The 144,179-nt window shown below is 45.1% G+C and overlaps 1 protein-coding gene and 1 non-coding gene across 12 annotated transcripts; both read right to left on the reverse strand.

The window, feature by feature from the left end:
• Nucleotides 1-18,553: 18,553 nt before the first annotated feature.
• Nucleotides 18,554-91,035, reverse strand: Rhobtb1 (Rho related BTB domain containing 1). Of its 11 annotated transcripts, none has more exons than XM_040732158.1 (12): nt 90,960-91,035; nt 84,254-84,304; nt 80,075-80,228; nt 60,558-60,759; nt 59,546-59,649; nt 42,332-42,517; nt 37,825-38,795; nt 35,986-36,104; nt 29,358-29,508; nt 24,368-24,456; nt 21,334-21,439; nt 18,554-20,803 (listed from the first exon to the last, which is right to left on the reverse strand). In XM_040732158.1, the coding sequence occupies exons 4-12, from the start codon at nt 60,747-60,749 to the stop codon at nt 20,634-20,636; spliced, it is 2,088 nt and encodes a 695-aa protein (XP_040588092.1). In that variant the 5' UTR covers nt 60,750-60,759; nt 80,075-80,228; nt 84,254-84,304; nt 90,960-91,035; the 3' UTR covers nt 18,554-20,633. The 11 variants fall into 11 exon arrangements, with proteins under 11 accessions (XP_040588092.1, XP_040588091.1, XP_040588089.1 ...); XM_040732157.1 differs by having other exon boundaries at nt 80,075-80,260; XM_040732155.1 differs by lacking the exon at nt 90,960-91,035 and adding an exon at nt 86,879-87,011.
• Nucleotides 91,036-140,947: 49,912 nt separating this feature from the next.
• On the reverse strand, nt 140,948-141,075 carry LOC121134416. The gene has a single exon (XR_005871489.1). It is a non-coding gene; the product is annotated as a small nucleolar RNA SNORA24 (small nucleolar RNA).
• Between the last annotated feature and the right edge of the window lie 3,104 nt (nt 141,076-144,179).

Below are 144,179 nucleotides of genomic sequence, written 5' to 3' on the forward strand. Positions count from 1 at the left end.
TGTTTTTCCTGTGTTTCTCAAACGGGTCATGAGTTGAAAGTTGTTTGGTTTAAAGCCTAGAGACTTCTCAGCGTCATAATTGCGTGCTGGGTAATTGCTGTTTGGTTTATGGACAGACATGGGGGTTTCTCCTCTGCCTGTGGCCTGAGTCCTACCTTTCACTCATAGGACAGTGAACAGTTGCCCTGTGACTCACAGAGCTGCACTTGGTTCTGGCAAACACTTGTCCTACAGAGAACCTTGCTCTTCAGTGTTACTGATGCAAAATATTTAGATGGATTCTTGTGACTCAAATAACCTGGATTTGTGACAATGTAGCTGGGGGGGGGTTGAAGAGAAACCATTTTGTTTTGTCAAACAAACAAACAAAAACACAAAACAAAACAAAACAAAGCACTGGAGAAATGGACAAGGCTTTTCATATTGGTGCCAAAATATGGTTTTAATAAGTTTTGAAAGAATGCTAGTTGGCCTATACTCTCTTTTCTCTGACACTCATTTAGAAAATATATTTATTATTGCAAACTAAGGCCTCATGCAACTCCTACCACTGAGGTGGGACCTCAGCCCTGAAATACTCATTTGAAGCAATAAATTGCAAACTGAAATTGGTTGAGATGGGGCCAGGGGAGGAGGGGATGGAGAGGGAGCTGGGATTGACAAGTGAAGTAAGCTTGTTTTTAATTTAAATTAAAAAAATCTGAGTTAGAAAAAATTGGTTGAGATGGAGATGCCCCGTGGCTTGAATTTGTGGGCTTAGAAACCTATCCGAACCTTGTCTCTTTGACCAGAATTGGCCCAGGGCACTCCTTGTTTATTCTGGTTAGAGAACAAGAGTGGATCTACTGTCATCCCAACTGAGTGACTTCTGTATAGGGGATGCACTGTCATCCCAACTGAGTAGCTTCTGTGTGTCCATGCACTGGAAGTTACTTGGATGGCATCAAGAACACATTGTGTATTTCCCCTCTCCAAACTACAGTTATCAATATATAATTCATTTGTAGTTTATGTGCACCGGTGTTTTGATTACATGGCATCTGCATGAAGGTGTCAGATCCCCCAGAACTGGGGTTACTGACAGTTGTGAGCTACCGTGTGGGTGCTGGGAATTGAACCCGGATCCTCTGAGTGAGTAGCCAATGCTCTTAACTGCTGATCCATCCCTCCAGCCCCTTCGTCTGTGTGCTTTTAACTCTGTCTTTCAGTTCTTTTCAGTCGTGGATGTCCAGAAATATTTCTCTGCAATGACTGCAGATTGAAATCATCTGATTACTAAGTCAGCCGGTTTTCTTGCTTGGTGAACTTGCAAGCAGTACACTGACCCAATGTGAAATGTGGACAAGTTCAGTGAAGACCACTATGTCTTCTTCCCTAGCACTTAATTTATTCTATTTGAGTTCTTCCTTCCGAAGGAGAATGTTAGCTGGGAAGTTTAGAGATACATCAACAGGTATTCGGTCCACAGTTACACATTGGACATACTGTGTCAGATGCTGGGGGAGACGTGGAGGACAAGTGTCAGGGATAAAGGTCCTGTGGAGCTTGCAGCCTCCCAGAGGAGCTGACATATGAAGACATCAGGGCTTGGGGAAACAGAGTGACAGGCACGGGAGGGAACAACCGCCATACACAGGGGTAAGACAGTGACTGGCCCTTTGGGACTTGGGTGATTTCATTGGGGGGTGTGTAGAAAATAGGTCTGTGAGAGAACAGGGAACCCAGATTTAAGCGAAATGAAGTGGATAGTTTCCACAAACTGAGAGTGTTCAAATCTTGTGCATTCTGCTTGCACATGGGGGAACTCAGGTGAAACCCTTGACATAGAGTTTTCTCATCAGAAGCCAGGATCTACTCTGTGTTTACTAGGAGATCACAGGATGCTTAGACACGCAAGGCATTTGGTGTTGACCATGTGGAGAGAGCAGGGCTTCTCAAATGTGTTCTTTTTCATTAAATTCAGTGGCTGCCCCTTAAGAAATTGCTGTCCTAATCCGAAATTGCAACTCCGAAGCTACCAGTAGCGGTTAGGCAGCACTGGCCATAGCCAGGTGGGAATTCCGTTCCTTCAGACACTGACTCTATCACAGTTGCCAAAGGGGACTTTGCCTAGATTTCTATCCCACTATAGAACTCAGGATTCAAAGGTTGAAGTGAAATTCTGCTCACTCAGAGAGGCTGAACAGCAAGTAGCTAACCTTCTCTCCCAGCTCACAGCTCCCCGCACAATAGTAGTCCTTCCGCTCTGCCCCCACTTAAGAACCCTAGCTACACATGGCTCCTCCCTACCACTTCCTGTCAGCTAGTTGCTGACTCAGCCTCCTGACCCCAGGTTGATTTTATGTAATCAAACAAATGTAGCACGTCTTTACATCATTAAACATATATCCCACAGCATAAATGAATGTAACACATCTTAATATTTCACAATGTTTTCCCTTCATGGCTCCCTTTTGCTGAAGAAATCTTTACATGACCATGGGTATACAGGTATATAAGATAGACAAACAAATCAAACATTTAGAGAGGATAAATTACAAGTAAGTTTATTTTGAAGTTGTTCTTTGCTATAGATGGAATCTTAACAGTTTAAGAGGGACCAGAGGAAGCTTGCATGCTAATGAGATTTACATACTTGATTGACAACACAATTTATTCCTTACGGTCCAGCAGGGTGCCTAGAGCTTTGGGGGAGCATGGAAGGACAGTTGCCTCAATGCACAGGCATCGTTACATAGGACAGAGATTTAACCAGCCAGGTTTGCATTAAAAGAGAAATGGCTTGCGTAGGACTGCGCAGGTGTAATTAATTAAACCATGGGTTAGAAGAAAGGAACTCAAAAGCAGATTGTAATTTTATGATGTGAACTAATTGGAAGCTTGAAATGGCAGCTAAAATTTCTCACAAACCTCGGAGAGAGGTGACAGCCTTCTACAGGGCAGCTGAACTCAATTACCAGGTGCGGCAAGAACAGAATGGATTTTGTAAAATGACTTAAAATCATCACGTTGGGCACCAGGAGTAGTTACATTTACCTAAAGGCCTTAGCACGCCCCTCGAGTTGAAAGGTAATTTGTATTATTGAAAATTTAGTGGAGTCTTAATACATCGGAAGGCATGTGGGTGTAATGTTTAAAAAATGTGTTCATTCTCAGGAATTTAGGTTTGACAGAGCGTGCAGCTATTCTGTTAGTGGTCTGTTGGTAGCCTAGCAGCAAACTGCTACCCTACTCTTAAAGATGCTGTTAAAAGCTAAAAGCAATATAACATTACAAAGCTTTAGGAAGTAGAGGAAAAGTCATCTGCAGTTTTACCGGTCAACTGTAAGAATTCTTCTTTTTGAATCCTTCATGGGCACATGGCTTTTACACTATTATGCAATTTGTGTTCTGCTCTTTTTAATCTGTTATTTAATTTTTTGATGTGTATGGATGTTTTTGCTGTGTGTGCAGCTATGAACCACATGCGTGTGTGGTACCTGAGGAGGCCAGAAAAGGGCATTGGGGTCCCTGGAGTCACAGAAGGTTCTGAGTCACCACCTAGGTGCTGGGAACCTAACCCAAGTCCTCTGAGAAAGCAACCAGTGCTCTCAACTGCTGAGCCATCTCTCCAGCTCTCTGCTCTTTCCTCATTTATTGGGAAGAATGTATTTTCCTATGCTGCAATCCTCATATTTTATTTTAAGATAGCAATAGCTGTATGGGATTCCTTAAAAGAAGATTAATTTTTATGTGTCTGTGTATATGCCGTAGACGTGCAGGTATCTGTAGAGGTCAGAAAAGGGTGTTGAGGTCCCTGCAGCTGGAGTTACAGGGCATTGTGAGCCACCTGATGTGGGCACTGGGAACTAGACTCTGGCCCTCTTAACTACCAAGTAAGCCATCTCCCTAACCCCCCCCCATCCTCACACTTGCATGGTGTGGTAGTGTCTGTTGTTGTGACAAAACATCATTACCAAAGCAACTTACAGAAGAATATATTGGGCTTATGGCTCTAAGGGGTTAGACTCCATAATGGCAGGGACATAATGGCAGGAACCAGGCATTGCAGCAGGGGCAGGAAGTTGAGGACTCCAATCTTGAACAGCAAGCACAAAGCAGAGAGAGTGAGCTAGAAATGGGGAAGGTCTTTAAACTCTCAAAGCCCACCTCCATCAATAGAATTCCACCACCTAAACCTCCCCAAAGAGTGCTATCAACTGGGGACTAAGTGTTCTATGGGGAGTGGAGGAAGGCATTTCTCTTTAAAGCCCCGTGCATAGCAAGCACTTTATGGACGGAGTCAACTCTCCCCAGCTCTGTGCTGATACTTGTGAGGTGGGGATAAGGTCACAGAATTGTTGCTGGCAGGAGGTGAGGACAAGACTGGAACCTCTGACAGCAGAAGCCACCGGAGAGAACGGGAGAGGAGCCTGAATTTATTTATACTCACCCCTCAGGTCATGCTGACCTGAAATGGGAACTGGGTGGAAACCATGAGACAAACACATGAACAAAATGGCTCAGTCCCATGCTTCTCTGACCCCCCACTCCAAGCATATAAATCGTGGACCTTGCCCGAGGCAAGCCAAGCCCTGACTCAGCAGGTCCATTTGAGGTCTGAGAGCAGCATTCCAGGCAGACTTTGCTCCTCAGGGCACTCTTTGGGAAGTGAGGGGTGTGAGGAGATGGAGAGAACACAGTGGAAACTTCCTAGCCATGGGCAGTCCTTTGACTTTCCAGCCAGCAGCATTTGGAAAGCTTGTGGGGTGCTGGAGAAGCATTGGAGATGTTGAGTGGCATCTGTCTGCATGGGGCAAATCTCAAAGAGCCCGGTGTTGATCTTGTACAAGATGAGAGGCTTGGAAGGGTTCAGCTCCTCCTGTCCAACTCTTTCTTCAGCCTGGGGGTGCCTCATTTGTGCTTAAGATTTGGGCAGAGTATCAACACAAAAATGGGTTCTTGCCAACTTTCTGGCCAGGCTGAGGGACGCCTTGCTCAGAAGTAGAAAGACTTGAAGGGCCAGACCTCTAACTGGAGTCAGGCTAAACTCTGACCCCTCAGGGTGTTTATTCCCTGACCCTTGTTCATAAAGAGGTCCCACAATCTTGATTGAACTGAAGTATCTTCACCATTTGGGCAGAGAGATAGTCTTCTACTCCATTCCAGACCTTCCAAATTCCAGCTGGATTTCAGTGGATTCCAACATGAAATGTGTGCACGTGAGAAGTGCTACCCTTCATGGGCCCCATTCCGACCTGGGAAATGAGTTGATCAATGAAACAAACGCTGTGTGCAGTGTCCTAAGTACACTGTACATATTAACTCCCCTATCCAACATCAGACACGATTCCACATGCTTCTCTTGCTTTACTTTTGTCAGAAACATCCTACAGTATCTTCGAGGGTGACACGTGCCCTATCATGTAAGAACCTTTATCCCATCAGTCACAGGAGGTGACTAGATGCTCTTTCTGGGGTTCAACATACACAGGCATGTCCAACGTTTTGCTACCACAACAGGACACAGTTGGCTACAGAGTTCACACTTAAGAATCATGCGACTAAGTTACCAAAAATGAAAAAGATTACAAAAATTCTCAATATTGTAAGTAATTTTATAATGTTCCATTTAACCGGTGGGTTGAACTTGTGTATCTTATTCCAAAAGACATCTCTTTCCCAGGACACCCCAATTTTTTGAGTAAATAAACTCCGGGGGGGGATACTCATTTCAGAGACTTAATGGCCTCCATGGAATCCATTTTTACCACAGCTGGGAACTGATCACAGCAGACTTGGACAGTAGCCAGTAGGAATGTTCCTCACCCAGCACTGGGAAGAGCTATTGGTATTCTGGGTATAGGGGAAGAGTGTCTTCCTTTGCTATGGGTTCCTCCTGGGCCTCAACTTGTAACATTTGACTTTCCAAGGAACCATGGCTCAGCATCCAGTGCCCTGCATTCCTCTGCCCAGTGTGATGCCCAACTCTGGGCAGACACCTTGATTGATAGAGGCCAACTCTGGGCAGGCACCTTGACTGATAGAGGCCAACTCTGGGCAGGCACCTTGACTGATAGAGGTGCTCAAGGCCTGCCAACCAGTCTACAGATCAGCCCCTCACCAGTGACAGCCAAGTTGCAGAGGCACTGGGAACACTGGAAGAGGCCTTGAGTAAAGAAGGTTACACAAAGTAGCAATGGGGGAGAGAAATGTGTGATGGGGAAAATGTCATTTTGTTGCCATATGCCTCAGAGGTAGAACATTCAAGAATGCAAACAACCAGGAGAAAAGCTTTCCCCTGGGATTCCCAAGAAGGCCGGCCTCCCAAAGTGCCCATGGTGCATCTGCTCTCGTACCAGCAGGGGGCAATGCTGACTCCATAGACACCACTGAGTGTTTGAGTCTGGCTTCTCAGTGGACAATAGCCTCTGCCAGCAAAAGGGCTTGCAGAGAGAAGAATCTTCAGGATTACTTAAAGAGGGACTTTCCTATAGGGTGATCACTTGTGTCAACAGTTAACCTAAGAAAGAAAGAAACAAGCAATAAACCACAAACTCCTGGGCTGCCTCTGTCGCCAGCGATTCTGACTGGGGAAATCTGTGATTTTTCAGCATTCCTTGGGTGACTCTAATTTTGAAAGGTTTAGTGGCAATGACACCTTGTTCCCCCAGAAAAAAAAAAAAGATCAGAGGGCACGACCTCTTTGCAGAAGAGTCAAAGTCATATCCTGGCATTCATAACCTACTTCCTAGTGGTCGCCAGGGACAGGAATAGAGACTCCTGGGACTGACTGGACCTTCTGCCTATAGCAGGGCATGGTTTCAAAACCTCTGGTCAACGTAGCAGAGACCTAGGCTAGCTGTTAATCCCGAGAGCGGCAGCTGCTTGGATCATCTAACTCTGTGCGAGTGCTTTGGTGACCTCATAGTGCCAGCTGTGTGTGACTCACTGCCCCTCAAGGCTCTGCTAACAGTGTTTCTTTCCGTGTCTTCTTCCCAAGCCTTCCTCTACATCTTAGATCCCATTGCTAGAATCTTGCCGCTCCAGAGCTAGCCTCAGACACAGCATTTCCAGGAGGGGTTTAGAAGTTTTCTGAACGTGACCTTGAGTGGGTGTGGGGTGGATTACAGAAGGAGGCGGGTGTTGATAGGGTAATCAGCGTGTGATGAGAATGGACACACCTGTTTTGTTTTCCCTTGTGGGCCAGCCTCTACCCATAAGTCGTGTGGAATGCTTCTGTGTGGAAATAAAACCAGCTGCTCTCTTGGCAATTATGGCTGGAGCCTGGGACCATTCGTTACACAAAACAAAACCCAAATGTCCTTGGGTGAAGGAGACTGACTTGGCCCAGGAGACAGGTGCTCCGTATGAGGTGGTATTAAACTAACTCCACTACATTTTTATCTGGGAAAGATATAGGCAGAGTGGACACCAGAGGGAGGGTCTCTGAGCTGGACTCCATGCTGAACGCTGCGAGGCCTGTTTCTGGGCACAGTGTACCACACTGCATCTGGAACAGAAGAGCCCGATCCCATGCAGAATCTCATTCCTTCCCTCCTTGTTACTGGCGCCTGTGGGCTCTGTGTTTCTGCCTCATGACTGAAGGATTTAACAGAACAAATGGATCTTCAGCTCACCCACTCATCCAGATATCGTGAGCACAGTTCTATTCGTTCCCCGCGCCTAGCCCCATGTCTTGGCACCCCAGGTAAAAACACGAGGGCCTGCTGTGAACAGTTAGCTTTACAGGATCAATATTGCATCCGGGAGGAAGGAGCAGCATTAGGGGTGCATGATGAAAACAGAGGGTGGAGTCTGAGTGCCACTCTCCCATCCTCCATCACAGTGATGGGCAGCCTTGGTGTCTGCCTTGGATCCTGATCTCTGAATCCCTAGCTTCTTCTGTGTCCCCCATGCTCAAACTGATAACCTACTTGAGTGGTGGGTTCCAGGATGAAGGTCCCTTCCGTCATTCTAATTCCAACATTTATAGCCCAGACACTAGCGGGCAGGCAGCTGTCTGTCTGTAGCTAACCTCTTTCAAGCAGCTTTACAACAGGGGTTAGGAAAGAAATACCTGCACCCAGCTGGCCTGGGCGTCTCCAGAGAGCAAACATGCACCCACCAAGCCCATATGGGCCTGACTTCAGGCTCATCTGCTGGTCACAGATAACAACACCAGTGAACTTTGGATGACTCCAGAAACCCATCCCAGGTTAAACTTTAACCAGCCGTCCAGGTGGTAATTCGATGCACATTTTGTTAAAAGGACTCTGAAACCTAACACAGAGCTTCTGGATACTGTGATAAGAGGCTTTGAACAGGAGAGGGATGGTGTGCAGGCGTGGACTCCAGTTGACAACAGGAGCGCTTATCAGTAGGATTGGGAGCAGGGTAGATTGCACTCAGAAATACCTGAAGTTAAGTGATGCAAACCAAAGACACCAGCCTTGAACTCAGGAGTCCTGAACGAGCTCTGTGTGGCCTGGAGGCAGTTCCCATTTTATACAATTTCTTGGGAATCCTTACAAGTCAGTGCAGAAGACACGTGATGTGGGGAATGAGTCCCTAAATGGTTTGGTCCCCACTTGGATACTGATTGCATGAGTTAGTCAGCTTCTCAGGGTCTGTTTTCTCAAACCAGAAGCTGTATGGTTGAGGGCTTGAGAGTGAATTTTAAATTTCAGACAGACTGGATTTTGTTTTTGGATTTCCTAGACAAGGTTTTTCTGAACTAACTCTTGTAGACCAGGCTGGTCTCAAACAGAGATTCTCCTGCCTCTGCATCCCGAGTGCTGAGATTAAAGGCATGCACCACCACCGCCCGGCTTTGATTTCTAGTTTTACTAGAATGCTTTACAAAGCATTCTTACTAATGCTTTAACCTGATTATTGTTTTCTCATTGTGACACAGTACCTGACCGAGGTTAGGGGACAAACAGTTTGCTTTCTTTGTGGTTTCAGGGGTCTCAGCCCATGGCAGCTTGACCTCACCGGCTTGTGCAGAGCATCCTGGGGTGGGCGCCTGTGATGGTGGCTCTTCTTCACGTGGTGGACAGCAAGCAGAGAGAATGTGTACAAGGACAGTCTAGGTTGACCCCCAAGGGCACGCTCCCAGTGACTTGCTTCCTCCAACAAACCTCAACTGCCTTCCACACATCCCGATATTACCGTGAATCAATTCAGGGATGAGTCCATTCTTCAGGCCAGAGCCCTCAGGACCTGTTTGCCTCTGGAGAGGGCCTCTCAGAAACATCCAGAACTTTACTAACCCCCTAGGTGGTTCTGTAGCTTGAGCCAATCAAATTGACAATCAAAACTACAGATCAGTCTTGGGTAAGGACTCACAGTGCTAGTGTAAAGGCATTCCAGGTAGGAGGGCTGTGAGGACAGAGCTGGGCTCCTAATAAGTGAGAGACAAAAAGGTGCCTCATGCTTGAGAATAACTAAGAGTCAGATAGCCAACCCCCTCCCACCCCCTGCACCCCCCCCCCCACGGCATCCGGGTTCTAACCAGTGCAGAAAAAGATCCAGGTGGGCAAAATCCAACCAGGGTTTTGATTCTACCTGATATCAAATGCTCAAGATTCTCAGGATTTTCTGGTAAGGGTGGATGGGAGGCCTGAATTAGAGCCATGGACCAAGTGACATTGTCCTGCTGCCCTCAGACCTGGGTCTGAATACTCATTGCCGAAATCCCAGATATTACAGCAGAGGAGACAGACACCCAGCGTGAGGGGAAGCAGGGGAAGGCTCATACCTGACTAGCAGCTCAGAGAGGAGGGCCCACCCTAGCGTTGGTAGCTAGAAACCTATAGTTCTGATCTAGACGGGGCATCTGGCTCTTCCTGCACTTCCTCTAGGCAGGGGAGAAGCTGAGAACCCCCAGGTCAGCCAACACTCTAGGAGAAGGGAAGGGGCAGGGTTAGAGAGTGCTCTGCAGTGGTCCACTCCAGGACAGCGTCATGGAGAGAGGGGGAAGATTTGAATCGAATGTCTGCACCTTCAGATTAATCTCTGTGAATGGCGTTTGGTGTTGGGGCCTTTGGGAAGTCATTAGGTCATAGGGATGGATGTGTGTCCTTCTCAGGAGAGGAAGGGGGGGGGTTATTTCCTTTCTCCTGGAATCCAGTGGCAGAACACCTGAAACTTTATAGTGTCAAGATGCCTAGGAATCCATAGGAGGTAATGATCTCGGGAAGACGAAACAGGAGGTCTATGACCCGAGAGGTCACCCAGAGCACCTTCCTCCTCTTCACAGTCTTTTTAAATGTCCTTCATCAGAACTTTGGGACTTTCTAGTCAAACTCCCCACTGTTCTTCACCCCCCCCCACACACATACTCTACATTTCCAAACAGCCCTTTGTGGGGGGCAGGGAGAAAGAGCAGCGCCTGTGGCTGGGGTCTCAGCCAGGCCTGAGGGCTGGGTAAAGGGAGAACACTGAGTTTATGTAGAAGAGGTGATCTCTGAGAAAGAGGCGCAGGAAGCTGCGTGCTGTTCTGATGACAGAATAGACAAGCCAGCAGGAGAGTGGGTGATTAGAGATCTCCAAGGCTGCCTCTCCCCGTAATATGAGACAGCGGCTTCTAGTCACCGCATGAGTGCTTTGGACCCCTTGGAGGACAGGAAAAGTGGGCAGACACCCACAGGCCTGGGTGGGGATTGCTGGCACCAGGCCTTGGCCTGGACCCACGGATCCCCTCCTATTGCTGATGCAAAGGGATGAGGTGTTAGGTGAGGAGAGGACACTGGGCTTTATTTAACCAATTCATTTCCATATTTGTGCCCCGCTTGTGACTCCAATGCCCTTCCCAGATGTCAAACTGGAGGTTCCAGAGATTATCATCTGTCTTAGTATGTGCCTGAGCTAAGATTCAGACCCAGCTCTGGAAAACCAGAGTCTTGCTCTCCAAGGTATCATGGCAGATGATGGCCACACTTTCCTATGGCACGTGTGCACTTGACATTCCTTTTATTGACTTGGTGCCTGGAAGTCCGTTTTGTTTGTTTGTTTGTTTTTTGTTTTTTTGTTGTTGTTGTTTGTTTTTGAGATCGTATCTCCCTGTATAGCCCTGGCTGACCTGAAACTCCCTATGTAGACCAGGCTGGCCTAAATGCACAGAGATTCACTTGCCTCTGCCTCCCAAGTGCTGACACTAAAGGCACACATGTCACCAGGTGCTGCCAAGTCTGTGGAATCATCTAAGGTAACTGTTGTTCTGTATGGCTTGTTGACTACCGAGTCACTCTGCAACGCCTTCCTTTACCCAGTTCCCACCAATGCCTTGGGTCCTCTTGGCAAACTTCTGCTCCCTCAAGGGTATTGGTGCCTGTGGCCTTTGTGCATGCCTTTCCCTCAGCCTTCGGAAGATCCGGCTCCATTCAGCCACTGGGCTCGGCTCACTTAGCTTATTTGGAGAGACCTATATGTAGCTGACAGTTCTGTTGACGTCTTACTTGAGACACAGGAAATGACATGCATGTGGACACTCCCACGCGATCCCAGCCCCCGTGTGGAGTCATGTCCACCCTTCAGCTCTTAGCTTTGAGATCAACTGTCTCTTATGTATCGTTCCCAAATTTCAATTCACACAGTTCAGGTCTCTGCTCAAGCCTCCCCTCCCCCACCGCTGCCCACAGGAGAGTACACCCTTCCCCATCCTCTTACGTTTCATTTCTTTATAGATGTTGCACCATAAAGACTCACATGCATTGTTTCACTGCGTGTCTCCTTCCCCCTCCCCCATGGGTTGCAAATTCTGTGATTCGGTGCTCAGAGAAGGGCCCGGCATGAATTAGGTTGGCGCCGGTGCAGATAATAAACATTTGCCAAACATGGTTTTAGCCCTAGTCTCAGAGTCATGTCACACACACTGTGAAGCAATCTCAGCCTCTCTGCCCTTGGCCCTGGATTGTACCTCAGAACTGCACAAGACAACCATTCATTACTGACTGGAATTAGCAGATGAAACGGGACCTGTTTACCACATCTGACCTATACCATGAATTATGCCGTGTTTTTGTTACAAGCAGATCTGCACAGATCTCTGATGCCAGAGGCCCAGCCTGTTTCTGCCTGGGACACGCAGAAGTTCAAAAGGTTCTGAAGGAACTGAAATAATTCATCTTGGGTCAAGATTTTGCCAAAGGGAACTGGTCAACCAAGCCCTCGATGATGAGAGACGAGAAGCATATGATCAGCACTTTGCTGGCAGAAGGGGTTTCTAGAAGTTATCTCTTGGCAAAATGTACTGGCAGGAAAGTCAGCTCCAGCCCCAGAGTTGTGTGAGTATGGGCATTCTCTGTGTGGCTGTGCGGCTGTGGCATTTGAACATTGGATATTTTTTGTTCCTCTCAACCCAAATATCTCGACCCGCAGTCTGTATGCAATGCAGACAGAACCAATGGACTCACACAGGGTCAGGCATTTTCTCCTGGCTTAAGTGAAGAAGGACTTTGTTACTAGGTATACTGGTTAGTTTTTATTGTCAACATGATACAAATCAGAGTCACTTGGGAAGAGGGAACCTCAATTGAGAAATTTCCTCCATCAGGTTGGCATGTGGACACATCTGTGGGGACTTGCCTTGATTGATGACTGATGGGGGAGATCCCAGTCCATTGTGGGAGGTGTCAACCCTGGGCTGGTGACCCTGGTCTGGGGATAAGAAAGTAAGCTGAGCAAGCTCAAAAGCATTCCTCTATGGCCTCCAATTCAGTTCATGACTCCAGACTTCTGCCTCAAGCTCCTGTCTTGGCTTCCCCTGATATGGACTGTAATCCTTAAATCAATTAACCCCTTTCCTTCCCATGTTGCTTCTGGTCAGAGTGTCTTATCATAGTAACAGAAAGCAAATGAGAAAACCAGGGAATCTAGCTTGAGAGAAATGAGATCTGGAGCTGTTTAAGATCTAGGAGGCCCTGATCTCTTGTGTGGATTCTGGGTCATGATATTCCCAAAGGAAGCATGTTTTCATAGCTGTCTTCTCAGAGGTATCCTCATTCCTGATGTCCCTAAGACTGAATCTCTCTCTTTCAATTGGTAATGAAGGCAGTCATTTCTGCCCAAGAACCTATATATCTGAAAGATGATACCCAGAGGACCGAGAGGGAAATTCCGCTTTTAGGCAGAGCCTGCCTTCACACAGAAGGTCATTCCTCACAGACATGTACTGTCACTCAGAAACAACTAAGACTTAGAAAAAGCAAATAGCTCCTCACAAAGAGTAGCTTCGCTACCTTTTCTCTCTCCACCAGACAACAGCAGGAAGACCCCACCAACACAACTTTCCTATCCTGATGCAAATATTTGCATGAAACCAGAAAAGCCCATCCCGAGAGAGATGCCTCATGCTGCAAGGTGCTGCCTGCTCAGGATTTGAGCAGTTGGAAGACTTCTCTGTTATTTATGAAAACCTGGAGTCTAGTATAGGTTCTAGTTGTAGGCTAGATGGCCAATGGGTAGTTTATTTCTTTAAAGGTAACAAGGAAAAATAAGAAGTGAACCGTGGCAATCGGTTGATATTGAAACACACATTTTTAATCTGGGAGGAGTTAGAGGGAGGGCTAGGAGGTAGAGAATTATGATAAAGACACACTGTGTGGAATTCCCACAGAATTAATAAAAATCATTTGAAGAAATACAATTTAAATTCTTTTTACCTCCTTTGTTGAAATGGGATCTCAGCTTAGATTGGCTTCAAACTCTTGGCAGTCCTACAGCCTCAGTCCCCTGAGTATGTGCCACCTAGACTGACTAAAAACAGCAATTTGAAGCTTACCTCAAAGTTTAGTTCCTTATCATCTTCTGGACTGGTTCCGTACATTTGTGGGAGAGGGTGACAGGAGTGAGGGAGACTTGGAATTACTATTCTGGACATTCTCAGAAATTGTCATCGTCTTACAAGCTGTGTGTGGCAGAAATTTGCCTCAGTCATTGTGATTTATTATGATACGATTTTTACACGGGTTCAGGCAAAGCCAATGGCGCCTTTTTAGACACAGTCTTGTTTGTTTGGGGCTGGGAGAATGACTGTTTAAGGTTCTGGGACTTGGAAACATTTAGATGAACTTTTTATATTTTGATGTTCCTCAAATTGACCTGAGAGGTAGTTTTGGATAACAAAAAGGGATGAGTTTTCTTCAACCATCCTTATTCCCCAGCCTCTTCTGCCTCCAACTGTGCTCCATGGCTTTGACAAAGTACCTAGGTCCATTCAAAACAAACAGACAGAAGTTTATTTGGTTCATGATTCTGAGGTCTGGCAGGTCCAAGTAGGAAGCTACAGCTGTGAAGAGCCTCGTGATTTTCAGTGATCAGAGGGAAAAGTGGAGGGTCAAGGAGCATGTGTGGGAGGAGATGAGATTTGAGGGACAGGTTTGATTTTTGTATCGAAACACATTTGGAAGGAGACTCTGTGTGTGACCTATAGAAGGCCTTACTTCCAAATGCTGCCACTATGACCATCAAATTTCAACACAAGTTTCAAAGGGGACAAAGTGTATCAGATAGTCTAGGGGGGACCTTGGGAGATCTCAGAATAAAAATGATGACATAGAGGTGATTGAGCCCTCCTGGGTGTCCTTGGCTTAAGCTCCTGTTTCTCAGACCTCTTCCTGTAGTGGCGTGGGGGGACTCATGCTCCTTTCTTTACTTTTAAGAGTTTGCATCCAAGGCACATTGCAGGATTTGTCGTGTGCTCTTGGGGCCACTGTCCTAATTCTCCTACCCAAGAGGGCTTGGCTTCTTATCCTTCCCTGCCTCCTCCCTTTTATTCACCTTCTAAGGGCATTTCCTAAGTAAATCGTTTGCGTGTGAGCCACCTTCATCTCTGGGTCTATGTAAGAAAAAGCCTTGTGAACAGAACGAGAACAAATCATGGATGACTCCAGATATCATGTCTAGTTAGGATGTCTCTGTCCTTGTCTTTTGGATTCTGGTAGAGTGGTGCCAAGGTGTGCAGTGTTGGTCCACCCAGTTGGGTATAGGGAAGAAGCATTTGAGTGAAATGGAAAGAGCATCAGGAAAGCATATTGGAAGTAGCATACTGGAAATCTAAACACCCTGGCTCTGTATGTAAATGAATGTAAATATATGCAAAATAGGGGCAATAGATGCAAACAGCATGGCATTCCTGGGAGATGGAATAGCAATCTCCCCCCCCCCTTTCCCTCCCCTTTCCTCCTCTCCCCTCCTACCTTCCCTGCCTCTCTTCTCCTCTCCTTCCCTCTCTCCCTCCCTCCCCCTCCTCTCTCTCTCTCTCTTTCTTTCTCATTGGCAAGTCCTTTATTCTAAGAATTAAATATTTCAGCTGTTTTTCCACCTAAAGAAATTCCTTGGGTTTCTAAAGTGAAGGGGAATCTTGGTGGTGGTGTGGAGGGGGATCAAAGCATTCAGGGGTCGAAGCATTCAGTGGGCAAGGTTGATAGATCAATCAGTGGTCCAAACCCCTCATCTGTGTAAGTGGTGGTGTTTGCCACCTGGGACAGAGCACTAGGGAGAAAGAGAAGCTCTTTCTTAAGATAGAATGTGGAGGGTTGGCCAGGCAGTGTGAACAATCTACAATAGTGGCAGGTTATGTTTTCTTGAGCTATGTGTAAAGACAAAACCAGAAGGCAGTTTTCAGTGTATGTGGACAAATTCGCTCAGGAATTATTTTCTCCAGAGCCCCATGGTATAATTGACAAATAAAAATTGTAATTTCGCAGATGTATGATGTGCAAGATGAGTTTTTGATACCTGTGTGTATTGGGAATGGATTAAAAACCAGGAAACCAGTATCCAAGGGACTATGGGAAAGCAGTTGTCTTGATTTCTTGCCTTTCATGAGGGTTAGATGACCTTAAAAAAAAAAAAGGCAAGGCCAGACAAGACCAAATAACTCTCATTATGGCTCGTAATATGCACTGTCAGGAAAACCTATTTAAGCTTCTCAGGTGGCAGGAAGCTAAACCTAGTTTCTCCTTTTGCTGGTCGGAGGACAGGCTGTCGCCTGGTTGGCTTGGCTGGGTCAGAGTCTGTCAGCTCTGCTGAATCATGTTGTCTTGGAGCAGCGGTAGGCCAGGACTTCCATCATCAAAGCCAGCATTTCCATGCAGGCCCATCTGCTTTGGAAGCTGGAATTCGTTATGTCTGGAGAGGGTCCTGGAGTCCTCATCCTTGTTTGAATTTTTATCCTAAGGCATGGGGGAAAAGGTTTACTGTAGGGACAGATCAGGTTAGGGGAAGTGTGTGTGTGTGCGTGCGTGCGTGCGTGCGTGCGTGTGTGTGTGTGTGTGTGTATGTGTGTATGTGTGTGTGTGTGTATTGATCATCAATTCTCATCACCAATGGATTGGGATGGAGAGTGGGGGTGTGTTCAGCATTGGTCCACCCAATTGGGTATGGCAAAGAAACACCTCAATGAAATAGAAAGAGAATGGGGTAGTGTATTGTTACTATCTTGCTCAAGATTCAGTCACCTTGGCTTCACATGAAAATGTATGCAGAGTGAGGGCAACAGGAACCAGCAGAATAGAAGTGCTGAGAATATTAGGGGGAAACAGGAAGCAAAGGGTGGACTGCGTGTATTGCCATGTGGCTGGGTTTCCAAACCAGAAAATCATCAAAACAGATGACAGATGGGATTTGTCGTGGAACACATTGGCAAGATGCTTGTGGTGTGAAACACACGGTAGCGGAAGACACTTGGCATGTTTTAAGGGCAGAGATTGAACATTCAGTTATGGGAGAAGGATAAAACTTGCATTAACTAAGACAGACACTGCACCAAGTACTGAGGAGCATGGCTGCTGCAAGTTTCATGTCCCTGCCAAGAGACTGGAGGCTTCACAACAAGAAGAGAGTCCTGATCTGACATGTGTTGACTCTGGACTCACAGTGCTCTCTAGCATGTTGTGACACAGCCAGGTGACCCTCCATGTTAGCAGATGCTGGCAACATGCTCCTGGACTTCTCAGGTTCCAGATGAACTCATGTTCTTTGAAAGTTTCCCACTTTGTCGTCCATAGCCAGTTGTAGCAACAAACACTGAAGCCTTCATTGAAAAAGATCAATGAAGTTTTGAGATGTGTGGCCAGCTTATAAATTAGCACTTTGGAAGAGAATACATTCATGGCCTAAGGTGCTTAGCTCAACTTCCCATGCTTTTTGTCAATGGCTCCTGCCCCTTTAGCCTTTTGCTTTTGTTTTGTGATGTTGCTTTTTGATAGACAACTATAAGTTACAACAAATACATTGCATTCTTTATGGCGAACTTTTACCTCAACAATGACTTTTAGGCAACAGTGAAATTCTTTTAGAAAGAAGGGATAATGTTTCTTGCCTACCAGAATCTCTATCTCTTCTCTGTCTCTGTCTCTGTCTCTCTCTCTCTCTCTCTCTCTCTCTCTCTCTCTCTCTCTCTCTGTGTGTGTGTGTGTATGTGGGTATGTGTGTGTGTGTGTATGTATGTGTATCTATTCTAGAAGTAATTCAAGGGAAAGTCTTGGGAGTCTTTTATTTATGTATTTATTTATTTGGTTTTTATGAGACAGGGTTTCTCTGTATTGTTTTGGAGGCTGTCGGTCCAGCCCGGCCTTGAACTCACAGAGATCCGCCTGCCTCTGCCTCCCGAGTGCTGGGATTAAAGGCGTGCCCGCTGTGAGTCTTGAGTTACAGAGAAGCATGCATCTCAGAAACGTTACACTTACCAAAATTCCCAAACTTGGCATTTGCCTGGTTTTCCCACTGGCACAATTCCTTCTGTTTAGCCAGTGTCAGAGACAGGAAAACTGAGTTTGTACAACTTGAAATTTTAGGATCGTTGAGCTTTTGCATTCTAGTGTTCACAGAATATTTAAGCTCCTTCTAGACCAGTAGGGTCTGTGAACTCCAAGATGCTTCTCTAGGGATGTTGAGATCTAGTGTATGTAAAACCATGCAGGTAGCCTGGCAGAACTCTGTGACGGTTTTGACTGCACTGGTGTGCCTATGTGCAACGTGCCATGGTTGGGACCTTGTAACGGTGTGGACGTTTCTCATTGGTGGCCTCCTGTGACTGTTTCTTACAAGGGTTAGCTCTTTTCCTGGAGTTACAAAGAACTTAGCCACTCTGAGGTCTCATTAAAGACCTTACTTTTCCAAAGCTTCGGTAGCCTTATATCAAGACACTATTGATGGATCCTTCTCGAACTGGCTTCTGAAGGACTTCCTCATGGGCCTACCAATCCACACCTTTTATTTAGTTGCTGTCAGAATTTTCCAGTGTCATGATCTCCACTTCCCAAGGTGACACAATGCCAAGTGACACATGGTATTGTCTGAGAAAGAGCAAAGTGGCACATACCTCATCTATATGTTGGCATGGGGATCTCTACTGAAAATAAGCACAAATGACAACATACCTCATCTATATGTCGGCATGGGGGTCTCTACTGAAAATAAACACAAATGACAATCATTCAAGCTTGGTTAGTTCAACACAGGCTCCGAGGATGAAGCACCTTTGGGTGTTGCTACCTTTTAAAAAGCTATTAAAAGACACATGAGGATTTTACACAAAACACAAAATACAAAACTGGAGGCATTATTTATTTGTTTTATAGCTAAACAATTTTATTGGCTTTTTCTGAAATAAAAAACATGAAACAAACCACCATGGTTAAAGGCTATTCCGTGTCAACCAAATGAACCAGCCACTTGGTTCCAGCAGCTGTGAAGATCATGAGTGGATATTATTGCTTATGCCCTGTGTTCATGTATGCGTCCGTTATGTTTTGGCAAGAGTAGAATTAGATGGAGCTTTGGCTGTTAAATTCAACTAGGACTACTCACTGAAAACACAACCTCTAGGATTTTAAGGTGGCTATATGCCATTTCTCCCCGAGTCCTGACATATATTCTCATTCTACCTACCCTCTCCTTCCATTAGTCACTTGCCCTATTAACACAGTGAAGGGGGGAAGGCTTTATCAGTCCCCCTCTTCCGCTACTCCCTCTCTGCCATGAGAGGGCAGTGCATTCCTGGGTCTTTCTAAGCTCGAGTATCTGGTATGTGGCATACCAGAAACAAATGCCTGCCTGTGGTCTACACAGCTTTTTCAAACGCATATGGCATTTGGAGTTTGGACTTAACAGTCTCTTTCCCATCTTCAGAAAAAAAAACTAGAAAGCAAAAAACAAAGTCAATATAGCCCTTAGCATCAGTAAGGTGACCTCCCAACAGGATGAGCCCCAGTGTCCAGCACACGACATCCCGTGGCAGGTGTGGCGCTTTGATGCTCTAATGGTGGGTGGGGGTGTGTGCACACTCGTGTGAGTGAACGTGTGTGTGGGTGTGTGTGTGCACACTCGTGTGAGTGAACGTGTGTACTGTAACATTGTAATCTGCAGAGGGGCGATGACGTTGACGCCTCTGGAGAGCTCCCCTGCTCTCCGCCTGCTGTTCTAACACTGGGCTTCCCAAAGGGCATGGGGTCAGAGCTCCCACACAATAGCACCATTCCCTAGGCTCTTGGGATTCGGCTCCTTTCACTGCTGGAGAAAGCAAGACCCGGCCTCCAGCTCTATGCTTTCACGGGCTCCGCGGGACCGCTGTAGGAGCAGGTGGTCTGCCTTGGCCTACTTTAGGGGTGACCTGAATTTTCCCTGGGAAGAGTTAAAAAACATACGTGTCTTACAAAGTGAAGTTGGCCGTGGGTGTGAGGGCCGAGGCGACAGACCTGTAGACGGTGGATGATGAGCCTTTTCCCCCTTTGCTCATCTCTGTTCAGGCTCCCGGAGGGTTTGCCAGGAATTAGCACAGCAAAGTCACAGAACACTGAGAGCCACCAACCCTGACACAGTCATCCAACAGTAGCTCTCGAACTCTGTCGTCGGTAACCGGGTCCGCCAGCCAGATTTAATAAGCCCTTCTAGTGATTATGAGGGTTATCCTCTTGAATCTAGACAAACAGCAGGATATTTGCCCTCACCATTGTTATCTGGCACAGATAACCATATAATTACTAGCACTTAAATAGAAAAAAAATCTTGTAAATAGGTAATTATAACAATGTTGTTCATCAGCACAAAGATTAAACACTTCCTCCAGCTTGTACTTTGGGGGTGGATTTCAGCCCAACCCTTTATCTCATAACAGAAGAGTAACTCTATAATTATGAGTAGTGCTGTGGTCACTCGAGGCTGATAGAATAACGGGGGTGGGGTGGGGGGGGTCGGGGGGGAGCGCAAGGTCACGGTCAATGTGTGGCCTATGAAATAAAGTATTACACAAGTATTGTCATTTCAATGAAATACAAGAGACCGTATAAAAATATTTTCCAATCTGGAATCTGAAACATGAAAGCTGGATTTGCTTGCCTTTGTATAAAAAGGAACAAAATAATGGACTAAAGTGTATTAAGCTCCCCCCTCTCCCACCCCCGCCCCAAAAGGAGGACAGGTTATAGGTTGAAGGAATGCGGTGGAGAGTCAGCCAGCTTCCTTTTATGTCCAGGCTCGTGTGGATGGCGAGCTTGTGCTTCGACCCTGATGGAGATAATAAATGCACGCAAGTGGGAAAGTCAGTGCCCCAGACCCTAACTGCTCCCATGGCCAAGGAGACTGGTTTCTACAGTAGAGCTGTCAGTGGTGGAGGTGGCCCGATGGCCGTCCCCCCTCTCTCCCCTTCAGGCGACAGCTGGGGACGAGTGCCAGAAACACCACTTTCTCCTGGAATAGTGCTTCTTCAGCGCAAGGTCCTCTTTCTCTCGTTCCCTCTTCACACGCTGGTAGTGGTCTTCCTCCTTCAGGTACCACACGGGGGGCCAGCGGTGCCTCTCAAAGTACTCCTGGTTGTCTGTGGGGGTGGGGGAGCAAAGACACTGTCTGTCTGTTGGTTCCTGCCTCCCATCTGCCCACCTGGATGCTCGGACGGTCCTGTCACCTGCTTCTCGAAAGCCTCCCATCACCCAGATGTGGCAGGAGCCTTAAGTAGGTCTGCCTGCGAATGGTGACATCACAGCCTGAGATGCAGAATCTGTGCGAGGCACAGAGACCCCCAAACCACTGGGCTTTCTCCAGAGTTTCAGCTTGACCCCGGTTGCCCATTTGTAAATGGGGGGAGGCCAACTGCCAATTACCTCAGCATGCTCTGCAACAGGGCACCCTTAATTCCAGTCTCTCCCCCATTCTCCATGTAAGACATTCTCTGCAAAGACAGCCCCCAAACTAAAATTCTCTGGGTCGTTTGTCACTTGAATATGTGACCTACCACACACTCAAGAGGGACTGACCACACAGTGCCCACTGAGTCTGGTCCCTCCCAAGGGCTTAGAAAGGGTAAGGGACAGATGATAGGGAGCTCGCATGCATGCTCTTGACTCTTACCTGCTGACTTAGATTTGATTTCCTTGCGGAACTTGGAACAGACACTGTTGTAGTTGGTGCAGATGTGATGTAAACACCAGGCAGCTAGCTGGTTGGCATTGTGAAACTGCAGGAAGGGAACCAGAGTGGGGTCAGGCTCTGTTTGCTAAAGCAAGGCAATGGGCCAGTGGCATGGCTTAGCAGGCGAAGGTGCTTGCTGCCAAAGCCTGACGCCTGAGTTTGAACTCTGGGACTTCATGGAGGACGGACAGGTCTGACCCTGGCAATACCTCTGACCTCCACAGGCATGCTGTGGCTCTCGCGCGCGCGCGCACACACACACACACACACACACACACACACACACACGTGCGATAAATGTTACAAAAATTCAAAGCAAGTCTACAAAGAAACGAGAACCATTCTGAGGGTGGGAGAGGGAGTGAAGAGAAGTCTGTAGAACTGATACAAGTTCTTGCCTTGACCTCAGGGTTCTGACTTTGACTGTGGCTCTGATGTCAGCCAAGTAGTATTCATGTACCCTCTCTCACTGCCTACTGAGATAGACGGTCCCCAAAATAAACACCATATCACACCGAGAGTTTGAAGTATGCCTGGCTGTCCTGCCCTGCCTGTCCCCTGGCCCTCTGGTGATAGGTGGCCGTGCATGCCCTCTGGAAGGCACCAGTCAGCAGCAGACAGAACGATGCCATCTCTCTTTAAGGAGCCCCAGCAATGGAATACTCCGTGTCACATGCCAGAACTCGGCTGGCTGGGGCCAAAGATCGAAAGGCAAGAAGGCAGCGTGCCACCGCTGTCCTGTACCTGCCCTCTGGTTATGTAAGAGCAGATGGCGTGTGGGTGGGGCAGATGCCTGGAGAGGAGGTAGCTGAGGTCCAAGCCATTGCCTGATGTCCCCAAACTAGATGGTCTACTCCCCCATCTCTTCTGACCTGGCAGGACCCCCCCCCCGCCCCTTTTCACCCATCCTGTGTGTCTCTTCAGCTAAATGCGGAACCTGAGAATGACAGACAGTGTGGTTCTTCCAAGGCGTGGCTCTTTGTCCTTTAAGAGCCTTTCCAGGGAGACAGAATCCACAACCCCAATCATGGAGGTGACTGGAGGCTGGTCCCTCCAGCTTTTTCTTCATGTTCAGTTTAACTCTGAAGATAAATTTGGGCCAGTGGGGAACTGGGTAGGGGTTGGGGGCTTTCATCAGCTCAGGGAACTTACTGGCTGCATGACTTGCTCCTCTGATTTGGGTTCAGTGACTCAGTCTTGGTGTTGAGACTGGCCACAGTGGGAGATTTGCAGCATGGAAATCAGCAAAGGCAACAGATCAGGAGTCCATTATGTGTAAAACCCTCTTTGGGTTGAAGGCTAGCCAGTGTGGGCTAAGACACAGACACCATGGTAACTTCCTGCCAGGGTCTGTCAAGGGTTAGTAGTGATCACACCACAGCCTGTCACGGGGGTGCCCGAAGACAGGGAGGAGGCAGTGGGGAAGACAAAAAGGTTGCATCTTTACTTCCAGTGAATTGTCCAGTAGGACATTTTGAATCATTTCAATTTCTTCTATGCAGGATACTTATGGATAGAGTCCAGTCACAAATTATCCCTCTTGGGGGCTGGAGAGATGGCTCAGCAGTTAAGAGCACTGGCTGCTCTTCCAGAGGACCTGAGCTCAGTTCCCAGCAATCACATGGCAGCTTACAACCACCTACAATGGGATCTGATACCCTCTTTTGGTATAAAGGTGTACATGCAGATAGAACACTTATATACATACAATAAATAAATCTTAAAACAAATTATCCCTCAAATTAGGGAGGGGGTTGTCTCCAAACACCTCCAGTTTCAAATTTTGGACAACTAGTTCTGATGAGGCCTTAGAGCTTCTACTGCTATGCACATCTAACCCTATCTTCCAGTCTCCATCCGATGGCTTTTCAGGTTGGGTTTTAGGAATCTGTTCTCACGTCCCTGTGACTGTGGGGAATCTGCTGCTTGGTTACACTCGAGGTTAGTGCCTGGGACTTGGGAATCACACAACAAATGTTAGTCAAGTCAGAGGGAATTGGCTATTCCATGTTCCGTCCTACCTTCTCTCTAAACCGAGCCATTGCCTATAGCCACACTTGGCTGGGCTGAGCAACACCTGCTATAGTTCCCCTGTCCTCTTCCCAAGGCTACCTCCTCTCCTGTGATTGGGCAATGTCCACTTAAACTGCCTGACCTAAGACTTAGTTATCACTGTCCTAAGTGAGAGAGAACAAAGCCAAACTAAACAGACAGAAGGAAATAAATGAATTCAGACTTATTTCTCATCCCCTGCCACTAGAGTGTAAACTACCGTTGATAACTCTATGCTGGGACTAGATCATTCTGCCTACACACTCTGCAGTGTTAGGGAACTTCCATCCTCCAGGCTTTTTCTTGAACATTCTTTCTCCCTTGTATCTCAATCTGTAAAGTTGGGAGGTCAAGTTTTGCCATTCTTGTGTCTTATGGATGGGGAAACTGAGGCAGAGCTTATCTTTGTTCCTAAACATTTTTGGATTTCACCCTTCTCTGGAATAGGTGTGTGTGTGTGTGAATGAGTGTGTGTGTGTACATACATGCACAGATGTTTGTGTAGGGATCATGGACACCAATACTAACAAAACTGATCTTAGAAAACCCCAGGGGACCTTAAATAAACCATTCATTTACAGGGGGCCTTACAAAGCTTTATGAAATATTCTACAAACTGTTCTTGGCCAAACACTTGTCCAAAAACTCAAAGAAGGAAGAGAGGCAACATTTCCTGCTAAGCCAGAGGTTCTCTCGTATGTGAAGCCACTGCCCCAGGCGTGTGAGACTGGTATGCAGGGGAAGGGGTCCTTGTTTTTTCAAAGACAGACTGGCAGGTAGAATGCTGAGCAAAATGTAAAACTCTCTAATCTTTTCAGTACAAAGGCACACATCAGATGTGACAGCGGGGTGTTTATGTCAGCATTAAAGTGGGCACGTGGGACACACACTAGGGATGGCATTCGAGGGCCCACAAACCTACCTGTGCCAATTCCAGGTAAGACAGCACTTCACCATCGATGCTCACTCCACTCATAGCAGCCTTGGTGAGCTCCTGGACAGCGTGCTGCTCTGGGAAAGAGAGGGCGGCACAGGGTTAAACTGCCTACCCCAAGCCAGACAGCTGGCCTGGAGGGGCTAGTCTGGGACCACTTGAGAGAAGAGGAAATAGTGGACACAGCTCTGGAAAGACACTGGAAATGAATCCTGGGCTGATTCTGATGGGCGGTCTGTCACCTCTGGTCTGTGCTTCTAGAATAGCCATAATTCTCTAGACCTTCATGACTCCACCTAGGATGATAACCATGAGCTATATATGACTACTTAAACTCAGATAATTAATACTTAGCTCAATGGCCACACCAGTCCCGTTAGTGCTCAATAGCCATATGTGTCTATCCTCCTTGGGATGTGCAGAACACATCCAGTGCTGGCAGACAGTTCTACTAGACAGTGTGGTTCTGGAAAGTCTAGCATGTTTATAGGATCCTCTAAGTCCAGACACGGTCCTGTTTGAGTATGTCTTCAAGGCTAATTATCTTTTGGGAGCAAAGACTGACAGATGACCAAGTCTACTTGGGGAATTAAAAATTGAGAATGTAGCTGTGTTTGGTAGAGTGCTTGCTTAGCATGCCTGAAGACTTGGGTTTGACCCACAGCACTGCATATTACCAGGTATGACCCACACCAGCAATCCCATCACTTGGGAAGAGACAGCAGAATCAGAAGTTCAAGGTTTGTCTCAGCTACACAATGAGTTTGAGGCCAGCCTGGGCTACATGAGACCACATCAGGGAAAAAATAAATGTGAATGCATATGTGTCACTCTGATCAGTTACAAACAGGTCACCCAAGGTTCAATCTCTTGGAATATGAAGACAGGGAAGAACGCTAGTTCTAGGTAACAAGGCTCCAGTTTGAGAGAGCTGTGTCTGCTGAAGAGCCGGTGCCCAGCTCCTGCTGTTGGAGTGTACAGCAGAGGCTGGGGCAGCTGTTTCTTGCCTCTGCTTGGGCAGTCTCCAGCCTCAGGTTTACATGGGTGCGTGGGTGTGTCAAGTTTTCATGTAGCATTTCTAGCTCTCAAAGGTGGCAGCATCTGGGGTGCTCAGGCTGACCACTTTTGGTTTGATTGGGATTCTTTTTACTTTGATTGTAGTATTTTGTTTTGTTTTTTTGGCTTTGGAGGCTGTCCTGGAACTAGCTCTTGTAGACCAGGCTGGTCTTGAACTTACAGAGATCCACCCGCCTCTACCTCCTGCCTCTGCCTCCTGAGTGCTGGGACTAAATGAGCACAGCCAGCTGTCTTTTCTCGCTCTTCCCCGCCCCCAAAGATTTACTTATTTATTATATATACAGAGTTCTGCCTGCATGTATGTCTGCAGGCCAGAAGAGGGCACCAGATCTCATTACAGATGGTTGTGAGCCACCATGGGAATTGAACTCAGGACCTCTGGAAGAGCAACCAGTGCTCTTAACCACTGAGCTATCTCTCCAGCCAAAAGGCCAGTTCATTGTTTTCCCAATTGTATGTGCCTTTGTGCCTCTGTGCCCCGTTCTGGTTATTCTTACACTGTTTCAAACTTTTAAATTGCTATTAAGTGATGGAATATGATTGGGACTGGGCACATATAATACAGTGAACTTAACAGATACATATTGTGTGTGTCCTGACTGCCCCACTGGTGGGCTTACACTCCCTGCTTAATCTCTTCGCAGATGTACTGCATATATCCATATAAAAATCTCAAAAGAACTGGTGGTGTTTAGGGGGATTGACTTTAGTTTCGAGAGAAGTTCTACTGTGGGTAAAATCACCATCAGGCAGAATCTCCATGCTACCAAGTGACCTTCTGTGAAAAGGGGGGAGGGTCAGCCAATGAGCCAAACGTCACAGTCATTTGATCAGAAAAAGCTGCATTAGCTGCTGTGATCTTTAGTCCCACCGCCTTGATCAACCGGCCACCAGGTGCGAGGCATGAAGCCTGCATTATGGCCAGAGGCTGAGTGGGTAGGTTGGCTTTGTTTTATTTTTTTAAAGCCATATTTACTTATTTATTTGTTTTGGTTGAAGTTTCTCCATTGTCTAGTGGTAATGCCATTCTGTACTTAACAGACTGTGGCTTGGAGTCAATGTAATTTTAATAACTCACTGAGATACCAGGAATTTCATGCTACAGCGGCCTGCGGCTGACCCGGCACTGTCTGAGGTGAGCCTACCCTGTCCAGGCATGCCCGTCTCCTACCCGGCTCTCTGTTCTTGAGCGCACACACTTGTTTGCACAAGCTGACGCTTTCTACGACGCAGCATTGCTCACCTGGACAGATTCACAGAACTACTTGGGACTAAATTTTCCAGAGAAGTCACCTGGGCTCTCTAAGTAACAGCAAATGTGATGGTTAACGGGACTGTCAAGACAGGATCTGGCTAGCATCACCATGGAAACACACCCCTAGGTTGTGTCTATAATGATGGTTTTGGAAAGGTTTGACCATGGTGGGAAGACCCAGCCTGAGTGTGGTGGTGCCATCTTATGGGATGCGTTCCCAGACTGAATGAAAATGAGAAAAACACATCCCTACTATTCATTTCTGTTTCCGGGATGCAGACGCAGTGTGACCAGCCGCCTCCTACCCCTGCTGCCACGCCTGCCCTGCAGTGATGAACTGTCCTCTTGGTCCTAGCCACAATAGACCCTTCCTTCTTCAGGTTTTGTCAGGTGTTTGTCACAGTGATGAGAAAAGTGAAAAAAGCAGCAAATAAATGATTTGAAATTTATTTAACACTGGTTCGTGAAGTGTTTCCAGTCTAGAAACAGAGCCTGAAATCTGTGACAAAGACAGTCGAAACCAGTGGTTCTCACTCAACCTTCCTGATGCTGCCACTCTTTAATACAGTTCCTCATGTTGTGCTGATCCCCGACCATAAAATTATTTTCATTGCTACTTCATAACTGTCATTTTGCTACCATTATGAATCATAATATAAATATACTTGGAGACAAAGGTTTGCCAAGGGGGTCTTGACCCACAGACGAAGAACCACTGGTCTAAAGGCTTTGTTTAGATTCCGCACATCAGATACCATAGGTGACTCAAGTAGCCTTGTTGGGAAGGTGTGTGCATCAGGACCAGCAGGGTTTTATTACATCATACAAGAAGGCTGGGGCCAGTTCCCACAGGAGCTTTCTTAGGGTCACTTTCATGTAGAAATCTATCCGCGTTATCAGTGTCAGATTTAATCTCTACTATGCTGACACTGAACACAGATCAGATTCAGCATATTTGGTTCCAAGTTACTTTTGTCTATAGAAAAAAAATCAAATTTGTCTTCAAAGGACCTTTGCATAACCTGTGTGTGGTTACCCGGAGTTGTAACTCACATTTCTGAAAAGGGAATTTTCATTGCAGCTTCCTGAAATCAATGTGTGAAAAGTAATATACTCGTTTGGATCTGTGACTTTAGTATGTTGGCAGAAAAGGTCTTTTTCGTATTCCCTTCTTCCCTTCCTCCTTTAGTTTTTGGGTTTATTCATTTGTTTTTCAAGACAGGGTTTCTCTGGGTAGCCCAGGCTGTCCTGAACTTGCTTTGTAGACAAAGCTGGCTTTGAATTCAAATAGATCCACCTGCCTCTGCCTTCTGAGTGCTGGGTCTAAAGGTGTGCTCCATCATGCCTGGGTGTAAATTCTTTCTTTTAAATTGGGGAAGAAGCAAGAAGAAAAGAGAACTCTATTTCCAGGTAATCCGTGTGGGGGGGGGGAGGGGCAGAGAAACTTCAAAAGTCATTACTGAGGTATAGCACATATTGAATGGGCTGACTTGTTCTCTGCTCATTTTGTTAATGAGTTTTGATGGAAAGCCTAATGTGCCCAGACAATTCCCACAGTGCATGAGGAAGGCCAGCAAACAGCACTGTGTCTCTATTTTCACTGGAATCAGCAATCAGGCAAGTATAGGGATAAACACCCAGCCTTCTGATTGACACCTCTAGGGAAGGATGCACAAGGCTTAATGTTTTGAAACAAGAGATATATGCCACTCAGACCTGCTCCAGTTTACCAACTGAACAAATGGAGAAGTTATGGAAAAGACTCCTGAAGTTAAGTCAAATCTTTTCTTTTTCCCCCCCTTCCAAAATGAACTTGACAATGTCAGAACATTTTCAAAAATAGCTTTAAGAAAAAGAAAACGCTGGGTGTTGGTGGCACACACCTTTAATCCTAGTGCTTGGGAGACAGAGGCAGGTGGATCTCTGTGAGTTTGAGGTCAGCATGGTCTACAAAGCAATTTCCAGGACATCCAGAGCTACACAGAGAAAAACCTGTCTTAGAAAAAGGAAGGAAGGAAGGAAGGAAAGAAGGAAGGAAGGAAGGAAAAGAAAAACTCAAAACCAAACACATGATGCTTTCTGTGTCAGCCTGTGTTCTACGGACTTGACATATTTGCCACAATCAATCTTCACAGTTTGGTGGCAGGTAATGAATCCATTTTAAAGAGGGAGATGGCTGAGAAAGAGAGCTCAAGTCACAGTCACACAAAGGACAAGTCACCTATCTGGGAAGCAAAGGGGCCAGGATGGGCTCCTGAGGGAGCTGGATCCTTTCCTCTCTGCCACTCTGTAAATGTTCCTTCCTCAAAGACTATGCCTGTGCACAGCACTTTCCTGGAGTAATACTGACCCCATAGTGTGATCTCAAATGGTGTGGCTCACATGAGGTTCAGCTTGTACCTCCAAAGCCACGTGCCCATCATTGTACGTGTACATTTTCATCGCCTCATGGGGCCTATCACAGAGGAGTGCAGGAGATACTCCTTGCATGACTGATGGACTGGGCTGGCTTCTCCCACTCACCCGGGACTGTTCTGTTTGTTTGGAGAGACAGAAATTAGAGTGATCCGATCCTTGGCAATCTTGTGTTTCTTTAAGTGTGATTTTGATCAGTGTGGCTATCAGACACAAAGTCCCCAGCCTTACCTACGAGTGCAACCAAGTGCGGCAGGCAAAATCTGTTTGCCAAGGCAATTAACTCCAGGGGGTCCAGGTCCAAGTTGGGCGACAACTGCTTGGTGTAGAGGTATTCCAGCACCGCCTGCATCGACATCTTGTTTATATTGGGGAGATGCACCTGTAACAGTGTAGAGAAGGCTCAGTGCTGCTGCAGGAACTGGGGACTGCCCACCTTCAGGCTATAGGGCTCATAAACATCCCGGCCACGTGGCCCAATGCTGGACAACTGCAGGCATGACTCTGAGGCTGTGCTGAGAGTATTTATGGCTGTAAACCTAACAGTTTGATTTGTAGGTGACAAAAGAGCCTTGCTACCTGACAGAGCCTGGTGTGGAATTTTTTTTTAAATGGCTATCTGGGCCTATAAATCAGACAAATGGGTCATAAATGTGCTATGACATTATGGGCCCTCCCTGCCAAGGACCTGAAGATACGCCATTGTGGAGTGAGAAATCATTCGGCAATGTGACATGTATGGGGGGGGGGACTGTTAGCCATACTGCTGCAGACGAGAGAGAGGCCCTCTCTCAAGTGGCCAAACACAGGAGGAATGACCACAGCAGTTGCCACAGTGACACTCGGCATACCGGTGACCCTCCTGCATCTGCCAGCACTGGGTCTCCATTTCAGTATATTCTCCCACAATGGCACAGACCCAGAACTACAGATATATCACTGGGTCTCCGCAGATCTAGAGCAGCCAAAGGGCTCCTGGCTTGGCACGCTTGGCTGGGTGTGAGACATGATCACCTGCAGGATGCCCATAGCCTCTGTCCTCTGTGTCTGGAGCTCTTATTTACAACACATGCTACACTCTCTAAGGGGTGAGGGAATGAGCTGGGTGGGGCCTCAGATCTGTATGGAAGAGGGGGACAAGGATCAGTGTACTGGAGATACACCCTGTATTTCCAATCTTCACTAGCTCCATGCAGTGGTTTGAAAAAAAAAAAAGGATGATCCCGCAGGCTCATTAGGAGTGGCACCATTAGGAGACATGAACTTGTTGGAGTAGGTGTGGCCTTATTGGAAGAAGTGTGTCACTGGGGGGTTGGTTTTGAGGTTTCAGAAGCTCCAGCCATGCCTAATGGCTCACTTGCTCTTCCTGCTGCCTGCTGAACAAGAGGCAGAACTCTCAGCTGCTTCTCCAGCGCCATGTCTGCCTGCACGCCGTCATGCTTTCTGCCTTGACAGTAATGGACTAAAACTCTGAACTGTAAGCTCCTCCCAATTAAATATTTTCCTTCATAAGAAGTACCATGGTCACGGTGTTTCATCACAGCAACAGAGACCTGAACTAAGACACTCCACACGGTAGGGACTGTGACATGGTACAGAATGGCACCCCCTTGTTGTTCAGACTGTCACTTTGAAAGACGCTTCTGCCCCCAACTTCTCACACACCGTCTAATACAACTCTTACATCTGTCCTAAGAAGGGGAGGCTATTAATTTTGCCATTTTTACGGACAAGGACATAGCAGTCAAGGAGGCTAAGTTTTGTGTCCAAGGTCATAGGGTCAGCAATGACTGGGATTTAAACCCAGGGAGTGCAATTGTAAAGTCCATGCGCTACATTGTCATGTAACCTGGAGTCTCCTTATGCTGCCGCTTTGGGCTACAGAGCAACAAAGCCTTGGATTTTATAAGTAGTTCTGGGAACCAGAGTTCTAATTTGAAAGGATGAACCGTTATAGACTTCTTAACTCTGACACTTAACAAAGCATAAAAAATACACGCCACCAAATATACACATAAATGTATATGTGTATATATATATCTTTATGTATGTATGTATGTATGTATGATGTCTATATATACATGATTACATCTGTGCTGTAGGGTTAGTCACTTCACATATAAACACATACAAAGAGAGGCCTCTGCAAATACACTTGTGCACGCATGCCTGTATCTCCCTCAGGTTCTACGTGGGCTCATGGATGACCTTTCCAGAATAAAGCTATCGCCCTTTTTGATGTTATTCCCCTGGGTAGTCACTGGCCACATCAGAGAAGGAATACACCTCCAGGGAGAGTTATTCTTCAACATGTCGTAAGGAAGGCTCCTAACAAGCTCCTGGAATTATTAAGCAAGCAGCTCACCCTCAGACACAGGCCTGGAAAACAAATGACGGCTTTGGGAAAGAAGCATCTGGGTTGTTATTACGGACCATCACTTCAAGTTGCCGGGACAGCCTCTGCGGTGACAGGATGTGAGGAGTCAAAACTGATATCATAATCTTAAGGTAGCACCAGGCTAAGACTGTCACTTGCGGCTGACACTTCCACCTCTCCTGGCCCTCTGGTTTCCAGGGACAGGCTGTAACAGCACATCATCTGTGATGTGTCAACGTGATAACACTGTTCCTTCCCTTCGCCCAGCTCTATCACGTAGTAATTTCTTACACTGTGTGTCTAACCTTGGGCACACTTGTGTGTTTGCTTGCACACACACATGTTTAAAGACATATGCATTTATGCTGTACCAATAACAACCTGACAGAAGCCAGGTAAATGCATGGTGAGATTTCCTCTCTAGAATGTGTTTGGATTCATGGGATTTTTTTTTAGGTATGTGGGATTTTTTTTTAGGTACTTGAATGCTAAGGTGCAAAACTTTCATATTTAACCTACTTTTATAGTAAGAGCATCCATGCTTCGTAAAATGTTAAGAGATATAATTGCAGGTGTCAGGGCAGAGAGCATACGCTGTCTCAGCTGTGGGAATCTGCTCTTTCAGAAATGGAAGTGTGCAGAGGGTCTGGAGGGGACAGGGTAAGAGTGTGTGGGCTGGCCCAGAGGTATGCCAAGACGTGGCCCAGGGGCACACCAATAAGTACTGTGTGACCCTCAGTAAGTCACCCACACTCTCTCTGACCCTCAGGTTCCTGAATATGGAAACCATGCCAAAGTTACTTCCTCACTGAGACTGGGTTTTGAAGCCTCTCGGGTTCCTTGGCTGTGTATGCTATGAGCACTTTCCAGGCTGTTCAGCAACGACAAAAATGGTCATTGAAAATACAGATGTGACAAGGGACATCCTAAGTAGAAAGGAGTTGTTGCTGGGAACTCACATCTCCTGATGAGAGTTCAGTGAGCATGGCCCTGCTTCCCAGCATTCCCAGCATCCTCAGAGGGCTCTGATGTGAGTAATCAACACAGACCAGCTGCTTCCCTTTCGCTAATATGACATCAACACCTTTGAAGTGATGACTCATTTTGGCAGGTTATCTTAGGGACCCCTTAGGGGCTATCAACAAATGAGAAGAAACACAAAACACTTTCATAACATGTATTTTCCCCCTCATTGCTGATTGCTTTTTATAAAGCATAACAAAATCCAAATCCGGTTTCTGTGATCTCTTATAATTAACCATCTAACAATGGGGGGATCTACTTACAGTCCCTGAAAATAACCCAAGAACGGAGCCACAAGACAGGGAACATGATGTCCACAACCTACTTACTCAAAGCAACTCCAGAAAACACTGGAGTAACTGAAATGAAGACAATGCTACCCCCATCAGTGCCTGTATTCCTCTTTAGTTGGTTTAACATTGTCATTGTGAAGATTAGCTCAGACCATTAGGCTTGCCGTTACAGCCAGTCTCACACAGAGCGAGCAAGTAATCTGGAGCTAGCCCACTGCTTACCCTAACCTGGCAAACATTTGAAGTGAACCGCTTGCTGAATGCCTCAGTGGGAAAGAATGAGGCTTACTGCTGCACTAAAAGTAATGAGGAAAAAAAGTAAAACAGAAATGTCTTCTATATTAAATGATAAGATTTAACCTAACACTCATGGCTCGCTGTCCTCTTTTCTAGATACACGTGTATAAGGGTCCCCTCTGTACCCTGAATTTCAGGGGGTAACTCAGAGCTCCCCAAGACAAAACAGATGTAAAAGATGACTGAGAAGGGCTGGAAAGACAGCCCAAGAGCAGTGGCTGCCCTTGCAGAGGACTGGAGTTTGATTCCCAGCACCCATGCGATGGCTGACACCAGTGATAAGTCCAGTTCCAGCGGATCTGACATCCTCTTCTGATGTCGTCCGGCACTACACACAGGTAGACATCACACGCAAGCAAAGCACCCATATGCAAAAAATAAAAGTAAATCTTAAAAAAAAACCCAAAAAACAACTTTACAAAGATGGCCTAGAAAGGCTAATTCCCAAGGGTGCGAAAAAGGGCAAAGTTCTTCCTGGAGGATTCCGTGACCATTTCACAAGGTTCACTTCTGTCTGTGACCGCTGCCACCTCCCTGTCTTAGACTAGAAGATGTGCTGGAAGTTTCTTCATTTTTTTTTTTTTAAGACAGGGTATCTCTGTATAGCCCTGGCGATCCCAGAACTTGCTCTGAAGACCAGGCCAGCCTTGAACTCACTCACAGAGATCCGTCTGCTTCTGCATCCCCAGTGCTGCCCAGTGGCTGGCACCTTCTTAATCTAGAGCACCCTTATCCCCAGTGAGAAAATTTAATGAGGGTGACAACATTTGCTGGGCATTACCTATGCTCCAGGCATGGCATATGCATGTTCATGCTTTGGCTGCCCTTGGGAGAACATTTGCCCGTCATTCTCACTTAATAGATGAGGACATAGGTTTAGAGAAGGCTGACCACTGGCCCAAGGTCACCTCTTATGGCCTGTCTTAGAAACAGAGAAAGGGGACAGGAAATGGAAATGTCAACAGTGGATGGCATTGCTAAGGTTTGTGGGATTTGGTGACTTGCTTAGTGGTCATTTTTTTTTCTTTCTCTAAATTCCCAAAGGCTACAATCCCTGCCCCTATTAGTTTTAGCTTCAGTCCTCAGAGGGGAGGGCTGGCTTCTAGTTTCCTTCTAGAACCCCGTTGAACAAAATGGTCACTTCCAGTGGGTCAGTCACCATGTAAGGCATGTGTGTGCTCACATGCATGAGGGATGTGTGTGTGTGTGCTCACACGTGTGCTGCTAGGTTTTGTTTTGGTTACCTCTGCTGCACATGTTAATCTGGAGAGATTAGAGGTCTCTTCTGTGAAGGGATAAAGGGGATTAGCGTCAGCGCTGACACCGTTGCTCTGTTGCCTGGGGTCCTGACCTTCATCATTAGGAGGCTCCACTCACATAAAGACGCCACTAGCAGGTGTGGTGGGGCTACAAAGCTAAGGGATGAACACCAGAAAATGCCAGTCACAGCAGGTCAGATGGAGGGGGAGCGACCCCAATCTGTCCTGTAAGAGGGCAAGACTATCATCAGCATCAGTGCCAACCAGTCTACAGTGGCTAGCATGGACTAGATGCTCAGAAATTACTTCCTAAACACAGACTTTCACAACTACATCCAGGTCATTATTGAGTGCTTGACCGAGGGAGACTCAGAAAGCAGAAGTCTCTTGTCCCGGGCCATCCAGCCTGGGGGTGAAGAGTTATATTTGGGTCATGGGGACCCTTTTCTGTGCAGCCTCCATGCGCTGAGAAATCTTCCTTTGAGTGTCTCATGCTTTTGAACACACAGGAGGGAGATTTAGGAAATCAAAGAACTTCCGGACTTCCTAAGGATGCAGAAGAGGCTGCTGGGTTAATTCCGAAGTCTTCCGCCCAAAGGGCAGGGCTCCTTTTCTGGGGTCTGATTAAGCAGCAGCTGTGTTTTTTTCTGGAAGCAGGAGGATGGTCCAATGACCTTTTCCGGCCCCAGCCATTCCTGGCTTGTGATTCTAGGATTCTGTTTCCCTACTTGGAGATGCAAATGAAGGCTCCTGGGGCACCGTGGGAGTGCTCCCCTGGGAGCACCCCTTTTGAAAAGTTAGCCTTTGTTTTTAGAATTTCTTTTGAAAGTTGGGAAGAGATGCTGAGATAAGCAAGGCTAGCCCCTAAGGACAATAAACTTGATGGGGTGTCCCGTGTTATTTTTTAGAAAAAAAAAAGATGCTAGGGAATATTGCAAACCTGCTCCACCCACACTTGGTTTGAAATGCTTGAATGGATTTTTTTTTCCAGCAGTGTTTGTACAAAGATAAAGATGGTGTCTTTGAGACATTCTAAAGCCTTTCCTTTGGAGGATAGGACCCTTCTGCTTCTGCTGGACCTACATGCTTCGAGAAGTGTGTTCAACGCACTGAGGACTCAACCAACTTTCATTTCCTAGCCACCCCCCCCGCCCCGCCCACCTCCCAGCAAGGTGGGAAAACTGCCTCCAATGCTGTGGCTCACAGCTGGACCTCCGGGACCACTAGGAACAGTCATCAGATGACATGCCTGAGGTATAACGACCGGGTTGGGGCAAGGTCTCCTGTCTGGTTAAGGACAGTGTTGGTCCTCCATTGATGGGGGAACTTTTAACTTCCCTAGAGAAGACTTGGATAGTACTACGCCTGTCTTGTTGATGTTTGCTAGAAAACATGGCCAGTTATGACTCTTGAGTGGAAGAAAGGTGTGAGAATGAATCCTAAGCACCCTGTGCTCCCCCCGCTAGTGACCAGCGCCTACTTCTCCTCAGGACTGTAGACACAGCAGGTATGATTTCACACTAATACACGGCCCGAGGAACTATTTCACGGAAGCGGTCAAAGGGGAGTCATCTGGCTGCTTAAACACTCTGGGCTTCCAGGGCACCTACCACACTGTTGGCGCTTTCCACAAAGGAGCCCCCGAACATGGCGGCCATCCACTCGCAGCTGCAGATCAGCAGTGGCTTGTGGGCACTGATGGCTCCATCATCCAAGGTGAATGTCACGTCTGCCAAGGACGGGGGAAACAAAACCGTGAGCCAGTTTTGCCAGGGGTTTCACCCCGGCCTTCTGCCCCGTGAACATTCAACAAAGGTGTATCTCTCACTCTGTCTTCCAGGTCTACTGATCCTACCTCAACCCATACTTGTGATACATCCAGCTCCCAATCACACACAGGATCACAACACAAATTCCCAGGGCCAGGAAGTAGTAGAAAGGAGAGGACTGTTTTTCTGTGTTTTAGATTTGGGGATTGTACAGCATTTGACACATTTACACATACACAAGGACAATTCTGGTGCCAGAAGATGAGTTTAGACATGAAATCCACTATGTTTCGTAGATACCTTGTATACACAGCCTGTAAGTAATTTTAATCAACATTAGACATGGTTTGCTGTACATTTGTCTAATCACCTTTTAAATTAACATTCACTATTGCTTTTGTACCGCTGTGCCCAGTAGGTGTGTGTGTGTGTGTGTGTGTGTGTGTGTGTGTGTGTGTGTGTGTGTTAACTGATGGTGACACTTCACTCCCAATTTCTTCATCATGCAACTCCTAAGAAAAGAACACAACATTTCAAAGAAGTGTACCATGATTAATTGTAGCTAAAAGAAAAAAAATTAGAACAATGTTCTGATGCCATCCATCACCTAACTCAGATGTCTCAGTCATCCCTGAGTGACGTGCCAGGGCCTCTCTTTCATAAATGAGTCCTGTGTGGACCCCCATTCTTGCTTGGCGCTATCTGGCCAGTTACAGAGGGATTTAGTCAGCTTTAATGTCTACCAGTTCATTGAGTACAGATTCGCAACACATTCCTTTCAGTAATATCAGAGCTGCTTCCACACCATGGCAACCAGTGTTTGTAGTAAATGTTACCCACTCCTTGCTTTAAAACGAATACAGTGACTCAGTATCAGGTCTCAGAGTGTGTAGTACCGAGGCAGGGATTATGGGAAACGAAAACAAAAATAGAGGTAGCCCAGTAAACAGAACTCAGGAAGTCAGCTTCTTGCAGTGAAGTCCGCTTACACCCACACCCACACCCACGTCCAGAGAGGATGACTCTGGAATAAGAATAGTATACATGTATCAGACAGAACAAAGCAAAGGTCAGTAAATCAGACCAGATGCAGTCTCTAGAGGGCTTGTTCTCGGAAGGACGCCAATGGCTGCGTGTGGCGTGGTTACTGGAGATGAAAGAAGAAAGATCAGGGCTCAGGAGAACAGGGGTACAAGCCAGGCAGGCAGCTGGGGGTGGTGGTGATGGAAACGGTAAATGCAACTTGCCTCTGGGATTTCAGTGACCTCAGGACCAGAGATCAATGAGGCGGGGACAAGGGAGAAAAATGGAGCAATGGACACTGGCCATGGAACAGGGCTCCTGAAGCCAGGCAGTTCAAGTGTCAAGCCCCTGGAAAAAGGCACAGGGTCATCCCGTCTACCCTAGCACTGGAGATTGAGGGACTAGGCTTGTGTGGTGGCAAAGCTTGGTTTCTTGTCCTCACTGTTGTCACTTAACTGACTTTGTCGTGACCTGGCCTCTCGGTCCTTTGTTTCTCAACGTCTGCAACACAGAAAGTCTATCTCTTGGGTCTGATAAGGATTGGCAAAGTTAATCCTATTGTCTTTATTTGATCTCATGCTCTGTTTAGCTAGCGTGTGATGACCCCCCATGCCCCGCCCAAGGTCTTGATGGTTGGCTCGCTGCCGCTCTGCTCACCTGAGAAGGTGCCCTTGCTGAGACACTCTTTGATCCGGTTGGCTTTCCTGACGTGGAAGGCTTTCGTGATCTCCTGGTTCATGAAGGCTTCTTTGTTCATGATATTCTCCACCATCATCCTCAGGTCGAACATCTCCAGGACCTCGGCCATCTGGGCCAGCCCCAGCAAGTCTTTCTCCTTCTCGTCCAGCTGCCCAGTGTAGAGGAATCGCAGCAGGGTCCGGAAAGGGCCCGACGGCATCGACGGGTCCAGCCTGACTACGGTCACAGGGCCTACCCGCTTAGAAATGGGGTTGACCCGCACCTCCCTGTGCATGCTGACAAACCCCTTGCTCCAGCCGGACAGGGCCTGCGTCTCAGAACCCGAGGCCTCCGTCTGCAAAGCCAGGCTCTCCAGCAGGTCCTGGCCTGAAGAAGCTCCTGGACCAGCCTGAGGGGTCCTCTGGGGACTTGTCTTCCCTTCCTCGGCTGGGCCAATACTCTGCATCTGCCCCTGAAAATCCCTGCATGGCACCTCCTCACCAGCTCCTCCACCCCAACCGGGGGATTCTTCACACTCCATTAAAAAAAGGTCGTAGAATTTGGAAGAAGAGGTAGCGAGGTAAATGCGGTGCGCAAAGATGTGCTCCTGGCCCTGGAGAACGAAGAGGACATCGGCACATAGAGGGTTGTCCAGTAAACAGGCGGCATCGCTTGTCCCCGTGGACGGACACTCAGGGACCTTGATGACCGGGGGAGGGGCTTTCGGAGGTAGGAAGGGCGCCTGAAGCAGAGGCTTCTGGACTTTTTTCAAGTGGGATTTCCAGAACTGCAGGTGCCGGCGGGAGATGAGGGCTGCCCGGATGGCGTTGTCGAACACGTCCTTGATGCCAAACTGGTCAAACACGCTGGTCTCGTAGTAAGGGATGCCAAGTTCCTTCGCCACCTCTCGGCCCTTTTCTGGGGGCAAAATGTCACCTCTCTTTATGGGCCTGAAATAAGAAAAAAAAAAACCATATAATCAACTTTCTTTTCTTTTTCTTTCTTTTTTTTTCTTTTTCTTTTTTTTTGGTTTTTCGAGACAGGGTTTCTCTGTGGCTTTGGAGGCTGTCCTGGAACCAGCTCTTGTAGACCAGGCTGGTCTCGAACTCGCAGAGATCCACCTGCCTCTGCCTCCCGAGTGCTGGGATTAAAGGCATGCGCTACCAACACCTGACTTCAACTTTCTTTTAAGCAGAAAAAGGGGGGAAAGATGTCATCTAAATTTCTAAATCCCTAATTTAGTCATACAATTAAAAACCCCATTCACTTTTTACATTTTTACGTTTAAAATCCTGTAAGGGTCTTGAAAACTCATAACCATTCCAAGATAAAGGATTTATGACTGAAGAAAGAAATATATACGCTGTTAGTAGTAACTGTGACAACAGACGGGTTGGCCTATGTTGTCTATGTGATCCTGAGCAAGCTGTCTAACTCCTTAAGCCTTGGCTTTCCATCTTTGGAGAACACGGGCCCCTCAAAGAGGTTTAAGTGAGATGATGTATATGCGCCTAGTTAGCATTGTTCTCGGTGCTGCATAAAAGTTATCACCGCTGTGGCCATCTTCACCATTGCATGTGTCCTTTGAATAGCTTCATAATGTGTCCACTAACACTAAGAGCTCTGTGAAGTACTATTTCCATTCTGTAGTGACAAGGAACAGGCAGGAAGTTCAATAGGTCTGCCTACAGCAGGTCTATACGCTGCTAGAAACTTCTACTAAGTGGTGAGTGTCTGGACTTCCTGGCTCTTGGTTCAGTGATCCGTGTCCAGTGGCCTCTAAAGTCTCTCTGTCGGATCCATGAGTCCTCATTCACATATTGGCCCCCTCTCTTTCCATCAGGCCCTCAGCAATCTTCTCTGTGGACTGGTGCGTGGGTCTCTTAGTTGGCCTCTGTGGCACTTTGAGTATAATTGGCCCCCATAATTTCACAGGGAGTGGCACTAGTAGGAGGTGTGGCTTTGTTGGAGTGGGTGTGGCCTTGTTGCAGGAAGTATGCCACTGTGGGGATGGGCTTTGAGGTTTCCTATACTAGGGATATTGCCCAGGATCGCAGTCAACTTCCTGTTCCCTGCAGGCCAAGATGGAGCCAGCCTCACATCCATGCTGCATGCTCCCCGCCTTGATGATAATGCACTGAACCTCTGAAACTATAAGCAAGTCACCCCAGTTAACTGTTTTCTTTACAAAAGTTGCCGTGCTCATGGTGTCTCTTCACAGCAGTAAAAACCATAACTAAGCTAGGCCACCTTCAAAAGCTGCACTTATAGCTGCACTGCAAGAAAAGTACTAAAATAGCCTGGGTATAGCTGAGCCTGCAACTCTGTGTTCATTTCTCCTGTTTCCCCAAAGCCAGTGGAACAAAGCCCACACCCTTTTGGTCTGGCACACAAAACTCATTTACAATTTAATCAAACCCGGGAAGGCCAATGTAAGCAGAGCAGTGCTGGGCTTGTGACATAACCAGGGAAAGAGTCCAGGACCGACAAGATGTGATTTGCTATAATTCTTCAAGAAACACACCGCTTGATTCTGACAAATGCTCTTAGAAACTGATCTTAAATACTTTGCCTTTGACACCGAAAGCCATACGCTTCCCAGGCCCTGGTCCAGCCGAGCAATGACAAAACTGGATGGAATTTGGATGTGAAGACCTGGAGGAAGGGAGGGTGAGAGGGAGAGAGGGAGGGAGAGAGAGAGGACATCACACCTCGGGGTGCTGACGAGGGTGGAAGGATCAAGGGAGGAAGGTTCAACTTTAACCCTCTTCCCATGGGCCTTGTGCGATCTTTGTCCTTGGGGTTGACTTGAAATTTGCTAATTGATTAGCTCAAAGCTTAGCCCTAACACCCTACTTCATGAAATCTCTAAGTCCTCTGTATAAGGGACCACCCTGTCTGCTGCTTGGCCTGTTCCACTGCCCTCTCCAGTCACCCCCCCCACACCCAGGTGTCTCGGAACATCCCACGTAGGAACAGAGGGACTGTGGAGACCGAACATGAAATGCTTTCACAAGTTTTATCCAGGATGTATTGGAAGCACCGGAAATTGTCTCCTCATATGCTGTCACCGCAGTAGCACAAACAGTGGGACCCAGAGAAGGCTTGTGGTAAGCCAACCAGGTAAATACTGAAGCAAGGCATTGCTATCAGAGCTTCGTGGGATTTTGTTCTTTGGCAGAGAAGATGGGTGTGAGACAGACTAATTGCTTTATGCAAGAGTAACTTCTGAGAGCATACGTTTATAAAAATTCTTATTTCATTCAAAAATTGGTATCCATACTGTGCACACAGTAAAAACACCCTCTATCTTTTTTAAAAAAAATTCTGACTCTTTGTTAACATAAGGATTAGACATATTTTTAAAAGCCATGTTTGTTTTCCTTTTTAACGATTTACTTATTTATTTTATGTATGCAAGAGCTCTATCTGTATGTACAACTTTATGCCAGAAGGGGGCATCAAATCCCACTAGGGATGGTTGTGAGCCACCACGTGGGTGCTGGGAATTGAACTGAGGTCCTCTTGAAGAGCAGCCAGTACTCTTAACTGCTGAGCCATCTCTCCGGCCCTTATGTTTGCTTTTTTGCAAGTACAGCTCAACATGATTTTTAGGTGTTTGCTTTGTTTCGTTTCTTTGAGGCAGCTCTGGCTGACCTTGAACTTGCTATGTGGATCAAATTGCCCTCAAACTTGTGGAGATCCACCTGCCTCAAGGGCTGGGATCACCAGTGAGTGCCATCAGGCTCAGCTCTTCATGGTTTTTAAAGACTGGACACTGGCCCAGGCCTAGTGGTATGGACCTGTAATCCCAGCCGCTCAGGAGGCTGAGGAAAGAGGATCACAGGTTCAAACCCCAGCCATGCTACCGAGTAAGCTCCAGGCCAGTCTATGAAATTTAGTGAGGCCCTGCCTGGCTCTGAATAAAAAGAGGAATGGGGATATGGCTCAGTGGTAGACTGTCTGGTCTGCCTAGAATGTGGAAGGCTTTGGGCTCACTCTCCAATACTGTACAAAAAACCACCAGAAGACAGAAAAACACAGCAACACCAAAACCAACCTAGACACGTGGTCGTGGGAATGAAAGGCCATCTCCGTTAGGATGTGGTACTGGCTAGCAACCGTGCCTGGTCATTCTGAGCCTTAGTTTATTTTATTCTAAGTAGGCATAACTTCAAGAATGGGTGGCTAGCATTTGGTATAGGACTTCATTCGAATACAGTACTTTATCCACAGTACTTTCAGACACCCCATTTCATATCATGGAATTCCCTTCAAGCACTGGCCAGCCATTTTATGAGGCTGGATCTTGACTCTGGTGAGCCTGGGGAGGCAATCAGGACACTAGCCTCATGATGAATGTCTGGCTGACCTTGCCAAAAGTCTATGGCTGATAGGAGTAATCTCAGTGGCCACTGAAAATCTGAGGTACCTATAAGCTACTTCCTTGCTGAGGTGCCAGCTGCACCCAGGGTCCTTGACTTACCTTGCTAAGGGGCGTCTGGCCCGGTTGACAGCTTCCAGATCGGCGTAGCGGAGGTCTAGCTGGCAGCCAACCAGGACAACAGGTGTTCGAGGGCAAAAGTGCTTGATTTCTTGATACCACATGGTTTTCACATGATTTAGGGAGTTGGGATTCGCAATTGAGAAACAGAGGACCACAACATCAGACCTGAAAGGAAGCCACAGACAAAGTCCATATCACCTTTCCAAGTGTCTCTCATTACGGTCCCTCTCTCTTCTCCCCACTTACCTAATGCCATCCTGTCACAGTTGAAGTAATATATATGTATTTTTAAAAAGGGCTGGATAGTAAACACATCTATGAGTCATGCAGACAGCCTGCTAAGCCCCCAACCACATTCCAGCCCCAACGGCTCATTTTCACATCTCACCGTGGAATGTGGATGTGTGTGCCCAGGGTTCCTGTGAAATGGCTTTCCCAAGAGATGGCTACCCAAAGGAGTTCAGTCCTGGAATTCACACATGCGGAACTATTTCTGCTCATGAGAAATAGTTGCAAGATAAAAGGAAACAACCAAGAGCACCTTTTACCCCCCGCAGTAAAACACAAAGGCGAAGATGCCCAACCCAATGAGAGAAAGCAAACAGCCGGTGGAGATGTCATCAGTATTTGCTGCACGGCGTCAGCAAATACAAAGAAGGATGTTGGCCCTTCTTGCTCACGCACACAGATACGAAGCACAACCCCTTATCTGCTTCCCAACAGAGAAACCTGACTTGGCAGGAATTTGGATTCTTTTTTTTTTTTTAAACTAGGTGTAAAGCAAGAAGATGAAGTCAATGGAGGGTTGATACAGTTGGAAGACAGGGGAATCACCCCCCTCCCGTGTTATCGGTGATACACAACAGGTACATGGGGAAAACAAGGCTTGTACTTAAATTTGACATCGGGAGCTTTCTATTTCTATAGTATAACTTACCGTTCTAGAAGTCAAAGAATTGCTGTATGAGACAGTTGTTCAAATATGGTGCTCGATGGTAGCTGGCAGGCAGGAATAATAACCTCCCTTCTAGGTTAAAATATGCCGAGTGATCATTTTTAAAACAGCCAGGCAGGGGAAGTGAGAGCAGGAATGTTTATGCTCAGGGAGTCGAGACTTTCTTGCAAATAAACTCAGCAATGAACTTGTGACTTTATGAGATGTTAATTTATTGCCTTTATTGTTTATAAAATGGGAAGAATCAAGTCTATGAATAAAAAAAACCCTCTTCTTAAATCATTAATGAGCTTTTCTTTCTACATATCAATGGAGACAAATACATGCAGGCGGCCACACAATTTCTTAAAATATTAATCTCTGATGCAGAGTGCGGCAGGGGTGCTTGCATTAAATATAATTCTCAAGTAGTGTCTTTCCATGTATTTGCAGGGGAAAAAAATTGTACCAGACCACAGCAAACAGAGGGGAAAGTTCTAAGTTTAAGATGTTCTCCTGTTACAAAAGAAAACCCAGGACTCAAAGCAGATAACTGTGTTATTCTGTACTGATATTATCAGTGCTTCCTGTGTGCTGGGATAATATGTAAATAATATGTATAAAAGTATGCATAAATATACAAGTTTAAAGGAGGCGTATCTTATCTTTGAGATTCTGATTTAGTTACCAAAATGTTCTGTACTCAATCTTACTTCCAATCAGTATAAAGAACAGTGTCCAGTAAAGCCAAAAATGCTTTGAGTATTACTTTTTTTTTTACAGGCTTAGTTTTCTATTATTCATCACCCTGTTTATATTGGGTATCTAATGAAATATTACCATAAGCTTTGTTCTGATCGTAAGATAAGACCACCACAGAATTTTGACATAGTGAGAGTAATATGTGTGGTTCAGCATCTCAGACAGTGAATTAAGCAAATACATCCACTGTCCAAGTTGAGGACTGCTTTGAGTGTGTGTGTGTGCGTGTGAAATATATATCATTTATTTGTTCTAATTGGTGTCTTCGGTTTCCATGTTAAGGCATACAGCTGTGAGGAGAAGGATTTTAAGAACTTCATTTCTATGACAGACATGTAACTAAATGTCAATTCTGCCGCCTAATTTTATGGTGTAGCAGAGTGAGGTTTTGAAAGCAGAGCTGTCTTGGTTGCAGGGTAACCATGATACCACTCAAGACATGGACCACATGGGAGTTACTGTCCAGATGACCTGCAAGCAAGCCCAGACAGGAACTGGAAAGCGCAGGGGGGGGCGGCGGGTGATGGTAGTGGGACAAATGGAATCTTCTGCTAGCAGCAGGATGCCACGACACAAGGCAGGTCCAGAGGTGTCAGAGTCCTATCATGCCACTTCGGGATCTAAGTGCTCGAAATCTGCGGGGAACTGGGAAACGATCCAACATTCCGCAAATATGTTGGCTCAAAATTTAAGAGTGAGTTGGATCGAGAACAACACTCTTATAGATGTTAAGATAACCCACTGAATCAGAATTTTATGTGTATCTTAGAATAACGTTGTTTTCTTACCCAGCTGCTAAGAGAACACTATCCCCATTGCTTTAGACTGAAATTAGTTAAAAGAAAGATTATATATTAACTATTAACTTGCGTTTGTTTGTTTGAGCCTCGTTGATCTAGACAGGAACGTGGGAGAAGTCTGGTGTGTGCTCTGAGCAGAATTTTATCCTCAGGTCTTGCCATCCGATGGTCAAATTCCAACCAAGGCTGAGAGACAATGGCCAAAGAGATGGCCTATGACGCCTCCTTCCACATACTTTTTCCTAACTGGCAATATGCCAGTATCCTCTGTGGTCTAAACACCCACTAAAATCTAGTAACAAGAACAGAAACAGAGGAGGAATGGATTGCGGGGCCGGGTGAGAGGAGAGGAGTGAGGGGGTAATTGTGGTTGGGATGTAAAACAAATGAATACATTTAATTAATAATAAAAAATTAAAAACACAAATAATATTAACTGCCTCACTGAATTGCAGAAAAAAGCAAACTAGAAAGTAAATACCATATAAATCATATAAATATTTGAACATTTAAAAAAAATCAAGTCACTATCTAGAGAATTCCATTTATTCCTTCTAGACTCCAGCCTTTCTTTGTATCTAGTTCAAGAAGGCAGGAGAGTCGCAGCTAAGAATATCTGCAGTTTGGGGCAGGATTCCAAGGTGTTTAGAGACATGCATTCTTGTGGGGGGGGACTGTTTAATGTCTGGCATAAACCCGTATTTAAAAATGCCACTCCCAGGGAAGATAAAGGGAGAGAGCAGCTTCTAGAAGTCCTGTCTCCATGGCTCTGTTACTGTTTTGTTTTGTTTCATTTTGCAGAGTGGATTTAAAAATAATCATGGGCAGTGTACAAAGGATGTTTCCATAGATTTGGCAGTAAGGGTTGACTAGCCGTCACCCCAGGCTCTATTTCAGGTATAAGAAGAATGATAGGATTTAAATGGCATTCTCTAGCTACCTGGGGTAGAAAACCTGAGAATTCAGAGACCAAGCCCTGGATTAGACTTCAAACCCCAGAATTTGAATAGAGAGAAGGGTGCAGGAGGAGATTTGAAATTCATATTGTATTGATTATTTAAAAAATATATGACTGGGATAAATAGGCTTGCTTACTACACAAAGCCAGATACATACAGAGGCTGAGAATGTATCCTTTTGTTGGTTAGCACACTGAATCACTCCGTACATTTTTTGGGGGGTGGGCAGGGAAAAATGATTTCTTGTTCCTAAGGGAGAAGAAGCATGAATATATTTCACTTGGGTGTCATCAAATCAATAATGTCCACCAAGTAACATTTGATTGGTTAGCAGCAAACTGGTGCGAAATCAATGGTACAGCAATTGGGCATGTCCAGAATCAGATAAGAGAGGCAGGGTGGGAGAGAGCCCAAGTCACCCAAGACTGTAGGGCCTGAGGTCAAACATAGCTGTGTCTGTTTTTCTTTGTGTGTTAAGTAAACACTGGAGGCATACTTTTTTTCCCCAGTTATCTTTTGGGGGAAACACTGGCCAAAGACAGCATGTGAAGGATTGTTAGAGACCTTCGGGACATGTAAAATGTTCGTGCCAGGTCAGGGCAAATCTTTGGTGGACTGTTAAAGAAATCCGAGAAAGGCCGTCTTTTCACACATACCTTGTCTGTAGCCAGACTCAAAGGCAAATAGCAGGGGGCTTACAGGCTGTTTTGACAAGTCCAGGGCATAGGTGGGAAGAGCCTGGAGAGGCTACCAGAAGCTTAAAGGCACTGCTTGCTGGGAATATGGTTCCTACACTCTTTCCTGTCACAAAGGGCTCCCCATCTCTTCTGGGCCCACGGGTGTCAGGCTGAGAGGCATGTGGGCCTAGGTTTGTTTACCTTATCTGGTGAAGAAGAAACCCTGAAATCATCTTTTATCTAAAAAAACTCCCATCAGACCACTTGACAGGCAGTGCGAAGGAGAGCATAGGCTACCTGCCCTCCAGGACGCAGGGAGCAGGGTGAGCAGCATGCCCTTCTCCAGGGTGCTCCCCTCAGGGGGATCTCCGGCAAGACTAACTTTTGGAGCTTAGAAGCAGCCCACATTTCCCTTCTTTTAATTACCCATTTGTTCCCTTAAGACTTCCCTTCTGTGTTCAGACCCTACCACCTCATAAACCATCATTGCCTACACCTACTTTAACGTTTCTAGCGGTGGTGGTGGTGGTGGCGGAGATGATCTTTATATAGGCAGGGGTCATAGTCACATCCCAACAGGCTTCCTTTGCCAGTGTGCAGGCATCCGCCTTGTGCCAAGACACAAGCAAGGCGTTCCTGACCTCCCGCCCGTGGGCCTTCGAGATCCCTTTCCCTGATGATAACTGAGGTAGGTTCTTTCCAGAAAAAAACGTTTCAAAACCATTCAAATCGACCACACACCTCTCATGCATTGTACTCTGACGGTGTTATGCAAACAGAAACATCGAGACAGCATAGGACAGCTGGGAGCATGGCAGAGGGTTGGAGCGAACCTGTGGCTCCGAGTTTTAGTAGGGGGAGCAGCCTGGGTATATGAGATGGAGAGCGAGTTGTCAGAGATGGTGCACAAGACTGGGCTGGAGATGGATGGCTGGGGAAGCTTGAACTCATGGAGGATGGACAGGCCTGTTGGGCGTAAGGGATAGGGGCGCGCCTGGTTGGGCGTTCTGGGGAGAGCAGGGCAGAACCATGCAGGGCCCCGGTTGTGAGCGGAGGAATCAAGCCAATACTTTACCAAGAGCAGTGAGGCTTCTTTAAGTACAGATGTTATGTGGGGGAAACTGTCAAAACATCCTGAAATATATCCAGATTTGGGAGTGATTAGCATGCGTGGCTGCGTCTTCCAGGCTTGTAAATGCAGTTTCACCAGGAAGTGACATGTTAGACCCAGCTCCCTCCACCCAGCAGACATCTGGCCAAAGCAAGCCACGCTCTTCAGAGTGGCCAAGTGGCCGTCACAGTCCACCAGTGTCACCAAAGGCTTGCAGACAACAGTAGAGTATTAAATATGACTGGTTCCTCCACGCTAGTACAAATGGACACGGCAGTTAGTGGCCCTAACAACCAAAGGGGTAGGCTATTACCATGGTTAGCCTTGATCACTAATGAGGATTTAGAATCCTGTAGGACACACACACCTTTGTATGCATCTGTGAGGGCAGCTTTCTGAGAAGTTTATCTGAGGAGGGGAGACCTGCCCTGAATATGGATGATGGCTGGGGCCTCAGTGAACCCGAGAAACTGAATCAAGCATCCTTTTCTCTCTGCTTCCTGACCATGGACGTCCTTGTTACCACAGTTTGAGTCACAGGGCTGCTTCTTGCAGCCGTGGCAGACTGGGTTTCCAGACTGTAAGCCCAAGTTAGACCCCCTCTCTGTTAAGTTGCCCTATCAGGTATTTTGTGGCAGCACTGGGAAAGCAGCTAACACAGCTGTCACCTAGCGGTCCCACGCTATTTGTCTCACACTATACGCAGTGTGGTCTTCCGTTTCATCCAGTCACTACCAGGGGAAGCGTAACAAGAGTGAAACTGAGCAAGTCCCATCGACTTATTAAAATAAATGGCTTCAAAAGCCTCATTTAATGCTTGACTGGTAGACATAAAAACTCTCCCAACTCCCGACATTGGTGCCTCGGTCCCCTTTGGTTTTTCTCAAAGCTAAATGCCAGAGAAACTTGCTCTCCGTGCCTAGCGGTGTGGCCAGCTGCAGATCCAGGAAATTCTCCAGGAGTGTCTCTTGCAGTGGGAAGTCTCTGGGATTAATGCCCAGGACTCTTATGAGGCCAAACTGTCAACCAGCCACCTTTCCTGAGCTTGATGGGAAAGAGACTTGTTTTGGTCCAGACTTCTCAGCAATCCTCTTGAGTCTGAAGGTACCAGAGCTTGCTTTGTCCCTCATCCTGTCTCAGCACAGTCATCTAGCCATTCCTCCCATACACGATAGGTACAGCCCGCTGCATACCAGGCTGTCTTGAAGACGCTAGGGGTTAACTTTTCTATCCTTTTCCACGCCTGCACAGGGGAGAATAGAGACAACAGATAGGAGAAACACAGAATTGGTAGTATGCTACCGTAAAGAGCCAGCTAGAACGTGGGACCCGAGAAAGGGGACAGTAATATCTGGGGATAGAGCCGAGGGTGAAGAAACAAGACCTCTGGGGAGGGCCTCTCTGAAGGAAGGGAGGCAGCAGGCATGCCGGCGGTGGTGAAAGTTCAAAGCCACAGCTCGTACAAAGGCGAGGCCCCGAGGCAGGCATGCCTAGGATGCTTCTCTGAGGGAAGAGGCAAGAGGCACATTGCTGGAGCACAGTGGGGAGGAGAAAGGCAGGAGAAACAGAACCACAGAGAGGATGAGGTGGGGGACGGGGGTGTGTGTGTCTTTGGCTTTTGGTGAGCTGGTAGGCTCCTGAGTGGTGTCCTTGAGTGGAATGACACGATAGAATTTCTACTTCAATAAGCTGCTGTTACTGTCATGACACGATCTGCTTAAATTGGTGATGGAGTGGTCAAGGGTCAGGGGTCAGGCAGGGGGAAAAGCTGGCAGAAGCAGGGACCAGAGAGGAGGCAGTACCCAAGATGGGTGGTGGTACCCTTGCTTGACCTTTGGGGGAAGAGACGGGTGCAGGTAGCAGGTAGCTACCTAAAGTAGTGCCAACAGGGAAGTATCTAAGATGTCTCACTTTTACTCAGCGTGGTCACCAAGGAACTGCTATAATGAATGCAGCCCACCGAACCAGGAGCTAGCTTGCTTTCAGGATTTTTTCCTTCCCCATGTTCCCATTATCCATTAAGAGGACTGTGAGGTATCCAAGCGTACAGGGCTAAGGGTACACAGATGTCTGCAGACTTTGAATCTAAAAGGAATGAAACTAGGCTACATCAAGTCGGGCAGAGGGATCAGCTGGAGTTTAAGTGAGGAATGAAAACAGAATGTGGGCCATTACAATTCTTCAGACTATTGTTCCTGGAAGCCCGCCCTGGGATGTCTTGGGGACATGAGTAGAGGTTAACCAGCTAATATGCTTTCTTTAAAAATTATTTGAATTTGTTTTAAAAATCCATTGGCCATTTTCCTAACTGCAGAGGAACAATGTTTTCTTCCAGGAATGAGATTATCTCCCGAAGCCAAAGAAATGTAAAGAAAGGGAGCAGACTGCCTTTTGGATTAATTGTAGGAGATTACAGCCAGATTAAGGCTCAGAGATGCCCTCAATTACAAAGACCATCTTTCTTTTAAACACACACACACACACACACACACACACACACACACACACACACACACACCAACTTAACGAGTCTCTGAAGCCAGTGGGATAGACTTGAGAGACAATTCACTATTTTCTCTATTTTTAAATTCATCTTTCTACAGCCTAGAGACATGTCCTTTGTGCAGTTTCCTGGGCTGGGGCAGAAGTCGGAGAAGAAAAGTACAGTTCTAGGCTCACTTTAGAAATGTTTGTCACGGGTGACTGATATTAAGAATTGCTGGCAGGATTATTAAGCTTCCTAAGAAGAATATCTGAGAACGCCCGCTCTATAGCAGACAGGACCAACTGAACAAATATGGAAACTGGACCTTGTAGGCTACACTCAGTAAGAGTGAGATGGAGTTTCCTTTTGGCTCACAGCTGTGCCTTATGATCTGGAGAGAGAAGGTTCTAGAATGACTAACCACAGAGTTTCTCAACAGTCTCCTGCCTCTAACCCACCTAATCTGAAAAGAAAAGCACTGTGGCCTGGAATCTATTTCCTCATCAGAAAAATCCCAATACAGAAACACCAAAAAGTGTTTTTTTTTTAATGCCTCTTACTCTATATTGAAAGTCAATGTTGCAAATTTGACCCTATTTTGTAAATGTTGCAGTTAGTAAAGGGAAAGAAAAAAGTCTGAAGAAGGCAATCATTGTTCCCTTCGCCCATTCAGCAGCCTCACTGTGATGCTCTTAGGGGCTTATTTGGGGTCTAGCTATGCTTTCCTGGCCAAGCTACCAGGTGACAGCTTCTCCGACCACCATGACCAGCACCTTGGCCACGTGAGCCCCAGCGGCTTAGGAAGCATTATCTCTATCTCACCGAGTGCTCTTGATTTGTGTGGGGACAGGGCTTGGCCAGGCATAGGGATCCTGCTCTATTAATGCCACATTCTTCTGCTGATAGCACAAGCTGCTCTGTTTCAGAGCAGGAAGGTTTGCCTGGAACAGCAGCTGAGGGAGGTCTAGAGGCAGGGTGGGAAGCCTGAGAGGGCCAGGCTCCACAGTAATCTCACAGCTGAGTGCTCAAGCTCTGAATGCATACATGGTCATACATGTAATTTTTGACATTGGCTGTAAGTATTTAGCTTAGTGTATTTTATTACTTTGGGTACATATATTATGGTAATGACTCACTTTTAATTGCTTTGCCTAATACTTCTACTATTAGCGCGCGCGCGCACACACACACACACACACACACACACACACACACACACACACAGAGAAAACTGTTATAAATATTATTCTAACAAAATTCAGGAAAGTGATACCCGGAGAAGATGATTTTAATTGGAAAAATCATCCATATCTATACAAATCTTCTAGTTAAGAGTATTCATGAAAACAGTGAGGAAAAACAAGTTCTGGTGACACGGTTTGTTTGTCTAGAGCAAGATAAAGCTGGGAAGAGAGGATGAGACCCAAGACAGAAAGACAACAATGGTGCACCCCAATTCCTCAGCTCTGCACCCCAGCAGTTTCCAGACAAGGCAGTTAGGTAGACTACACAGTTCCCTCACGTGCTCCACAGGTTTCTGCTACGTACACTACAACCTGAGCAGAAATAGAAGAGAAAGAACCTCTCATGGAACCGAGTGTTCTCTGTCTCACTGTCACGTGGTATTTAGAGAAACGAGCCTTCGAGACACAAACCCCGGTGAAGCGTGGTCGCTGTGATCAGACAGCAAGCCCCTGGGCTGGGGGCCCTCATTCTGGGAGAGGAGAACCAGCATGGCTTTGTGTGGTGGGAGGATGGCATTTCTACCATTAGCTTTGAGAGTCTGTAAATTCCATTTTCAATATCAGTTCCCGAGGCTCCAATTTTACATTTCCCCCATCTTAAGCTTTATGGAGATAGAATGGAAAATAAGTTAAAATATGTTAAGCTTGCAATATTTATCTCTAGTTTATTTAATTGGGTCATTTCTGACATCTCAGTTCCCCTAAAACCATGATCACGATTAAAGATCACGTTCCTGTTACTCCTGAGTTCCCTCGCGCAGTTTGCTAGTCCACCCTTCCTTCGGTGGTTTGGACTAGTTTGGACATGAAACGTGTCTCCTAGGTTTGATCACTCGCTCCCCAGCTGGTGACGCAGTTTTGGAAGGAGACGGAAGCCTCAGTGGAGGAAGTGGGCTACTGGGAGTGGGGGTTTGAAGTTCTGTAGCCGGGCCCTCTGTTAGCTCTCTGCTTCCTAACTCTAGACACACTGCTGCTCGATGCTCCCGTGTGTCCCATGATTCCCCACGGCGGTGTGCTGCATCTCTTCTTAAACTGCAAACCAGATAAACTAACCCGTCCTTCAGTTACTTTGTCGGCTTTTTTGTCTCAGTAATGGAAGATAGGATCGACCCATCATCTCTAGCCAGCCAGCTTATATTTTCTAGAATTTTGTAGAAGTCACACAGTTTGGATAAACACTACAGTTCCTGAGGAGTGCTTACCTAGGTGTGGCCGAGGGCCACTTGATTTATGACCATCCAAGGACTGGCCAGCACTGGCTAGTTTATCTGACCCCAGAACTCTGACTCTTGAACAAGTAGGATACTGAGGTGCACCCAAGCGCGAGTGCTAACGCTCTCATTTAGCTTCTTAGTGAGTGACTGTATCTCAGTTCACAGAATTGAGGACATAGTCTAAGACCACAGCAACATTCGGCTCTTTTGTGCTACAGAAGCTGTAGGACCTGGTGTCTTCAGGGCACAAGCTGCAATGCCTTTCCTAGACCCCTTGATACTAACACATGAAGGCTATACTTTGGGTAGCTGCCCCAACCTGTGGGACATATCTTCTGAGGACCTTGTAGTTTTCCAATTAAGCTAATCTTTAACTGACAGATAAACTGCAGGCCTGTTTCTTGGAATTTGCTTTATGTCAGAAGAGGTGGCAGGGTGGTCTTAGTGTCACGTCTTCTCTATGAGTACGTGATACAGCCTAGCTGACTGATGGCTAGAGGCCCCTGACAGGTAGCATTCCTGTGTCCATTTGTAAAGCCTTCTGTCAGGGCTGGGGACTGGAGAAGAGTACAGGTCACCTGCGTTGGGTACAAAATGCAGGGAAGGACCAAAATGTTCAACAACCCAGATGAATAATACTTTTTTAACAAATTGAAAATAAATCCACGATGGAAAAAGGCATCATCATTCTAAACAAAGGCACGGCCAGTAGCAGGACCACAGTGAGCTTGAGGCAGGAGAGAGAAAAAGCAAGACAATGATGACTCTGTCTCTAAAATTATTTACATTTGCAGTCCAAGGTATTCATTTGTTTTTTTATCTTGTCTTGACCTCAGTCAACCTTCTCCTGACATATCTGTGGTACAACAGGCTGTTTGCCACCCCGAAATCATCCAGAATGTTCCCAGATGGGCCAGGCAAACTCAAAAGACTTTAACAGATGCAGGCATTGCTTCCTATGTTTCTCTCGTTATTGGCCATAAGCTCAGGCAAAAGACGCAAACACTGGGCCACCAGAGTCTTGAATATTTTAAAGGGCCTCCGTGAAGCACTGGAAACTAAGTGTATCCATGCCATATCTGATTTCATGGACTTTTAACATGAAACCCAAACCATCTTATCTAAACAGACACACAGAAAACCACAGCTCTGATTAATGTTATCATTTAAAACACACACTGTACTCCTCGTAGGGGCAAACAGTGCCTGAGAGAAATCTTTATAAGAATATAGCATGCCTTAAACAAGTCCAATTAGATTGTAAATATGCACAGAACTGCTGGCAATGAGGGCAATTATGCTGGTTCTAATTTGTTCAGTTTACTGTTTTGGAGGGAAAATGTCCTCCCCACCCCAATTACCCAGAATTCCCATCCATTCTCAAGATGCTTCCTTGAGTGTTGGGAAGATGGCTCAGGAGCTGATGTGCTTGCCGCAAAAGCAAAGGACCCACCTAAGTGCCACACAGGTATGGTGGCTTTGACTGCAATCCCAGCACTTAGGAAGCAGAGACCTGGGACACCTAGCCCAAGCTGGCTAGCCGAAGGAGCTGTGTTGGTGAGCTCTGGATCTGACTGAGAGACCCTGCCTCAAAGAATAAGATGGACACGAACGCAGGACATTTCCAACGCCACCCTCAGGCTCTACGTGTATGTACACACATGGGCACGTGCATCTGCATATACATGTGCACACACATGTACACATGTAGGCATGTCATTCATATATATATATATGCTTTGGATGTGTCATCTCTACTCACAGTGAAAAGGTTCCTGCTTGGCTGCTTAAGGGTGCCTACCAAGAGTTGGATTATTTGCCGAGGGTTTAGGAAATTACCAGAAGCCCTGGAACATGATAGCATGTGAGATGGGGAATCCTGATTTTTTTTTCTCACTCTCCGCACAGACGCTGTGGGGATGGATGAATGAGTCCAGGAGGAAGTGTCGAGTGAGTCTGCCACCTAACAACACAGCTAGCCACGAGGGAGGCGGTGTGGCAGGATGTGGCTTTGCCGTTCACCAGACCGAGAAGGAAAGCTCAGTTTAGCTCTGTCTCAGCTGCCTGACCCTGGCCCTTCCGGTAGCTGCTTCGTCAACTGTGAAATGAGCTTACTTCACCGGGGTCACCATGACAACAACAAGGTGGGATAGGATATGGAGGGTACAGGGAGCTCAGACCCGGCTCCAGGACTGCTCAGCTGAAGTTGTAGTTGCTGCTGACCCCTTTTGCACCCATCAGATTTTTTTTTGGGTGTTTGACCCCCAGGGGGGCAGATCAGCCAAGGAAACAGTAACATCAAAATTATGGACGTGAGCTTAGCTCAGAGGAGAGGGACTGAACGTCCTATGTGTCCTCTTAAAGTCACGGCCCATCTCATTTGTCAACATTTTAGGGTGCCCCGTATCAAAGTGTGACCTGTCATTCTCAGAGATGAGTGATATTCCTTTAAAAGGCTCTTCCTAGCCAAAAAAGAAAAAAAGAAAAAGAAAAAGAGCTGATGACAATCATGGTTACTGTGTATAGTTTTGCTCTTGACATTTGAAAAGAACCAGAGAAGAGCTTTAAAGGTTCATCCAAAAATGGATGGTGCATGGGCGGTCGTTAAGACCTCATCAGCTGTTGTTCTGGGATGGGCAACTTGCCTTCCTGAGGGCAAAGGATTCAGAAGGTAAACTGAGGACAGTGATTCTAGTCTTAAGCCTTTGCACAAATACGGAAGAACAAATGGAAAACTCTGTTCTCCAATGTGGGGTCACTTCTGGCTGCATCCTATCCTGGGTGGAGGTGCCTTGCTATAGGGGAAGCAGAGGGAGCTCCAAGTCCCGGAGAGCTGCAGGTGAGACTGTCCCTTGAGACTCAGGACTGGGAAACAGGTGAGAGAGTCCTCATCTGTAGTGGAGGGACCATCTGCCTCCTAGGGTTCCCCCTAGGGGATGAGCAACACCATGTTGGCAGAGGTCCTGCCATGTTGGCTGAGATCTAGATCTAGATCTTTGATACGATGGAGCCATTTTTCTGCTAGGCAAGGTGTGGGGGGAGGTGTAGGGTTAAACAGTTGCCAGTATACCACAAAGAAAGCAGCGGCTCTCTGTGTACAGTTAAACCACGTTAGAAAGTTTTCAGATCCAAGTTGGTCTACTGCCTGCCACTGATTCCTACTGGACCTGCTGGAATGCTCTAGAAAACAAACACTCCGTGCATGGAATACTGGATGTCATGTGAAATTCCTTTGTGCTGAGAAGCAGAGAAAGCCAGCCTTGAGGTCCCAGGCATCTTGACATGAGTCTGGTTTCTTTCACTGTCACTCCAGGAATCCAATTAATTATTTTAACAAGATTCCAAATACCTTGGAATGTATCCTGAGTGCCTCAAAGTTTATGCCGGTTGCTTGTCCCATTGAGTGGCTCACACCAAGTACTGTAAAAATGTAAGTAAAAACAAAACAGAAAAGCCAGGTTTGGGAACTGGGCTTGTGAGTCAATGCTCAGGAACACTCTTGTTCTTTTTTTGTTTTTTTGTATTTGTTTGGTTTTTCGAGACAGGGTTTCTCTGTATTGTTTTGGAGGCTATCCTGGAACTCGCTCTGTAGACCAGGGTGGTCTCGAACTCACAGAGATCTGCCTGCCTCTGCCTCCCGAGTGCTGGGATTAAAGGCGGGCGCCACCAACACCCGGCACACTCTTGTTCTTGCAAAGGACCTGGGTTTGATTCTTGGCTCACGACACTCTGCAACTTCAGTTCCAGGGGATCTGACACCCTCTTCTGACCTCTGAGTGCTCCTGCACATATGTGGTGCACCTACACACCTGCAGGCATGTGTGCAAGCACATGTGTGTGAGTGCACACAAACACACACACACACATACACGCCTAAAACAGGTTTTCCATACCAAAGTGATTAGCTAAAACTGCAATTACGCGTTTTTCCCACCACAAATGATCTAAAATTAAAAAGGGAAATTGTTATGAAGTTAAATGGCTTTCTCATAGCAATGAAAAGAGTTGGCTGAAGCGCTCTACGGAATGAAAGGAACTCCTGCTGCTACCAAGTTTCCCCAAAAAAGTATAGATTTCTGGGCACTGGATTAAGATAGCATCACATATTCAGCATTTCCAGAATGATGATGGTGGCTGAGATGGGGTACTTATAGGTTCTAGTCTCTCCTGAGTGGTGTCTGTGGGCCTGGGAAGGGACAAGTGAGAACATACAGGCAGCCGGAAGCCTCCTCACAGGAGCCGGGGCCCTGAAGCCAGCGTGCTGTCTGGAGGAGCACTTGCTGTTTCCCTCTCGGTGGGAACAGAGCATGCGTGACAGAACCGTAGGGCAAGGGCACAGAGCAATGAACCCTGAGCCCATGGAGTCCCAGGAAAGAGTGGCGAGGGGACAGGGGACTCTAGCGTTGTGCTGTCATGGGGCAGGACAAGGCCTGCTGTACACTTTGTGAGGTCGTGGGGCTTTTGAGTCTCAAGGGAGCAAAAGAGCTCTCCCGTCAAGACTGTGCCACTGTGAAATGGTCCACATCACACTGTGTGTCTCAAACACACACGCTTCCGGTGGCAACAGAACACCGTGCTGCTGACGCAGCCGGCAGAGTCTACCCGGAATACCTCAGCGCGGGCATCCTGGGCCTCTCCTTGCAAGGCCCTTTCTCGGGAGTGGGATTCTAAAAGTCCTGCACACCAGTTGCGTCTGTCTTTCCTTTTCTCAGAGACTTCATTCTCACTGATGACATCTTTAAAGTCACAGTTGTAAATCTGAGTGCTTGGTAAATGCGAGCAGGTTTATTTGTTTTAATTTGTAGAACAACGTCAGGTCAAACAACCTCCCCCAAAGAAAAATCTCAAAAAAGACAAAAACCCACTCCAGATGGTAATAATAATTAATAATAGCTGGGAAAACAAAATAAGGCAAACATATAAACAAAAACAAAATGCCAAACAAACCAAACCCAAACAACAACATCAAAACCCCCAGGACATTCAAGGAAAAGAGTCTACCTTGCCAGCTTCCAATCTGAAAAGTTCTGCTGCAGAGAGGACATTAAAGTCATAGCTTGTGACAGGGAATGCAGAGATGCTAGGCTGCTTGAAGGGCTGAGAGAAAGTGCTGTCCCTGCTCAGCCCCAAACAAGTCATTTACAGCATCCGTTCTAAGGTCCATGGACCATTTAGGATGAGGGGGCAGAGAGAATGCAATCGAGGACTGGGCTAGGTTCAGCCAGTAAAAGCTCTTCTTGCCTCTAGCCAGATGACCTGCGTACAATCCCCAGGGCTCACATGGTGTAAGAAGAGAGAACCAACTCCCAAACCTCCTCACGTGCGTGGTGACACGCGTGTGTGGGGCACAAGTACATTGGTTCTGGGCCTTCACTAGAGTCAGACGTGGAGGGGGAGGTGCCCAGGGCGGGTCTCACTCCTGGAATGCTGACCCATGGTGAGACAGATAAATGACCCCGGCTAAACTCAGTGGCTCTCAAAACAAACAAGATGAGAATCTGGGAAAGAGAATTAAAAGGAGAGAAGTTGTCAGGAATTGGAGAATGATAAGAGAGCCCGTGGGGTCGAGAATAATCCGAACGCTTTACATGTACATGCACTGTCAAAGAACAGGCTAAATGAAAAACTCCGTTTGCTTCCACACCCTTCTTCTTGAGTCCCCTTGAACAAACTGGTTTAAATGGCAGATTCCCTGCCCCTCCCCACAATTATGGGAACTTCCCAGGAGCAAGGCAAATGCTACCAGAAGTTTGCTCATTATTTTCAACACACCCCTAAAGTTAGCAGGCCCGTAATCCCAATACTCAGGATGCTGAGGCAGGGGGATGAAGCATTCAAGGCCAACACCAGCTATAGAGTTCAACTCTGTCTCAAGAAAGAAATGGCCCAGGGGCAAGATGGCTCAGTTGATAAAGGCGCTGGCTGCCAAGTCCCATGACTGGTGTTTGATGCCTTTGACCTACATAGTGGGGAGAGATAAACCAAGCCTAGAAAACCGTCCTCTGATCTCCACACATTTGCCCTGCTGTGCACCACAAAATGAATTAAAAGTCTGAGAATCTTAAGGCCATTACTGCTGTTTGCTGGCCTGGTTAGAAATTAAGAAGGGTAGCTGCATTACGCATTCCAAACAGAACTGGCCTGTCTTGTGCCACCAGGGGAGAAGTGAAGTCCACACTCGTGGGTGTGGCTTGCTAGAGATCTTCCAGGGCTGGAGAATGGGGAACCTTTCAGAATGTTTACCCCCTAGGAGGGAGGATGTCATCTGGCCCTCTGAGGGTCACATGGTATTGGACGTTAGGGAAGGACAACTAAACCGTGCTACTCCAGTCTATCTTAGAATGACACAGGTCAATTTCACACTGAGGAGGAATAGGGATTCCGCCTTCCCCTCCCTGTTGGTCCAGATAGCTGTGACAAGTTCTCAGAGAGGCCTTACAGAGTGATGGCGACAAGAAGACAGTGCTGGACACCGGAATGCCCTTTGACTTAGTTCCTCCCCACGTAAGCGCCCTTCCGGATTTGTCTTCCCTTTACCGGGTTTCCCCTTTTCCCTCTCTCTTCGAATGAAAAAATAGTCATGAACGCTTCCATTCATCTTGGAATCACACCCTGAGAAGGGCTTCGCAGATGCTTTTCTTTCCGTTACGAGTGACCTTTAAATCGAAGTAGGAAATGCTTTCCAGGTAACACCTTCTAAAAGGAAGCCAGCATAGTGGAAGAAGGCAGAAGGTAAAGCCACTATGAATGAGGGCCAGGTGGATAATTGTGTCACAAACTGCCCCGCTTGGCTAGCTGGGAGTTTCAAAACCAGGCTTTCCGAGTGGCGAGGAGGACTTGGTTATCCTCGGCACCGGCAAACAATACTATCTTTCTAATTCCTTTCCTAGGCAGGACGGGGAGCCCAGCACATTTCGCTTGGTCTGCCTGTTAGAGCTTTCCTAGTCGGCTGTGGATAGGGAATACGAAACTGGGTGCAACCACACGTTCCCCGGGTGCTGTTTTACCTGCCATAGGCAAAACGCCTGTCTTTGTGGTGATCTCCGAAAGTGTCCCAAAGCCTGAGAGAAATGCTCACTTCATCGACGACATCCCTGGACCGCTCCAGGACCTGCAGGAAAGAGTGAGAGAGGGGTATAGAAGGGAGGGAGTGTGATGGGGTGGGGGATGTGAGTGGAGGGGGGTCGTAGGCTCAAGTGTTCCTCACGGGCCACGCCTCAGGCCCTTCCACCATGTAGTGGGACACAAGACAACTCCCAAATCACCTTCCCCATCACGTGACTCAGACTTCCTTTGGTGTACCATAGACACACCCTCAAGTTTGTGATTTGCTTTTTTTTTCTTGGTATCAGATAGGTCACTTCTGTTTAGATGTGCAGTATAGCCACTGCCTCCTTTATCTTATTTAATTAATTTATTTATTTATCTATTTATTTATTTATTGGTTTTTTTGAAACAGGGTTTCTCTGTATTGTTTTGGAGGCTGTCCTGGAACTCGCTCTGTAGACCAGGGTGGTCTCGAACTCACAGAGATCCGCCTGCCTCTGCCTCCCGAGTGCTGGGATTAAAGGCGTGTGCCACCAACACCCGGCCAAGCCTCCTTTATTTTTAATCAGACTAATAAACAGCAAATAGAAGTGATGGCCTAAGCATTAAAGTTTCCTTCTTTCCTTCCCTCCTCCTCCCTTCCTTCCCTCCTCCTCCCTCCCTCCGTCCCTCCCTCCCTTTTTTCCTTCTTTCCTTCCTTCCCTCCCCCTCCCTTCCTTCCTCCCTCCCTCCCTCCTTCCCTTCCCTCATCCCTTCCTCCTTCCTGTTTTTCTTCCTCTAGCCCAGGCTAGCCTCGGATTCCTCCATCCTCCCACTTTAGCTTCTTGAACCCTGGGATCAGAGACCTGGGCCACTGTGCCAGACAAATTACTATTAGATTCAGCTTTCTGTTTCTTCTTGAGGCAGGGTCTCAAGGAGTTCAGGCTGGCTGGCAACTGGCTACGTAGCTGAGGATAAACCTATGTATTTTACCTCCTGGCAGACACGGTACTGGTCAATGGCCCACACAGTGGGCACATGGGTGGCCAGCAGCTGGTACTGGGTCAGTGTGGTGTTGCATGCCCGGGCACAGATCAGGCGAGTCTTCCCCACGGCATTGTCACCCACAACCACGCACTTGATGGTTTCAACGTTGGGTCTTTCGTAATCCATGTCTGTGTCCATTTATAAAGCCCTGGAAGAAGATGGTGGATGCCACATTAGAGAGGCCAGGGCTTTCCACAGCAACTCACAACAGTTTGCCTTTGTCCGACCACCTCCTTGGAGGTGCCCGAGCACAGGCAAGGAGTTTGGAAGTGAAACTCAAGCTTTCTTTTTATATCTCACTCTAGAATAAAAACACCACACTGTTATTTTGACCCTGAACAGTTTATTCCAGTGAACGTGTTATTTTCTCCTTGGTTTTCTCTAAACATAACCCTGCCTACTGCAGAACTGTCCAGGCACTGCTGGCACACAGTCATAGCTCCCCAGCCACACATGCTGACCAGCGGCTAGTGAACCTGGTCACCTATAGGGTTGAGCTTTGACTCCTGGCCCTTGACTGCACAAGAAATACTATCATTCACCCTGGCACATTCTTTAGACTTGAGATGCCACATGCAAAGTCATAATGGTTCAGGTGGCTAGATGAGAGCCGGAGCATAGGCTGAAAGACTGCCTGACATGAGTGACCTGGAAACTCCGGGTTGAACTATGACGTGCTAATGAAATTAACTCATATCCATTCAGTCACTATTTATAGTAACTGGATTAATACCACCAAGAATTCTGAAGAGAGTTCACCAAAGCTGGTATGCAAAAGCATCCCCTCCCCTTTAGTATTTTCATCAAGGAATCTGGAACATAGGGTAGAAGCAGACACTACCAGGAAGGCAAAGCATGGAAAACCTCCCTGAAATACCAGGGAGGTTAAAAGATGATTACAGACCCTGTGCGGTGGTGGCTCGCACTCCCAACCCTGGCTTTTGTCAGGCTAAGGTGGGAGGAATGTGAGCTCCAGGCTAGCCTGGGGTACGCATCAATATCATGTCTCAATGAAACAAAACACTCAAACAAACCAGAAGAGCAGGGTCTCAAGAGAAAGAGGAAGGGAAACAGCTGTTACAGCTATGCATTTTGGAGCGAGGCCCTCCACACAACAGAAAACAGTCACCTTACTGCGGGCAGCTGACAGAACGCTGTCAGATATCGATGAGTGGTGAGGGTCAACCTAGGTACCTCAGATGGAGTGAGTTTGAATCCAAACTGGCTCCTTGAGGAGGTCTAGCCTGAATAAATTGGTCGGGATGGTCCTTTTGAGAGTTGGCAGTGATCTTATGAGCGTTCAGAGAAAAGAATCTCATACCTAACTGGAACCCAGGAGAGTTGAACTCAACTGGCTTGAGGAAAGTCATCCTCAGGATGATAAAGACAGGGGTGGAGAGTTAGTCTAAGGCAGAGACGGCCTTCTCATAGTCGGGCCCAGCCTGAAGGTGAAGTAGTTCTGAAGCACTGTTATCCACAGCGAGGATGGCTCGGCAGGAAGGATTTGAGGGGCAGATGTGTGGTTTGGTTAGGACTTGACCTGTGGTTTTCAAAGCACGAAGAGGCTGAAAATAGCCTCTTTTTTTTGAAAAAAACAAAAAACATCTTGAGCACAGAAACAAATGTCTAACTCTGGTGATCATCCAGGTGTGGTGGCTCCTGAAACTGATCTCTTCAGCATTCTGTCTTATCATTCTCTGGTGTTTTATCGCTTTGAGTACCAGACAACAATGGGCTAGAAGCATGAATCTGATATGGGATGGATGATTTTTCAATAGTCCCCCTAGGAAATATCATGTCTAGAGATAAAATTGCTAAATGCACCCAATGGCTAGGATAGACGCATGATCAAGAGCTGTGTGACCCCAGAGACCGAACTGATGAGTCTGTCATGTGTCTGACCTAGGTCCTCTTTGTATATGTTATTGTTGTGTAGCTTCGTCTTCTTGTGGGATTCCTAACAGTGGGAGCAGTGGTTGTCTCTGATTCTTTTCCCTGCTTTGAGGGACCTTTTCCTCCTGCTGGGTTGCCTCATCCAACTTGATAGGAGGGTTTGTGCCTGGTCTTACTTTGCCTTGTTATGCCATCTTTAGTTGATATTCCCGGGAGGCCTGCTCTTCTCTGAAGGGAAAACAAAGGAGGAGTGGATCTGGAGGTGAGGGGGTGGTATGGGGAGGTGGGGGATACGGGACGGACTAGGGGGAGAGGAGGGAGAGGAAACTACAGTCAGGATGTAATGTATGAGAGAAGAATAAATTGAAAAAAGAATTATATGACCTAATTCTCAAAGTGGTGAGGGTCAGCCTAGGCGCCTCAGATGGAGTGAGCTTGAAACCAAGCTGCTCTTTCCTGTGCCCTGACACTGGGTGGGGTTTGCTTCTTGGGCCTCCTTATTTTCATCTGGTTAGAGGGGAACCACAGCAAAATCTACCTCCTACAGCCAGCGAGAGAGTTGAACAGACTGATGTTTAAGCTCTAGATGTTGTCAGAGGACATCAGGACAGAGTGAGGCAGGAAGCCAGTATCAGGTAAACTCACAAAGTTAATATGGACAGAGATTTCCCCAAAGGACGGATTTCATAAGGGCTAGCTCAAAGAGAACTCACTCGAGACTGAAGAAAATCAACACAACACGACGAATAGTTGATCTGACCCAATGAATCCAAAAGGAACTGAAAGCATAGTGCTTGTTTGACAACATCCTGGTGATGTTGCCAAGGGGTTGGGGGCAAGCCAGTGAACTGGCTTCATTTGGGGCCTCACGACTTTGAAACTGAGATCCATTGTCTTGAATATTCTAAGCGTTAGGACAATCTCAGTCTTTGCTGGGGGATGTGATTGTTCTGAAAGACAGACGGTTTGGAAGAATGCTTGAATTTTAGGGACAAGTAAGGTAAGTTAAAAACACAGAATCGGTTTTCTTGTCGATCAGCAAACTAGTTCTGACAGCACACTCTGAAGAGGAGCTCCCAAGTCGTGTGAATCATTAGTACCCCGGTGAAATAAATAACCATGTTGCTTTTATATACACCTTTGAGGTGGTCAGAAACCCTTCATGCTTCATATGTAGGCTCTGTGGTGGTTTGGGTAGAAATGGCCCCCATAGACTCATGTATGTAAATGCTTGGCCACAAAGAGAGAGTGGCACTGTTAGGAGGTGTGGCCTTGTTGGAGTAGCTGTGGTCTTGTTGGAGGAAGTGTGTCACTGTGGGTATGGGCTTTGAGGTCTCATATATGCTCAAGCTAGGCCTAGTGTGAGAGTCACCTTCTACTGCCTGTGGATCAAGATGTAGAACTCTCAGTCACCTCTCCATGTCTGCCTGCCATGATGATAGGCCAGATCCAATAAAACGTTTTCCTTTCTGAAAGTTGCTGCGGTCATGGTGTCCATGACCACAATAGAAACCCTAACTAAGACAGGCTCTAACTGCAAAAATGGTCCTCATTTTTAGGACATATTTATGACATATTCTAAAGGAAAACAACAACAACTGGGTGTGAAATTCGAAAATAACACCCATGGGGGTTCTAATCCCAGCAATCTACTTAGGATCAGAGCATACTGACTAACATCAACAGGAGGAGATCGTGGATGAGGGACAGTAATCGGCAGCGTGGAACTCTCTGCTTACAGTGAACCCGGCTGCGGAGGTGGAGTACTGCCTAACTCCCTCACACCGTCACGCCCTCAATATTTCATGCGGTGTAAACATTTCTTTTCCTGTGTAGACAACAACCCGAAAAGTATTGCAAGAATTCAAAGCTACAGCCAGAGAGGCAAAGTCAGGCCTTCCCAGTGTCCCAGAAAATCAGTGCTTACACATGGTGTCACACACAAACACTCAGTCCTGGAAGCGATTGCACTAACAAACAATTCCATCCTTCTCTACATGTAACGGGCTTCTGTGCATTCACAGCTACACACCCATGGCTAAGTGAGTTCTTAAAACCATCTGGGCAAGCATCATCTGCTTTCCCATTTTTCTTTACCAACAACGGGAGTGATAAATGCTATCAGTTGAACAGGGTTAATACATTCCACCGTCATAAATCCTGCTCATCTGTGGGAACACCCTTTTCCCTTTAGATAGATATCCAAGGAGACAAGGAAGTCAGAAGCGGGAACTGTAAACTGACTTGTCGTTGCATTTCCTACTTGAACAGACCTGGGGGACACGGAAGCTAAGGGCTAAAATATGCCTTGGAACATCTACTCACCCTGTCTGGATGTCAGAAATGGTGACTTTAGGATTTTACAACTGGCACATAAGCAGGCAAGTTTGGCAGCTGGGGGATGAAGAGCCAGAGGAAGTGACTGGACGCTCAGTGTCCGTTGCTCGTGAGATGGACCTACATGCTGTGCTCATGGTCCTCATGGTCTCCAGAACCATGTTCTTGGTGTGGCCATCCCAGACTTTCTCTGCTGTTACTGTCATGATCTGGCCCACAGGCCATTGCTCTCCATGTGTCATCATCTCTGCTCTGTAGCCACAGGATGAGGCGTTCTATGCCCCAGCCTTGTAGCTTCCTCTCTGCCATCTGTGGTACTTATCACACTTAAACCACTCATCCCTTTGTCTGAGTTTTGGGTATTGCTGTCACCAGGAGCACCTTCCCTCTCTAATCTCAAATGTCAGATTGCAACACTCTGTGCAATCTTTAATGCCCGCACCTCAGGATGTGAGACAGTACAGCAGCCCCCAGCATCAGGGGCAATCCGTTTCCCTTCCTCTTGAACTCTGGGTAGCCTTCCTGTCATGTGAGTTCAGGCTCCAGGGGTCCTGCAGTCCCACAGCCTTGCTGCTGGGACACTGCCCTGAGGATACCAGTTAAGGTTGCTGGCCCAGCTGAACAGAGCCCAAGAACCATCAAAAAACAGTCCTTGGTGGCTGTCCCCAAGGTTACACAGATCTGCCAGCTTCACTGACCCTCCGGCTGGCAGCAGTTTTATGAACGGGCTAGGTGAGGCCAATGGGGATGGAGAGACAGCAAGCTTCTGGGGTAGCTTGCTACGTGGCAGCAGTGACAGTGACCTGAAATCTCCAGAACTGTGACAAAACACCCGACAATAACCTCTTGAGGAAGAGAGGGTTTACTTTGAACTCCAGTGTGAGCGTACAAACAGTCATGGCAGGGAGGGTGTGGCGGCAGGCGCTGGAGGCAGCTAAGTGCATTGCGTCATCAGTCAAGGAGACAGAGAGAACAGAATGACAGTCCTTAGCTCACTTTTTCCTTTCCATCCCATTTGAGACTCCAGCTCAGAACAGTGCTGCCTCCATTCTCAGGTGGGTGTTTTGACATCAGCCTAATCTGTGCACAGCCATGCCCAGAGGGTGGCCCTAGATCCTGTCAGGTTGACACACTAAATCGGCACGTGGCCTTTCTTGGATGCTGGATTTTTTTTCCCCACAGTGTGTCAGTGGGGCATGGCAACTTTTAGGAGTAACAGCACCCGAAACCATTTCTTAGTACCTCTGAATGGAATTGGTTCCACGTCATGGGGCACTCAGAGCTATAGAAGGAAGAAAAGTGGCTGGCTTTCTGGACCCAGTGTACTCATGAGTGTGTTTTAAATGTGGAAGAAGCAAGCCGGAGAGAACGATGGAGACGCTTTTGGGATGGCTTTGAATAGGAAGGAAAGGGGCCAGAGAGCCAGGAATGCAGGTGAGTTCTGGAAAGGAGAAAGGGTAAGGAATCAGTCTCTTCACCAGCCTCCGGAAGGAACAAAGCCTGCCAATGCTTTAAGCTGAAAGACCTTGCATCTCCAGACTTGAGGGTTAGCCAATGCATGCTGTTTCATGCCACTTAGTGTTCAATCATTTGTTCCGGCGGCGGTGGACATCAGCGCTGCATGCGCTAGCCTCCCAGTGACTTCTTGAATTCTAGGTGCTGTTTGGGACCTGAGTAGGCACCTTTGCAAATCTTTCCCCCACTTCTTGCTCATCTGTAAAATTCTATTTATTCCTTAAAACTGCTTTCAGATACTGTTACCTCTAGATAATTTCTTAGCTACCCTTCTCCACAGACCAATTTGCTCCGTTCCCTGGCTGACAGATGTTTCGTGCAGGAGTGTCTGAGGTTTTTTGCTACTTTTTGGTAAAGTTGATACCTCCCAAATTCCCATCTCATTTACCCAGTATCATTACATATATCTAGAGTTCAGCTGTGTGCTAATGTGCAATACACTTCTTCCATGAGCCATGCCTAACTGTGCCGTCAGGTTCAAAGTTCCCCTTTTTGACTCTCTCTCTCTCTCTTTTTCTCCCCCTCAATCACGGGCAAAACAACAACCATGTTGGAATATGACCTCAGCTTCTTAAGTCGTTCCTCGTCGTGTGGCAGTTCCGTGCTCACCCCTCCCTCAGCCCTTGAAATGATGGTTTCTGTGGTGTTTTGTCCCTCCTTATGAAACAGGCTCCCAACAAAGTGTGGCTGTCATAATTCCATATTGAGGGGAAACCCAGGATGGGCCAGTTTGCTCCCAACAGGTGCACCTCAGTGTCTGGTCACATAGTATGTTCAGATGAGGCCCTAAGACTCCTCACTCGTTAAGAAATTCAGATCCTAGGGAGTGTGGGCGGGGCTATCACACGTCGAAGTCATTTCACCGTGGGTTCCTTAATGAAGTTGGGGCAACCACTGTGGGGGTGTGCCACCTTTCCCGTCATCACTTCCTCTGTCTCTTTTGGATTTGCTATTCTCATCAAGGCCCTAGGAGCAGTTGGCTTAAGAGCAGAGATTGAAGCTCCCACCCCCACTCCACGCACAGGTAGCTTCCATAATTCCCACGAGAAACCAATAATCCATAACACAAGACATTGTTCAGATTGGTGGTCAGCAGAAATACTGGCAGAACAAAGACTCTGGTATTTTGAGGAATCTGTCCTGAAGAAAAGTTGGGAACTTTCTACTGTTGACATGAACAAAAGGGAAATGGCAGATGTTGCATAATAGTGAATAAAGACAGCCCAGTTTCCATTCCTGCAGAGGGTGTCAGGCTATGCTCTTAGTTGCCGATCTGGGCAGGCAAGGGCTGATTTATATGTAAGATAAACATCTTCTCTGCAGTGGAGAATGCATTTCAGGGCCGGGGAAAGGGCAGTCAGGGCCAGGCCAGACCTTCTAGTCAAGGCTGCTCAGACTGGATCTCTAGGGTAAAAGTTATCCAAGTCAGCAGAACTGTCATGCCCATCCACAACGTTTTAAGTTCGATAAAGCATTTTGATGAGAAACTTAAGTAACAGGATGCTGTATAGAGGCCCCCGGGCGCCAGGAAACTCAGGGCCGTCTCTTGGAAGCTAAATGGTGCTTTTAAATACACCCACTTATGACCCTTCCTTGAGCCCTGTGATAACAGCAAGGCCATGTTTCCATGTTTTCTGTTTTCTCAAAGCTAGAGGTCAGAGAGTTTTGAGCCAGCAATGGACATAAACTTTCTCTTCTACATCAGCTACATTTAAGTTGCCCTTACTGAAGAAAAAAAAAAGCATTAAAAAACAGGGTCTGAGAGATGGCTCACGGGGTAAAGGTGCCTGGCTACCAGGCCTGATGACCTGAGCTCAATTCCTGGGACGTTTATGGTGGAAGGAGAGAACAGACTCTCAAAAACTGTCCACTTGAGCCATGGCATGTAGGTGTGTAAGTCCCTCTGTCTCTCTGTCTATGTCTCTCTCTCTCTCTCTCTTACACACACACACTCACACACATACACACACACACACACACACACACACACACTAAATAAAAACAATAAAAATGAAAAAAGAAAAACCCAGCCAGGTGGTGGTGGTGCACGCCTTTAGTCCCAGCACTCGGGAGGCAGAGGCAGGTAGATCTCTGTGAGTTTGAGACCACCCCGGTCTACAAGAGCTAGTTCCAGGACAGCCTCCAAAGCCACAGAGAAATCCTGTCTCGAAAAACAAAACAACAACAACAAAAAATTAAATAAATAAATAAAATAAAATAAAAAAAACTTAAAAGATATATCAAGATGCTGGAATTGGTAGTGCACACTTGTAAATTCTACTACTTGGGAAACTGAGGCAGGAGGATCTCATCTTTGAGACCAGCCTAGGCTGCACAGGGAGACCCTGCCCTACCTGCCAAGCATGAAACTCCAGACTAGATCTAACCACCACAACTAGGCTGTGTACTCCATTCTAGACACGCTGGCCTACTTTCTCCTACAAGTAGGCCACATAACACTCCCTTGGATGGCTCTGCTTACGGCAAGGCTCATCCTTACCCACTAACTGAAACTGTTTTCTCCTTCTGGGCTATAGGAAGGCCAACTACAGAAGGGTAGGCTTGCTCTCCTGGACTTCAGAGTCAAATGCCTACAGATGGGCTGAGTCCCTTCAAGACTGTGAAAGGCTACATGAGAGACAGACTCTTGAGTTTAGGTTCGCAGACCAGGCCTCTATGAAGAGGCTCCATTTTCTCACTGTCTGGAGTTAAGAGGCCCCCAGGCAGAAGGCAGAGAGGTCAGGAGCTCTCTGTAGACAGAACGAGGAGAAGACAGTGTGATGATGGGTAGGATGGGTAGGCATGGGTCAGGTCATCCCTTTCTTCCACGACTCCTAGGAGATTTGGAGTTACTCCAAATGCTGTGAGAAGCAGGTACTTTTTCCACAGAAGAGCAGCAGGTTCTGATGGGCTTCCAAAGGGTGCTACCAGAGTCACAAGGCTGCCCCAAGAACAGAGAATAGAAAGGACGGGTGATCATGAGAGAAAGGATTGCCTCTCTGTGGGATCCACAGAGGTAGTCAAGCAGATAGGCCCCATTGCATCTTGGAAGATGATGAATTAAAAGCCCTTTCCTTGCACACTGACTTCTGGGGTGTTTATTGTATCCCAGTTTGTAAGACAGATCATTATATTTCTATATATTGTACCTAGCCCCCACCAGGAGTATACATTTCTTCTCCTTATTTTGAGATAGGGTCTCATGTAGCCCAAGCTGGCTTCTACCTCGATGTGTAGCCAAGGGTGACCTTGAACTTCTGAACCTCCTGACTCTACCTCCTCAGTGCCAGATTTATGTATTGCTGGGGATTGAACCCAGGACTTTATGTGCATTGTGTGAGCACTCTACTAACTGAATCATATTTCCAGCTCTAGACTGTACATTTTTGACATCAGAAGTCTTTTTTTCTTTTACTCTTTAAATTGTCCCAGTGCCTTACCCATATGCATCTTTCTGTAAAAGTTGAGTCGGGCACAGAAGTTCAACCGTCCGACTCTCCCTAGGAACCTTGCACCTGGGGTTGGCAGAGAACTCAAACGCAGTTGCCTCCACTGACTGACTAAGTCCAATGGCCTTGAGAGTAGCAAGTGGCTAAGACTGTGGTGGGTGACAGGAACACTTTAAAGGACATCTATGGTGGCTCATCATGAGAGCGGCACTTGACAGTTGTCATCAAACCCACTCCTGTCCCCTAGTGAGAAGGGCATCCATTACCATGGGAACTGTTGGAAGGCCTTGCAGTCTACCAAGGCCTGTTAGATTTTTCCAAAAGCTCGAGCATGTGGAGATTCCTCCCTTCCCAGAGAAACTTCTGCTCTCTACCTGCCCCTCTCTGGAGAATGTCCCTGGACCCAGGGAGGTCTCACCTTATCTGAAAGCTGTCTCCAAGTCAGATGCTTGACTCATCTTTAGCTTGACCCCTGGCATAGATTCCTGCTAGAAGGCTCCCCCTTACTGCACATATGATGAGTAAGACTTGTGCTAGGATGGGAGCTGGAGAGATGGCTCAGCAGTTAAGAGCACTGACTGCTCTTCCAGAGGTCCTGAGTTCAATTCCCAGCAACCACAAGGTGGTTTACAACCATCTACAATGAGATCTGGTGCCCTCCTCTGGTGTGTAGGAATACATGCAGGCAGAAAGGCTGTATACATAATAAATAAGTAAATCTTAAAAAAAAAAAAAAGACTTGTGCTAGGAGCCTTACGATAGGATGGTGCCACTTAATGTAAATTAGGGTTTGTCCCCAGGCTCCCCAAACCTATATGTTCCTCATACTCTGGAATGAAGTTGAGCTGATTCACTGAAGTCTGTCTCCAGGAGGTCTGTCTCCATCAACCCACAGCTGTCTGAATCCTGTTCCCCACTTCTGCTCCTTCCACCCTCTTGGACCAATGCAGCCAATGATCTGGAAGAAGCAGCAGAGTCACAGGAGACCATGAGGACCAAGATCAGGTCCCTCCACCAAATGGAAAGTCAAGGGACAAGGAAAAGCGCCAACAAATACAGGCGAGAGGCACCAAAGGCTTTACTTGACTGGAAGCAATAAAAGAACTTGTTGATTATTGTGCTCCAGCACCTATTGTCAACTTATAAACCTTGGTAATATTTACACATAAAGGTACAGTGGAGGTCTCATTTCCTTTCAGACATTAGCAACCCAATTCAAAGGGTTTCCAAACCCTTCTTGTGAGTCTATCTTGTGAACCTGGCTAGAAAGGAGAGAGAAGAGGCATAGGAACCAATGAGATACGGAGAATGGCTTGTGACAGATGTGGAAGTCAAGCCATAGAGTGCAATTAGCTGGCTTCAACAATGGTACCAGGAAGAAGGGTGAGGAGTAGCCATATGTTAGAAGTTGAAGGACACCTACCAAATCTCGTCCATGGAGCCAAGCAAGGAATTTACTTGTGGCCTGTGGCCTGCCCATTTTCAAAGGGAAAGAATTGGTCCCCCAGCAGTAAGCAATCAACATGTTCTTCATCACACATAACCATAACGTAGTCACAAGGGCTGGGATGCCTTGGAACATGGCTGGAAAAGGAGATCATGTGGCCAGTAGAAGGTTTCTGAGAGATGGACATATTGCCCCGAGCATGGAGCAGCCCTGTGGCCTCTTGCTGAAGAGGGCCAGATATAGAGATCTGAGCATAGACAGGGATTTCTATACTGGCCTAGCACCCACCTACCTGCTTGGCCAGGCCTTTCTTCAGCCCTCCCTCCCTCCCTCCCTCTCTGTCTTTCTCTCATTCTTTCTTTCCATGAATGGAGGAAGACACTTGAGGCCCTGTTACAAACCCTGGAGTGGATATTCTGTGAGACATAACAGGAGAAAAGAAAAGATATGACCCAAACTGACGTAGTGGAGCCCATTCTATATGGAGAGGAACCTGGCCCAGCCTAGACACAGGAGTGTGGGGGTGGAGAGATACCTCGGTCATGCCTCAACTACATGATGGGACAGACTTAGTAGACTTTCTAGGGGAGGCCTTACCCTCTCCATGGGAGGAAGGGGGGTGGAGGGAGGGGGAACCGGGATTGGAATGTAAAAAATAAATTAATAATAATGATAAAAGATGTGACCAATACAAATGAAGCTAAAATGTGTGTAATTAAACAGTAAGTGAGGTTATGCAGGTAATGAAACCAGAGAAATAAAGGCAGCCTGTGAATGACACGAGGGGATCCGTGTAAAAAACAAACCAAAACATGGGTGGCAGTAAATAGCAGAAATGGGAACTTGGCAGGCCTGGTGAGGGGCAGCGGAACACCAGAAACCCTTTTGCACGCAGAGCTGAAGGCTGTGATGGGTTGGCAGATAAGGAAAGGGCTGGATGTCAAAACACATCTCCCAGGTAGTATTTGCTCTGAAGAATTGAGGGAGCAAAGGGCAGCTGGGTAGACCAGAGGAGAGGAGGGTAAGCCAGGCGCCGTGTCATGAGCGACAAGCCCCAGCACTGACAGGTGGTTGTCTGGAGAGGTTTCAGGATATGTAATGAGACAGGAGAAACAACCAGACAGCCTAATCAGTTTGAATCAGGCAGCCACACTGTGCATATACAAAACTTATCTCTGAAAGATACCTTGGAAAGTACAAGAAGGGCAATTCCTAACAAAAAAACATCAAAGCGATAAACAAATCTTTATAAATCAAAGGGCATGCAGCGCACAGGAAGAAAAACGCAAGTTCAAGGAAAAGCTCGCAAAAGTCACTGAAGCACGTGGGCTGGAAACTAAAAGCCAGTCAATGTCAGCGTGAAAGCGGAAGAGCAGCATGCATGGGGGGTGAGTGATAAACAACAGAACTGACAAGCATGGGGGGGGGTTCAAACCTACAGGAGCCAGTGAACCTCCCTTCCAGTGTGTTTATTTAGCACACATGAGCTCATAGAGATTAAAGCCCCCCCACCCCTACCCAAAGTACAAATTCTATGAAACACTTATGTTGGTCACAAAACAAGTATTGGAAGATTCAAAAGGACAGTTTTACAGCCACCGCCTCCTGAACTCTTACACGTGAAAGGACTGCCTCTTGAAATACCAGAGGTCCAACACTTTCAGAAGATGTAGTTATCATGTCCTTGGTAAGAATGGCAGAAGTCAGGGTCTGAGGAATTGGTTTACTTGGCGAGAGTTTGCTTCACGGGCAGGGAATTCCTGGCACCCACCAAAACTCTGGGGTCAATGGTATGTGCCTATAATTACAGCCCGAGGAAAGTGGAGGCAGGAGAATTCCTGGGGCTCCCCCTGGCCAGACACACTAGCAGAAACCACAAGTTTTGGGTCTGGTGAAACCCTGGGTAATGTGATTTAAAAATAAAAAGTAATATGATTGAGGAAGACTACTGTTGTCAACTTCTGGGTTCCACACATGCATATACACTTGTACGATACACTACACATACATACACTACGCACACACACACTTGCACATGCAAGCACAGACACTAAACACAGACACACAGGACAAAACAATTCAAATGGAAAGCAAGGGAGAGAATTAACAAAGGAGCTTGCTGTGTGATCTTGGGGATTTCCCCTCCCTCCTTCCCTCCCTCCCTCCTTCCTTCCCTCCCCCTCCCCCTCCCTCCCTCCCTCCCTCCCTCCCTTCCTCCCTCCCTCCTTTCCTCCCTATTTCCACTTCTTTCTTTGGGGATATGTCTCACTGTGTAGCTCTGGCTGGCCTGGAACTCACAAAAATCCACTGGTCCCTGCATCTGTCTCCGAACTGGAAATAAAGGTATGTACCACCACATAAAGTATGGGCATATTTCTTAAGTCAAACCTTCATTTCCTCTAGAAATTGGGGATAGCCCTACTCAAGAGGTTGTTTGAAACTAAATTAGATCATGCTTGTAAAATATTTGAATCACTTATATATGCCTCATACATGGGAAGTCCGGTCTCAGGCTGTTGATAAAGGTGGGTTTCTGCAAGTTAAAGAGGAAGAGCAAATATCCAAGGGTCTTTACTGAAGGCAGAGCTGAGAGCGCTATCAGATGCACAAGGAGGCATAATCTAAAAGCAGGGGCCCCATTCTTCTTCCATTGTATGGAACCCCATCTCAGTGAGGTGGCTTGTCCACTACAGTGGACAAGAGAATCTAAAAGCGCTCTATGTCATGTGTGAGTCTCACAGCAGAACTCTGAAAACAGTCTCCCTCCTCAGAGTGCTCGTCCCTAGGGCTCCTTTTTCCTGGCACCCAGTGGAGTGTCTCTCTGCCCGCTAGGCCCTCTGTCTTTCCCTGGGGCATACTATTCCTCTTGCAGGAGTAGCCATCAAAGTCGGCTTGCTACCTGCCCTTCCTATCCATTATGTAAGACCTATGGCCAGCTTAATGGACCTTCCCTGGGCTCCAGCCTTGTCAGTGAGTGGCGATATTCATATAGGACTACTTAAAATGTAGTAATGTATTATGTCCTTGTCATCTTGGAAAAGAATGTCACCCTCTTCAACTGCAACAATAATGCAGAGAATGTACTGGAAGGAAACAATGAGCAGACAGCTGCTGGGTGAAGCAGCAATGGCTCGTTCCTATCCTTTCTTCCCAAGTGCATGTTGTGTTGGCGTGTGCGTGCATGCGTGTGTGTGTGTGTGTGTGTGTGTGTGTGTGTGTGTGTGTGTGTGTGTGTGTGTGTGTAGGTCAGAGGTTTGACATCTGCTGTCTTTTGCGATCCCTCTCTGCTTTATTTATCCAGGCTAGGTTTCTTGATGATTCTGGAGTTCACCAATTTGTCTAGGCCAGCTTGTCCCAAGGGATCCCTGCCTCTATCTGCCAAGTGCTGGGATCACAGGCAGGCCACCAGGCCTGCTTGGCTTTGAATGCCGGTACTGGAGACTCCAACCCCTGTCCTCCCATTTGTGCGGCAAGCACCTTACTCACCGGAGCAATCTCCCAGCCCCCATTTTTCTTTCTTGTTTGTTTGCTTCTACATTTTCAATAAAATGTGGCAGGACCAAGTTCACACACTATAAATCTTACTCACTTACAAATGTATAATTTATTTATTTACTTTTAATATTCCCAAAGTCAGACAATGAAACTCATATGCAACGGCATTGCATCATCCTCTAAGGAAATCTTCGTTCATTCCAGCTGGCACTACCCCGGCCTTGACCAGCACTAGTCTTTCCGCTGTCGAATTTGCCTGCTCCTGACATTTCTTGAGAATGATGTCATGCCATCCAGAGCCTTCTCTATTTGTCTTCCTCCCCTCAGCAAATGTTTTGCATTAGGACTTCAGTTATTCATCCCTCCACAGCGGGATAGTACTTTTTTTTTTTTAACAAGCATTGCTTTGACTTATTTTGGATGTTTTCAAAACACGGTCTTACTATGTAGCCACAGCTGTCCTGAAACTCACTTTGTGGACTAAGGTGGCCTTGAACTCCTAGAGATCCACCTGCATCTGCCACCACCAGTGTTGTTGGCATTAAAGGCGAGGGCCACCATGTTCAACATGCACTGCTTTTATAAAGGAGCACTATTTCAGGTTTTAAAAAAACATAAGGACTGTATATTGTAACCACATATTGCTAATTATACTTAGTGTGCCTATACAAACTAGTTTTAAACTATTGCTATTAGTAGTGGTGTGTGTGTGTGTGTGTGTGTGTGTGTGTGTGTGTGTGTGTGTAGGCCAGAGGAGGATTTGTGTGTCCTGCTCTATCATTCTCTCTTATTTCCTTTAGATAGGGTCTCACTGAACCTGGGATAGGCTGCTGGAATTAAAGCCACGCACCACCACAAAAGATCCTCCTTATTTTTGAAGGCACAGCACTGGAGTTACAGGCACAAAGGCCATGCTCAGTTTCACATGGGGGTCCTGGGATGTGAACTCAGGTTTTCATGTGTGTACAGAAAACGCTTTTTCCCACTGAGTCATTGCTCCAGCCCCTAAAAATATTATTATTATTATTATTATTATTATTATTATTATTATTATTATTATTATTGGGTGTTTTGCCTCATCTTTCAGAGGCCAGAAGAGGGAGTCAGTTCTCCTGCAGCTGGAGTTACAGACAGTTGTGAGCTTTCGTATGGGTGCTGGGAATTGAACGCAGGTCCTCTGCAGCAGCAAGGGTAACAAGTGCTCCTAACCTCGGAGCCATCTCTCTAGACCCCTAAAACTTGCTTTTGAAGAAGCTTAAGTTTCTTTAAAAAGCCTGTTTGTGAACTGCAGCCAGCAAGCTTTCCTCTGACACAGGCTTTCAAATGGGAAAATGAAAGAGAAAAACCCCAAACCAACCAGAAGTCAAAATGATATTTTGCTGAATACCAGACCCAGAAACTGAACTAAATAAAAAGACAGCCGAGGCCACTCAGAACAAACACATACAATTCTATTTCTAGTAGGAGAGGAAAAATTCTTGGCTTTGAAAACTCGAGCATCCAAAGAAAATATTTATGCTAGCAGAAATGAACAAATTGAAGTAGTTAGAAAGCAAATGTATTCCACAGAAATCAATCACCATTACGCTATTTCGAGCATGGGTCAGCAAGGCAGTACGACTGAAACTGACATTCTTTAAGAGGAAAGTGACTCTGGATTTCCCAGTTGGCATGCTGTGCGCATGTCTGTGTTTCTGAAGTCACGGGTACAAAGTTACAGATGTACATTCAGGCGCAGATTTCACGCTGTTATTGTACTGAAAAGGGTGACTCCCGTGAGTTCTCAGATCCACGGGTGACAGAGTTGTGCCTGAACCTGACATTAGTTGGTTCGGATGAGGTGACAGTCAAATGAAGAGTCAGGGTCTGTTGGTGAAGGGCTCACCTTGGCTGTGGGATTTGAGCGCCTCAGCCACTTGGAAGGTGGCCTTGGCTATGCTCTATGAAAAGGATAGGAGGCTGGACAGAAGTCAGGAAAGAAATCTGATGCCCAGTAGAGAGTCAGTGGGGCATTTGTTTGGATTAGAATAATGCTACTGTCTATACCAGAATGTTCTTGGCACTTCAGTTCCTAAGGACCAGCCGTTGGAAACAACCCATTACATGTAGAATGAATAAATCAACAATAACTTGAGATCCATTCATACAGCGGAATACTCTATACTGCTAAAAGTGTAGGAAGTCTTGCTACACTCACCAGGGATGGATCTCACATGCACAACACCAGGCGAGAGAAGCTAGACAGGACCAAGCGTACAGGGTGGGCTGGCAAGATGCCTCAGTTGGTAAAGTGAGGACCTGAGTTTAGATCCCCAGCACCCACATGGTGCACATCTGTAACTAAGACTAAAATTGTAGGGAGAAGGTGCTCAGGGTATCCCTCTCAAGGTAAGGCTAAAGTTGAGAACCACGGAACTCTTAATGTCCTGGGGCAGCACCCCACTAGTTCACAAGAGCAAACTGAAGACTTTGACAAGTCCATTCAAGTACTGTCAGTGTTAAAAACAAACAAGTTTTAGAAACTTAAAATTAAATAAACTATCCTCAGTCCTCAAAAGCCACCATTTTCTAAGTATTTCCTGCTTTTATTAGAATCTATGCTGGGTTGGAAGGATGGCTCAGCAGAGCAGAACACTGGCTGCTCTTGTCAAGGACCCACATTTGATCCCTAGCACCCACTTGGCAGCTCACAACCACCTGCAACTGCACTTCCAAAGAATCTGATGCCTTCTTCTGGCCTCTGTGGGCACTGGGTGCCCAAGCGGAGAACAGACATACATGCAGGCAAAACTCCCACCCAATAAAAAAACCAGAATACAATAATTAAAAATACACATACAGAATTTATGCATTAGAGGTAGTCACTGCATTCTTATGTGCAGGGTGGATTTATGGCAGAAGAGTGTGTCTTTATGCTGTCTCCAAGCTTTGTCACCTCACAAGTGTTCACACCATAGCAACAGGCCACTGTAACAAATCAGGGCTTGATTCACTGTTCTGTAGAATCTCATAAATAGCGTGCTGTGTGTGTGTGTGTGTGTGTGTGTGTGTGTGTGTGTGTGTGTATGACTGTTACATTGTGAATAGTTCACCTGAGGAAATGTCTTTGCAGAGTTTAAACACGGCTACTCGCTTGGATGTAGACTCCCTCACATCAGCGACAGCTTTGTGCAGTTTGGACCTGTGCTTCTGTGGTTTCGCTTCTGTCTGACTCATCACTGTGAAAGACTACAAAACACTCATGTGGGAACTGAGCTCCGCTTTCCTGATTAACTATGTGTTGGCTGTGGTTAGAAGAGTGTGTGCATGCGTGTCTGACAGGACCATTCAGTGAGAAACAGTCATCAATGTGAGAGTTATAATAAGGTATTGTAATGTTATTATTGTCTGTTAATTGCTTGTTCTACAGTCTTGATGTCATTAGCATTTGTGTGGGTATGTATGTATGTATGTATCTGGTGGGAACTGGGTCCAGAGCCTTGAACATGTTAAGTGCACACTCTAGAAGCACTTCCATGTATGCTCATGTATGTAGTAGTTATTGTGGTGGTTAATCTTCCTTGGTTACTCAAGTGGATGTAGGATCACCACGGGAACAGGCATTTGGGTGTGTCTTCGAGAATGCTTATTGAGAGGTTTAACTAAAACTCATTGTGAAGGTGGATGGTACCAGCCCATGCTCTGGGGTCTCAGACTGAAGACAAAGGAGAAGGCCAGCCGAGCCCAGCTTTCACCTTGCCCTCCTTCCTGACTGCAGCTGCTGCAATGTGATCACCTGCTGCACACTCTACGCCTTCCCCTCAAACTGTGGGCCTACAGAAACCCTTTCTCCCTTGAGTTGTTGCCATCCGAAGTTTTATCGCAACAGTGAGATTAACGGACGCAATTATCTTCCCCATGCGATGTAGCAGCACACCACTGTTTTCATTTCTTTTATGTTTAAGACCCAAGCAGACAAACTTAGGCGAGGCTGCAGCCATGGCCTGACCACTACAAGCTCATGAGGTACGGGGAGGTATCTACCTGCAAATCTCACCAGCTGTTTGGAAAACCCTGATACCAGGTCCTACCTCAGAGCTCCCGAGTCAGATGATCTTTTCCCACAAAATTCCCATTCCCCTTCATGCACATTAATAAAATTGGAGCCTAGGTTTAAGCATAATTAACTCCCTGCTAAGAACTGAAACCAAAGCTCAACTCCTCTGAGATTAGTAACAGCATTAGGGACATTGCAGTAGCTGGTGACTGGAAGGCACAAGGCCCCAGCTTAGCTGCTTCACAGCACTGGAGAAACGCACAATGGCCACACCCATTTTGCATTACACATGTGTCAACTACTAAGTGGTAACTGCTCCATCAGGGAAAAGAAGTCCATTTGAGGCCGTTGAATTATTAATACAGAAGAAACAGGTGCGACCGAAGGTAAAAACCAGCCCTGGCAGCTTCCCTCTGCTGTATGATAGACAGGATGTGTTGCCAAGACTCGGTTCCAAAAGTCCAGAGCCCAGCAGCAAGAGCCATGTGACAAAGGTGGCAGCTGGGGAGAGGCGTGTGCTGAACGGCTTCCCAGAGGTGTCATTTAGGCCAGGCTTAGCAAGTGCAGAGGAGGAAGGGTGAAATTGCAATGGTATACTTTCTTATCTATTCCCTTAGCAGCAACACACAGCACAGAGGAAGAAAGCAAAACAATAACAACAACAAAAACAGACCTCAATAATGCACCACTAGTTGCAAAGCAGGGAACTCTGACATGCTTCTAAATTGAAAGCAAAAGCTTTCTTCGGGCAATGACCATCTCTGAATATATATATATCTTGTTACTTGCTTGGAAACATTGTAGTTGCTTGGAGATGCAAAGTCTATGTGAAAAACCAGAACCAAGCAGTGTCTGGAAGGGAATGAGAGACCCAGATCTCCAAGATGAGATGGGTATTAGTCTAAAACGATAAAAGGAGTTCATGGAAACTCTCTCTCGTGATTCGAGACTACAGAAAAAGAAATTCAACCGTGGATGTGCTGTGAGAATCAGGAGATAGAGAGGTGGGGGAGAAAGGGAAGAGGATGTGGGAGAGAGGAGAGCGACACACACACACACACACACACACACACAGAGAGAGAGAGAGAGAGAGAGAGAGAGAACACTCACCATGAAATGTAAATGTTACTGTAAGTAATTATTCATATAACACCCACATACAATGGCACCAGTAAATTCATCAACAAAATGATATGACTATCCAAATATATTGCTCTGCTTCCTGTTGAGCTATTCCAGGAAGGCCGAGAAGACAACTAACCTCATTGAGCACCCACTATTCGGTCTATACCTGTGATTTCAGGAAATCCTCATTATCCGCAGGATGAGGCTATACCATAGCCATTTTCGGGCAAGGAGAGTGAAGTTCGAAATCATCCAACTAGTAGCAGCCAGAGCCGAGACAAAATTGCAAAGCTCCGGATGGGTGGCTCAGCTGAGGCGGCCTGGACAGGATCAGAGCTTTGAGAGTTATGTTCTGATGAGGAGAAAAAGGAACACTGTGTGTTGACATCTCTGCCGATAAGGAGGGCTGCTCCTAGTGCCCGCTGTATCAGTATCCCGCTGGCACGCTCTTATCACCCTTTGCCGAGCATGGCTTAGGTTGTGTGTGTATTTTGGACTCACTATTTGGAACTGTGGCGAAGTTGGAGAGCTCAGGAGCCTTGGCACTTTCCAGGTGGTGTTATGTAACGGGATGGAGCCTGGGTTGGATTGGGAGACCTGGGCTGAGTTCAAGAGAAGTCACTTATTAACTATGAGAGTGGTCAAGTTACATCACTTCACTAGTGCCAGCCAGGGCTTTGCCACCAGAGGGAGGCTGAAGCCAGTGACCTTATAAGGACTTTCCTGACTCTATGATTCAACCCTCATTGACTTGAGTGCTTATGTCTGCGACTTCCATCAACATCCATTAGAAATGACCTTCCGTCAGCAGATTCGTATAGGTAAGATGGCCAGGTAGCTCAAATTATGTATTTATTAGTTGTATCACACATAGATAGCGTCATTTAGCCTCTGTGTTTCACCCCTTGCAAAAGTAACCTGGACTGAAATAGGCTAAAGCACCCATTTCCAGGAGTTCATCAAGAATGCATTTCAAATCCTTGGTCAGGCTGAAGTCCAATCAAGCCAAGCTCCATTTCCTATTAGCTCCTTGACTAATGTCTCTTAGTCTCTGTTTTTCTCTCCCTTCCTGCTTTGCTTCTGTTAAATTGGAATTGATAATGAATATCAGTCATAGATAAGTCTCTGCTTGGTATCTTGAGGAACGGAATGAAGTCCTAGTAATAGTTATAGCTCAGGCCAAGCTATAACCAGTATAGACCAGAAGTGGCTGGTTTGCCCTTATGGCTGGCTAAGAATTCAAAGGAACTCACAGATGGACAGAGCCTGAGATCAAAGCCCATCAGTACTGGGAACTTGCCATTGCACAAGAAATAAACTCAAGACCGGGGTAGAGAAGTGTAATTACTCTGTCTAGACCTCCTGGCAGTTCACCCTTTCGTGTGTCTGAGTCACCGCTAAAAGGAATACCTGAAGGCAGGCAGTGCCAAGGATGTCTGGGAAGACCAAGGCCCCCCTCACCCTTCATTTCCCATGTCTTGACTGGCCCATTTCCCAAGTTCTGTCCTAAGGTGCCTAGGGAACAAAGGGGCTGAGAGAAGTGGCCGATTATATGGTAGTCGCTGGCTTCACTTGCTTTACAAGCTAGAACAATCCCCAGATAGCCCATCTGTAGCCATTCTGTCCATTTGAGCGCTGTCTCCCACCACCCTCCAAGCTTTCTTTCCCTCCCCCCCATACGTTATCCCCTATGTTTTCCCCCCTCCTTAGCTGTTTGTAACTTGTTTTGAATTCCTCCTCCTAGTTTTTAGTGTTGTGAGGTTGATGGAGAGCCTCGGTGGAGAGAGAAAGAAGGTGAGAAGAAAGACTAGATTCAAATCACCAGTTATGGGAAGCTAAAGGGAGGCTTTTTATTGTTATAATACAGTGTATGTGTGTATGTGTGTGTGTGTGTGTGTGTGTGTGTGTGTGTGTGTGTGTGTGTGTACACCCACGTGCATGTGCGCAAGCTTGCAGGCCCACATGGAAGCCACAGAGCTCTGGCTCTTGTTCCCCAGGCACTGTCCATTCATTTCTCTCTCTCTCTCTCTCTCTCTCTCTCTCTCTCTCTCTCTCTCTCTCTCTCTCTCTCTCTCTCTCTCTCTCAGGCAGTGTTTCTCACTAGGCTGAGATTTGCTTGTCTAGGCTGACTGATCATCAAGCCCCAGGGATCCATCTGTCCTGGCCTCTGCCTCCCCAGCGATGGAATTACAAGCATGCTCAGCTTTTTTTTTTCTCTCTCTCTTAAAGGTAGCTTCTGGGAATCCAGTAATTTAGAGCCTCATGTTTGTAGAGCAAGCACTTTACAGACTGGGCCATCTCCCAGGCCCAGGTTTGTCTGTTTCCTACAAGTCAGTTTACCAAGCAAAGCCAGCAACGTTCCAAATGTTTCTAGTTGTTTTACAAGAGACAAGCCACACACCGTAACCAAAGCCTGCTGATGTCCAAAAAAGAAAAGGGAACAAACGGCTGAATGCTAACTAATTATCATTAGAGATAGCATGCTAATTCTAAGGTTCTTCTTGGCCCCAACATTCTGTAATTTGACTACTTTAAATAAATTATAGGTTTATGATTGTCATATTGATTATTTTTATGGCATATCATTCATCACAGCTAGCCATATATCAGTTAATGGTGAGGTCCTGGCCCGTAATGGAATCTCCCCAATATAAGTTAATGGTGAGGTCCTGGCCCGTAATGGAATCTCCCCAATTCAAACCATGGCGTATGATCTGTCTTGTCATGGTCTAGAATATAATAAACTTTATAGACCAAGCTCTTATAGGATAGCATGTGGTTATCTTTTAATTGATCAAAAATACCCCCTAACTAAGTGTGCTTTTCCAATGCTATTAGGTGAGCTGGGGTTGGCAGTACATGAAAAAGATGGTATCCAGAGGTCTCCTTAATAGTCCATTCCCTATCCCATTATTAATGACTCACTGCTTAAAGTTCCTCGAGCAGGATTAACAACTGTTACAAATTATTCTTCAAAAAAGAGCTAGGAGGGAAATAGAGGCAAGAGATGCTGCTAATTCAGATGCAAACCGGAAGTGTCCGTGACTTCAGATACTGGCCTCTTTCAGAACTTTGGTTGGGATTTATCTACTACATATCCAGACCCCTCTGCTGGAAGTAGAACATTTCAGGCTCGTGGAGGTTTTAAGAGCTACTCTACTTTGAGGCGCCATAGCATGTCACGCTGTCCTGTTTTTAACCAAAGATGCAGAGTGCCAGTTTTGTACCTGTGATCCTTTGTAAGAGATGGTGTCTCTGCCTCCATGGTCCTGTAATTTCACGGCTCAAAACAACTATGCAGTCTCTCTGATGGTTTGAAATTCTATATCCTGCCTATTCCCAAATGCTCATCTATGTAGCTGAAAACTTATACTTGGTACATGGGATTCAAAGTAATGTCACAGAACAGAAAATACTGATTTTTTTTAAATGAAAGTTCTGGGGCAAAGTTCTCCCCACCCCTCGGTTTTTGGATTTGCACGGCTATGGTTTATTCTCCACTTTTTTTCCACATGTGAACGCCTAACATCTTGTGTCTCATTTCAGCTTAGAAAATTCTCAAGAGTCGGAAACCACCCATCTCCTGTGATAAAAATTGTTATCCTTAACAGATCCATGCTAGGAAGTTCCCTACTCTTACTCAAGGGAGTGGAATCTGTTCCACTGAGTTTCACTGGGTGATCTGTAGCTACTGGGCTAAACAAATCACTTAACCTTGCTTGACCCCAGTCTCCCTGTTGAAGAAGTTTTCAAATAGGAGTTTATGTTTTAGAGTGAGGTAAAATTTTAAAAATTAATCCATAATGGTTGCATACGACAGGGTTATATATGCATATGTATATATATGTATAAATAATATGTATGTGTAAAGATATACATATGTTTGTCCATTTATATGTATTACACACATTCATAGAATAAAAACATAAATGTACAGAAACAAACACTACCCAAATCTTGACTCAAACTCAACAAATGTCCACTACTATTCTGTCAAGTTTACTTCTGTGTCCTGAAGGCTAAGATGAAGTTGAATTGTCTTCATTACTGATACCCAGATCCCCAAGATCCTCAGCTCTCTAGCACCATTTTAATTTTCAAGTTAGTAAGAAAACAGCAGAAAGCATCGAGGGACACAAGGTTCATGTTAGCCCCATCTTCCTCACAGAGAAAACAGAATGATTTCCACCAGCAAAGAACTTGCATCGTTTCCAATAAACAAGGTAAGCAGCAAAACCCAATTCTTCCGAGACACATGACTAAGACACCTCTTCTAAAACCCACATTCAGCCTCAGCGGCTGCCCCGTCCATCTGTGTGTTGTGGGTTTGCACAAAGATACTGACCTGGCTCACTGGAAGTGAAGAACAGACGTCCCTGCTCACGGCTGGACTTACCTAGAGACAGAGAGAAACACTGTTGAAATCTCACTGCCCATGGGAGCAGGTGGATTTTTTTTAAACATGTTTTGTTTGTATCTCTCTTTACAGCCACCTGATTTTAGCTGATGCCATGCATACACTGACATTTCTTTGGGTCAAGTGTATCCTGAAATATCTATGTTAACATTTTATGGCATCCACAAAAGTATATTTCTGAGCGTTTGGGGATGGTGTAGAAAAAGCACTTAGCCACAAGCTGTTGGGAGGTGCAGTGAAAACTTTTGGGCATAGAAGCCAAGGAAGGGGGAGAGATATTTTCCTTCAAAAATGTCACTTTAAAACAATATAATCTTAACTCCAAAGCAAGCAATTCAGGTTTCTTCTATTTTTCTTTTTCTTTTTTTTTGTGGAGGATTAATTTAACAATATCAACTAGTTTCTGTGCCTCTTTGTGATTGATTACACATAGCCCTGTGCCTTGAGATGCCCACCACCTTCACGATCTTGGAAGATAAGAGTTGGCAAGCTTAAAAGATTGTTGGTAACACTCCCCACCCATAATGGTGGTCCAAAGTTTTCCACTCTGGGATGGAACGGGTCAAAACCATACCCCCATTAGCAATCAAGTATGATCCAGGAATCTCCAGGGGAACCTTGTTTAATATAATAATTGACTGCTCACTCTACCTGTGGAGCAACATGCAGATGGACGTTCTTTACAGTCTAAAAGCTTGAGTTTATCTTATGGGAAGCACCAGATCTCATAGGCGTTCAAATGATCATTGAAGATGAAATACAACACCGAGTCTCAAGGTCGTGTTTGTAAGTAAACTTAGGAGTCTGTTGGTGGTTTACCATCTGCCCCCGGAAAAGTGGAAAGCCCCTGGAAGCTTGGGATGGTTTTGAGTCTCCTGGATGTTTCTTAAAGCAGTCATTCCCCAGCCGGGGTGGGAGAAACCCCAGAGTCATCGAAACTAAGTATCCAAGTAGAGTTCTGCAGCTGCCCCCAAACATAGACAAGGGAGGTTCAAATCAGGATGACTAGATGACTCCTCTGCTCGCTACTTTTCCCAGCTTTCTGTGCCGGTGTATATGTATCAATCTTCATGCACCTCTCCGCCTCCCCGCCCCCCCCCCGGCCCCCCGGCCCCAGCACAGTCAGCTCCAAAGGCACAGCTTGTGCGCTGACGTGCAAAACCAAGTCAAAACCCTGTGCTTGGCTCTCCCTCCTAACTTTCTGGCTTGTCCAAGTCTAAATATTGACTTTGCTCCTCCGTTGAGTAGTTTGATACGGATGGAAACCGCACGGCCAACAGAGGGATCGAATGATATATTTTTACACAGCCTTGCCTTCCTTCCGCTTGCTTTTTTTTTTTTTTTGGGTGGGGTGGGGGGTGGGCGTGGATCTCTTCTGCACATCTCCCCCGTACCTGGCTGTGAACCCAGTAAGCTCAAGCCCACGCACAAGTTCGGGTGTGTGCAAGCCCCTCAGGCAGCGTGTACCGGTTGTCACAGCAACTCACAACCGACTCCCTACACAGAGGGCTTGGGGTGGGGGGGAGGGCGAGGGGCGTCGCCGTGCACCCAAACGCACTGCTCCAGGCAGTGCAAGCGCCCAGGGGAACAGAGCACCTCGCTTCTAGGGTCCCGGGTCCCCCCCCCCCCACGGTCCTTCGAGGAAAAGGCGCCTTCCCGGGGGGCGCGGCAGCACCCGCTCTGGTGCAGCCGGCTTCCTAAGGTGCCTGTTGTACGTGTTCTCAGCAGCTACAAGTTAGGGGTGCGGCTGGGGCGGGTATCTCTTCAGCTCACGCGCCTGGGAGGGGACTGTCCTTTGCCTCCCATCAGCTCGCCCCCGCAAATGTCGCTGGGACACATGGGCCGGGGTCCCCACCTGCCACCCGCAGGGCATCTGGAGTGGGACTCTGCACGACACAGCCACCTACCCTGCAGCCGAGCGAGACACGGCTCCCTCCGCCGCTCAGCAGCGGCCCCCGCCGCGCGCGCTCGCGGGGACGCGGGGACCCTGCGCGCCGCGCGCCACCCGCCCGGTGTGGCACAAAGGCAGCATGGCACAGCCGCGTCCGGCCGCGTCCACGTCCTGGCTCAGGCCACAGGGCTCGTCCCCAGGTCGCTGTCGCCTCCAGCCCTGCCCTCCTCCCGCCCCCGTCCCCGGCCAGGCGGGGCACCGGGCGGAACCCTGAGCCCAGGCACGGAGCGAGCAACGCGGTGGCGGCCTCCGATCGCTCCCTGTCTCCACCGTGACGTGAGCAACCTTGGCGGCTATTTATAACCACACGGTTGGATTTCATTCATGAAACCAGGGCCTGGTGTGTCTGAGCTGTGGGACACGAGGTGGCGAAGGTGCCTCGGCTGCACACACACCGGAGGGGCCTGGGCTCCAGGGTGCTTGGTCCGGGCCAGCGTGTGCCTGGCATGCCCGGGAACCCGACCTGAGGCCAAGCCGAAGCCGGAGCAGGGCAGGGTGTATGTGAGATGTCCCCGCGCCCCCTCCCCGCAGCATCCCACCCATTCCCGAACATCCGCTGGCCCTCAGTTGCGGGCTCAGGAAAAGTAAGTTGGGCCACTAACCGGCTGGGCAGCATAGCTTTCTTCCCCCTAGGAACTGACCGGCCGCAGACTCCGAGGGAGGACATTGGCTTTTGTTTCAAAACCGAGCCCAGCTGCTGACTAAGCACTGCGCTGGCCCAGCCTCCTCCCCTGGGCGCTGCACGTGCGGGCTGGCTCTCCCCCTCCTGGTCACCTTCCCCTCCACCGGCCTTGAGGGGTCCCTGCTGGAAGCGGGGTGAGGTGAGGGGGTACCCTGCTACTCCAGACCCCAGAAACCAGGCACTTCGCAGCTCCTTTTAGAGAGGTTGGGCGTAGATCTGAAACTGACATCGGTCTCTCTTGGGTCGGCAGGAATTCTTGGAAACCAAAGACAGCAAGCCCTTCTCAGGGACATTCTCTACTTTGAAGCTGACTATGAGTTCTGAGGGCAGAATCATGGCCATTTTTCTTGCAGACACATAAGAACTGCCTAGGTGCCTAGGGATGTCAGGCATCATGCCAAGCTCTAGGGAGGTGACCGCGGACACAACTCATTTGGCTCCTGCCCGCAGGTAACTTTCAGTCCGCTTTCTAAACTGCCTGTTGGGCTCAATTGTGTAATCCGCTCGCTCACTCCAGTCCTGCAAAAAGACAGCTGGAGGATTATGGTGTCAAAGTCTTCAGCTAGGGATGGGTTACGTTTATAAACCCTTGTAAAGACCGAGCACCAAGGCGGACACAGAGATGGCCACGCTTCATCCTTGGCCTCAGTTATCTTGGGTAAGGCACTGCCAAGATTTCAGGAGGGGCGGGGCAGCGAGTTATATTTTAATGCAAGCGTTCTTCGTGGGGCTCCAGGTCTCCCCTAAAGAAAGATCAGCAAACACATCTCTCTCTCTCTCTCTCTCTCTCTCTCTCTCTCTCTCTCTCTCTCTCTCTCTCTCTCTCTCTCTCTCTCTCTCTCAGTACCACCGTCGCCTTCAGAAAACTACCTTTAGTTTTCTTAGATGGATTTCTCTTCCTCCCCACAATTCCTGAATGAATTTCAGTTCCTTTGGTAGCTGCCTGCCCCTCCCTTAGATCCAGGGTCTCCTGTAACCTGATCTCAAACTTGCTGTGTTGCCAAGGCTGCCTGCCCTTGAACACCTGATCCCTCTGCCTCTACCTCTCAGACATTGTGACCAGCAGGCTGGGCAAATACAATGTTTTTTTTTTTTTACAAGAAAATGTAGTGCAGGCAACCTGTGCAATCTAGGCAACCCTTAGTGCACTGTTGCGGGGAAAGGGGCCAGAGCTGGGAAAGGGGCCATCAAGGCCATAACCTTTTGACACTAGGAAGAGAAAGAATAAAGTCTGGTGTATGACAAGTTTAAGGTGGATTCATGCAAGTGTGTGGTCATTTGCTTGGCAAGGACCAGTCTGTTTTCAATATTCTTTTTCTTCATGAATGTATTTCTGAGGGAAAGTCAATTGACCCCATTGCTGTTAGCAAGCAGTGCTACTTCATGGCACATCACTTCTTATCAAGCCACCCTGGGCACTGAGCGACAGGACAGTAACTAAGAAATGGGGAGCAATACGTATTATAGCCCCAAAATGCAATGGGGGAATGGCTCAAAACATATTTTTCTCCCCTCATTAGATCACCACAACAAAGGAGGCCATGTACTGTTACCATCAGACCCATTTTACAGATGGGGTAACAGAGGCCAAGACAATTAATTTTTTTGTGTGTGTGTGTGTTGTTAGTTGCTGACATTTGTGCCTGGGTCATCCAGGGCTGGTCTTATCACCAGCTGTCTTTGTAACATCCGGCCCTCTTCCGTGTCTTTCACTTCCTCAGCCATACATTAAAAAAAGATGAGCATGGTGAGAGGGCACAGTTAAGTGCTGTCACACAAGGATGAGAACCTGATTTTGATCTTTCACAGTATTCCGAAAAGCCTGGCAACAGGGCACGGGCTTGCGACTCCTTATCTGGATCGAAAGCCTGGCTGATTCAGCAGCCTCTGGTCCCAATGAGAGGCCCTGTCTCAAAGGTGTCAAAGGTGGGGTCGTGCTCCTATGGAACAACCCAAGGTTGGCCTCTGGAATCCACAAGTAAGAGCACAGATGTATACCACCCCATAAACATGAGCATGCATGCATGCGCGCGCGCGCGCGCGCACACACACATCTGCACAATGAAATAGGTGAGTGGCAATGCTTTTCTGAGGCATCAAGCAGATGCCCCAGAGCAGGAAGGCATTCAGTACTGTGCACGCCCTTGGGAACCTTCTGCCTGCCCATCTCCGAACCTCCCACATGGCCATCCCTGTGAAGTGGGTAAGGAACGGCTAGTAGCCGTTTTGGAATGGGCTTCTCGGAATACCTGAACCTGAGGGGAAAATGACTGGAAGAAATCCCAGGAAAATAAATTGTTATCCACTGTGACTTCAGATACAGCAGAGGAAAAATTGTGGGGATTTTTTTTTTCCAAGCCAAGGACGGGGATCTCAAAAAGACACTGCTATCTACACCCTGGGCTGCACAGCCCCAAACTGCACACATGTGACTTCTGATTCATGAAGGTGGAGGACTGGGCATGCTGCACTCACTGTAACTACCAACAGGAAAGAGAGAAGAGGAACAATGCCGCTGACATGCAGCCTCATGCAAGACCTTTCGGATCAAGAACTACTGTTTGCAAACGTGATCAACACCGTTCACCCCACCTCTCAAGAATTGGAGCCTCAGTGGAAATTAGCCAATGTTTTTCTCTCCAAATACATGTGTTATTGCCCCAAAGTGATGTTAGAGTTTTTATGGTATTTTTACCAGTGACATTGCCTTCCCTGAAAAAAAAATCCTAAGCAAAAATAACAACAAAAAACAAAAACAAAAACCAATGACAAAAAACTGACAATCAAAAATGAAACCAAACTCCCAAACCCAAAAAACAAAATAAATTATTCCCCCCCAGTTGAAACACACAAACAACCCAAAATATGTATGTGTGGCTATGCACACATACATACAATAATGATAAAAATTTTAAACACCACAATTTACATATATAAGTAGTTACCAATAAAACTACTAGCTACTGACCTTTTGGCATTCATGATTCCCCTGCAACCATTAACCTTCCCTCCATTTCTAGATTTGCACTGCTATGAGACGTGTTATTTGGAATATTAATGTATAATATTTTCGGATTGAGTTTTTCACTGCCCTTGGGATCCCTCCATGGTGTCCTCTACATCAATAGTTCATTTCTTTTCATTGCTGACTAACGATCTGTTATATGGACATACCAGGGTATGCTCATTAACCCATGGAATGGCATTCAAGTTCCTCCAAAAACACTTTCATAAACATCTGCACACAAGTTTTTGTGTGGATTTTCTTTCCTTTGAGATGATGCTTAAGAATGCCAAGTCCTGAATCAAAGGCTAAATAAGCTGTCAGGTTTTATTTTCAGAAGGACTATATGTTTTACATTCCCACCAGTAGTATTTAGTACCAAAAATTTTTTGTTTGTTGTTTACAAAATTACTGCTCAATAGTAGTGAAGAGAACTCATTGTGGTTTCCATCTGCATTTCTCTAATGACTAACACTGTCAAACATCTCTTTCTGAGCTAACGGAACACATTTATCTCCTTATTGCTGAAAGAGATGTTTATGTCTTTGGTTATTTTATGGGTGGGTTGTTTTTCTTTTTTGAATATTCTTAAATGTTTTAAATATTTATTTTTATGTTTAGGTATGTGTACTTATGTATTTCTGTCTAGGAGTATGTGCACATGAGTGCAGGTACATGCAGTAACCAGAAGAGGGAGTCAGATCCCTGGAGGTGGAGTTTGAAGGTGGTTGAGAGCTGCCCAGCAGTGGGTTCTGGGATCTGAACTCCAGTCCTCTGCAAGAGCTGCAAGGCTCACAGCGGCCTAGCCAACCCTTCAGCTCTTCATTGTTGAATTAAATAAAAGATACTACGGGGTCATAATTTGCAAATTTGCAAAATAAATATGCACTTCCCGCCCCCCCCCGAAAACTCTGTCATCAACTCAATTACAAGTGCCCTGGGCTTCTATTGTCCAAGTCTTTTCTCAGTATTTTCGTAGGCATAGGAAGTTACTTACATAAAATTCTCATGGAGAGGGTTTTCTTAGTCATGTGGTGTTAAGTCCTCATTTTAGCGGTCTATAACCGACAGCCAGAGGAGCCAACGCCCCTCCCTCCTGCGCAGGCGCAAATGACTCCTCCAGCGATCAATGCAACAGCTGTAGGTTGCTTGGACCACAGCGGAGGGCGGGGCGGGAGCTGCAAGCTTCCACCGCCCACTCATGGGTCTGGAATGCCAGACCTGGTTGGTCGTATGAAAGGCTTCCCGGACAATGAGTGGCAGCTGCTAAGGAGTCATTTCAGATAAGCATTTACAGGGGGTGAAGACACAGGAGAAAATAAGCTGGCCAAGGCGTCTACTTTAAAGAACAGCTGCATTTGGTCAAAAGGTTTATTGAAAAACAGCTGTTGGGGGAGACTGCTGGGTTGACACAGCTGCTGTTGCAATGGCCAAGAACTTTGTGGCGCCTAAGAGATCAAGTGGCTGGTGGCACATGGACAGGCTGCCTCCACTGACTGGCTGGCTCTCAAGAACTGCCCCAGGCTCCAGAGCCAGGGTAAGACAGGGTGCTGGATGTAATAAGCCTTTACAGGCAGCTTTGTCTAAACCACCCTGAATGCCAGACCTCGAGAAGGGATAGGGTTGATCCGAACTGCTCCATCCACAAGCCTGTTCTCTGGTTAGTGACAAGGGGCAGAGCTGCGTGCGTGTCTATGTGTTTGCTGTGTGTTGATGGCCAAAATAGAAAACGACCTCCCACGACCCCATTTCTTCAGACATCCTTTCATCCAGTATCCATATGTTGCAGCAATATGTCTACAAGTTGCTCTAGTCAGACCAGCTAGGACGGTATTTCCCAGCTTCCTGTCTTGGGACCATTTCCCCAGCTTTGGTACAGCTGATATAGCTGCCATGTGAAACAATCCTTTCTGCCGCCAGCACCATGGGAAGGTTTTGTATGAAGCTACATTTGCTTGAGTAAGAAGAAGAGCCCTTAGTTCCGAGTGACCCAGATGTGTGGGGGTGGGCTATTGTCAAATTAAATTACCGCAAGTGTTTTTCAAGTCAATCCTGCCATGTGCCTTGGAGGACACCAGAGCTCCGCCGGTTTGTGACAGGTACCATACACTACCCTGTTTTCCTGAAAGCTGCAGGTGGACGGCATCAGCAAGTACTGTAGGGCTGTGTGGATTCCATCCATCCTAAAGTGGCTTAAAGGATAATTGTAGGAAAAGACATAGACAGAATTACTCAGGCTAGGCTAGTGGATCTGACCTTGGTTTTTGGGTGGTTGCCCACTTAAAGGTCAATGTATTAAAGATTCTGTACTTTTTATTGTGTTTTTCTTTTCAGGCTAAATTTCACAGTATGATTTCTATTTTTCTAGGTATCAGTGAATGAAATTAGACAAGATTGAGTCTGTAAACATACCACAGTATGCATGGAGGTTGACATAATATTCTTTATCTATGCACTGTTTTTTAGGTTTCCTGTTGGTGTTGGATGAGTTCGTTAAAAATGTGATTTTGCAAGCCCGGAAGTCCAAACTACATTCTTCTTCTAGTCAAAGGTCTCTTGTGCCAAGATAGCTCTTACTGACTTAGCTCGACATGCTCGAGAGAGAGGTAGGAGCCAGCTGCCCTTTGCTCCATTATTCGAGTAGAGACTGACAGTGTGTGCTGTCAGCTTTTCAAAGTTAACAACACTGTTCTGTCTTGGAAAAAATGTTCTGCATCTGAAAAGGACATTTATTTTGGGGCAGGAGAACTGACACGCACAGTCACTATCAATATTGCAAAATATGTTAGAGCTATTCTTCAGTTATACCTCATTAAAAATAAACAACACTCGTGTGCCATGGCATGTTTAAAGCTATCTTGCCTGACTGATAGACATAATATCTATTTATCGTCACCAAACAACCCCACCACCACTGCTGCCTCCGCAGCCACTGCAAACATAACCACCACCACCAACAAAACAACCAAAACATACATTAAAGGGAACAATGAATAGAAGAGAAAAAAGAAAAAGAAAATAATTGCATTTTGGTCATTCATTAAGTAGTCACTTGATTTTATTCAGTGTGTGTGTGTGTGTGTGTGTGTGTGTATGCGCGTGCGTGTGTGTGTGTATGCGCGTGCGTGTGTGTGGTTTTCCAAAAGTCACAGGGAGGCCAGAATGACACCTTACTGAATAGTTGCTAATGGTAAACAGAAGAATGTTGATGTAAAAGGCAAAGGTGTGCACAGGTCTATAAATATGAAAATGGGCTCACGAGGCCATTTAAAAGAACTGTGTATGGGGCTAAAAGCACGCAACTGCTCACGCAGAGAACCCGGGTTCAGTTCCCAGCACACGCGTCAGCCAGCTCAGGACTGCCTGTAACAAGTCTTGTTCTATTACTGCCTTCCAGCTGCTGTGTGTTTCTCCACTCACAAAACTGAGCTGTTCTCATGCAGAAACCAGAAAAATAAGTACACCGTACATACATGTGCACAAAGCCCTCATTTCAGAAAAAAACGATCCCCCCCCCCCCCCGCAGCCTGTATTGTATCGCACTTACTTGCTCACTCAGCATCTTTATATACATGTCATCTGATCTTCTGGAAGACCTTGAAATGCATTATCTCCAACACAGCAGACCGAGAAGTGAGGTTTTCTAGAGACCGAGTGACTTGCCTCTGTGAGAGGGGAGTCACACCGTCTAACCCCAAGTACCATGCCTGCTCTGAGACCATGTGCAAGCAACTATTTTTAAGTACTTTGACATATGTCGCACCGAGTTCTAAATAGATTCCTCTGAAAATGAATACACAAAGAAGCACCAGTGCCCTTGAAGGACACCTAACATAACTAGGGAAGGACTAAGCCACGAGGCTTGTCTGCAATGGGTGCCAGGCCTTTCAAACATGTTCCTAATGCAAGCGTTCAGGTGCCCGACTTCCTTCCCAGGACTCGTGAGCGTCAGTTTGGACAGACAACACCAGGGTCTCTCCTTAGCTCTGAGAAGATTTATGTTGAATGTTTCACAGGCCGTTTGTCACTTGGTAAGTTCCCCTTCGTGGGCAAGCTGTTAACTGCATCTCTGTGAGTGACATCATCAGTTAAGCATGTCCGGATCAACTTGGTGTTCCTTCCCCTGTACATATAAGCCAAGGAGGCCAGGGGCCAGGGCTCTTCTGTCACAGGATCAGTCTTCAAGAGTGTGGGGTTTTGAGAAGAGGCATGGACGTTTCCTCCCAGTTTTCATCTCTGCTCAGAGTAATTCAAACAGCACCATGGGCAGGAAAGCCAATTCTTCAATCATCTCTCTCTCTCTCTCTCTCTCTCTCTCTGCCCTTATGTACACATGCATGCAAAAGTGGGTAAAGTGGGTATGTGGGTGTACTTGCCTGTGGAGGTAAGAGGTCACCCTCAGGGGTTTTCTTTAGAAACCATTTACTGTGTTACTGTTCTCATTAAGACCTAGGGCTCATCCATTAGAATTAGGCTAGACAGGTTGGTCAGTGAGCCCTGGAGATCTGCCTATTTCTGTTCCCCAGTGCCAGGATTGCAAACACCAGACAACATACTCTACCTTTTACATCAGTAATGCGTGTTGAATTTTGGGTCCTCATGCTTGCAAGCACATTACTGAGCTGTTTCCCAAGATGCCATAGTTTAAACATAGCTTGAGCTTTTCTAATCTGAAAATATAAATTCTCCAAATTCCAACTACTTTTGAGTGTTGCCATGATATCACAGTGGTAATTTTCCTATTAGAAGACTGTTTCATGCACAAACCCCAATGAAAATATATAACAACTTCCAGTGATGGGTATAAGTTTATGAAATACAAATGCATTTCTAGTTGAGACTTGTTTCTATACCCAAGGTAGCTCATTATGTCAGTGTGATAAATTCCACACACCAACAAAATCCAAAAATCTGAAAGGTTTCTGATCCCAAGCATTTTCAATGTCATGGTAAATGATGATTTTTATTTACAGGATTCCTTACTTATAATTGTCTCTAGTCATATAGGCAGGCCATCCGTGTATATGATTTAAAAAAGCTGAAGTTGTAAAGGGAGAGTGTCCATTTGTCCTGCTGTAATCACTGCCAACATACATTACCCATGAAGGGGCACTTTGAGATCTAAAAACACATTTCACACAGATTAACATGCCACCAGCATACATGATTTTGTAGTCATGTATGGAACCCAAGACTTTGACAGCCATGAACTCCTCGTAGTGACTTTATGGGAAAGTAGCATTAAAATCCTTATTTTTTTAGATGAGCAAGCCTAGATTCAGAAAGGCAAAGCCACCTGCCAGAAGTCTACAGTGCATCGTCATAGTTTATATTTGAAGCCAGAGAGAGTCAAAGGGCTCTGGTATTTACTAGGTAAGACCTCAAAGTTCCTCATGGTCTTTGACAAGTGACCATACATATTGGTCAGGTATCCCTGAATGATATTCCCTCCCTGCCACCAAAACGAAGAAGGTGCTTTGTATTTAGTTCACTCTTTGCTATTTCCTGAAGATATCAAGTCATCACTCTACTTCCTACTGAGACAAGAGGAGGCTGTGGGGTTTTGCCTCATGCCAGCAACACCAGATTGATACAAAGGGGAAGCCATAGAGCTGTAACAGCCTGCTCTGCCAGATGGAGTGGTGTGAAGTACAAATTTATCTACAATGGGCAATGTGGGTGAGGCAGGGTCTTGGGCTTCCAGAGATTATGTCAGTAATTCTTAATTATTCAAGTAAATAAAGAATACCTCTTGATGTTTAAATATCCATATCTATCTGGTGGGGGAGCCAGCTATACAAATGTATGTTGACCATTGGCTTAAAAGTGACATTTCTTCCTATTCTGTGCCAATACAGCGTCCTTGCTGAAGACACCGAGTCTTGCATTTTTTCTCTGAGTTTCTTGGCACTGGAGTAGCTAAAGATATTTGTGTAAATTAGATACTCACAGGAAACCAAAGTCAGTGTTCAACTCACTTTTGCTTTAAGAATAGTTTTCTATCGTTCGTAATTTAACACACACATGAACACACACACACACACACAGTGATTTTAAAGACTCTTACTTTGAGAGAAAGGGACCTATACCACTGTTGTTCTTTTCTTTTTCTTTTCCTTTTTCTGTTTTTGTTGTTTTGTTTTTCAAGACAGGGTTTCTCTGTGTAGCCCTGGCCATCCTGGATGCTCTGTAGACCAGGGTGGCCTTGAGCTCACAGAGTTCCACCTGCCTCTGCCTCCCTGAGTGCTGGGATGAAAGGTGTGCCCCATCACCACCAGGCCACTGTTGTTCTCATAAGTGTTGTTTGTGCTGTGTGATTATTTCTGGGTTGTATGTATTGGCTTGGCTGTGTATTCTCAGGAGACAGTTGAGGTGGCCAATATCCTGAATAAGAACTTACAAAGAGACAGACATAGGTAGATGAAATATACTCTGGATTTCTCTTTAAATGTTCACTCTTCCATTCTCTACTTCAATGAAGGACAGAGGGTTTGATAGATGGAAGGCTTTGCTAAGAGAAACATTGTTTCCTTTAATTTGGTATGTTCTGTCTAGTTGCCTTTTTATTGCTGTTTTGAAATGCTAGTCTTTTAGTTCTGTGGACTCTCGTGAGGAACAGAGACTGTGTGTGATGGGGCCTGACCATTGGCGTGTGTACAGCTGACCACACTTGGCTAGATTGTTTGGGGTCCCCGTGGAAGAGCTCTCTTGGACAAACTGGTTCACTTGCCAGGACACAGTTAACTCACCAACTCACCAGCCAGTCAAATGGAAAGCGCTCAGACTGCTGAAAAAAGAGTTTATGGCTGACAAGCATTCCAGAGCATACCACTCTCCTTCTAAAATAGTTCTAGAAAGATGGGAGAGTGGATGGAAGCACTTCACACTCATCATACAAAACATAAAATATGCATCCAAAGAGTGAAGTCTTCTGGATACTCATTACTAAGCTAGGATGAAAGTTTCCTTAGTGACTTCTAAGTGGCTCATTTGGTTTGAGTTTAGGGTCTCCAAATAAAACAGAAGACACTCAACTATATTAAAATATTCTATGTAGCACTCAGCGCATATAGTAAAGATTATTTACTGTTTATGCCAGTGGTGTTCTCTTTTACTTGAGAATCTGGCATTTTTTGAATGGAAAGGGCGAGTAGAGAAAGACAGAGAGAGGGGGGAGGGAGGGAGGGAGGGAGGGAGGGAGGGAGGGAGGGAGGGGGGACAACCAGATGGAAGGAAAGCAGATAAAATTCCATTTTTGAATTATCAAAATAATTCAGCAGTGAATAGCAGGCAAGATAGCCTAGTCAAGTAGCGATGCCCAAAGCTTGTTAGGCCAACTGAGTGAGTGACTGTCAACTCACAACAGGCACTAAACCTTTTGCTTCTGAGTGCCCAGCCAGCTCAGGGGATGCTTCTTATTTGGTCTTTTTCTTAAAGTTATATTTCTCATAGCAGGACTTCTTAGAGGGCACTTACATATGAAAGTACCAATCATGCTTTTGCCCTAGGGCAATAGCGTGTGTTGAGCTGCCCATACATAGCCACAGGGTGATCTCTGTGGTTAGAATATCTACCATTGATCTAGAGACAGACCCAGCATGGACCAATCACGTGACACATGTAGCAAGGATGGCTCCTTCTGATTGGAAAGACATGTGGGTCACTGTGGTCAATTACTCAAGGAGTAGCTGTCCCAGGTTACTCCAGTCTGCAGGTAATTGTCAGCCTGCCTTACATACCAAAAATACTTCTACATGTGGCTACGTGCCTACGGAGGTCAGAGGCTGACGTAGACATCTTCCTCAGTTATTCTCTATTTACTTAAATTTTCTTTTGAGGCAGGTCTCCCTCGGAGCCCAGAACTCATTGACGAGGTTACACTGGCTGACCAATAAGTACAGATGGTCCTCCTGTCTTCACCTTCCCCCAGCACCGACCTACTTTTACATGATGTTGAGGACCTCAATTCATGTCTTCAGGCTTACATGCCATGAACATTATCTATGGAGACATCTCCCCAGCCCCTTTCTGCAAAGTTTGTTTTGAAAATTGTACTTAAATTCAAGAGTATTATTTATACATCTTAAATACAATGAACACACACACACACACACACACACACACACACACACACACACACACACACTGTAACAGGATACCTGGGATCAATAACTCAAAATTAAGACTCAAATCACTCTTGATAAAAATCTGACCAGGTTATCACAAACACAAACTCACAAATCCTAAACAAAATGTTAACAAACAAAATGTACAATCTATGCAAGAGTATATCCAGAGAAAGGGGTTACTAAACAATGCAAGACTTCATCAACATTCAAATAATGGTAATTCGGGCTGACCAGTGGGTAAACATTCTTGCTATACACCCTGATGATGTAAGTTCAATTCTTGGGACACGGGAAAGAAAATGTGAGTCCTGAAGGTGTCACAGGCACACACATCACATTTCTCTCCCTCCCTACACTCTCCTTCTCTCTCTCCACCGCCTTATGGACACACACACTTGTTCTCATATACACAATTATTAAAAATAAATACAACTTAAAAACCCAATAATGTGTGTGCTTATTTCAGTAGGACATATTTATGGTTGGGAGATCAGCAACTCCTGCTCAAAAAAACCAAAAAAGGTAAAATCACCGCCTTAGCAGAAGAGAAAACCCGCGTGGCCATCCCAGTATATCTTCACCAGTAGCTGATGAAACGTATCACCCATCCACCATGCTTCACATGCTGGTTTAAAGCAGGGGGAAGGCATGATAGACCTATGCTCTTCCTAGTGGAAGGCTCCTACGACACAGGCACAGCTCTTGCTTTCAAACTGGGCACTTACAATACGGCATTCTTGTTTCCTTGTGTCAGGGTCTCACACATCTAAGACTGAACTTGAGCTGTCTATGTAGTCAAAGATGGCTTTGAACTCCTGATCCTCCTGCATTCAGCCCCTGAGTACTGTATAGTATAGTATTTCCTGGGGGAAAGTTTTTTTTTTCCCAAGAGATGCAGGATAAGGCAAAATCCACAGGGCCTATAACTACCACTAGAGGAACAATGCCAGATAGTGGTTGCCAAGTCAGCAATGTTCACTCCAGATCACTTCAAAAGCTATGCCAGTGAGTGAGGACAGTGAGATGATTAAAATGGGACTTCTGGATGAACAGGTAACTGGACAAAGGGATGTTGCTGATATGTCTCTCAGGCTGGGTCTTAAATGCTGAAACAAAATGGAAACAAAGGTGGAATAGCTTAGGCCTAAAGAGTGTCTCACAGCACTTAGCAGGGGGATGTGTCACACTCAGGTGCTGATATTGCCCCTGTCACTTTGCAGTCATGAACTTTGGAGAGATATTCTACCTGTCTAGGCTGAGTTTGATATCTGTCAAATAAATGAATTAAAATAGTTGTTGCTATATATTTAAATATATGCATCCAGCTTCCATTCATCCATCAGTCATTACCCATCATCCATCCATCCATTCCTTATCCATCTATCCTTCTATCATCCATCTATTATCCATTGATCCATCGATCCATAGATTCATCATTCATTTTTTTTAGAGATGCACAAATGACTATTTTATTATTGGTCTTGAGTATTATTTGGTCACAAAATAAAATGAAGTTTTATCAAAAGTTGGTTATATAGAGACTGCAGTAGATCATTAATATGAAGATATCCTGCCCTGGAAGTTTTTTCATATCTGGAACATAAATAGGTGCAGAAGATTTAGTGAGAACAATAATATACAACAAGTCACGGAATACAGGGTATTACACATATGACTCCTCTCTGTTGACCTCTCTATTTGGCAGTGTTCCCTATATGCCTCATTTCTGTACAGGCTTTGGGACTTCCTTGTGATCACTGTCGAAATTCTTGGGTTTTACAATGTAGATTCACTGTTTTATATGAGAATTGTTCAAATTTAGATTTAGTATTAAGCTTTAGTTTCAGTAATAATAAATTTGTGATGCAGTATGTGGAAAAACCTCCCTTGTGAAAGATGCAGAGTGGTGTCTAATGATAAGTAGGAAGGCCATGTCAGAGTTTCAGGGACAGATCACGCTATGTAAGGGGGAAGATGCATTTGGACAAACCTCATGTACTATACATGAGGTGCACAAAGTCTCCAGGACTGATAAAGCATTGATAGCTGATGAGAAGTTATCAGCATTAAAGGAAATCTTTAAGTGTCTTTAGGAAGGAAGACACAACTTTAATATAGATCATTTGAGTTGGGAAAATCCACCTCTAAACTGGGAACACTTTCTGCTGGAAGTCTAAAACAGTGCCATGTAGAGACTGCAGTAGATCATTAATACAGAGTCATCTGTAACTCTGGAAGACACTCTTATCAATAAGTATGTAGAGGAGGTGGTCTGCTAACAAGAATATCAGTAGCACAGACACTGAGATCAACAAATATTAAATGGAACCTCATAAAACCGAGAGACTTGTGTAAAGCAAAGAACACAGCCAAGAATTTCCCCTGTAGAATTGTTATAGCCCTTCTCTCTCTGCTCTGCCCAGGGTTGTCTCTGCTCTACTGCAAAACAAGATCTTCACCCAAAGCCAATCTAAGGGGTTTATTTGGAGGGAAGTATCCAAGAGAGTGGCTGCCTCTGCCAGGGTAGAAAGAAGCAGACAATCACAAGCTGAAGAGACACAGGGTTTATATAGGGACTCTTGGGGGCAGGCAAAGTGTTTCCAGGGTGGGTAATTGGTCAGATTTCAATCTCCTGCTGAGGGATTGCCTACTTTTCTGCTCAGGGTTTGGGTTAGATTTGACTCCGGTTTCAGGGCCAAAGTATGTTTCTTTGGTTCTGCTCATAGTGTGTTTCTTTGGCCCCTTTTTCCTACAAACTCCCCTGACCAACAATTCAAAAGGAGGTTACTGATGCCCAGTACTGTATGTTATGCTAGATAGTCTATTGGCATTGGAGGGAGCATTATCACTGCATGCGGTGTGACCTCATTTAACATGTATGTATGTATGTATGTATGTATGTATGTATGTATGTATATATACATATATGTATATATGTGTGTATGTGTTTGTGAATACATGTTTGCGAATACATGCCTATGTATGTGTGTAAATATAACACACATATCATATATGTTTTTGACAAACATAAAATATTATGATTCCCTGTGGGCTAAAAAAAAGAAGACAAAATGTAGCCCACAAAATGGGAAAAGATATTCACCAACTCAACTTCTGACAGAGTAATGATTTCCAAAATATACAAAGAACTCAAGAAACCGATCACCAAAACAACAAATAAACCAATTAAAAAGTGGGGTACAGAACAAAAAAAGAGGAATCAAAATGACTGAAAGACATGTAAGAAAGTACTCAACATCCTTAGCCATCAGGGAAATGCAAATCAAAACAACTCTGAGAGATTCATCATTCATTTATCCACTGGTTTTATAAAATGGTAACAACTTTATCATGCTAAAATCTCCCTCTTCCTTCAACTTTGTATATAGTGCTGGCCTCAAGGTCTTTATGTAACTGAGGATGAACTCTGATCCTCCTGCCTCCCATAGGATTTGTAACAAATCAGTACTGGAATCCAGTCTTGGTCCTGTCCTCTGCCATTAATATGTTGTGCCTTGGTTTCCACAGTTGTGTCATGGAAAGAGACTTCAGAGTGTTTCTTGGATGATTAAACACATTTCTACACACAAAAACATCTAACATATTCCCTGCACATATTGAACACTCATTATAGGTAGATGTGTTAATGTCTTCAGAAACTAGCTATTAGGCTCCAAAACACTGCGATGATAAACAGAGTCTAGAAAAACCAATTTGTTCTGACAGGGCGGATTGGTAGGTGGGAAAGGTGTGGAAAGTTTTGAAATTCCTCCTCTCACAGAACCCTCACAGGTGGCACTGTAAGAAGCCTGCTAACTTTAGCAGGAAGAAAATCAGAAGGGCAGACATCCTTGTGAGATTTAATCTTGGTAATATACCCATGATTTCATTACCGCACATAAAGGGATATGTCGGCATTGCTTAAGTGTCAGAAGTAGCAAGTAAGAAATCGAATTAAATGATGCTTCCATAGGCTTTCTGTAGAATGCAGCTGATGTGGCAACTAGAAACCCCTATTGATCGTGCCAGGAATTCAATCAAATGGAATGTTTACAGGAGTCACACAAGAGTGATGCTTGTAGTTAGATGTGGTTTTTGCCAGTTGTAAATCAGTTTCTCACGGGACAAACCTGAATAGTTTTCCTCTCAAAAGTTGTATCCATGGCCTCCACTTGAGAGCTTGGACTATGTTGTTGAAAGGAGTATGACCAGAGAAGCAGGGCATAATGGTACATGCCTTTAATCCCAGAGAGGCAGAGGCAAGTGGATCTTTGTGAATTTGAGGCCAGCCTGCCCTACATAGTGAGTTCTAGGACAGCCAGGGATACACTACAGAGAGACGCTGTCTCAATAAACAAGGAAGCAAACAAAATGCTTAGACTAGGGTTTAAATTATGTTGCTCTTGGATGGTAGTCTCACTGTTCACTACAAGTTTTCTTATTTCTATGAAACTACAGTTGAAACCATTATTTGTGTTACAGTTGACTGGTGTGTTCTGTAGCCTTTTGCCTGTCACTCCCTTTGATGCCGGTGGGTGATATCCCTTGGCTGCTGCTCCATTGGTTTCTGCCTCTAATATCTGTTGTTCTACCAGAAAGTTGCTCCACCACCATTCTGGCCAGTAAGGAAGGTGGCAAACTCATCCTGTATATAATACTTGCTTAATTCCACAACGACTTGGGCTTCAATTTCAGCAGAAACAGGTGAGAAACTTTGTATCCAATGAAATGGCAATCCGAGACAGTAGCCATCACAGAAATGCTCACCAGGGCCAAAAGGGGCCAGTCAGAGGAGGAAAGCCCAGAGAATAATTATGACATTAGAAAGGAAGGGTTTTCTGGGTCTCTGTGTCTGCAGGTCCTACACAGAAAAAAAAATGTAAACATATAACCCCCTTCCAAACTTTTAAAAACGACCTCACTACATTGCTTTCTAATATTTAACGGTTTTCCTAGACAGACACTAGTAGAAATAAACGTCACTGACAACTTTATTGGAGAAGGGAGATTGGCGCCAAAGATTTTGGTCCCGGCCTGTGTTTTGGGCCACTGCTGCCCTCTAGGGGACATGTGAGAAATAAGTCAAGTTTCTAGAAAATCGTTTTCATACGTTCAGCTTTCATGAAGGAAGACAGTTAAAAACTAATCAAAATAGACTCGTGGATACCTATCCTAACAACGCACACTAAAATCCCTCGGGCCACATTCTTTTCCAGGGCCATATAACTTGGACTCAGTCTTTCAGATAAAATGTTCTTTATCTTGCCAAGCCTGATTCTCCTGCAGCCCTTTGAGCCTGTTATTTCTTGTCCTGCTAGGGAACAGCTGTGTAGTATGACTAATGTGTTAGTCATTGTTTATACTTTCAGCTCTTAGCTTCTAGGGCTCCAGAAACCAGAAACTCCGGCTCCTTCCCTCTTTATGAAGTCAGCTTGTTCAGAGGAAAATATGCAAACATTTCCCCAGTTGCCAAATTGGTACTTATTTCTGGGCAAGAAGCTTTACTAATTTCACGCATAGGGAAAACACACACAGCATATGCAATTTTAACTTTCTTTGTGAAACACTTGGAAAACTAGGGATACTATTGGCTCCTTCCCTCCTAAATCTTTTTGGTATATCGATCTATATCTACATATAGTGCATATCTATATCTCTTTATATAGATATGTATTTGTGTGTATGAGTGTCTGGTCTATATGTGTGTCTGCACCACTTCCATGCCTGGTGCCCTCAGAGAACAGAAGAGGACATTGGATCCCCTGGAACTGGAGTCATAGATGCTTGTGACCCACTATGTGGTTGCTGGAAATAGAACCCAAATCTTCTGGAAGAGCAACAGGTGCTCTTAATTGCTAAGCTATTTCTCCAGCCCCTTCCTCCCATAAATCTTAGTGGAGAGTTTAAATGACTTGCAAAATGGAGCTTCTGTGTTTGGGGCATAATTTTAACTTCAGGAAAAGCAAGCTACTCACAGGACCTCTAATTGCCCATCCACTTAGCATTTGTTGAGCTTTTCTTTGCTAAACAGGCACGATATTAAGGGTGTCAGGTGTGCAGGGAAATCTGAGCATACAGGAGAAAGAAGATGCCATTTAGGAGGTTTGGATCTTTGGTTTTTAAGTTAATGCAAAAGTGGTAAACGTAGTAAACAGAAATCACACTTTTTTGAACGTTGGTGTTTTTCTGGGATATTGACATTCAGCATGGCATTCTTTTACAATGGCAGACATTAACAGTGAGGAACTCAATCGGCTATGAGGTCATGGAGGCCAAGCACCGAGCTGTACAGTGTTGGGTTGTGAAGCTGTGAGATTCAGGTGTGTGTGTGTGTGTGTGTGTGTGTGTGTGTCTGTCTGTGTGTCTGTGTGTATGCACATGAATGTGTGCCAGTGGAAGAAAGGGTTCAACATGTAGTGTCTTCCACCATCAGTCTCCGTCTTATTTTTTGAGACAGAGTCTCACTGAACACGGAGTTCATTGACTGAGATAGGCTGTCTGGTCATGACGCCCTAGAATTCTACCGGCCCACAGCTCCTCAGCTCTGTAATTACCAGCACTGATGTCACACCTGGATTTTATGTAGGTGTCAGGGATAGAACTCAGGTCTCCACACTAGAGCAGCAAGTATTTTACTGACCAAGCCAATTCCCCAGTCTTAAATGCATTTTGTCCTGTGATATTTTCAACTTAAGTCAAGGGCAACACATTTTACGCCTGCACAGCATTTAATGGGATCCAGTAAGTATTGTTGAAACAATTTGTTTTATGTATATAATTTACTAGACTTCAAGTATCTTGAGAATAGGAAATACAACTGTTTCCCTTTGCATTGCTGAGACCCAGAATGATGTATTTTTCTCTAACTATTAACAGTCCTCTAGGTGGGAATTAAATCTCAGGTTTATAGAAAAACAACATGGCTGTCACAGTTAGGGTTGTTATTGCTGTGATAAAAACTTGGGGAGGAAAGGGCTTATTTGACTTACATTTCCCCATCACTACTCATCATCAGAGGAAGTCAGGACAGGAACTCAAACAGGGCAGGAACCTGGAGGCGGGAGCTGATGCAGAGGCCATGGAGGGGTGCTGCTTACTGGCTTGCTCCTACAGAACAGCTCATTGAGCTCTCTGCACTCAGTGGCTTTTCTAGCCCCAAGTTCCAAAGTTCTTCCACAATCTTCTCCAAAACAACATGGTCAAAGTCTAGTCACAGCAACTCCCCACTATCCTGGTCCTAACTTGTCTCAGTTAGGGCTTCTATTGCTGACGAAATACCATGACCAAAGGAACTTGGGGAGGAAAGGGTTCATTCAGCTTATACTTCCAGATCATGATTCATCATCAAAGGAATTCATGGCAGAAACTCAAACAGGGAAGGGACCTGGAGGCAGGAACTGTTGCAGAGGCCATGGAGAAGCGAGACTTATTGGCTTGCTCCCCAGGGCTTACTCAGCCTGCTTTCTTATAGAACCCAGGACCACCAGGCTGGGGATGACACCATCCACAATGGGCTGGACCTTCCCTATCAATCACTAATTAAGAAAATGTCCTTCAGGCTTGCCTACAGCCTGATCTTATAGAGGCATTTTCTCAACTGAGGCTCCCTGCCTTCAGGTGACTCTAGCTTGTGTCTAGTTGACCTTAAAACTAGCCAATGCAACGAACCATCGTGGTTTATTTTTATTTTATTTATATGTGTAACTATTTCGCCTGCATACATTTCTGCGCATCACAGGCAGGTTTGGTGATGACAGAGACCAGAAGAGGCATCTGTTCCCCTTGAACTGAATTATGGATGGTTGTGAGCCACTATGTTGGTGCTGGGAACTCAACCTGGGTCCTCTGGAAGGGCAACAAGTGCCTTTAATCACTGAGCCATTATTGTTCTATCTCCTAGATGATTCGGCATTTTATAAGCCAGAATGTGGCAGACTGGAAAACAAGAGTATCTATCTATATTGTGTTTTTTAATCTATATCATATTCCTTCCAGTTTATGTACCTAGAATAATGCCTGACACATTTTTGGTGGGCAATAAGTACGTGCAAGATTACTAACTCTTCTTGAGTGTTGTATCCTTTGCTTTCATTTTAGTGTCTCCACTGCTGGAGATGGTGTTTGGCACAAAATAGGTTTTCTTTTTAAAAATAAAAAAATATAGGTGTATCTGTATGTGTGTGACCCTGTGTGAGTTTATGCACGCCGCATGGAGGCAGGAACCAGACGAGGGTGTTGGATTCCCTGCAGCTGGAGTTACAGGCAGGGCTGAGCTACCTGACGTGGGTGCTGGGAACCAAACCCAGAGTCTCTACAAAGGCAATGAGTGCCCTTAACTGTTGAGCACCTCTCAACCCTGGGAAAGTGGTTTTCTACTAAGATGTTGGGGATGGAACCGAGGTCAACATGTGTGCATGGTGCATCCTCTCTCCCAGAGAGCTCCACCCCAGCACCCCACTGCTCACAGTATGTTCCAGTAGAGCTATCGAATCACAGGACAAGCATTTAACGAGAAAGCCTCTAGTCATCGATTCTGAAACTGGTTTTCAGCTACACTGAGGATTTCTGAGTGCCCATTGACTTGCCATTGGAAATCTCCTCCTCCAAAAAAAGAGGGATTGATATTTTAAAAAGAAAATCAAATTCTCACCCCTCGGGCAGGAAGTAGTTGGCCACACAGTAGAAACAGGAATTTTAAAGAACATTAAATAGACAGGTTTTTTTCCCCTTTCTTTTGAGACAGTGATGAGATATATCTGGGAAAAATTCAGACAAATATGACAAACTCATGAGAACAGATTTTTAAAAAGTTCATAGAACAGACTAGAGGATTTGACAGTGTAGAATGTGAGAGAGAAAAAAATGCCTGGAAAAGATAGAGAAGTTGGCAAAAATTCCAAACATCCTTTAAAAAAAATCATCAACCTTTTAGTACTATTTTTTTCTGGTGTTAACATTATGAGTAACTTTGTTTAAACTTTCTATGTATAAGTTGTGTGTCAAGTGATTTAAAACTTACATCTATTTATTTATTTATTGTATGTTTCAGGGGAGGGGGGATCCCACATATGCTGCTATGCACACATGGAGGTCAGGAGAAAACTTGCAGATGTTCATTTACTTTTTCCATCGTGTGGGTCCTGAGGATCAAACTCAGACCTTCAGGGGGAAGGAGCAGTGTCTTAAAAAAAAACAAAACCTATCAGTTTAAATCAGATTTAATGAGATAGCATCCACAGAAAGAAATTCCAGAAGATGAATTCTATCCCTGAAGCCACTGGGTGGAGCATGTGTGACTTACACTAGATATGTTGAGGAACATCTGGTCCAAGGAGCAGCCATGAAGGCAACTTCAGTGGTAGACTGAGCTAAAAAGAAGTTATTGCTACTGGTGTTCCACAAGAGTGCTTTCTAGACAAGACTCGGGTCTGCTGACATGAAAGCAATTCAGAGACTGTTCTAAGAGGAGAGCGATTAAGATGCTGATTGGAAAGCAACATAAGGGAGTGAGGGATACAGACAGGAGCTCATCATGGAGGAAATTGGCAGTTCATCAGTGCCAGAACTTGGGTTTCAGAGCAATGAGTGGCATTTACATCTACACGCCATAGCTGTGATGCTGGGTGTTCTGTTAACTAGCATAGGCCAGCATCTCTTGACTCCTGTTCATGAGGTTTCTATCTCATGACAGATGTCAGGGGAGGATACAGGACAGTCAATGGCCTCTGGGATTTCTTCTAATTTTGAGTCATCAGTTTGAGAGTTGTTCACCAACCTTTTGTTTATGGTTAGTTTGAGGGTGACTTTTATGCCCTACTTTTAGGAGCTGGGGAAAGAAGATTATATTATATTATATAATTATATTATATCTCATAGAATAATTCTCCTGACCTCAAGGTGACTGCTGGAGGGGACTACAGGACTTCCAGCTGATCAACCCACATCTTTTATTCCTTTGACAATGTCTTCCAGGCTGGCCTCCAATGCCCCATTCTTTTTACTCTGCTTCTCACGTGCTGTGAATACAGGCATGGACCGCCATGTTGGACTAAGTCATCTTAGTTTTGATGTCAGCAAGGGGAAAAAAACCCAACAAATTGGGTCACTGTCTGATTGATAGATATGAGGTCAACTGAAAAAAAAACCCACCTCCACCACCACCTCCTGAAAACTTGGTTTCCTGTTTCATCTCCTGCTCTATCTGCCTGAGGGACATCAGGGTCAGCAAGCAGTGTTTATAAGAGTTAATGTTGACTTGAGGGCTTTGTATGCACACCCATGCCCACACAGAGGGTTTGTTGGTGGTGACAGCCATGCTGCATTAGATATGCCTTGTAGTACTTCTTTTGGATTTATTTTATTTTTACAGTGTGTGTGTGTGTGTGTGTGTGTGTGTGTGTGTGTGTGTGTGTACGAATGTAGAGGCCAGAGGTTGCAGATCCTCTGGAACTTGAGTTACAGGTGGCTGTGAACCACCAAACATGGGTTCTGGGAACTGAGCTGGGGTCTTCTGCAAGAGAAGTATGTGCTCATAACCACTGAATCCTCTTGCCACCCTCCACTCCTCATTTTGAGCATACATGGTTTAGGTGATGTGAATGGTGGGTAGCTATTTATATTCAGTACAGACAAATCCTACCCTCTGCAGGTATGAAACTCATTAATCTGTTCAGTAGTCCTGTGTTTATTTAAGAGACAGGAATATGAATTCTATTGCCCGTTTTCTCTATTTAGTATTAGCTATTTGTTGATAATCCCATTAGGATGTGTACATGACATTAATTCAATATTTTATCACTTTTAGTAACTATGCTGGGTGCAAGGATATATTTTTACTTAAGGAACTAATTCTTGGTTAAAAATAGTACACTAGGCTACGTTGAAATCATTTCTGGCCTGAGTAGAATTCTTTCTTTCCTTCCCAGATGTCACCAAATAATGTAAGAGCCCATTATTTTCCAACAATACCAAGCTCAGAAAGGCGCTTGCTAAGCATTTTTTCCTGCTTGCTTTATATTTGTATGTGTGTCACAATACAAATGGGGTTTTTACAACTTAAGACTAATGCTATGGCTTACTGTGCCTGTTCCCTAGCACCCAAACTATGGTTGGAACAGACAACAGAAACTGCAGAGTAACAAACCGAATGGCAAACAACTGCTTGTGAAAATGTTCATGAGTCGTCAAAGTCAGTATTAGAAAAAAGCAAAAAAGTCCCAGAATACACACACTGTTCACTATTTTCATTTGGTAACACTTCAGAGAACTGTCACAATGACTCAATAAGAATAGCACATGCAGGGCTGGAGAGATGGCTCAGTGGTTAAGAGCACTGACTGTTCTTCCAAGAGGTCCTGAGTTCAGTTCCCAGCAACCACATGGTGGCTCACAACCACCTTGAATGAGATCTGGCGCCCTCTGCTGGCATGCAGGCAGAAGACTGTATACCTAATAAATAAATAAATAAAATATTAAAAAAAGAATAGTACATGCGATGGTGTGGGTAAGGTGTGTGTTCATGCAGTTGTTCATGTGTGTGCATCTTTGTGTGCACAGGTGCATGGGTTCGTGTGCATGTGGATGTCAGAGGTCAACCTCTCTACGGGGTTTTGTTTTTTAAAAGACAAGAGTTTTCATTGTCTTTCATATTTGGCTAAACTGTCTGGGCAGTGAGCCTGACCCACTCTGTTGTTTCCACCGACTCCTCCTCTAGTGCTGGGTTAGCAGGCATGTACCAACATGCCCAGCTTTGTATGTGGGTTCTTAGGGATCTGAACTCAGGTCTTTGTGATTGTATGACAAGGGCTTTACCAAATGAGCTCTCTCCCCTGCCACAGGGTGGATGGTTTCTATGGGACACTCTTATCATAGCCTCCTTAACAGCAATAATTTAACATACAGTAGCATTAGACCTTCCCAGATTGACGCATGTGGGTTCTGTAATTCATTCTGGGTTGTGGAAACGATCACTGAACTTTCCCATGGATTCTGAAACAGCCTGGGAAGAGGGCTCAGGAGTTAAGAACACTTACTGATCTTGCAGAAGACCTGGATTTGACTCACTGCACCCACAATGGGAGGCTCACCACCGCCTGCAGGTCCTGCTCCAGGGGATCCAATACCCTCTTCTGGCTACTGTAGGCGCCACACTCACGCATATGTAGTCACACTGAGATGCACTCATACACACATAATAAAAACAAACCCGCAAAGAAATAGCTGACTCAACACGATGAAAATGAATAACCCAACTTCTGTGTTCTGAATTGTGTCACAGGCTTCATATGCAAACTCAGTGCTGGCGGATTAAATGAGAAGGGCTGGCATTGGCTAACACAGCCTCTGCTGCCCTTCCCTTGGTAACCTTGACAGATGAAGTCTGCTCCATGGAAGGTAGCCTCACTTAGGAGTAGAAGAGTGACTGATGTTAACAGAGATCATGTTAAAATAGAAACAATCAGAGTGGAGAAAGCAAGCACCGTCGTAAGTTCTTAGGAAAAAAAAATGTAGTGCATGAATCCTTTAACCATGCCTAAATATCTCTAAAGCAGCCTTGAAGACAAGAGTCAAGGATGAACTGTGGACCATTACACAACATGACTAGTGATTTTTTCTCCTTATGGTTTCCTATGGATGTTCTAGTGGCTTTCTCGAATGTAAATGTAAGCAATGGCTGAGGAAATCATTGCCAAGCGGAATCCTCTGCAAAGATGTTTTTATCTGTTAAACAGGCTCATAGCATAGAGAAGCTTAGATGTTGGCGTTTGATAAAAAATATTGCTAGGAGCTTCAGTGATCACAAAATTTCATAGCTTTTAGGTCATCATGAGGCCATTAAGCTCACCTTCCTGTCTCTATTCAGAACAGCACCCAAGAGAGAAAAACCTTCCCCTTTCCTTGATTCTGTATGGAGGCTTCTTTTTGCTTTTGTTTTGAATGAATAATTCACTCCTGCAGGGATACTGAAAATGTTGTTTGGGCATTAAATCATTAAAATCACCAGAGGCCAAATCCCAGGGCCTTGTGTATCCTCAGAAAGCAGAGCTGGAGCCTCAAGCCTCATCATTTGGACTTTGTGCTCAGGCGAGACAGCGTCAAAGACCCAGGTGATGCTGTCAGAGATGTGGGCGATACATAGAGAATAAACTGTTGGAAAACTCCAGATGAGAAGGAACCCGGAGCCTGGGAGGATCTGACAATCTCAGGGTCTAAGCCAAGCATGATAAAGATGAGAAATAAGTAAGCTGGGTTAGTGTTGTGTGACTTGTGTAAGAGGAACCATGGGACGTATGGAACTGGACTTGAGCTATATGTTAGCAAGGATGTCTTCAGAGTGAGGAGGGGTACCACACACTGGCACGAGGTAAGGATGTAGTGGGTAAGCTTTAGCTTCTGATGAAGATATCTCCCACAGGCAAAATAATTTACCTGGAGACTTTAGCATGATCTTATTGAATCAAATGAAAGTGCTCAAATGCAGGCTATTTGATGATGCCTATTGTTCCTTGAAATGGAGAAGCAATCTCCAGAGCTCTCCTTATCCATGAGATGAAAAATGATATTCTTAATGTCTCATCTCGTATGCATGAGCAGAAACCACAATGTTTTGCCCGAGGAGCTCTCAGAGCCTCTCATCATTGTATCCTCACTCCTCTGCCTCCAGTTTCAATCAGGCAAGCATAAGACCTTTGCTGAACTGGTTACAGGTAACGAACATAAACCTAGAAACTAGTTAAGCTGTCCCTCAATTGAAAAAAGGCGGCCACAGAACCTGGGCTCCTAATTAATTATGCACCTGTGCCAAACACGGAACTGGATGTAGACAAGACAGGCAATGGCAAACTGATAAAATAACCACTTCCTCCCCTTTTCCCCAAATAAAGAATAGTGGCGTCTGCCTGTTTATTCATTTATTTATTTATTATATAGGGTCTAAGTCTCATGTAGCACAGGCTGAGACCTTGCCTGTTGATCTCCACCTCCCAAGTGTTGGGATTAGAAGCAACAGCCGACACATTCAGTTAATATGGTTCTGGTAATCAAACCCAAGCACATGCTATGTAGACAGCTAAGTGAACCCCTTCTTGATAATCAGTTCATTTATATGTGTATGATGTGTATGTGTGTGTGTGTACGCACACCCATGTTTCTCTATGCTTAAAGAAAGATAGGGTTAATCAAAGAATACCTATTTTTATGACCATGAGGGGTATTTGCTGTCTATTTGCCAAAGAATTCATTCCCAGCTCAGTTCTCCTGGGTACATTCTGTGTTGCTGATAGTGGAATCTAAGTAAAGACTGTTTAGTTGACAAGACCCGAGAAGTTAAACTTGCCTTGTCACTCACTGGCTAGGTGAACCTGTCTCTTGAAGGACGGTGTTGGACTGGTGGTAACTGCTTACAAACATTTTTCTCCATTCTGTTGGATGGAAGAAGATGCGATGATAGCATATATGGAGAAGATTATATTTTACAAGCAAAAATAATGAGAAATATCTCTCTCATGTTCCAGAAACAGGACTTCCTTCTTCTGTATGACAGGGTCTGAGAGCTGTGTCATCTGAAAATAATCTTTCTGGCAACACTGCATTTGTGTCTGCAGCAGAAGGCCGGCACGTTACTCACAGAGAAGCTGCGATAAGCTAGCGAGTGGCTCTGACTCATTGCTGTGTTTTTCCACTCAGCAACAGACGTAATCGCATGAGAAGGAGAACTGTAATCAATGAATTGGTTACCAGCGAGTCTGAGTCCAGAGCCTGGGGATAAAATGGAATGAGGAAACAGCCAGTATTTTAGAGTCACGAGAGGTTAATGCCTCTGTCTGTCTGTCTGTCTGTCTCTTTCTCTCTCTCTCTCTGACTCCCCCCACAAGAAGGGGTTCCTACATTAGGCTTGGATCTTACTCTTTCGACTGGCAGAAAGATACAATAGATTTTGTGCAATATATTTTTAAAATCAGCATATAACATATTAGAAACCATGATGACAGATGAACTAATTGTGTTCTGTGCTCTCCTTCCCCCATTTCCTGCAGCTCTTTTACTCCTGTCCTGCCCTAGCAGCCCTTCCTAGCCCAGACTGTTTCCCTCTTTCATGTCCTTTGTATCTTTTTGCTCACTCTCCATCCTTCGTCATCACCTTCTACTATTACCCTCTCTTGGTCTTTCTCCATTAAAATACTATCCTTACCTACCTTTTGGAATCACCATCCTCCACTAAGGAATAAACCAACTTCTGAGGGATAGGATTGTTCACCTATAATGACTTCCAAGTTACATATGGATTAAACACTGACATGTTAGCTTGAAAGAGAAATTCTAGGCAATAGTTGTATAATTGTTCTGCGCTCTACTGCGCAGCCAAAGGAGGGTCAGTACATTTTTCATGTGCTATTCTGATAAATCATGGTGACCTGATTGGATCTTAGCTCACCTTCAGAGAAGGTACAGGGTTTTCATTTGTGACTGCTGTTAGTGTTCAACGTTTTCACATAAGAATGTCAAGCAAATTAAGTCAGCTTCAGAAAGATGCATATCACAGTTTTCTTTCATCATGGTTCCCAAAATTTATATAGACACCTAAAATCATGTATGTATATATTACATGAAAATAGAGGAGAAAGGGTCTAGGAAACGAAGGGGACTCAAGAGAGGAGGAGCCAGGACAAAGAGGAAGGCAGACACAATCAATACACAACACATACTTTTATGGAAACTTAGAGATAGATAAATTAGAAAAAAATCCTTTGAAATATTTCATTTTGGCAAAAGTAAACTGAATTATATACAAAAATGACAATGGAACAGAAAAGACCACAATGATGGGTTCCTGTATCACAAAACTAAGAACCTAGGAACCAAGCATAGCATTCAAGAAAGGGGTACCATGACCACTTATATCTCATGTTATAGGCAGGATGATGGAAAAGGAAGGCACAGAAGAAATCTCATCTGGTTCCCCACCTACTCAGCTAACTGGTATACTGGAAAGTGTATAAGCTCTCAACTCTCTTGTAAGGCTAGATGGAGCTCCCTAGGGGAAATAATATGCCCAATGTCAAATAAAAGCACTGTCAAAAATTCTGAGCTTGTTTCACAAGGAATGCTGGGATAGCTGGAGAGCTGGAGAACCGGGGAGTATATCTTAGCCTTCTCACCAGCTGAATCGGGTTTTTGAAAACATGGGATTTCTATACTTTGTATATTTATATCAGGAGCATTTATTTTCATCAAAAGTATGTCTTTTTCTGTGTTTTTACAACAGACAGTAAATGACTACAGCATCTATATTTTTTCCATACATATATTTATATACATGCAGTTGTCATTTAAAAATAATCTAGGAAAACATGGTCAGCTAATTCTGAGTTGGGAAGCGGCACTCTGGACTCCTTTTGTTGTTGCTATATTTAATCCTCAAGCAAAAACCCACAGAGAAGACTTCAGTGACATTTCTTCCTATTAGTGCCTCTTGCTTTCATTTTTTTCCTATGCTATTATTGAAAGGTTCTGTAGCAAAAGCACGTGAACTTAGAAATGTAATAAAGGCCATCTCTTGGTGTACCCAAGATGATGGATTTTGTATTTCCATATGTACACAAATAAAAAAAAACACTATTTTCATGAAATCTGCTAAAGGACACTTCTTGGATTTGAAGTACATAATGAGTCCAAAAGTACATTTTAAACATGAGAGAGAGAATGCCTGGATCCTGGAAGGATTTATCCTGTCCACACAATGTGTTTCCATCAGCTGCCTCTGACAGCTCACAGGCTGTCCACATTTAGGCTTTTCAAGAAATATTTGAAGGTGAGACAGGGACTCTTTGCAATGCACCTCAAGAGTTCTGAGGCCTGTGGATGAAGGAGAGTAACATACAACACATTGTCACATAAAGAAAGCACATTTCTTATTGACTCTAAAAAACTGACACAATAAAATTACTTAACTTTAGTTGGGTGGTGGTGGTGGTGGTGGCGCACACCTTTAATCCCAGCACTCAGGAGGCAGAGGGAGGTGGATCTCTGTGAGTTCGAGGTCAGCCTGGTCTACAAATCTACACAGAGAAACCCTGACTTGAAAATCCATCACTCCCTCCCCCCCCCCCCAATTACTTAACTTTCTGGTGCTTTTCCATGCTAAATTGTAGGACTGGTGTTGCAACATGATGGGAACATTATGGTAGGGCATCATGGTAGGGGGCGATATGAGAAGGAGGGACATCATGGTAGGAACATCGTTTCAGGGATGTCATGACAGGGACGTCATGGTTGGGGCACCATGACAGGGATGTCGTGGTTGGAACAGCATGGTAGGAACGTTGTTTCTGGGGTGTTATGAAAGGGGCATCATTGATGGAGAAGTCCTGTGTATATGTCAATAAAGCACTGTTGGCCAATAGGGAAGCAAGATAGGTGGGACTAGGAGTCAAGGAGGTTTCTGGGAAAGAGAAACACAGGGAGCCACGATGTAACCGCCATAGGGGTAAGAGATCCGGACCCCTTTCTCCAGTAAGAGAAATACTTAGATTAACAATTATGGGGTAAATACTTGAGTCAGAGATAGCCAGTAAGAAACCAAGCAAACGGCCAACAGCTTAATAATTAATACAGCCTCCTGTGCGTTCATTTGGGATTGATGTGGCTCTAGAACCAGGCTTGCGGGAAGACTTCACTCTACACATCATGGTAGAGCATCATGGTAGAGCATCAGGATAGGGTTGTCTGCAGCAGCATGGAAGGAGAACCAGCAACTGAATAAGTGCTTAAGGAGGGAGCCTTTTGTGAACCCTGGGGTCTGGGGCACATCATACAGTGGGAAAGATTTTAACTCAGCCCTGCATGATGCTGGGGATGATGCAAAAGAACTTGTAGGCCTTTTGCTTTTTAAAAGGAAATCTCAGCGCATCACTTGTGCGTGGTTACCCACCCTTCTCTACACAAGCAGGCTATGACATCATCACTACAGAATCTATGGTCAGCTGGGGAGGTGGGCCTCTGGGACGCCTGTGCGTGATGGCTGGGCTGGTAGGGGAACACTCATCTTAACTGCGGGCGGCAGCGTTGCTTGCCATCGATCCAGGACTGTAAAACCAGAGAAGGTTAACTGAGCAACAGCATTCACCCTTCTCTACGACTTCCTGATTGTGGTTGCCATGTGACCAGCTGCTTCGAGCTCATGCCACCTTGACCTCCCCACCATGCCAGGCGGTACCCTGAACTGTGAGCTAAAATGACCCCTTTCTCCCGTATGCTGCTTCTACCAGAATCTATCACAGCAACAGGAAAAGAAACAGCGATTTTATGGGTGCAAAATTGATGAAGGTCACTAAAGGAAGAGGGAAGGGAGACAAACTAAGAAACCCACAGCCAAAAAACCATTCTGCAGGCATATAGAAATGAAAGTAGTTAGTTATTCTTCTGTCCTCCCTGGATGCAATGGACCAGTCTTTGGGAGTCTCTCTTTAGTTAATATTTTGAATTCTGAAAAATCTCAATACATCTTTCCTTGATGATTGCCAAGGTACCATCCTGTCATTTAATAGAGGTGCCATTTCTCACCCATATGAACCTGAGTGGGGAGAAAGGAACTTGGCTGATTTAAATACCTTAACTTGGAATTTACTATGGATTTAAAATCTGACTTAATGTTGCATTAGCCTTTGGTGGCTGCTTTACTGCCTTTAAAGCATGCATATATAATTGGATACTGTGATGCTTTGCAGGCAAAATAAATACCAACTCACACTTAAATAAATACTCTGAGTGATGAAGTTCATGTAGACATAAATTAGTCATTTACCAGTTAACCAATATGCACAGGAAAGAAATGAATCACTTATTAAGACTCGCCTCATCCATCAAGCGGAAAAAATAAAATGCTGATATATTTTATAGTGCCTCTGTGAGGAAAATGTATAAAATTATGGCAAACCAGTTTATAAACCATAAAATGCAGTATGAACGTTAAATTAATAATATTTGTACTAATTCAGATTCAACACCCTCTGCATTAAATATCACTTTTTGCCTATTGAAGCATGCACAAATCCAGACTGAGGCTTTTTATTTAATTTTTAATGGTGTCGTCAGAATCCTTCAAGGCTTCACAGGAGCAATTGGTTATGTTAAAACACTTTCCTGGCTCATGCCACCAGTTTTTGAGACAAAGTTCTTAGCTGTTCACCTCCCTACGGAGGTTTCCAAGAGGCTTCCTTCAAAGGGCATAAGACCTCTCGCTTGTAGGGACACAGTATCGCCAAGGGAATAGGGGTTGAGGTTTTCTTTAATTAGGTAGAAGATACATTAACATTCTCTGCACTTTGCTTTATTGCAAGTTACAGATGGAAATGGAGAGTGACGTGAGATTGGGGGGTGGTGGGTCTCTGCAGATTTGCATTAAACAGACCTGCAGTGCCAACCGACAGGGCAGGGGCACCATCAAGGAGGTGAATCAAGGTAATATAGCTTTGGAGCTGCTCAAAATATCGTAGGGTTTTTTTTCCTCCTTCATGCCTAGAGATGCCACTCGAGGGCACAAGAGAGAACTGAGCTGCACAGACAGGAAGTCCTTTCTTTTTGTTGTTCTGAACAGAGTCTTGTTATCAAGAAGATTGACTTTAGCAAGCCTGGAATCCGCTCAGCACATCTTTATCATTCCCTTTGCTACATGATGAGACACCTCAAATGTTTCTCTGCTCTCATTATTTAATGGAAGACAGAGATACAGAAATTCTTTCTCTTCTACTGCAAACTAATAAATAGATGTCTCAAACACTGTTAATCTTCCCAGTTCATCATTAAGAATAAACAGTGAGTAATCTCTGGTCATGAACTCTTATCAACAACTACTTTCTTGTTTTGGGAAGGTAGACACTCTCTTGGATCAGGTTTAAGTGTCCAATATTTGTTTTATGTGTGGAGGAGAAAATATTCTCGGCTCTAAAGGAAACTTACCTGCATGTTTTCTTTCACTTTACTATTTGTAGACTCAGTGTTTCCAACACACACACACACACACACACACACACACACACACACACATCATCATCATCATCATCATGATTCACCCATGAGTGTTCTCATCAGGAATCTAATTCGTCCTAGCTAATTCACCATTTAGGTGATAACTGTGTCTCTGTCTAACAGGAAAAAAAACTATTAGAGAGAGGAGCGTGGCTGAAATGCAAACTTCTGTTAAACTCAACAGGGGTAAGAGCAAGCAAAATGGAATTCCGTCTATTTCCTAAATCTGAAAGGGAATGAAATTTTCCTGGTGGAACTGTTCAAGTATCTGTTTTTGTGTGAGTACCATGTTGTGCTCATTACCATGACTCTGTAGTTAACTACAATTGGAGATCAGGTTTTGTACTACCTCATGCATTATTCTTTCTTTTTTAATTTTTCGAGACAGGGTTTCTCTGTATTGTTTTGGAGGCTGTCCTGGAACTCTCTCTGTAGACCAGGCTGGCCTGGAACTCACAGGGATCCTCCTGCCTCTGTCTCCCGAGTGCTGGGATTAAAGGCATGTGCCTGGGATTAAAGGCATGTGCCACCAACACCCATCGTATTATTCTTTCTGCTTAAGGCAACTTGGGGGTCTTAGCATAATGGAACTATGACAGAGGTAGAACACCAGGACAAACAAAATCAACAAAAGGCAAAATAAGTCTTTGAGGGCAGAGAAATAAGGTTAATAAAGGTATAAGCCACCGAACTAATATTTATCAAAGAGTGCAATGGTTGGGAGTCAATAGGCAAAAGCAATAGAAATCGCCGCCTTCCTTTAGTTCATGTGCTAAGAAGGGAGACAGGAAAAGGGAATTAATTATAAAAAATGTAGGGAGAGAATTCATGTTTAAGGAAAGCAGACAACAAAGGTTTTGTTGAGAAGGGAACCTTTGAACAAAGACTAGAAGTTGAGAGCTACTAGAACAAAGACTGTGAGATCAAGTCACGTGACTTCCTGGAGACTAGAGTGTCAGACACAGCAAATGAAAGTACAAAGGTCCTGAGGCAGGCAGACCTCAAAGAATCCAGAGTTGCTGGGATGGAATGGACTGAGGGAAGGAGAGAGCCAGAATGAAAGAGGTCAGGGAGGCCACGGCTGTTGACTCTGCTTGGCCCGGGGAATTGCTGGAGGTCTTGGAGTCAAAGAACAAAATAATAAGCAGTCATTATTGCAAAGAGGTTGCAGTAACAGAGGTGGGGGCAAACATCAATTAAATTAATTGGCACGAATAATTATGTGTCTGCCTACATTGAATGGATCAGGTACAGAAATTAACCGAAGATAAGACTTTGCAATTAGGTGCAAACACATTAAAATACTGTAATTGTACAAAAGTGTAGAACTTGTCACGAGTGAGAGAATTCAATAACATATCAGTGGCTTTCCACAGAACCGGGTATTAACATTAAACACAGTTTTTAACTAAAGATAAAACATATGAGTAAAGCAAAAAGCCAAACCAAGAGAAAATAAAAACACAGGTGGGGAGAGTGTTTGCCTAGCATTCTGTAAGCCTTGGGCTCAGTTATTAATTAGTGCTGCTTAAAACTGGGCATGGTGGCACATTGGGGAAATAAAGGAAGGAAGACCACAAGTTCAAGACAACCCTTAGCTACATAATGAATCTGAGGCCAGCTTAGGCTACATGAAACTCTGCCTCAAAATAAAAACAAACAAACAAAAAACCCAACCAGAAACTAACCAAGGAAATAGAAGCAAAAACACCATTCATGTTTGGGAACTTCAAGCATCTATTGCTAGAGTACATAAAATTTTTTCTTTCCTTAATCTTGTGTAAGATGTGGTAGAAATAAGTGCCCCATGACATGTCAAAGCAGTCCTTTTACGTTGCTGGTCAGGCCATTGCTTTTTGGGAGTTGGAAGTGAGGGACACTTGGTTAGTTAAGAAGAGCTGGTAAATGATTAATTTATGTCTACATGGGTGGCTTAGTCTTGTTTTTATTTTCAAACTTAAAACATACAGGTGGTTAAGAACACGAAAGGATTACATATTCCCCAAGGAATAAAGGAAATGGGAAACTGAGCACACAGTGACAGGTGAATTTAACTGATACTCAGGCCTTGAAATGATTAGATTATGAATAGCTTGCTCCTCTTCTCTCCTGAGATTTTCCAGGTTAAGAACAAATTAGGGTTGAAAAGTGTCACAGTACAAGGTAGGAGTGGCCACGGGGTGCCAATTTCCTCTCTGAAGTAGGTTACCACATTCATCAGGGAAATTTTCTGTTGAGTTATAATTACATGGCTAATTAAGAAGGGGATTATCAGCTATATTAAATATACCATAAAGAGAGGCACATCATTTATTCTTTAATTTTGGAAATCCACCTTTTTTTCTTAGAAAAATTTTCACTGGGAAATTACATGTTTAATATCTATGCTCCCCTCCTCCTCTTCTTCCCCTTTAAAAAAATTAGAGACAGGTAACGTCTCTCTAAGTTCCCCAGACTGACTTCAAATTCATTATTCTCCTGTCTCAGCCTCCTAAGTTGTGGCAATAGAAGTGTGTGCCACTATGATTGGCACTTCCTTTTCAAATCAACTCAAGGGAAGTGACTTGAAGAGTTTTTGTTTTGTTTTTGAGACAGGATCTCACTGTCTAGCTCTGGGTGTCCTGGAACACATCGTGTAGACCAGATTGGCCTTGAATTCTCAGCGATTATCCTGCCTCTGGCCCCCAAGTGCTGGAATTAAAGGTGTGTGCCACTCTACCTGGCTGAGTTGAAGGTTTTATTTATGGAGACAAGGGATGTTTGAGTTTATATTCCTAAAGAAGTGTCCCTAACCATCACAGTCATCCTTTACAATGACAACTGAAGGTCACAACAGCCACCATGTCAATGCAAGACATCCAGAATTGCTTTTGAGTCAAGAATAAAAAATGAAATGAATGACCATTATCATTTATTAACTGCTTAACATCTAACAAATGTTTTATGTCTCATTTAATTCTTCCAGTTCTCATATGAAGTAATGATATACTCATTAAATAGGCAAGGAAACAACTAAGAGTAATTATGTCAATTATTCAAGGTCATAGAGCCTGATGGTTCCAACATTGAAATGTAAGCTCAGGACTGTAAACCCTGAATTCTTATATTAAGAAGGAATCTTCTCTAGTTAAAATAGCTTGACATTAAACCAAACTTATTTGTGGTTGTATTCAACTTGAGATTGTAATAGCCATGTATCATGAAACTAGTTAATAATATATTACTCTAGGCAGAAGATAACTCTACTGAACTCCATTTGTCCAGACACCACTGTTTTCTAAGACAAAAGCATGACCACCAGGAGACTCCTAAACCACCATTAGTAGCAGAAGTTAAAATGTACCAGATGTTTACTCTGTCTTTTCCTGTTTAATTTCAGTTTCTGACAACATAGACATCACATGATAGACAGTGAACTTTGATACCATCTATCCTTAGGCCTTCTAGAATAGTTTCAGCATTAAGTGAGTCAGCATCTAAAAACAGGCAACCCCAAACAGGGGCCTGGCTGGTCATCACGATGTTCTCAAGATGTTTGCAGTGTTCAGGGTTAGCACCATGTGTATGATTCTCTTCCTTCTCAACTCCATTGTGGTAACAAGAACATCAGCCTGTCCCAGTACTTTTTACGAGGAGAGACTGGGTCAGGCACGCTACACCGTCTTTAATTAAGTGTTTCTCAGACTTGCTACCTTGACCTCTTGGGCTGAAGAGGCTTTGTTGTGGGGACCTGTCATGTGTGTCTAAGGACATTCAGCAACATCTGAGATTTGTACTCACTTACTCACTACCAGCTGTGTATTCTTTAATGGAGACAGCCAAGATTCTAGTCCTTAAGAAGTATCACTTCATAAGTGTGGGCCAAAGCTACACACCCACTGAGAACTGTTTTGCTTTCTCAGGGACTTTAGGAGGTAATGCTACTGGCCTAATATTACTGAAGGGAACACTGTGGCTCTACGAAGTCTAAGGAACATAGATATCATGATAGTAAGCTAAAGAGCTCAATGCCCATAGACCAACTTAAAGCATATGGATGATTTCAGCGCAGAAGACCACCTCAGTGCATACGGATTGCATCAGCGCAGAGCAGATCACATTAATGAATGCATAGTGAATCAGTGTATATAGACTACCTCAGTGAATGTATACTGACTCAATGTATGTATCCTGCCTAAAAGAGTACAGCCACTGCAATGCATATATCCTGCCTAAATGCATATAGATCACCTTAATGCGTATAGATCACTGCAATGCATGTACACTTCCTCAAAGCATGTAGACCACATCAAGGCAGCAAATCATGTCAGTGCATGATTTAGACCACCTATATAGACTGCCACATACAGACCACCTCAATACTGTAGACCACCTCAGTGCATGTGCTTCAGGGAATGCATTTTCAATGTGTGTGGATTTCTCAATGCATTTGAACTTCAGAGTCTCATTTTTTTTAACTCCAGAGGTGAAATCCACATATGAATTTCACTGCTCCTTTTTCCTCTCACTCCTCAGTTATAATTATATATTCTGCGGTTGAGATGGAGGAGTGAGAAGAAAGTGGCTATCCATGACACACTACACAGAATATACATTGTCCCATGATCTTCTACCCAATGGATTAACCCCATTTTAATTGGAATTTTGAAAACCAATGAAAACCAATTACAAGTATTAGTTGGTATATTCTCAGGGTTCTTGAATCTGTCTGATTTAATTCCTACCAATTAGTGTGCCCTTATGGAGAAATATTACACTTAGAATCAATATTATCTTTTTATTTTTCTTTCTTCCGATTTGGAGTGCGTGTTGGCAAGCGCTAATTGTCAGCTTGACAGGATCTAGAATTACCTGGGGATGGGCCTGAGGCATGCCTGTGGGGGATTATCTCAGTTACTTTAACTGATGTGAGACAACCTCCTTTAATATGAGCAGAACCATTTATTCCCAGGATAGGAGTATGGTCTGCATAAAGTAGAGTGAGCAAGATGAATAGAATACGAATGCATCCACCCCTCTCAGTTTCTTGGTTGTGGATGCAATGTGGCCAGCTGCTCCAAGTCTCCTGTCTCTTGAGTATTCCACCACAGTGGGCTTTACCGTGAACTGCACGTCCAAGCAAATCCTCCCATTCTTAACCTTCTTTTGTTGGGGCATTTCAGCATAGCAACAGAAAAAGTAACTGAGATAGTATGTTACACAGCCCTTCTATTTTGTAGATACTCATGTTGGAATTCGAACCCAAGTGTGTCTGGATTCTGCTTTGTATCTTTTCTTTGCAAAGAGGAATACACCTAGGTATGCTGTAATATACCCCCCAACACACACACATTGAAATAGATATGCACCTGATAGCTGCTTCCAGATAGTTTTATCCAGCATGATTTCACACTGGGTTTAAATCTGTTTTCCCTATTGCTTCTACACTCTTGCTCATGTCTAGCCTTCCACACTCTGATTGCTTCCCCTGGACACTTTGAAGACCCTGCCTCCATGCTGGCTGCTTTGTTGCTGCTTAGACAATTCTATTCTTGTACCTTCAGTATGCTTTTTAAGCTTCTAAGTGAGGATGGACAGAAACATGTGTAGATGGATTATGTAATTTATCTCCCAATTTCTCAGTCAAATATTTGAACTCTCTCTCTCTGGAAATCCTACCCTTTAAAACACTTCTAACTCTGGATTATGATACTTTACCCTTCAGCATTAGAATTAGCTTCATATTTTGGTGGTGTCCCAATTGGGTAGACATGGTCAATCTTTTATATGCACCCTTTCAGGAACCATGGAGGAAAAGGGAATGGGGGAGATTATAAGAGTCAGGGGTCATGGAGGAAGAGAGAAGAAACAGGGTCATCTGGACATGGCAGTGTTGTGGGGTGTTCATCCTAGAAGACTGCTTGGACTTGGGTTTAAGCCAATAGAAAGTCTTTATTAGCCGGGCTACCACACTAGGTGTTTGGGGTGCACTAACCCTTTCTCAGGGTGAGTTTTTAAGCACGAAAACCATGTTCTGGGTTGACATAGTTCAGTTAACAAGAAGTCAGCCAGAAGTGGAACCACAGAGGTAAAAAATGTAAGATTAGTACAGTTTGAGACTTCTTCAGAACTGTGAACTTTGATGGACTAGACCCTTATTTTCATTTTGGCAGGTGGTGCTGTCTACCAGATGAGTTTTGCAGCCTCAATGGTACTTCCATCATGGAGCCAGTTGTGTTAAGGTCTGGAACCCTGTTATAACAGGATAGATGCAATCATGATCTCACAGTGGCTATGGTTGTCTGTACAAGACCTGTACAAGATCAAACCAGCCAGCATTCCAGCATGGAGTGGGAGGAGCTCATGAGGCCCCCACCCCTATCCAAGGAGATATTGACAGTTGATGGCTTCTGGGGGTGTCAGTTTTCTTTAGGAGGGTGGCCCCCCAGTAGCCAACCACACTCCAGCGGGTGGCTCCAAACCCAGGAGTATATATGGGCAGCTCACGCTGGGTTATTAAAAACGAAGAAGGTTGAGGTTAGGGTCTAAGTATACATGTTCTTGTATTTTCTTATTTTTCCTCAGAAGTCCCCATTTGCCATGCCACTTCCCCCCCACATCCTCTCTCTTGCTCTCCCTATTTCTTTCTCCTGTCTATAATCTATAAAAGAAAAGAAGTGCAAGAAGTTGGAACAGAATGGGGGTTATGGGGATGAGGGGTTGAATATGATCTAAATACATTGCAAGCATGTGTGATATTCTCAAAGATTTCGTAAAAATATATTTAAAATACATGCATCCTCTAAAGCTTGCCTGAAATCCTAAAGGCACAGTGACAGTTAAAAATAGACTTGCAGAGTCAAAGCAGAAAAAAAACCAGAATAAATGGAGCTTATGAAACATTAGAAATCAGACATGTGTTTGGCATAAAACTATACTTCACCACCACAAGGAGAACATTCCACATAATAACCTTTAATAGGTTGACTTTTCTAAAGTACAAGGAATTTGATTTAGCAGTTTTTATGTACATAGCTGTTCTGAGATGTCCTTAAAGCCCGAAGGTTGATGCCTTAATAAAAGGCATTATGACACGAACCTACTTGAATTTGGCTAATGAAAAATAGGACCAGAGAATGTGAAAAGTGTGTATACACTGCAGATGGACTTAATTAATGAAAACCCAAAGACAGAACTTATTCAAATAAGCAATTACTTTGGGGATTAATAGTGTAAATAGGATCCTAACTCATTAGTGAAAGTCCCAGAATCTGAGATGTAGGGACAACCACTCCCCCTCTCCCCCTTCCCCCCCACCCCCTCCACCTACTCTTTAAGTTATTTAGGCCCACATGGTGACATATAGTTAATGTGGGGCCCTGGTACATTTAAAACCTTTCCATAATTTGTTCACAGGCTGGGCTTATGTTTACTTTTGCTTTGCAAATGCTGTATTTATGGGTAGATAAGATATGGTGTTTTAAACATGTAATTTCAGCCTTATGTACAATTTTTAGACATAGAATAAACCATTTTCAGGGAACTTGGCCCTTTCTGAGCTCCTCCATACATCCAATCTATATGCTAATAACCAAGTGTTCATATGATTTATTGCAAAGGGTCCCCTTAAGGACTTCTACTTTGTAATGCTTTGTTGAAGTTACTGTATGTAGTTAAAGGTAATAAAAGCCACATTTGTTTAAGAGTTATCTGTAATTCAGTCCTCACACACATTCAGGTATAGTTCACTTCCCCAAACCCGGAATAAATGAAATGCTTACAATATTCATAGTTACACATAGAAGGTTTTTTTCTTAAAACTATGCATTAGAACATTAAATATAGAAACAAGAAGAAAATACTTTGTGGACTGAGATTAACACATGATTTTGTGGGTAAACAAAGCAAAGTCACTCTGGGGAAAACAAAAACAAAAACAAAAACAACCCACCAACACTGCCCTGCCTGCAAAAGCTAATTTTCTCTCTTTGGGGCCGACCATTGTTCCAGCCACTTACAGAGTGACCATGCATTTTCCAGTTAAAGACAGCCATCGTTGAGGCCAAGAGGAGTGGATACACCAAGCTAGAGTATTGTGGGATTTTGATCAGTTTAGCCAATGATTTTGGGGCAGCAAGTGAAGCTTGGTCTTGTCGCTCTCTCTTGGGTGGTCAGACCACAGGTGGCTTGTGGTTGATGCTCTTCGCCCCTGGGCAGAAGGACTGGATGAAGGTAGCTGGATCAGTGGTGGCATCTAATTGGTTCTGGATCAGTGAGTATTTGTCTCTCTCCTATACCTAAATAAATTCTTGAGACCCTTTAACAGACTCTCGTGGCTTCTCGATACACTGGGCATCTGGGAAGAAAGGGAATGCTACTGAACGGCAATCTGTCCTTTTCTAAATCTTTCTTATAATGTGGTCATGACTTTCCAGAGAACACATGCCAGTTTTATGCTCAAAACTCTACTCGTGTATAAATATGCAAGGAAGACTCATGTTATTTTCATGATCCCAACTCCTATGTAGGTCAAAATGGCTCAAATTCTAGATCAGAGGAAATATGTTCAACTACAATTTATAAAGCCCACAATGTAATGTTTAAAAATGGAACATTCTTCTTCTCTTTTTAAATGCAAACACCCTTAAGACAAATCTGGGTATTATTCATAAGGCATGGCATCTTTACGCACAAGCAGCAGTTCTACTTTTTGTTGTTGTTGTTGTTAAATACTGTGGAGTGCAAAGCTAATTCAGTTACTCAAATTAGTACTTACCATGCAAAAGGGGGGGGGGGGAACAAGCTTCGATTCCACTTTTGTTACTGAAGACAGCCTGGTGAAGGGTGTGCTTCTAGATGCCTCTTTGTTGTAAAATCTAGGATGGAGATGGAAGAAGGAGACCCATAATCAGGAGGAGAAACTGCGGAAACATTAGTTCCATATGTCAGTGATTATTGTTCATCAGGAGGAGAACCACTCAGCCCGGACATGCTGTTTGGAAATCGGCCAAAGAGTTAGAGCAAGGGGGGGGGGGGGTGAATGTTGGAGCAAAGGGTCCTACTTTGGAAGCAGGGTACCAGAATGAATCCTATTCGAAGGATTTGTTTTACAATCACATAGCTTGGGCTAGACTCATGCAGCTGAGGATGACCTTGAATGGTAGATCCTCATGCTTCTACATCCCCAGTGCTAGTAGTATAGATGAGTATCAACAACATGCCTGGTTCTATAAGTGGTGGGGATGGGACCCAGGGTTTTGTAGGTGCTTGGCCAGCCTGTGCCAACCAACCAAGTCCTATCCCTGCTCAGTTACAGGTGTTGTTAATACTCTGACATCGTGATACTCAGTTCCCTCACCATTTGGGTGGAAGTGATACTCTCAGCTACTCAGTATGCATTAGAGAGACACCCAGTTAATACTACAAGGGCGTTTGCACTGAACTAAGACTGAACTAAACTAGCCTCTGTATTTTCATGACTGGCCCAAAGCAAGCCCTGCTGTAGCGACATGACTGAAAGTTGATGTACAAACAGACTTCAAGCACACCTAAGAATGCCTTTGCAGTTCTAGCCAAACACAGCCATCAGTTCTCCAGTCAATTAGACACTGAGTGCTGCCAATTATGATCATGTAAGGCAAGTGCCAGCTGCAGCCAATCAGGTGGATTTGATTTGTTACTTTCTTTTCTCTGGTCATAATATAACTTATCTGTGGGGAAGGATGGAATCTTCTGGACATATTGGCCCAGAATTCTGTCAGGTCATAGAACCTCTTTTCTTTTCTGTTTTCATTCTTTTTTTCCCTTGTGTAGTACTGGGAATAAAACAAGGCTAAATCAAACTATTAGAGTCAACTGATTGCAGTTCTTTTGAGAGGAACTTAGTGTGTTTGTACTCTGACACTTAACCTTAAGGATTTGATATGGTTTCAAAAATAGAATTAATTGGATGATAGCAGTAAAAATCAGAAGACATCAGTGAGAATAAAAAGAGAACACACACACACACACTCACTGGTCAACAAAGTCAAAGTAGCTGGAAATAGAATTTGTATTTGAATTTCTTGGCACTTTGGGGAAAAGGAAAACATAAATTTTTAATATCTTTCAGAAGAAATCATGTCACTTTATCACATTCTCCAGGAAAAAGCAAGTATTTCATCCTTCTGGCATGAAATTCCTAGAGATTATTTTTTTTCATGTGCAAAAGCACAGGGACACTGAGATAAAATAGACTATTTAGATGAAGGAATAACTGTGGAAACTGAAAGATATAATAGCACTTTTTCATGGAGATGATTATTTCTATAAAAGGGTGTTATTCCTAGAGATGAACTTGAAGCTTGGCTTGACAGCATCATAAATATAAGCCAGAAACATTCAATTAGTAAATAATTTGTCTCTTTCCTTTCTCTGGATCTTTATAACAAACAAGAAATGGGGTCTCAGTGTGCATGTGCGTCCGTGCGAGTGCGAGTGCGAGTGCGAGAGAGAGAGAGAGAGAGAGAGAGAGAGAGAGAGAGAGAGAGAGAGAGAGAGAGAGAGAGAGACAGAGAGACAGAGAGACAGACAGAGAGAGAGACGGACAGAGAGAGAGAGAGGGAGAGAGGGAGAGAGGGAGAGACATGTATATGGAGACTAGAGGACACGTGTGGCTGTGGTTTCTCAGGGGCCATCCCCTGGTTTCTTTGAGACAGGATTTCTCACTGGCTTGGGGCTCACCAAGTAGTCTTGGCTGGATAGCTAGACAGTGGGCCAACCATTTCATAGGGCTGTTCCAAAGGGTGGGGGGAGAAAAAGGGAAAAGATCTCAAGAGATGATCACATCAATGAAAGGCATCCCAGGGAAGGTCTTGTCTACAAACCCACACATTTCTCTTGGTTCTTGTGGAACCTCAGGCCTCTTCTTCCAGAACACTCATCTAACATTCATTGTCTGACTCCTTCCCAGTCCCCTTCCCCTGAGCATGGGCTGTAGACAGGCTCTCCAGCTGGCAGCAATTTCAGTCAAATGAAGAATCATAGATATCTTTACTGAGGCCAGACCCCCATCTTAACCCTCTTCTGAATTTACCTTCCTTTCTATACCTAAATAGTGGAATTATCACTCTCTCTGGCTTAAAGACTGTCTTTATTTTCCATTCTAGCATGGTACCTCTTCACTTTCCATGAAACAAACTGAAGCATGGCTGCTTTGTACATAAAGTATGGATTTCCCATACTTTTTTTTTCCAAGGTCACTGTCAAGCTCATCCACATCTACCATCTCCCTTCCAGCTCCCAAGCTCCACTATTTTTCAGTTTTCTATGTGATCTGGGTGTTCTTCATATGCCTCAAAATCCTTCTGCTTGAGAATTCTAATAACCCCCAACATGCCCCCCACAAAAATCACATCCAAAACACTCATCCAATAGAGCGTTCCAAGAGCCAAGATCAATAGGAACCACTTTGCCCAGGACCTCTATGGTGTCACTAATTTATCCCCCCATTGATGGGGGATGTCCTGTATGCTGTGAATATATGTTTCTCTTATGAAAAAGGCTATTTTGGCTAATGGACAAGTGGGATTTAGCCAGGTAGGAAGCATAGGCAGGGCTACCAGACTAGGAGAATTCTGCAAAGAGGAACTCAGAAAAGAGAGACTTCATGTAGCTGCCAAGGAAGAGGCCCAGGCATTACTGGTAAGCCAAGACCATGTGGAGATACACAGGTTAATAGAAATGGATTAAAAATTAAGAGAGAGCTAGTCAATAAGAAGTCTGAGACATAGGCCAAACAGTTTATAATTAGTATAAGCCTCTGTGTATTTTGGGGGGACTAAACCGCTGCTGGCCTGGGTGGGACAGAAACTTCTGTCTACAACCTATGCTACCACCACCTCCTGGAAAGGTTGACTCCTTTCTCTCAAAACTATGTTAATAGCATTCTTCCATCTGAAATTTCTGTCTTTTACCTCCATCCCAATTCATTACCACTTTTTTTTTCTGACATCTTAAATCCCTGAGGAAACTAAGGACACCCTAACCATTTTACTATGAAAATTATATTTATGGTCTCTAGTTTTGTTTGAGATGGTCCTAATGCAGCAAAGCCCTTGCTTTTAAGAAGTTTATAATCCCACTGGGGACACCCTAATGATTCACATTTCTAACCTCCATGGAGTCCACGGTCTGCTTATGTACTGTGGGAACGCTATACTGTAGGTAATTCTACGATTTTCAAAAGCACCATGGAAGACTCTGAAGATATAGTTCAGGACACTATTTAAAATATGCTTTCTGATTCTTAAGTGGTAACAGTAAAACTGCTCAATGTGCTTAGACTCGAAGAATGAAAGGAGAGAGGATTAAAAAAAACAAAACAAGTACTTTGGGGGTGTGCTATCTAATTTCTCTTCATACTGAATACAAATTGGTTTGACCTTTGTATAAATATCAATTTAAAAGTACTCATATGGTACTGGGTGGTGGTGCATGCCTTTAATCCCAGCACTTAGGATGCAGAAGCAGTCAGATCTCTAGGTTCGAGGCCAGCCTTGTCTACATAGTGAGTTCCAGGACAACCAGGACTACACAGAGAATCAACAACAGCAAAAAACGAAAGTGTACATATGAGGAAAAGCGCTGAATTTAGTAAATCACAACACGAGTGAGATTATCATGTAAACACATCCTTTGGCCCAAGATGCCTATGAAAGACCTCCCACCAGCAACAGAAGAATGTCTCCTGGTTCCTGTCCCCCAGGGCTGGCAAGTGTAAGACAGCGCACTGTTGGTTGATTGAGCAAATGCAAACCTACCCATGTGTCTGCCCAGCTGCCTGCCCACAACCTCGCACTTTCATTTCCTACCCTAAGCCCCTCCATTTGCTTACCTCCCATCATCAGCTCTCTTCCTTCAGTTTAACACCTGAGTTCCCACCTGGTCACTGTGCTGAGACACTGCTCCACTGCTCCTTCTCTCGGGGAGGAGGGCTCAGATGTCTGAGTGGCATCAGGAGCAGGGAGGGGACCACAGACGGCCACTCTCCCCATAGACGTCTCTGAGCCTTGGTTCACCACATGTCAGCCTGTGGGTTCCTTCCCCCACGCAGCCACGCCAACCAGCAGGAGAGGCGTCAACAGTGTTTTGTGGACAGCCCTCGGCTTATTTACACTAGGCACCAACAGGTCACTGATAGCAGAAGCAGGTAGCAGGTGGGGCTGTTGCCAAGTCCCTGGACTCCAGGTTCACAATTTCTCTCCAGTTCAGACCACACAGCCTCATACTGAACCCAGCTCACACACCACCCCTCTTCTCTCCTTTTCTCAAGCTCACCTATATGCGTATGCCATGCTTCCTTCCTGAGTACAGCTTGAAGACACGTGTAAAACTGGGTAGGCAAGAATATTTTAAAACAGCAAAGAACCACAGGTGGAATGGATTACAGCTGTATTATTTTGGCACATATTACTTTGCAATTATTTTGACTTCAGAGGCAATTGTCTTCAAAGTTTCTCAGCATATACAAAGTGTTATTTTCTTTCTTTCCTGTTTAACTCCCTCTGTCTCTCTGTCTCTGTTTGTCTCTGTGTGTCTCTCTGTCTCTGTTTGTCTCTGTGTGTCTCTCTGTCTCTGTCTCTGTCTGTCTGTCTGTCTCTGTCTCTCTGTTTCTCTCTCTCCCTCTCTCTCTCCCTCTCTCTCTGTCTCTGTCTGTCTCTCTCTCTCTCTCTCTCTCTCTCTCTCTCTCTCCTTCTTTCTTCCTTTGACTGGATCAAAGAATTTGTAGCCCTCTTGGTTCTGTCTCCCAAGTACTGGGTATGAGTCACCACACCCAACAAAATCCTGTGTATCCATTTTCTTTATTTGAAGAGGTTGATGCCTCCAACCTTCCAGAAATCCTTTCCCCTAGCCCCTTATGACACAGTCATTCCTGGGATTTCCTCCTGTTTCTTTTGTTGTTCTTTCCTTCTTCATCGGGTTACCATCTTATGCAGGTCCATCATGGATTTGACTTCCTGAAGACTTTTGTCCTAGTGTTCTTGTTGACTCATTTTACAATCTCTCTCTCTAACCACATCCATCACCAGACTCAGGAGTGGGAATATGACTCATAAGTTTATATCTAAGCCCTCATCCTCTTTGGCAAACTCCACACCCATAATATGACCATAATACAATCCAGTGTCTGTGTAAGATGCCTGGTCATCCTGTCATCTTCAACAAACTCCACACCCATAATACAATCCTCTGTCTGCTTATGATGATCTGTGATGTCATCAATGTTAGTATTCAGGCATCTGTACTGGCCTGCTCTTGGGGGTTCTGACAGGATACACCCTCAGCCACAGCCACTAAGAAAGAGCACCACCTATGCAGCAATCTACTACATTCCCTTTTAGAAGGGCCCTGTCCACCTCCCTCTCTCTCTCTCTCTCTCTCTCTCTCTCTCTCTCTCTCTCTCTCTCTCTCTCTCTCTCTCTCTCTCTGGTATGGCGGCTTTCTCTCGTGTGCCACTTTTTGAATTACAACAACTCACACACCCAGCGCTTGTCTCTGGCTTCCAACACTTCCTCACTGTCTCCACATAACTGCTTCAGAAGATGGCCCCATCATTACCTTCCCCAAGCCCCTTGACACTAATCACCTTGTAAAACTCACCCACCTCAACCCTTCCCCAGACAAGCCCAGTTACCATCATCTCTCCACCAAAAACATTCAACTGCATTACATAACTTTTGCCCCTTGATAACTCACAGTCCAGATTGTAGCCAGAAATACATTTTCAGAATACAAAATGGATAACTCATTGTAACAACTTAAAAAAATACAGAATACAAAACAGAGGCAACTAAGTACAATTCTTCCACCAAGAAAAAAAAAACCATAAAGCCCCAACCTGCTCACTAGTTCTGATACCATCCCCAGTTACTGCATATGACTGGAGAGGTTTCCATGGTAATGGCCCTTGAATACATCTGGAATCAGGCTGCTCCTACACTGTGCACGCTCTCTTCTGCTAGAGGCTTGTCCTATAAACCTCCATGCACCAGGCCCTCTGCCTACCCTCTGGGTCTGGAGATACTTGCACCTCATGTCCCAGGACCTTCTATCCCTTCTGAAGCACTTTCTTTCTCTTCTTTTTCTAATCAAGACAATGTCTTACGTCTCCCAGGCTGGCCTCGTACTCACGATGTACTGGGGGATGACCTTAAATTTCTAATACGCATGCTTCCATCTCCACAGTGCTGTGATAACAGTCGTACCCCACCACATCCAGCTTATGTGATGTTGGGCAACAGGACCAGGGCCTCCTGCATGCTAGGCAAGCCCTCTATCAATGGTGCTATGCAACCCCCCCCCACGGCACACTCGAAATCAGTTCAATTTCTTGTTAATTTGTGTCATTCTTTTGTTTTTTCTCCCCCACTAAACTGCAGGCTAAGTGAAGTCAGGGGACATTAGAGGCAATTCATTCCCTCCCGTCAGTGTCTGGCAGACGGTAGGTGATCAACTAAGATGTTTTAGGGAAACTAAACGCAGGTCCAGTGAGAAAGGTTCAGTTATAGTCTCAAGTTTAAACTATCCAAAGATGGCGTGGCTCTGAGATCACACAAGGCCACTACCGGCTTTGGGTGGATTTAAGAAATCAAGGCAGGAGAGCTTCCTTTGCCACTGAGATAACAGGTGGATGACAATAGTAGAGGGTTTTTTTTTTTTGAGCAAAATTTTCCGTTATGCAGGAACACTCAGCTTTATTATGTAAGATGTGCTAGTTCTGAACGTCATGGTCTCCAGCCCTAGCGTGACTATCTCTGCTCTTGCTCACACTGGGCTGGGGACACTGTAAGGTGAAAGGGGAGGACTCGGGTACCAGACGCGCTGGGGAGAGAAAGGCAGGGAGAGCTTTCAAAAGTGCTCGCGTCTCTGGTTTGTGAACACTCTGCTGGGGACGTCTTTTCATTTCCTAGCTTCCATTGTCCTTGCCACCAAATGTAATATAATTGTCTCCACTCCCATATGGTGACAGAATTCTAGCAACCGAATAAGGATCTCAGTAATGAGGAAAAAACTAAAATGTTGCATAAGTTACTTCTGCTTAGTTACATCCGAAATGCAAACCCTGAGAGTCCCCAGCCAGGAAAATACATTTTGCAAAGGAGACAAGTAAGGGTCCTGGAGGCACTGTGGAGGATTATGGGAGCCAAAACCACTGAAACAAGAAATGCAGTGTGATCCGAACTTAGGAAAAAGGAGTTGGGGAGAAACACGCTGAACTTAAGAAAGAAATACACCTGTTGTGCCCCATTTAGTGCCCCACCCTCAACGCCACCAATGCGCATCGTGTCAGGAGAGGGTAGTGACTGTACAAGCTCTCAGTAGAGAGGCTTGATTGAGAAAGCTCTGATGAGGTGCTGAGGATCAGCATCCTAGGTGTGTATCCCTTTAAGGGAAGCAAGAGCCCCCAGGCCTTTCATCAAACAGAGTATTCTTACAAACAGGACAAGGTGGAATTGTGGCTTCCTGTATGGAGGCACTTACAGGGAGGCCTGGCCACCAGGGTTTGATCCCCAGATCCCACAAGGGGGCGCGAGAGACAACTAGAGGCTTCTCCTCTCACCTCACACACATATATGTGTTGTAACTTGTGTGTGCACATTTTCTCACATGCCACACGCATAAAACAAATGAAAATACTAAAGGATGGAGCTGTAATAAGTGGAGATGTGGCGACCCCTGGTTGTTTGGGAATGTCCAGATGCCTGACTCCACTGGCTTAATGAAGACTCTTTCCAAATATCTACTGCTGAACTAGTAATTATAAATACCTCAAATCCTGGTCATTCAAAGCATCTTTATGTCTTGTTTAGGCTCAGGATCAGTGGATATGCTCAGACATAGCCTCTTTACTTTTCATCATCTCCCTACGTTTCAGCAAGGCATACAGGCCCCTTCTTTAAGCATTTTCTATTAAATTACGCATACATGTATTCATACAGACACATATATAAAATACAACCCTCTGTAAGGCATAGCTGATTTTTTTTCTCCTCTACATTGGAGGCTGAAAGCCTGAGAATAAAATTTGTTACCATCTTCCAGCAAGGGTGTTGAATTTCTTGTCATAAATTTTGAATATGAATCTCTCCCCTGGCCCTATCTTGTATTCTTAGCCTTAGTTTTTTTTCCTTAGACTCATTTTTTCCCACCTATTTGGAATATATTTTATATTACACTGCAGTATGTGTTTTTATTAGTCTTTCTCTGCAGGCCTTAAATCCTTTCCTGAATATAAATAAAATATATAGCATTTATAGCTAGTTCCTTTCCCCCTGTGGAGGGTTGCAAAATATTCCAAAGGCAACGTATAATTGATTACCATCAGCACATAAACATTAAAATAGTGCTACTTATTGTAATTAATTTTTGTGATATTTTATTCCCAAATACAATTAGATGTTCTTAATATTTAATTCTTAAGCGCCACGGACCCTTTAAATTTTTATTATAAAAATTGTGTACTTCAACTTTTAATAAGAGAGGTTTCAAATTTTTAATCCAATTCCAAAAGGCAAATCTGACCCCCAAGATTAAAAAAAATTGCTCTCCACTACATTAGCCCCATAAGACCTTTGATTTTGGCTTTTCTCACTCAACAGACTGATTTATGTTTGTAGGTGTCTGGTCCTGAAAGACACGCTGAGACAACAAAGGGAAGCTTACCAATGTGACCTACGGCCTCAGGGAGCTTCTGATCCGGTAGAGAGTAGCATAGAAATTAATCAAATAACAACATATTTTAATAAAGTGGAAGTCTGGGAGTGGCAAGTATGTGCTAATGTCTCTAGAGACCCATGGTTTAGTTGTAGGCTAACTAAAAAAGTAAAAACAGAAAAACAGATGAATAGGGTTGGATAGTTAGTAAAGAGTTCTCTGAGGAGGTGACTTGTAATAAAATCATTCAGGGTCTAGGGAAAGGATATTCCATGAGAGGAAGAAGATAATTCAAAGGCCCCGAGGAAGATCATGCCTGCTATAACATAAAAGCTTCTCAAACTCTAAGGGACCACAGATGCCAACCCAGACTGCTATACCCTGCAAAACTATCATTAACAATAGTCAGAGCAGAGAGTCTCTTTCCAAGATGAAAGAAAATGTAGGCAGTATCTATTTATACATCTAGTTCTGCAGAAGGTGGTAGAAGGAAACTTCAAAATGAAGAGGTTAACCACACCCAAGAAAACACAAGAAATGAATAATCTCAGACTTGTAAATCAAAAAAGAAGGGAAAAACCTATTCCACTATAACAAAATAATGGGAGTCATCAAACACTACTCACTGATAACTCTCAATATTAATGGTCTCAATTAAATTGACCTTTAGTGGATGACACTAGAAGAAACCATCCTGAGTGAGGTAACCCAGTCACAAAAAGAGAAACATGGCATGTACTCTCTCATATATGGATTTTAGACATAGATCTGGGGAGAGCCAGCCTACAATCCTATGGCCAGAGAGTCTGGGAAACAGAAACTTCATTTAGTGGCTGATCGAAGAACAGGCAGACTCCCTTGGTTAAGTACTGAGCTGAACTCAAGAAAGCCAGTAACAGAGAGGGAGGACTGATGATCAAAGGGATTAAGTTCTGGGATTAATCCCCAGAAACAGCTGACCAGACAAAGGTTAACTCTTGAATCCCAGGCATCAGCCTGGGAATCCAGCATGGGACTGATCAAGACCTCCTGAATCTGGGTGTCAGTGAGGAGGCCTAGGGAATCTATTGAGCCTTGGGCAGCAGATCAGTACCCATCCCAAGTATACACACGGACTTTGGACTCCCATAGAACAATGTGAGGTGCACTCTCACCCTGAACTCTTGGGGAAGGGTCTAGGCCCTGCCCTATATGAAATGACAGACTATGGACACCCCCATGGAGGGCCTCACCCTCCCTGGGGGAATGAGGGGTTAACGGAGGGGGGGGGTTGGGGGGAGGGCACGGGAGGAGGGGAGGGAATGGGAGAGGGACCTGGAACTGACTTTTGAAGCAACCTCGTTTCTTATCTAAATTTAAACTGGAAAATAAAATATAAAAAAATAATAATAAAAAATGCTAAACATAAAAACAAAAAAAACAAAACAAAAAAATTGACCTTTAGTTTTGTTTTTTTTTCTGTATGAGTTAGTGTTTTTGAGTTAGTTCGAAATGCTTTAGCACACAGCATGGACCCAAAACTCTTCAGAGGAATGCCACGCCCTTCCCCTCCCAATAAAAATTGAAGGTAGATGAGCAGGAGAAAGAAACACACCTTCCTTGAAGTGGGAAGCTTGCATTCTAATGGTTCAGAAAGTGCCGACAAGCTCTGGCCCTGTAAATCAATACATGAACACGTGGCTGAAGATCATAAATATTGAGGAAGTCACACACCAACCACACTACTGTTGCTCAGGCCACGAAACTGTACACAGTACCCAGCTTGGCACCTGCCACCTCTACCCCACCCCACCCCAGCTTTCAGGTTTTTCTGTCTCTTCACTCCTCCAAGGTTCTTCATGATAGACGCTAGCAGAGCCTCTGCCTGTCTCATAATTGTAGAGCAATGTTAGCTTTGCATATCATTTATTGAATATTTTTGCAGTCTCATACAATGACAAGCACTGTGCAACTCACATATGTGTGTGTATGTGTGTGTGTGTGTATGGATATGACTACTAGGCTTGCTATGGATACAAGTGAACAGTATAGTACAAAGGTTCTGTTGGATCACAAAAACATATCACCAATTAAGAATAGGCATTGAGTAATCACAGTTTCTATGATTATTCTCAGTTCATTGCACAGGATATGGAGGCCTACTGGTCTAAGTTCCCCCTGCTTGTAAACAGAAGAGTTGGTGCCAGGCCTTGTGACTGAAGCTGGATTCCCCCACAGTTTCCCCTTCAATCTTGTCCTTTCCCCTAACTGACACTTTCAAGAGCATACGCTGTTTCCAACATGGGCACTCTAAACTCTTCAGGCCATTGTGTGTTTAATCTGCTCACAATTTCTGCACAAGCTGTAGGAAATGCTAGCATCAACCATCTGGCCCTTGTTTGCTTGTTTAATGTGCCCACGATCATTTCTGCATATTCTGCAGGTAATACTACCCTGGAGGTCGAGAGCTTGGGTCTCTCTCCCAGAGCTTCAGATATGCCCTATCTAAGACCCAGCTCAATCTTGTTCCTACAGGCCCTTTCCAAATTCTCTTCTAAGTCTCCCTGTGGGCCACCTACCCACAAGCTGTAGTTCTGGATCAACTGCCCACTCTTGCAGATGAGCCGCTGTCCTTGAGAGCTTCAACAATGTGGGACCCACAGTGGAGCACAGGCTGTGCACTTTTCTCAAGAACATCTCAAGGGCACTTACCAGCTTCTGAAGTAAGTGCTGGGCACCCCTCGGTTCTGGATATGGCTGCCATTCAAGGCCAGTGTTCACTTTCCAAAGAGTTTCCAGAATTAGCTAAGAGAACATTATGAAAGACTTGAACACACTGTGGCCCCATGGCCGTGTGCTGGAAATTTATCTTTAAGTGGGCATCCTTTGCTGGATCTGCAGACTCATCCTTGTGCACTTCCTGGATGTTAATTTCATGTCTTTATTATATAGAACAGATGCATCTGGAGGCTGAGGGAAGCTACTGCTATCTGCGAACCTCATGCTCAACTCTTACCGCTAATTGTTTTTTTTTTTTTTTTTGTAGAAAAGAAACATTGTAAATGTTGCTCATTTAGGTCTGTTGCCCATGGCTATGCTGTGACTTTATAACATCATGTCCTAGTTTGATTCCTGTTGCTGTGATAAAATACTGGACAGAAAGCAACAAAGGGGAGGAAAGAGTCTGTTTGGCTTACAATTCCAGATTATAGCCCACCATTTCAGGGTTGTTAAGGCAGGAACTCAAGCAGCTGTCACATCACATCCTGCTTGAGTCTCAGTTACATGTTTCACACACACACACACACACACACACACACACACACACTTATTAGATTGTACTATAAGGAAATCTACTTGCTACCATCTGATGAATCAATTTGATCATCTCTGCTTTTTGCTAAATTCAAATACATTGAACTCCTTTCCATGTATTTTTTCTTTATAAAATAACCCTCAAAGGAGGAAACTGGGGAAATTAAAAGCATATTAAATTTATCAGAGGACTCTGGGGTGAGGTCATCAGCCACTTGATTGAAAGGTCAGTAAAGGTGTTTGCTAAAGAGGTAGGCATCTGGGTGCGATCCCAGACCTATTGACTCAGAACAGTGTAGTGAGGATCTGAGCAATCTAGACTTTTCAGAAGCCTTCCAGAAGACTGGGAAGTTCTCTACAGTTTAAGAACTGTTTGTCTAAGGAGGTAATGTTCTAGAAAGAATTGCTTTCTAAGTTAGAGGAGAAAAATTATTATGTTCATCCTTAAACATGAGCCGCCAAGATTTTGGAATTCAAAACACCAATCAACCTTGGAAATATATCTCAAATTCATTATACTACTGTTAAAGTGCTCAGCAATGTAACTTCCCTATTTAGCCATCCAAAGCATTTAAGAATTACTAAGTGGGGACTGGAGAGATGGCTCATTAGACAAGAGCATCTCTTAGTGTTCTATTGCTGTGAAGAGACACCATAACCATGGCAACTCTTATAAAGGAAAAACATTTAATTGGGGGTGGCTTACATTTTCAGAGGTTCAGTCCATTATCATCATGGTAAGGCATGGTGGCAGGCAGACATGGTGCTGGAGAAGGAGCTGAGAGTTCATGGAAGGCATCAGAAAGTGAACTGATTCACTGGGCATGGCTTGAGCATATATGAGACCTCAAAGCCTGCCTCCACAGTGACATGCATCCTCCAACAAGCCACACCCATTCCAACAAAGCCACACCTCCTAACAGTGCCACTCCCAATGAGCTTATGGGAGCCAACTACATTCAAACTACCACAGAGCACTTGCTGCTTTTGCAGAGGACCAGGGTTCAATTCCCAACACTCATACAGTGGCTCACAACTGTTTGTAACTCCATTTCCAGAGGATCTGACACCATCTTACAAACTCTGAGGGCACCAGGCACATGTGTGGTATATATACATGCATACAAACAAAACATTCATACACAGAAAATAAATTGAGTTGAATTAATTAAAAAGGAAATGGTAAGCTATGACAGATATTAAAAGGCTGCTTGATGATTAAAATTGAAAAGCTGGAGTTATACCTCAGTTAACAGAATGCTTTCCCAGAATTAAGGAAACACAGGTTCCACCCCAAGTATCACATAAAACTGGGTGTTGTGGTGCACACCCAGCACAAGGGAGTTTGTAAAGGCAGATGGATCAGAAGTCAAAGGTAATTCTCAGCTACATAGTGGGCTGGAGGCCAGTCTGTTTCCATTCCTTTTTTTTTTTTTTGGTTTTCCGAGATAGGGTTTCTTTGTATTGTTTTGGAGGCTGTCCTGGAACTCCTCTGTAGACCAGGCTGGCCTTGAACTCACAGAGATCCACCTTCCTCTGCCTCCGGAATGCTGGGATTAAAGGCATGCACCACCAACGCCTGGCTTCCATTTCTTTTTTAATGAAAGCAATTATACTACTGAAGCTTATGGAGGACAGAATACATTTATAAATGGGTCATCATAGCACAGTGTTCTAGCACCAAAATCTAGGACTGGCGTGGGTAACCTAAGGCTTTTATTTTTGTAAGAGAGCATCATTGGTTGAAAGCTCCATTGTGACTGTGTGGCGCCTGAGCTTTCGGACCTTTCTGTAGAAAGAACAGTGGTCTAGAAGTCTGGAGGCTTGGGATGTATTATTTAGGACCTATGTTCTTCATAGTGAAGAATGTTATCAATGCCAGTAAGAATCAGATACCAATGAAGTGGTGACATGTTTGCCATGCACAGGAACATGTTTTACTATGACCAGGAAGGGGGAGTGCCACAGTTGACAGGTCCCAAGGCACCTGTAGTCTATTTTTTTTAATTTTAGGTACTTTACCAATAAAACAATGACCTATACCATTAACTGTCCTTGAGACATCTTACAGACAAAGACTTCTCTATTATTCCATGTGTCTGAGGCCAGTGCTGTGTTCTCCATCAGCACTCTTGGAGGATTTTCATCCATAATTTAATCTCATTCTGTCCAGTGGTATGAGATCAATGGGGCTCCAGTTGGGTTACCCCCAGGAATAATGATATATTGGCCCCTCATACAAGTTCCTTATAAGAGACAATTCAACCAAACATACATCAGTCAGTAACTGTGTCATTTGTCACTGCACTGGGTTCTGGGAATACAATGATAAAAACAGTCAAGTCAAATGGGATCTGGATTTATGTAGCTAAGCCATGATGGGACCAGTGACGAGGAGAAGATAATTCAACTAACCACATGTGGACCAAGATACAAAGAGATCAACTTCCCTTTACAATCAGTGCCTTGAGGGGTCGTGAGTTTTGGAATGACAACGAGTAGCAGGAAGACGTCTGGGAAAGAGGTGAGATTTGCCAAGAACCTGGAAGAAAAGAAGGTAATGGGTGTGTGTTGGGGAGAAGTGGAGGAAAGGGAAGAGCAAGGTAGACATGTTCCAGAATCCTGTAGGATGTCTTATTTGCATTTCTAGCTCTGTAAAGACACCACGATCAAGGACACTTATAGAAGGGAATATTTACTGGCGCTCACAGTTCCAGAAGGACAAGATCACCCTGGTGGAAGCATGGCAATAGGCAGGTCTGACATCAGAGCGATAGCTGAGAGTTTACATTTGTTCCAGTCAAGAGGCAGAAAGACAGAGCGGGGAGTGAGGGAAGGAGCCAGGCAGGGAGGGAGGGAGCCAGGGAGGAGAGAGAGGTTAATGGCATGGGCTTTTGAAACCTCAAACTCCACCCCCTAATGACACAACTCCTCCAACAAGGCCACACCTCTTAATCCTTTCCAAATAGTTTCACCAACTGACAACCAATTATTCCATGTATATGATCCCATGGGGGGGCTTTCTCATTCAAACCACCACAAAGAACAAGTTTATGTGTTTGACAGCAAACATTCTGGAGCATTCCCCTCCATCACTCTGAGATGGCTTATTCCAAAACCAAAGGAATGAAGCCAGGACCGTGGAGAATTTCAGGAGCTCAGGGTATTGCAGTTAGCAAATGAGAGAACCTAGGTCAGCTTCAGTTCAGAATGGCAGCTCTTCTCATTCAGAGACTGAGATGCAGAATCACTGTATGGTCTTGACTCTGTTCTTGTCAGTAAAGCTTTCCTTGAGCAATGGCTTTTGTTTGGTGTGTCACAAACAGCATAATCTATCTCAAGAGGCTTTGGAGACATTTAGTGAGATGGCACAGCACCACGCTGTGTGGGTCACAGCTGCCCCAACAAACACAGAGCCATTTGAGCCTTACATGCCAAGCTGCTGGAAAACCAATACAAAGCATGGCACGGTTTAACCAACAGAGGTAAGGAAGGTGGCAGAGAGGAAGGCCTGGGGTGCTGGGCTGGGTCTTAGCCGCTGTTGAGCTGCAGAACCCAAGTCAGGGGAAGGAAAAGCAAAGGCCACTCAAAGAGGATGGTGTCTAGGAAAGGTCTCTCTCGATGTCACAGGTTCACTCACAGCCCAGGCTGCTGCATAGGAGTCCTGGGTTGCTCCTAAATCAGAAAAATGATGAGTCATGTCAGCATTCACACCCAAGAAACAGGCTTCTTTGTGCCACAGCGGCAAACAGTCACGCACTTCATTATTAAAAACAAGCTACGAGAGAAAAATGCTATGTTAACGTGTCACTCAGTCCACTGGGAACAAGGCAATTATCTTCAGGATATTAAAATAATAGCTGGCATTAAGGATGCTTACAAGCCAAACCCATGCTATTGGAAGAATGAATAATTTATCAGAGTAACTATGAAGATTTTCTTCCTTGCCTATAAGCAAAACCACGGTTTGAACTTTAGCTCTGAAATACCAAGAGGCATATTTCACAGATTAAGTGGGAGAGCTGTTGGGCTGTCCCCCAAACCTGCATGGCTTCCCTGCTGGCTTACCCTTAATACACGAAGGAACACTTAGAGTCTAGGCACGCAGCAGGTGCATATGAGTCAGGACTGACTACAGCATAGTTTCCCTGGTTCCCAAGTCCGGTTTCCCATCTGCAAGGCAAATGCTACTCCTCCTAGCTTCTTTTCAAGGCTGCTTACTTACTTCAGGCTTCCCAGCCCGGCCGCCTTATGGGAGAAGTTTATTTCCAACTTTCATAAGATGTGAATGGAACTCATTATTTTGCTTCAAACTCATTGTTTAATTGACAAGAAACATGCATCTAAATCGTCTCATGTGCACAGCCGAAGAGACGACATAAATTTAACAATGGGTGGATTATTACTATTTAGCATATTTATGGAATTTTAGATTCAGGAAGCATTTTCCAAATCTTTTATTTGTTAATCTCTATACTTCTCCCTGAGCCTGACAGGTGGTTAAAAAAATGCTATGAGTTTTAAATTGCCAAGAGGTGAACATTCTAATGGGGAACATAAGCATGTGAAGGGGCAGGGACCACATATCCCGAAAACAATTGTAAAAAAAGTATACACTGGCTTATGTCCCAAGCCAGGGGACAACACCAAAGGAGACAGCTCCACCACCATCAAGGTAATTGACAGGTATCCCAATACCAACAGCTCCTAGGGATTCAACCCATGAAAACACAAGTGACCAAGAGACTCTCCTAGTGCGAGCAATGACAAACCTGCTGAACTTCTTCATTCTTCTGTGAAACCAGCCACTGCTGTGTCTCTTAAAATTCATGTATGGATTCATGTGGAAAGGGAAACCTCCTTCGAACAAAGAGAGTTTCAATCATCTGTATCGGAAAAATCTCATGTTTGGGGACTGCAGGGACGGTTCAGGTAAAGAGCTTGCAGCACAGATGTCAGGACCCCACGTTTTGAATCCCTGGGACACATATGAAGTGGGATGCTGTTGTGCGCATCTGCAGCCCCAGCGCTCCTAAGAGGAGGTAGAAGGTGGAGATAGCCAGGCCTATGCAACTACAAATAGAATCAAAAGATAT

The sequence above is a fragment of the Mesocricetus auratus genome, unplaced genomic scaffold, assembly GCF_017639785.1.
Source record: "Mesocricetus auratus isolate SY011 unplaced genomic scaffold, BCM_Maur_2.0 Super-Scaffold_100027, whole genome shotgun sequence".
In the NCBI taxonomy this organism is placed as follows: domain Eukaryota; kingdom Metazoa; phylum Chordata; class Mammalia; order Rodentia; family Cricetidae; genus Mesocricetus; species Mesocricetus auratus.

Coding starts and splice junctions, on each gene's coding strand:
- Rhobtb1 (XM_040732154.1), bottom strand. CDS start 60,749: ATGGACACAGACATGGATTACGAAAGACCCAACGTTGAAACCATCAAG. Junction 59,650..60,557: donor AGTACCGTGTCTGCCAGGAG/GTAAAATACATA, acceptor TCTTTCCTGCAG/GTCCTGGAGCGGTCCAGGGA. Junction 20,804..21,333: donor AATCAAATCTAAGTCAGCAG/GTAAGAGTCAAG, acceptor CCACCCCCACAG/ACAACCAGGAGTACTTTGAG.